Source organism: Ambystoma mexicanum, chromosome 10, assembly GCF_040938575.1.
Source record: "Ambystoma mexicanum isolate Mex_15411 chromosome 10, UKY_AmexF1_1, whole genome shotgun sequence".
In the NCBI taxonomy this organism is placed as follows: Eukaryota; Metazoa; Chordata; class Amphibia; order Caudata; family Ambystomatidae; genus Ambystoma; species Ambystoma mexicanum.
In genome coordinates this window covers 1639838184-1639982362 of record NC_090932.1, presented here as the reverse complement: position 1 = coordinate 1639982362, position 144179 = coordinate 1639838184, and positions in this window count along the sequence as shown.

Below are 144179 nucleotides of genomic sequence, written 5' to 3'. Positions count from 1 at the left end.
GCCATGGGCAGCTCGGTACCCTCTGAGACAACCATACCAGCAGCTGACACGAAATGAAGACTACTTACAGGCCGTCCCCGTAGAGACCCAGAGAGCCCTAATGGAGGGTAAATGGTGGCGACATAAGAGCCTGAACAATTGTACAGATGAACATAAACGAAGAGCAAAAGTTGACACACAAGGGCGAAATGCTAGGAATAATGTTGTAATGGACGTCTAAGAGAAAAGATGTTAATATAAAGAAACGTAACCAATAAGTGAGATGAACACACGTAACTGACTAAAATGCCTGTAAATAAGCTTGGAAGCTAAGAGAACAATACTGCTTGCAATGCTTACTAAAAGAATAGAGCGGCAAGCGCCAACTATATATCTACCTCAATAAAGCACAACTCCATTTTTGTTAAAGCAGAATTAAGCTCAGGCTGCAAAGGGCTAACAAGGCCAAGAATCATATTCCAGCCAAAGCCAAAGGAAAGAGCGGAATCGAAACATAAGGAGAAGTAGCTCATGCTTGGGAATTTGAGGTCAACTCCAAGAGGGGAGGAGAGCGGCAGTTCCAGAGAATTGAGACTTCAGATTAGCAGCCAGCCAGTGAAGGTCGAGATAAAGAGCCCCCAGGCAGGTGGCGAGGCTATGGAAGAATCAAATACACGAATAACAGGAAAATGAAGCAGATTCACGGTGAACAGACACGTGAACAGCCAAAGGCGAAGAGGTATCAATGTCTGATGTCGCCCAGAACCCGAAGATGCCATAACTTTCCCAGATAAGAAGCTACAGTTTCGAGACCATCCTCAGCCAACTAATTGACACATAGCCTTAACGTGCTGATTGATGGAAGGGAGGCAGGGTGAATCTTGGGGCACAAGGCACCTGGGTGTCTATTCTGCATGCTGCTAAATAAAGTGGAGATTTATGCCTAGGGGTGTAACCCACCCAATTACAATGGACCAAATAATCTAGGGTCCTATAGCTGTAGAACCAATTAGATGTCGTGTTTGTAGTGACTTCTATCTCAAGTGATGTAGAGGGATGGGCGTAGACGCCCACGCGATAAGAGTTATCCAATCCCTACGCTCTGTTACCATATACAGATATAGCACCTATACTTAAGTTACCTTTTCCAACCAATAGAATTGCATGTCAAACTTTGAGTTTTACACGTCAATGATGACAAATTTTGGGTATAACTATTGCTGTCTGAATGAAGAGTTTGGGAGTTGAACCGAGACAGGCGATCACAACACTGCTGATTTCCATTTGTTTCCCCGTGTTTTGTACTTGTCATTAAACAGACTTCCCATTGCCAAACCGTTGCCTTGTCCTTATTGATTGGTGTTGGAGTAAGTGAATCCCACACCCCATCCTCTTCAAGGTGCGGCTATCTTGTTTTAAGGTGCTGGAGGGCGAGCTCTGAATCTCAATGGGCCCGTTCAGCGATCGTTACGTCCTCCAGTACACTGCCATTTCACCTATCCTGTTTAAAATCTACATTCAACCTCTGGCCAAACTCATATCCTCCCCTGGCTTCCTGTGCTATTCCTACGCTGATGATACCCAACTCTTTACTTGTCTGGACCGCTCCTCACTGGAGACAGCGTCCAGATTTGGGGCGAGGGGGAATGGATGAGTACAACTCGATGCATGCTGAATGGTAACAAAAGTGAGGGGTTAGTGATGGGCCGTCATCTGTGGCTGCTCTTACAACCCCTATGTTCTGTCCTTCATCTCTTAGACCTTTCACCACCGCGGTTTCGGTCGCAAAGGATCTAAGAGCCAACATTTCTGCCACCCTGTCAGCTGAATAGCAAGGCAACGCTGTGTGCCAGAAAGGCCACTTCCATCTAAAAATTCTTCGTAAGGCCCTTCCTTTTATATCTATGCAATTCAGGGCCCCTGTAGTTGCCTCTCTTGTTTTACCCACTCTGGATTACTGCAACACACTGTTCCTTGTAACAGTTTGAGAGGCCACCATCAACACAGGTAGTCCCTTCCCTCCCCAAGGTAAGCACCACACAATAAACAGTTAATGTCAATTTTTTTATTCAGCCCTACATCCAATTCATGGAATACCCCTTGGATCCCTTCCCCTGAGCTACCAATGAGCCAAGAACCAGCCCGGTATACAGGAAATATATTTATATTTATTTGAATTAGATGTTAAGAAAATCAGCCAAAAATGTCAAACACCACTTTATCCGAGGCACACCACAATACACTTCTCTCAACATAAATAAATCACACAAATGAGTTGAAAAGATCATAAATCACAATTCCTTACTTTCTACAAATTTCACTTCAAGAAATAATTAAACTGACCAATAAACAAAAACAATTACGTATGCAATGCAGTGCAATTCTGATTTTCATGAGCCCTTGAAAGGCTAGCAGTTTAGTTTTACAAATTTGTGCAGATGCATATGGCAATTATTATTTCACCCACAATTTAGCTTTAAAATAAACACAAGGCGATTTTCCAGTTTGTTTTTCAGACCAAACCTACTTTGGTCTGTGTTGGGGAAGTTGGAGAGAAAAATTGGAATGATTTGGGAATTTTGGATTTCAGACCACCGCACCCTTAAAGGCATCTGTTGGGGAACCCATAGGATTACCCAATTAAATTACAGTCCATAGTTTTCAGTGCACACTGGGACTGAGCTTTGTTAATTTTGAATTTTATCAATATTCGCCCGTGGTGTTTTGTCAAGGGTAATTAATTACATTAGAATGTTTTAGTTAAATCGGCTAAGGATCTATACAGTTTTGCCCCCCCCTGACCCCGTCATCTACCTTTTATAAAGGAAAAGGATTTAAGGCCATCAGAACCCCCCACCTTTTGATTGCAAAGGGTTAAATTCTACTTACCTAGAAAACCTCTGTTTAAAGTTCAGGAAAGCCAGCTGAATGTCAGGATAGGGCAGTGGTCTGGTCACTCGACTCTCAAGGATGGTCCCCAGCTCTTCACCACAGAGTCCAGTCAGCTTTTCTAGCCCTCACTGGCAATAGACAGGTCTACCCAGATGCAATCTCCTTTGGTGATTTGTTGCAGCTGTCAGATGGTAAGTTACAGCACCTCTCCACTCCTCATAGTGTACCCACTTTATATAGCAGTGATGACTCCATCAAGTTTACAATCTTGGGTAGAACCCAGCAAGAGTTTTCGCAAATGGGATTGGACAGTTACCCTTCTCTGGCCTCACAAATCCATCCCCTTGATTGGTTTAGGAGTCTGAAGCAGACATATGGCAGCTTCCATTTGCAATCCGCATTTGTTCTCATGTCATATTTTTGGCAACAACTAGTAATGTGTCAAAAACTTGTGATTTACGAGTGACTGCCTTAATATATGTATTTTCTGATTCAACTAATCATGGAGAATTTAATAAAACAACAGCCGGGACCGCACCATGTTGCACGGCCATCTGGCAATTTTCCACCATTTTTACAAAAAGCATATTCGTTAGGAACATGCAATGTATTCCCCACATACCTAATTTTACCCCCCACCAGTTTTCCAACTCTTAAATACGGGAGATGTTCATAGCAGCGAGGAACACAATTTAGCTCGCGATTACAATTCCCTAACTTGCAGGTTGAGGAATTTTATATTACCAAAATTGCCTGGAAACTATCTAAAAAATGAAACATATATGTAATCAGTGCCAGTTGTGGTTTCTGGGAAAATGCAACTATTATAACAGTCTATTTAAACAAAGGCAGTCCATTTAAACAAAGGGAATCTTCATATGTGCAAATATGAGCTTCCCTTCCTCCAGGCCCTGTGCCATTTGCCACTCTGGGCCAGCCTGTGATTAGAGTTTTGTCTTAGTCTCTTTGAAGTTGGTTGTTTGAAGTTGGTTGCAACTCGTAAATACCTGGGATGCACCGGCTAGTGCCATTTGTCCTGCCCGTAGCTGGGCTTTCAGAGACAGCAAGTCTGGCGGACACTTGGTTTTCAACAACCTTAGCAGGACCCACTTTATTGCAGTTCCAAATAGCTGGGGGATGTGAAAGCCAGGGTTGCAGTGGGGGAGTTATTTTTGAAGTTTTCCCACCAACAAGCCAAAAGGGGCTGCCTTGTGCCTAAAGGAAATCTTCATGTGACCCCTAGAACATAGTTTTTCTTTTCCCTTGTTGCCGGTATTTTGCACATGAAGCATAATATACATTACATCTTGTTTGCACGCAACATGTCTTTTCCCTAACATTTTTTATGTTGGCTGGCAGGGGAACATTTTTCTCTTGTCTTGCTTTAAACTGCAGAGAGACATGCAACGCCGTTTTGGTGTTAGTGTTTAAAAATCCTGCTTTTCATGTGAAAGGGACATTTGAATTTTCTCTGCCTTTGTGAATTAAAATGCTGCTTCTCCTTTGGTGATGACAGGTAGGCCTTTTTCACATGGCCCTTCCTTATGTTACTTGCAAAAACGCCACAGTAACCCCATTTTCTGTGTGAAATTTTTGTTATAAATGCTGGCAGGCTATTTATTCAGTGGGCCCTCCAGGTCCATTGGTTTGGGGCCTTTGATTATACCCCACATGCCCCCCTGTTCTTCTATGACTCTTAAGTAGGGAAGAGCAGGGCAGAGTGGGGTTTCATCCGATGCCCTTTTTATTTTTTTCTTGTATTTTTATTTTTGTTGGAGTCAGTCCAGCTCAATTACTTTCATTAGAGAGTGGTCACTCCAGTCTCCCCTTCCGTCTCTGTGTTGGGGGTGTGGCATGGCACCCGATTTCTTCCTTCTTTAGGGAGTGGGCACTGCTGTCTCCCCTTCCATCTTTGGGTTCGGGGTGTTGCACAGCACCCACTTTCTTCCTTCTTTCTGGCGTCCAGAGGGTCCTCCCTGGACTCCCCTCTTGCCTCCAGGCTGGAAGTTAAGGAGGTTAGTTATCTAACAATTGAAAGAAAAAGAGGTTCATTACTTTTTACACACCACATTTCCCCGTAAGATGGATATCGCATTCGAGAGAAAATATTTACATAGACATACACATCAATTTCAAGACTTCCAATTGAAAGAGGACAACATTACATAAAACTAGTCACAATATTTGAGAACATCACTTCAACACGTTTTTTTTTTACATTTCCAAAGAATATTTATAAAAAATACTCACCTGTTATAATTCACCATTCGTGAATTTTGCCTCCTTTGATGTTTCCTCTGCTCGACTTTCATTTCCATGTCTGGGATGACAGATTTTCAACTGATTGATGTGGACCCATTTTTCTTCTGTCTGTTCTTCTTTACTAAAGAACTAAAAACTACCCTCTTCACCTAATCCCACTCCGTCACTTCTTTCGCTTCTCTCCTTCTCTGCTCTGTTAATCATAATATGCAAATGTCAACGCAACTGTAACTAAGAAAAAATGTCTGTAACCAGCGCCACCATGCCTCCGGGCTGCTGCACGCTCAACAAATTCCGAATAAATAAATAAATAGATACATTCTTTTGGGATGCAGATCTTGTAGGAAACAGGTGATATGTTATGTACAATTTCAAAGGCACCACACCAAGACGGAAGAAAATTCTGCTCCTTGCCCAGATTCCTTTGAAAATTGTACATGTAAACCTTGTCACCTACTCATATTTAAATCATAATAGGTGCTTCCTTAAATTTTCAATGTACTCATGAGTTGTGGACGCATTTATCAGTGTCTGCTCCGGAGCTCTATAGAGCAGATGCTTAGATAAAACCAATTTTTTGTCTGGTCATAAGCTCAAATGGAGACATCTTTATTGCAGAAGATGGTTTAGACCTAATAGCCATCAGGACAGTGGTAATCATATGTCCAAACTGGGTCCAAAGTCTGCCAAGAACTTCACAATTGTTTTGTTGCATCTCTCTACCCCCCCGCTTGAGGCCTGGTGGTAGACTATGTGGAGTATTCTTTTTACCCCAGGAAACTCCCACATCCTCGCCATTACCTCACTGGTAAAATGACTTCCTCGGTCCAACTCAATCCTTTGCGGAAGGCCGAAACAAGAGAAGATGTGGTTGATCATTAATGCAGCAGCTGTCTCCACCTTACAATTCGGAGCTAGACGATATTCTACCCACTTTGTGAAAAAGCATGTCCCAGTCAATGGCCCTCATTCTGAGGTTAGTGCTAGTCATGGCGCTGTTAGCACCATCACTAGCACCAATACAGGTACCGCCACTGACTTGGTGGCATGAGGACTTACTGGTCTATTCTGACCATTGCAGGACTGGTAAGTCCCCATTTGAAAAGCCATTCCCCATTCCCATTCGAGCCCCCATAGGGCTCAATGCGAAGGGGGAAGGCAGCAATAACGGTACCATAAATTACGGCACTGTTATTGACCCCGGTATCCCTTTGCGGGTCCCGTCCTTAACGCCTGCTAAAACCAGGCATTAAGGAAGGACCCGCAGAGGGACCTCGGAATAGGGCGCAAAGGGATTACCGGCACTGGTGTCATTACCGGTGCCCAGTATCTCTTTGCGCCCAGCTTCTAATGAGGGCCAATATGTACTTGTTTCCTCTAGAGGAGCAAATCACTGGCCCGATGAAATTGACTTGGAAATCTGATCAAGGCAGTGTCATTCCCCTTTTTTGTAAGGGAGATCTGTGTGTGAGTGAACTGGGTTGGAATTGAGCACACACAAGACACCCTTTTAGATAAGTTTCGAGGTCCTGGCCCATGTGCGGCCAGTAGGCAACGTTGCGCAAGATTTCTAATATTGTGTGAAACTCCCTGTGACCGGCAGTGACTGCATCATGGCTGTGGATCAACATCAGGCTTCGGAATGAGGTAGGTACCACCCACCGGTCATAGCCAGATAGGGCTTTCATTACCAACAAACCTTCTTGGATCCATAACATCTTGGAAAACGTCCTCAACACCTGCTTATGACCAGTTCCTTGAGTTGGTGGTGCACTGCAGTGAAGATGGCTTGATGAACGGCCATCAACTCTGCAACCTGACTACTTCGGGGGCCTATTTTATAACCAGCAGAGGGTTCTGGGGTATCATTCACCCAAGCATTCCAAATTGCCAGCCACCAGTTCTTTTTCCCCGTTGTTGTCAACATGGTAGGAACACACATCTACTTAAACTGTGGGCATCCCCTGACATGTGTCTTCTTCATAAATGTTGTGGGGATGTTAAGTACATCTCCATGTTGTTATTGCTCATTAGACTTTTGTCCTCAAGACAGTTTCTTTTAGCACAATCATGCAAGTCCGCCAACCCTTGCGCTAGAAGACTCTTCTTGTTTTGACCATATCTGATCTCCACAGAAAAGGCTTGCATAAACAGAATCCAGGAAGTAATCCTGAAATTAATAACATTCCCCGCCCGTATTTTGTCACTTTGGAGATATTGCAAGGGTTGGTGAGGAGCCTCAATAATGATGTGCTCCCTCTGGATGAATGGGTTGTAATTTTCAATGTCCACACTGTTGGCAGGACTGCCTTCTCACAGTCGTAGAATTTTTCCTCTACAGAGGACAAAGTCTTGCTCATGTACGAGATTACTTTTTTGACCTTGTCGTGCTTTTGATACAACTCCGCTGTTAGGCACGTATCTGAGAACCCCGTCTCCAAGAAGAACTCCTTGTTCTTTATGGGGTAAGCCAAACAAGGAGCCTGGTAAAGCTTCTTTTCAGTTGTTTAACTGCCTCTGCTTGTTCCAGACCCTACCGACATTTTACTCCGGCCTTTAAAAGATTTACCAAGGCTCGCGTGACCTCTGCATAGTCTTTAATGAAAATCCAACTATAATTAGTGAGTCCAAGAAGGCTTATTAATTCTTGCAAAGTAGTAGGGTCTTTTCATTTCAGCAAGGCTTCCACCTTCCTCTCCTGGGGATTAAGGCCCTCACGGATGATCTTGTGTACCTTCTGAAAGGACAGTTTTTCTTCCGCTTTCTGCAACTGTGTTAGAACATAGCAGATTTCTGTTATTTGCTCCTCCTCAGCTGTGCTCTTGATCAGTACATCATCTAACTAGGTAAGGTTTCCGCTTTTGCCCAAGTCGGGCATGGCCTTATGTAGAAAGATGCTGAACTAATTGCTGGAGTTTATGTATCTAAAGGGGGTTCGGATCCACGTGCACTGCGGCCCCCCGAAGGTAAAGGCAAGCTTGTACTGGTCTTCCCTACTCACGGGTACTGTCCAGTAATCGTTGGTCAGGTCAATGGCGGTGTACACCTTTGACCCTTGGATCTGGGCCAGTCCCTGATCAATATAGGGAAGGATCCATCTTGACATGTCGACCTGTTTGTTCAACTCCCTTATGTCTGCACATAGTCTCCATTGGCCGTTTGGTTTGCATATCCCCAGTACCGGGTTGTTAAAGGTACTGTGGATTGGGCAAATTATTCCACGGGATTCTAATTTCTTAATAATCCCTGTGAGTGACTCCATGGATACGAGAGGTAACAGTATTGTTTCACAAATACTGGAGCCATCTCTGGGTCTAATGGAATGGTGGTTGAATGAATGGATATGCGACTACAGTTGTATGAGTCCACTGAAAAGTTACCATGGATGACCTGCTTCAGCTTCTGTCTTTGCTCCGCAGTCTCACAGGCATCAGCAAGATTGATCCTTTTCTCAACCATCTGCTTGAAACCTTGAAAGACCTCGGGCTTGTCAATTTCAGCGGTATCTCCCAGTTGTGTGGAGAGATCTCTTTTGATGGTGTTGACCTGGCCAATAGGTTCCAGGGAGTTGAGGTAGAGGTCCTTGGCTTTGAACACTACCTCCTCCCTCCTGATGTCACAGGTCACCTCTTCCACCCCATAAGGTCAGGAAGAGTATACCAGGAAATTCCCCTCATGTTGGGTAAAGATCTTCTCTGGATGAGTAGCGTTTTAGCGGTCCACACAGTTGTTTGAAATTCACCCAATAATTTAATTACCTAAATTAATAGTATAATGTTGGGCATCAACTGCCATTCCAATAAAGGTGTCGGCTCCCAAGGTGATACTTTGAGGGTCGCTGTTTTCCACCAATGTTCAAATGATGTTGTGTTCTAGGTCGACTAGGTGTCGGATGTAAATACAAAACTTGTTGTTGGAGATGATAATTCAAATTTACATAGGTGTCCTGATGTTTGAGGTTCCGTCTTCTTAATTTTGATGGGAATTGTGAATTGTCGTACCTGTCCTGAGATGGTAACCTCATCTCACACTCAAACTTCAACCGCATAAAGCAGCAATTGAGGTGACCTTAATGCTTTCTCAGTGTTGTAAAAGCCAATGGGTGACCCCTCAGTCGTGATGAGGCTTTATTATTAATTAGTTCCAAATTGATCGTGAATCGGTTGTGAATGTCACTACCTAAAGAAAAGAAAGAAGGGACATCTCTCACAACCCAACAATTATGTTCTAAGCTTTTGTCACCAGTGAACATTTTTAGCATACACCTGCTAGGCAGGGGCTTTTTGGAGCTTGGGGATTCCAGACCTACTTCCCATTTATCAATTTAAATGTGGGAATAGTCTGATCTTTTGTGAGTTTCCTGAATAATTCTTCGCTGCCAAAGCTCCTTCGATTATTCAGGCATACTCTGGCAAGCAAACACCAGCTACTCCCCCTCATTTAACTGAATGGGGAAAAAAACTATTCACCCTTTTTCTGAATGTCCGTCAGACTTTGAGCAGGATCTTGCGTGTCTGGTTTCACAGGATGTTTCTTCTGATTTTGGACTGGTGTAAAATCTTAGGGTGTCCCCTTCCAGCGTGGATTGCCACTCAAAATTGGAAGGAAGGTTGATTTTCAAGAATGGAGAAGGGTTCCCCTCACCAGTTTGTTCTTCTTCAGAGATGAGAGCAATGTCTGAGACTTGGTTATTCTTGAAATGGAATTCTACATTCTCAGAATGTTGATCTATTAAATTACAAATACCATTCCTGTTTACATAATTGGAAATCATTTTTAATTTTATACGCCGTTTAGTCTGGTCCAGAGGACCTTGTTTGCACAGCCGATCAGAGGTGATAACCTCTTCAGGAGATCCTTCCTGAGTAAACAAGGTGTGCCCTCTGGAGTCACAACAATCACTGGTTTTTTCAGCTGATGCTATCCAATTTCTATTTCGAGATGTGCAGTCCCTACAACGGAAATATTCCCATCAACATTTTTTAGTTGTCCGGGAAGTGGTGTGAGGGGAATTTGGTGTCCCCTCTTCCTTAGTTTAGTTGGTCAAAGGCCTTTTTTGGAAAGGAGGGTGTCCTGGGATCCAATGTCCACCAGAGCTGATAATTCACACTAACCCTACACTCTGACCGATGCATAGAATCACTCTTCTTTCTCCTCCAGAGTGCATAGAAAGTGTGAGTTATTTGCCAGCCAGGAGGTCATTTTCTTAATATTAAACTCCGACACATTGTGATCTTTGGTGATTTTCTGTGTCGGAGATCGGGAATCTGTAAATAAAATTTTGCAGCCAACAATGGCCGGATTTTGGGAATCCACTTTTTCCTCCGATTCATTGCTGTCCCCCTTTTCCTGGGGGAAGTTCTCAAAACCTGTTTGGGGGAAGGACACCTTTGTTTCTATTCTGTCTAGCTCGCTGTTTTTGGTATTGAAGAGTTTCTTGTTCTTACCCTGTCCCACTCTCGGTCTTTTGGGACATACTTTTCTTTGGGAGAGGACCACCTGTTTTTGAAAGAGAAGGCCTGCTTACCTGAATCCTCCAGAGATTCTTCTCTTTCAAAGGGGATGATCTGGAGCTTCTCCACAAAGTGGGTTCTCTTTTGACTTCTTCTACTTACCCTCTGTTCTTTAGGTTGCAGCTTTTTGGGGCTAGAATATTCATATTCTGGCTCAGAGGTTGCAAGGGGTTTTCCCAGGGGGAAAAGAAGCTTCCTCTAGGGCTTGGCATCTCCCTTCCACCCGGGCCTCCCCCTCAGGAACCTGTTGGTTGTCGGAATTTTCCTTCGTCATTACCCCTCCCCCGGGGCATCAGACCTGGGTGTTTGGGTGTTTTGGGCAGCAGGTTCCAGTTGAGGGTTCGAGTGAGGCCCTCAGCATGCATCCCAGATCATTGGTCAGTTGCTGGACCTGTTTCTCCAGTTGGGAAATTGTTTCTGAGCTGTTAGGAGGTCTCTGCTCATGTCTCTGCTGCTTCCGAAAAGAGTAACTGTTCCTTCTCCTGGAGTAGCTCGGGTATTGGACGTTCCCCCATAATTTTCCATCCTGGGTCTCCCTTTGCCAGGGATCTATTGTCCGGGAAGTGGGGAGAGAGAAGAAGATTATTCTGGATGTTCTGGTTTTTGGGCAGAGGGGTAGACAGGGTAGCGCCTCAGCAGGCAAGGCCCACCGAATATCTGTAAATTCCCACTCAGCAGCACTATGTGGGCATTAACATATGTTAATGTCTCTGCGGTTGCCTGACTGCATTAGCTTCAGGCCCCACTTGTTAGACAATCCTGGGTAATACGTGTTCGTGGGGTACCTGGGAAAAAAGTTCTGATCGGGAAGTTTCCCAGGGCACTACTTACCTGGTTGCCCTCCACCTCTGTGCCTGCAGAGTATAAACATACCCCAGGATTGGCCTATTACTCTTGTATCTCAGGCTTACATAGGTGGCAAGGTCAGATGGGTCGAACCAAAAGGCTGGGTGTTCCCTTCATCATGAGCATCAGGGAAAAACTATTATAAAAACACAAAGAATGATGCCACACGGAACTGTAATTGCTTCCAGTTATCACATATTTAGGACTCAAGACAGTGAAGAAAAATGCAATGGGTCAGTGTGAACTATTAATTCATCATAAAATCTGTTTTTGTTTTAAGATATGCATTTTAAAGTACAAATCCTTCAAAATTCGTTATAAACAAATCATATTTCTAAAAACACTGTATGGGAGGATTGGTCCAAGAGACGCCCCTCCCCTACATCCTCTCCCCCCTGTGTAGTCCATGGCCCGCCAGGGGGTCCCCCTGCCACCAGGGCCCAGGTGGCAGGTGGACCACTGGCTGAGGACATTGACCAAACATGCTGTATTTAGCTAGGCCCTGGAAACCATTTTGTGAAATCAAAATGGTTTGAGCCCTGTGCACCACAGCGCGGCCCCCACCCCTGGAGAGTCTCACTTGTCCCCGCGGCCGCAGCTCCCTCGCAGATCCGCTGAGAGCCCGTTCCCACGAACAGACGGACATGAGCTAGTGCTAGATGCAAACACTGTAACATTTCACCTTCCGCAGTGTATCACGGTTCCCAGTATGACCCGGTCAGCAGGGCCGGGGTGGGAAAGAACTGTGAAATGGTCCCCTGACAAAAGCAGAGCCCCCAAATACTAATGAGCAAACTACCTGTGATGAAACTCTTCTCTCCTTGACCTTTCTGACTAAAAACATGTAACCTCCATGAAGATGGCAGAATGTGTGTTTATATGGCATTCGGGTTGAAGTACCCACATCCCTGTAGCTATGCGCGAATGGTAAAAATGTCCCGGGGTTTTCATGTTATATGTTTCGCCGAGAAGACTGCACCCCAAGGTCCCATGCCATAACTGAACTAATGCTGCTAGAGTGCAAAGGAAGACAAATACAACCCTATTGGGAGCTCATGTAAATGGTGCACGAAAATGCACAGTATGTATGTCCAAGCTCACCATGTGTCACTGTCATCAGTCTTATTAGCCGGTTGTTCCTGCGTGCTCCACCCACCATACTACTACCTCGCTTACCGCGCATGTATAGAAATGTAACAAAATGTTGTGGTCATTAAATACTTAACATATAGGTAACGCATTTGAAATGGCCATGTAAAAGGCACTAACAATGTTGAAAACATAAGCTTTGAAAAGACTCAATGAGTATTGTATGCTATATGAATGTTTATGCCTCTTCCACTTAAATCTGCAACACACGAGGAAAATACCTTTGTGGGCATATCCAAGGTCATTCCCCCTTCCTCCCCATTGAAGCCCGCCAGACGGAAAAGCAGAGGCCTGTGCTGCTCTGCTCCACCTCTCCCAATTCGGCTGGAGCCGCTTCAAACATTCACATTCCCCCGCAGCACCCAGGGCCGCGGCCTGCCACCTGAATTATTTACAACCCAGCAGTAAACCCCGGCCATAAACACAGGCCCGAAGGCGCCCTTTTTTAGGCTCCACGACCCACCGGCTCGCCCTAGGTTAATGGCCCCTGTAAAATTAGGACACCAATATTATAGCAACACTACAGGAACACATTCATAATGACTTCTAACGCGACATGATAACTCGGACAGCTCGTCCCTTGCCCTGAGACCCAACCTCGCGACCTATGATACCCGGTCAACAGGACGATGGTAACCATGTGTTGATGTATCACCAAAAGACCCTACTCTAGGTGCATTCCTCCTGTGTTGCATTAACCTGTAGCATAACCTATTGGAAGATTTACCGGGGAAGATAATATTGCAATGTTGAATGAATGCGGTGTGCGTGGCCTTAGGGCAGAAAGCCAGGAAAGACGTTCATCACTGACACTGGTCACGGCTGGCACAACAACACCGTACGGATGAACCCAGCTGACCTGCCCGGCCCGGCCCACGAGGGTAACCAGTGACGTCCACCAACCACGGCAAACCACATCACAGCGGCACCTATAGTTAGTCGTCGCCACCCAATCCCCACGAACTTGTGCCCCCTATAGTATGTAGGTTCTTATGACGTTTTTTGTAAATATATTCGCCTGTCTTTGCTTTTGTCGGACAGAGCGCTTTCAGTGTTTGCAGAGTCCTTTGCATGCCCTATTCTGATTGATAAACTCCCATTTAAGCTCACCCGCACTTTGTCTTAGCCTTATTCCCATCTTGGGAGAGTCCATTATTGTCTCTCATTGTGGGGAGGATTGTGCTATCTGGGGGACGCTCGCCTTCAACACCTATTTCATACATTTAAAAAAAGCATATTCAGAAAGCTTATTCATTGTGCATAATATGCAGAGCATATGAGGAGAACCATCTCCGGTTCCGGAAGCACCTCAAAACCTTCCTCTTTGCCTCCGCTTTCTCTCCCCCTCTCCCCTGCTAAAATCACTGAACCTGCACTAAATCTGAAACTAGTCCAGTCACTGATCTCGGTCCTTGGCCCAGCTCACTCTTCCCTGCACTGCCTCCCTGGCAACCCCTGCACTGCGGGACTGTCTCTGTATCCCTACAGCCCCTCCTCCCGGCACTTACCTTGCACTTGCCACTAGCTGGCCCTTATTATTTATCTTGTATTCTACTAACACTGTACTGCACTTTCCCATCTTCCTTTCCCCTTGTACTTTTCCTTTCCCTTCTACCCTTGCACTTGCGTGATCTGAATGACACTTGGCCTAGTAGGATCGTTGTCTGTCCCCCCTTGTTCCCCACCCCCCTCGCCTCGTCGCGCCTTGAAACACTTGTGTATAGGCGCGTCACAAATACCATATCATATCATATCATGTGAGTGCAAATACGTATGCAGAGAGACAATCGCTATTAACATCCTGTACCATCGTTACTATATATGTGTCAATCCAAGAAAGCTATAAACTGACAGTGGGCCTCATTATAAGTATGCCGGTCTGGAAACTACAGTGCTGGTAACCGGCATACTACGGGTCTGCCTGCAGGAGAAGCCGTGCCAGACAGGTCTGACCCTTAACAAAGGTGCCGGTGCTTCCGTGGTCCCCATTCCCATAGATTTTCAATGAGAATGGGGAAAATGTTACCGGCTCCTGACTTTCCAGGCTGTTGTAATCTCTCGGTAGCACTGAGAAAACATGTAAACATTTACAGGTCCGATGGCAACCCGCCAGTAGTACCAGCACGGTTACCGCAGGATGTCACGCCCTCTCACACACCCCATCTTCCACTTCCCCCTCACACCTGTCTCTCCCACCAGGCGCTTCTCGCCGTCGTGTTCTCCATTCACATCAGCGGGGGAAGCACGGCAGGCGGGATAGCATGTTGGGCGGACCCGCCTCTTTTCGCCCATTTCCGCGTTGGCGGTTGCCATGGCGCCTCCTGCACAGCCGGCGACGCCAGGATACCAGGAAGCACCGGCAGCCCCAATCGCTGGCCGCGTTGCGCTCCACGTAACGCGTGCGAGCGGTCACATGATGCGTCACGTGACACCGCTCGCCGCTTCAAAAGAAGCCGGCAAACAAGACACTTTGCTTCACAGCTACTTCTACGGAGGACTGCCAGGCGTTACCTTTTGCTTCTTGTTACTCTCCTTGCCTCGACCTTGGAACGCTTCATTTGGACCTGCTCTCGGATTACCCTTGGACTCTGGCGTGCTCTCTGATCTCCCGGACACCTGACACCTGTTTGTACTCTGGACTTGCTTTTGGATTACCCTTCTGTTTCTGCAAACCTCGGATTGCTTCAAGTTTTGCCACGGATCAAGTTCTTGCTCCACCAGGTGTTTTTCAGGAGTGCCAAGTACATCATCTCAGCCTGCTGTGGGTTCCCCTGATGTCTGCATAGGTTTCTTACCTACACTCCACCCCTTTTAGGTAAGCTGGTGTCACTGCCTCTTGTTTGCTCCCTCTGCCAATTGCCTTTTGGGTGTTTCCTTGATTATAACCCTTTGCCTTACAGCACTCAGGGGTCCTTCCGGCGTTCCCGGTACCAGGCTGACGACGACACTCCCACCTGTGGCCTCAAAGATTGCTAGGGCAGTATTTTACATTCTGCTCGAGCGGTACTTGGGGACGGAGGCATTACATAACTGCACAACCATCAAGTCGGACCCATCAAGTTAGAACAGACTGTGAAGCCTTATGGTCGTCCAGTTATGGATGTTTCAGCCGGGGACCCTGTGACTGCCTTAATGCAAGCAGTGACATCGCTTAGGACAGATATGGCGGCTGCTACCACTGCCCTCCGCACTGACCTGGCCACTGCCACCACTGCACTGAACCACCGTCTTGATGCCATGCAAAGCACACGACATCCCTTACCTGTTGACGCCGAGTTCGGCGATGCTGCCCCATCCCAAAACCCGATTCCCGTCACACCACCCACTCTGCCAGCCCTGTATGTGGTGGTTCAGACCCCATTTCCTCTAGCAGCCCCTGAGAGGTATCAGGGGGATCCTTTCAAATATCGCACCTTCATCAATCAGTGCAAACTGCATTTCTTGTGCCGACCCCAGGCTTTCTCTGATCCTGTCTCCAAGACGGCTTTTCTTCTGTCCCATTTGTCGGGTGTGGCAGCCACGTGGGCTAACCCATTGTTGGAGGGTAACCATCCTGCTCTGTACGATTTCGAGTTATTGACCCAAGAAATGGGCAAGGTTTTTGACACTAGATATAAAGCCCAATCCAGAGACATGGAACTCCTAGATCTTACTCAAGGCCGGTCCACCCTCATTGAGTATATCACCAAGTTCAACCAACTCGCTACTGAGACCTCCTGGCCAGAGAACAAAAAAGCAGTGATCTACTATGGGGGTTTGTGTGGTTCCATGAAGGATGCTTTATCTGTGGTGCCTTCTCTTCCCTCACTCTATATCGACCTAGTTGATTTGACCTTGCAAATCGACGCCAGGGGGGCAGAACGTAAGGGGGAAGCAGGGCTATCCCATACCTCACTTTCAACCACATCCGGCACCTCACCCGAACCCATGCAGATCGGCGGGGTACGCAGCCCCATTACTCATGCCGAGCGAGAGCGCAGAAGGGCAGATAACGCTTGCTTCTACTGCGGTCTCAACGGGCATTTTGTAAAGGAGTGTCCCCGTCGGACAAGGAACAAAATTCTGGGTTTTCCGAAGACTCGCCCTTGAGATCAGGGGTTGGGGCGAGTCCTATACAAAATTCCTCTGATCCGGCTTTTGGTCCCGTCCGACCTGTGGTGGTACAAGCTTCCTTAAACCCTGCTGCAGGTATCTCCCATGCAGTACGAATAGTGATCGACTCTGGAGCTACAGGCTGCTTTATGGATATAGCGCTAGCCAGTTCACTAAACTTACCTCTGATCAAAAAGAAACACCCGAACCGGTTCATGCAGTAGACGGGACGTCCCTAGCCTCTGGACCAATCTTGCAACAGACAGCCCCGTTGGAATTAGTCATACAGGAAGTCCATAGAGAGACCATGTCATTTGATCTCATAGCCACGCCTCAGTTTGGAGTTATCTTGGGCATTCCTTGGCTAAAGAGGCACAATCCTCTGATTAACTGGGGCACGGGTCAGGTCTCCTTTGAATCAGAAACGTGCCAATACTACTGCCTGCTCGAGGCACCTCAGGTTTCCAGCCCCGCAGACATCCTAGGGGTAGTCGCTTCTTTAGCCATAGAAGACAGACCCGACACCCAGGACAATCACATGGTAGGGGCGGTCACAAACTACATACCTCCTGAGTATTATAAATTTCGGGCTTTGTTTGACAAAGGCTCTGCGGAAGGTCTTCCTCCGCATCGATCCTACGACTGCCCCATTGATTTAGTCCCGGATGCCCCCATCCCAAAGGGCCGGGTGTACTCCCTAACCCAGACGGAAGAGCGAGCCCTGCAAGAATACATACAGCAGGCCCTGCGTCTGGGTCACATTCGCCCATCAACATCACCAGCTGCAAGTCCTATCTTCTTTGTGCCAAAGAAGGAAGGGGATCTCCGTTCTTGCATAGATTACAGGTGTTTGAACGCCATCACGGTAAAAAACCGCTATCCCATACCTCTCATTACCCCATTGTTAGCCAAACTCACTCATGCCACGATTTACACCAAACTGGATCTTCGGGGAGCGTATAATCTCGTACGCATGCGTGATGGAGATGAATGGAAGACGGCCTTCTGCTCACAACAAGGGTTGTTTGAGTATACAGTTATGCCGTTTGGCCTCTGTAATGCTCCTGCTATGTTTCAGCGCTTCATGGATGACATATTTGGTGATATCCTTAACGCATACGTGGTAGTGTACTTAGATGACATATTGGTTTTCTCTTCCTCCCTCGATGAACACATCACGCATGTCAAGGAAGTGTTGTTGCGTCTCCAAGCCAACGCACTATTTGCTAAACCCGAGAAGTGCATTTTTCACACCAGTCAGGTTGTGTTCTTGGGGTTCCATATCTCTCCCGGGGGTCTCTCTATGAATCAGTCCAAAGTCCGGGCAATCAACGAATGGCCAATTCTGACCACACTCAAGCAACTGCAGTCATTTTTGGGTTTCACTAACTTTTACCGACGATTCATTGCTGAGTTCTCCTCTATTGTAGCACCACTCACTGCGCTCACTAGCCCTTCCGTCCCCTATGTCTGGTCCGTGACACAACAAAACGCCTTTGACTCTCTGAAAACCATGTTCATCACTGCTCCGGTGTTACAACACCCTGACCCTGAACTCCCGTTTGTCCTCGAGGCAGACGCATCCTCCTATGCACTAGGCGCTGTATTGTCCCAACCATGTCCTGCCACTGGTTGTTTGCATCCGGTTGCATTTCACTCTCGTAAGTTCACGGCAAGCGAATTGCACTACACAGTTACAGAAAAAGAACTATTGGCCATTAAGGACGCTCTACAGACCTGGAGACACCACCTCCTGGGCGCAAAACACCAGACGGTGGTGTTCTCCGATCATAAGAATATCCAGGACCTTGCCTATCTGAAATGTACAAACAGCCGACAAGTACGTTGGCATCTCTTCTTTGCCGCGTTCGACTTTGTGGTCAAACATAGACCTGGTGTCGGGCATGGGAAAGCAGACACTCTGTCTCGTTCCCCTGGGGGGAGGTTCTCCCATCCTTCCCGGAAACCTTGTTGAGTGAGACTCATGTAGTTTGTGTCTGCACACCGTCACCTTCTTTACAGTCCACCATACGACAGTGGATCTCCCGCTATCCACAATCACTAACAGAATGGGATCCGGTTATGCAGGATGGGCTGCCCTTTGTACACGGGAAGCTCTTTATTCCCACAAGTGAAACCAGGAACCTGGCGTTAGAGTGGTCTCATGATGCTGCCATTAATGGTCACCCCGGGCAGCATCGTACTCTGGACCTACTCAAACGCTGATGTTGGTGGCCGACTATGAAATGCGATGTACAGAACTACGTCAATACCTGCTCAGTCTATGCCCAGGGCAGGTCACGCAGGGGCCGACCTTTGGGTCTTCTTCTTCCTCTCCCCGTTCCTCCACGACCCTGGCACACGGTCTCAATGGACCTGATTACTGACCTGCCACGTACACAGGGTTTCGATACTATTTGGGTCGTTGTCGACTCTTATACCAAACTGGCCCGTTTCATGCCATGCAAGTGGGTACCCTCAGCCCCGGTCTTGGCCAAGCATTTCTTTAGGTCTGTGTTCTGTCTCTTTGGCCTGCCCCATGTTTTGGTGTGCGATCGAGGCACACAGTTCACCTCCCGTTTCTGGCGGGCCCTCACCTCTCTGTTGGGTATTGATGCTCATTATTCTTCTGCTTACCATCCAGAGAGCGACGGGCAAACCGAGAGGGTCAATCAGACATTGGAGCAGTACCTACGCTGCCTAACGTTACAGTATCAAGACACTTGGCTTAACCTCTTGCATCTCGCCGAGTTCGCTTATAACAATACACTGCACTCTGCTACTGGGTTCTCACCTTTCTTCGCCCTCTATGGCCAACACCCCCGTACTCTCCCCATTCCGGACTTCTCCTCTTCTGATACCCCCGCCGCTTCGGCCTGCGCTCGGGATTTGGTCTCAGTCCATGCCCAAACATTGGTCCACCTGCGCGAGGCCCAAACCTCCATGAAAACCGCTTCTGACAGGAGGAGGGCGGATGTGCCTGCTTACAAAGTGGGGGACCGGGTTTGGCTCTCTACCCGCCATTTGCACATCCTTGGCTGTCGCAAACTTCTCCCTCGCTTTGTGGGTCCATATGAGGTGGTCAAGGTCCTGAACCCGGTGGCTATGCGCCTGGCGGTGCCTCCCGCCTGGCGGATCCACCCGGTGTTTCACGTCTCCCTGCTTAAACCATGCCCTGGCCCTACCCGGTTGGCTGCCCCTCCTGCCCCGGTCTCTGTCTCGTCCCCCGATGTGTTTGAGGTGCGGGCTATTCTGGGCTCCCGTATATTCAGGGGCGGGTTGCAATATCTAGTAGACTGGCTGGGTTACGGCCCTGAGGACCGCTCCTGGGTTGCTTACCGGGATGTTCACGCTCCTCTCCTGGTGGCCCGATTTCACCGGGAACATCCATCCAGCCCACGCGGTCGTGGGCCTTTGAGGGGGGGCTCTGTCACGCCCTCTCACACACCCCATCTCCCACTTCCCCCCTCACACCTGTCTCTCCCATCAGGTGCTTCTCGCCGTCGTGTTCTCCATTCACATCAGTGGGGGAAGCACGGCAGGCGGGATACCATGTTGGGCGGACCCGCCTCTTTTCGCCCATTTCCGCGTTGGCGTTTGCCATGGCGCCTCCTGCACAGCCGGCGATGCCAGGATACCAGGAAGCACCGGCAGCCCAATTCGCTGGCCGCGTTGCGCTCCACGTAACGCGTGCAAGCGGTCACGTGATGCGTCACGTGACACCGCTCGCCGCTTCAAAAGAAGCCGGCAAACAAGACACTTTGCTTCACAGCTACTTCTACGGAGGACTGCCAGGCGTTACCTTTTGCTTCTTGTTACTCTCCTTGCCTGGAACGCTTCATTTGGACCTGCTCTCGGATTACCCTTGGACTCTGGCGTGCTCTCTGATCTCCCGGACACCTGACACCTGTTTGTACTCTGGACTTGCTTTTGGATTACCCTTCTGTTTCTGCAAACCTCGGATTGCTTCAGGTTTTGCCACGGATCAAGTTCTTGCTCCACCAGGTGTTTTTCAGGAGTGCCAAGTACATCATCTCAGCCTGCTGTGGGTTCCCCTGCTGTCTGCATAGGTTTCTTACCTACACTCCACCCCTTTTAGGTAAGCTGGTGTCACTGCATCTTGTTTGCTCCCTCTGCCAATTGCCTTTTGGGTGTTTCCTTGATTATAACCCTTTGCCTTACAGCACTCAGGGGTCCTTCCGGCGTTCCCGGTACCAGGCTGACGACGACACTCTCACCTGTGGCCTCAAAGATTGCTAGGGCAGTATTTTACATTCTGCTCGAGCGGTACTTGGGGACGGAGGCATTACATAACTGCACGACCATCAAGTCGGACCCATCAAGTTAGAACACAGGACCCGTAATGAGGCCCAGTGTGTTACAATCCTTGTCACACCGGTGACTCATTTCAAATGTAATTCAACTAGAGGTATTCAAGAGAAGTATTTAGGTCACCAAACTTTTAATTCATGAATTTCCCTTTTCATTTAGTTTCGACAGAATTCTCATCTAGTTGCACCAGAACTGATGTCCGTCTTCTTCAGGACTTGAAAATGACAAATAACATATTTTTTTGATAAGAGTTATTGTATTTGTATATCTTCTTATTTTCTTTTTTCTTTTATTTTTTATACACCATCCTGAGATAAAATATGAATAGATTCTACAAAAAAGAAGAGGTAAAGAAACTATGTTTTTTAAAATAGAAAACACTGCCCATTCGCAACTCTTCATACAGTCTCATAGGTTTGCATGATTTGATTTAGGAGAACATTTATGTTTCTTCCTGGTAAAGTAACGGGAGGTTGTCTCCGTCCTAAACTTAATACACAGGATAAGCCTTCATTATCTGCAAAGACATAGCGCAGAATGGGGAATTAGCCTCCTATTCGGATCTGTGGAGCCATACCGGCACAATCACGGAAAAGGCCTGCAGCCCGAGTCACTGACCTCTGCTGTGTACATCGTTCTCTTTTTTTCTCTGTTTTGTATTCAGGACCCCTCTCTCGTGTTACAGGGTCGTTCATCGCCGTACTCAGATAGCAGAGTAATTCCTCCGCACGCCTCGGAGTAGACAGCAGCACTAGCCCGTAAGCACACATGCGCAACCCGCTGTTACCTTTAGACACCGTCGCTCTGGCCAAATGTTTGATAGGCGCGGCAGCAGCGCTGTCCCTCGGGTCAAGTCCTTACACTGCTTTTTTAAGCGCACATAAGCGCATTTAGACAGGCCCCAGGTGCTGATTCACATTTACCCGCATAGTGCAAGCATATCCCATGCGGAGTGTTTCGATTTTCAGGTATTGAGATCACTATTTTGTGTGTGCAGGTTAGACTTTGTATTCAGCATTCTCTTGGCAGCACTTTGAAGAACCTTTTCATAGCAACATTATTGTGATTTGTGTGTGTTAGAACTGTGTGTGCTTGCCTACTCGCATGATATGTATGTGCATAGTGTGAGCGGCAGAGCGAAAAGCACTCACCTTACTTAATGCATGCTTATTAAGAGATTGAACTACATTTCCCAGTTTCCCCTGGTCCGCATTTAGGGAAATGCCAGGCGCTTCAGTGCCGGTGCTTCTGCGGCAAGCCGGTCTTGCCGGTCCACACCAGGCCGGGGTGTGTCTCGGTTTCTGACCCTGTCCTGCAAACACGATTATAGGTAAGAACTGTTCCTTCGTAACTTCTTATATAAGCCCTTATCGAAATCCTTGCTATTCACTTTTTGTGATCCTTAGATTAATCCCTTAGGGTTCTCTTCACGGGCTGTGCGTCCTTGGGTGCCGTTTGGAGGTTTTTCTTTGCCGATACGTGACCTCCTATTGGCATTATGGGCTATTCCGACAACCTGAGGCTTTTACTGGCCGGCCAGAAAGCTAGGCAGCTGGCAATAGTTAATAAATACCGCATTTGAAATCTGACCCTCTAGCCGGCCCCTTACCAGTTCAGCCCCTATCTACATCGGCTGAGCACCTCATACTTTGCTCAACGCTTGAAACAGGCGCCACAGGCACTACGTTAGTCCACTATGTACGGATCTGGAACCTGAAAATACTTCTTTCTTAGTCCACCCAAGTTTGGATACAACACCACCTGTGACCCTAGGCCCACAAGACTTGTGGATAGGTGACAGGGTTATTCTCGATTCTAACCCCTCTTGCTCCACTTCTGTTCGGAGCCATCCCGTGGAACCTGCTATGCCCTCCCTCAGACCATGGGATCCAGATGAGAAACATTACTCAGAGATCCCTCAATTAATACCACACTAGTACCCAGGACATTGAGGTGTGCCTTGCTGAACACACGATCTCCTAATAAGCATGCATTCATCATTCATGATCATATCCTAGAATTAGACCTAGGACTAGACCTGGATCTGCTGCGCTTAACGGAAACGTGGATTACTGACGCCGGTGGGCCAATCATTTCATGGGCCACTCCAGAAGGATACTCCATTATCTGTCAAAGGGGCACCATCTAAAACTCTTTCAGGCAGCCTGCGAATGTCACAACTGCAAAATCCTGCATTTCAATATGGCCCCCACCGCTTATAGCTGTCTCAACGTTTAGTTTACCGCCCTCCCATTGACATGCCAAGCTTTAATGAACAATTTTTACAAATCCTTGGCGGTCAAAATGGCCCAAATTGCTCCTCCCTATTGGTTGGGGATTTCAGGACTGATAAAGAGGCCACTGCTTTAGAAATAGCCTTAAATAACATGGACTAGTTAGTTCTTAATAGTGACCCCACAAAGACAAAGGGAATACACCAGACTGGGTGGTTGCTAGAAACATAACTGTGCAGCTTAATAGCACTGTACTTTGCATCTGGTCAGACCACTATGCAATTGTTTTTCAAATCCATCTACAGAATCCAACTCCGAAAGTAAAAACACCCACCACAAAAAGTTATGAATAACAATTTTAACAAATGACCTGAAAGAACGTCTGAACCATGTTATGACCTTAAACGTTGACTCAGACTCTGCAACGACCCTTGTCAACCCCTTTAAATCCTCTGTAGGCGTTATGTTGGATAGAATGACTCCTCTTAGGGATAAAACGGTCAGGGACGACGCCTCTCACCAGAAATGGTACACTCAGGAACTTAGCCTTTTGAAAAAAAGAAAAAGGAATGCCGAGAGGAAGTGTCTTAAATGCCCCGAGATAAATAAAACGAACTGGAAATCTTTAGATAAGCCTACAAGTCTGCAATCTGTGCACATGAAAATAACTTTTTTAACAAATACATTGCGGAGGCTAACAATGACCCTAAAAAATGATTTGAGATCTTCAAATTGTTAGAAAAGCCGAAAGCTCAATCAATACCTTTGACTTCAACTAACCAGGACTGTGTCAAGGAACAACTGGCTTTAGAAGCAAAAGTGACAGAAACTTGGTCAAAGATTAAAAGTGACTTGGCCAAGAATAAGTCTAAAATGCCCTCTGTACCCAAAGCTCTGGCTAGCGAACGGCCACCTACATGTGACTTTTCACCCACTAGCATTCCTGATATGATTAAAACGCTGACCTCACTGCACCATTCATCGTGCCCAGAAAACACTGTTCCCACCTAAACTAATTCTTGATCACAAAGAAATATTTGCTGCTTTTCCTTTCAGGTTTGTAAATTCGTCTTTCCTCAACAACCAGGTTCCTGAATCCATCCATCCAGATGGTTACAATTACACCCTTGACCAAGAAATCAGGACTCGATCGCATGGTTACTAATAATCTAAGACCCATCACAAATTGTAGGTTTTTGCTGAAAATATTGAACAAAACTGCAACTGCCCAATTCCAATCAATTGTAGAAGCGTCCAATATTCTACACTCCAGACAATCCGGCTTCAGGCCGTCTTAGAGCACAGAGACAGCTCTCTTAGATCTACAGACCCATATGTTTGGCACCATTGACAAGGGTAATATAGGATTGCTTGTATTACTTGAATTGTCCACAGCGTTCGATCTTTTAGATCGCAAGTGCCTCCTTCTCGCACTGAGAGATGTAGGACTATGTAGCTCGGATACCATCAACTGGGTGCAGTCCTTTCTGTCACATCAGACGTCTAGAATTTGCTGGGGAGATGATACCACTCCACCAGCACCTATTATTTCTCGTGTTCCATAGTGGGCCTGCATGTCACCACTGCTTTTTAACCTTTATACCAGGCCCTTATGGGACCTTCTAGAGGAGACAAAGGCTTTTTTCAACAACTACGCTGATGACACTCTGCTAGTTTTTGAACTTCAGGAGACTACAAACTTGACACAGCTAAGTTGGCCCATATCTACAACCGGATGAAAGCCTCTATGAACCTCAGTTGGATGTGCCTGAATGGGAAAAGACAGAGCTGCTGACTTTTGGCTCCTCCAAGGCTAGGGCTAAACCTGAACCCAGATACCAGTCTTTTTCCATCCATGACTGTAGTATCTTTGTTTCAAAGAAGGTAAAACCATTAGGCTTTCATCTTGAGTCTTCACTCAGCTCCGAAGTCCATGTTACTAAGACCAGAAAAAACTGCTCATACTAACTCTGTTTGCTGAGGAACATCTGGCCTTTTCTCTCTAAGTCCAACTGTACATCCATAGCACAGGCAATAATACTATCTAGACTCGACTATGGCTAAGCACATTGATAGGTTCAAACAAGAAGAGTTTGCATGAACTGCAAGTGACAAAAAATGATGCTGTGTGTATCATTAAAAGAAAAACTAGGAGAGAGCATATTACCAGCAGTCGACAAGACCTGCACTGGCTCCCAGTGGTAACCTGTATATAATTCATGGCAGCTGTACTTGCCCACAGGTGCATTCATGGAAGGCTCCCAGTCTATATTAAAAATATGGTGTCACCTTACGAGCCCACAAGAAGGCTCCGATCATCAACATTAGCACTGGTCAAAATTTGAGCTTCAAGCTGTAGCAGCAACTCCCTTGTGTCCAGCTAAACAAGAATCATTTCCCCATGATGGAATCTGGAGATGGAGAGGACAGCTGGCAACCAACAGACATTCGTTCAGAAAAAACAATCACTCTGTGTTGACAGACCGGGTCTGATGATGAGAGGGAAGGGAATGGGTTATGTCAGACAAAGCCCCCTTGACCTCTTGTAAGAATGACCTGATGGTTAGGAGAAACTTTCTTCTGGGAAGGATGGGTTCTTGATGCAGGATGTTGTCTGGACATAATGCAGGATTCCGAGAACGATCATATGCAACCATGTTCTCACTACCTGGAATGCGAGTTATGTTAAAGTCGTATTGACTCTATTCTTTGAGTTAAGCCAAATCTTGAAAAAATATGATTTACAAGTTTGCACACTGCAATCTGGAACTGGAATGCACTCCACCCATTTGGACATTAGACAAGTGACTGTCAGCATGCACCTGTTTCCCCTTGCTGATCTCCTCACAGGCCTGACATAGTGGACTTGTAAATCAGACCATGGGAGTGTCAAGCCTCTGTTCATCTATTGTGCTTTGTGAGCCGGTGACGCAGGTTGAGACTGTGCACACACTAAATACCCTTAGTTGTAGAGATCAACATCTTTGGACATGTGTGGCCAATAGGCGTAATCTTTTAAAATGTCCAAAGTTTTCTGTGACCCTCTGTGTCCTGCAGTTATGGCATTGTGGGCATGATGTAACATCAATCCCCGAAAATATTTTCTAATCATCAGTCCATCCTGTAACCTAATTCTTTTTTTGTTCTTTAACAACACTCTTAATTGCTCTTTCCCTTTGCAGTCCTCTTTAGTCAGAGGATTCTGTTCCGCATCTAGCAAATGGTTGTAAAATGGACCTAGAATAAGATCTTGCTTTTGCGCTTTGATCAAATCCTGATCTAGAGTATCAAAACTCTGTTGCGCTACAGACTGTTCAACTGCTTTTGGAGTTTTGGAACATGTTATCGCGTCTACCTGCATTTCACCGAGCAGGTGTTCAAAAGGAAATAACTCCCATATAGAACAGGAAGTTAAAAGAACTTACTAGAACAGGGGAAAAACATAGGTTTATTAGAACTATCTGTTCTATTCTAGTACAGGTGATTGAAAGAACCTACTAGAACAGGAAACAAACATAGGTTTTTTTAGAACTATCTGCACCAGAACAGGAGATTGAAAGAACCTACTAGAACAGGAAGCAAACACAGGTTTAGAAAGTACCTACAAGAACAGAAAGCAAACACGGGTTTATTAGAACTATCTGTTTTATTCTAGAAAAGGAGATTGAAAGCAACTACTACTATAACACGAAGCAAACACAGGTTTATTAGAACTATCTGTTCTATTCTAGAACAGGAGATTGAAAGAACCTACTAGACTAGGAAACAAACACTGGTTTGTTAGAACTATCTGTATCAGAACAGGAGATTTAAACAAACAGGTTTGTTAGAATGATCTGTTCTATTCTAGAACAGGAGATTGAAAGAACCTACTAGAACAGAAAGCAAACACAGCCTTATTAGAAGTATCTGTTCTATTCTAGAACAGGAGATTGTAAGAACCTACTAAAACAGGAAGCAAACACAGGCTTAGTAGAACTATCTGCACTAGAACAGGAGATTGAAAGAACCTACTAGAACAGGAAGCAAACACAGGTTTATTAGAACTATCTGTTTCATTCTAGAACAGGAGATTGAGCGAACCTACTAGAACAGGAAGCAAACACAGGTTTGTTAGAACTATCTGTACCAGAACAGGAGATTGAAATAATTTACTAGAACATGAAGCAAACAAAGGTTTATTAGAACTATCTGCACCAGAGCAGGAGATTAAAAGAACCTTCTAAAAGAGGAAGCAAACACTGGTTTACTAGAACCAACTGTACTAGAGCAGTAGAGGAACAGAACCTACGAGACGAGAAAGCAAACACGCAGACCATTTTATAACTTTCAGAGGGGAAAAATTAGACACACCTCTTGGCAATGAGTACTTCTCTACTTTCCGGGATTCATAGTGCTTAGCTCACTGCTCGGTTGTTAGTGCTATATAAGTACAATACATCTTGTTCTAGCATAGGAAAGACGCCCATCTGTATGGGAAGGGAACACAGCCATACTAGAATGCGAAGCAAGCAGAGCTACTAGAATTAGGTATTAGTGGGGAACTGCTTGTGCCTTCCGGCTGACTTTATTACTTGCACATCACGTCCCGGTGCGCTGTGACGCGATGCATACACAACATCCCTCTTTTTCCATAACGACAAAGATGCATGAGCATTCTGCAGTCTTACAACTATGTACATATGTGATAAACTTCAAAGTTCAACTTAACATCCAAAGTTTCTCAGCTCACTGGGGGCCGCGGGTCACCCTCAGGTGGTATCCACTGTAGCGCTGGCGCAGCACTTCTTTCTGCCGCTTCCTCCTCATCATTCTTGCCCACCGGATCCCAATCAGCTAGGATCCATGGCAGTGCAGCTCTTTCTCATTTTGTTTGTGGTGAACTTAGACCCTTTGGGTTCCCTTATGGCACCCATGGGTGGGGGTACAACCCTGTACCCCTAGTGTATTTTTTTGGGCACCTGTGTGTTGACCACAAAGCAGGGTATGTGCTGGTGGCAGCTTGTTGCTGATATGACAAGAGCTCTGAGTATCCTACATTTTGGGATACCCAGGCCCTGCCATAGGAATCAGCGGATCCCTGATAGGAGGCAAGATGGCCCCTGAGGCCTCTTAGTTTCTATTGCCTGTTACCTTGTTTTCCCAAAGTCCGGGGAAGCCCTGACTCTGTCCTTTCCCTTGACTGGCTGTTGGGTGGAAGAACCATATATGGTATTGTGGGGAAGTCCAGGCCAGACTGACTGGAGCCTTCCCAGTGACTGTATGTTGGGGGAAATCCCTTGGGGTGGGACTTGTCTGAATGGAGTGTGTGACCAATATGCATTCCATGTTATGGGTGTCTAGTTTCGGTGTGTGTGACACAATGAATGAGACAGCCCTGTTTGAAACTGACATGAATGCAGTGTAGTGTGCTGAAAGGCTGGGTGCTTGCCCCAATCCACCTTCCTTGTTATGGGTGTCTGGGTGGAAGTGAATGGCCTGAATGCCTGTGAGCCTGATTGGCTGCCTGCATGAATGCCCTTCTGTTTGATTGGCTGACTGAGCCTGGGTCCGCCAGAGTTAACGAGGGACAGATGTGTATATCTGGCGACCTCATAATTCCCAATTTGTTCAGAAGCTGAAGTTGAAACTTGAAGCTCACCCTTGAAGCCGAGCTGGAGAAGATTGCTGCTGCATTCCTTCAACCTAATCCAAGAGCTGTCAAATCTGAGGACTGTTCCAAGAGAGGACCTGGCTAGGAGACCTCTCCCTGAGCTACGAGGGACCAACGTGCAAAACTGCTGTTCTTTATCGAGGCACCCTGGAAGGCAGTTCTGTGAGTCTGACATTCGGAGAAGGGGTCAGCCGAGAATCCTGACGAGAGCGCCCAGACATCTAGGTCCAATTACGTCAACCAGGGTTCAGAAGATTTCCAAACCGCTGGAAGCTAGTCGAATCATGTCAGCCAGAAGCGGGAACACCTTCACGTTGTGCTGCTCGATGCCGAGGGCTGAAACGCTCTGCATTGCCTAAGAACTGTGTCTTATTTGCTGCACCAAACACTTTGCTTCGAGGTCTACCGCACGCCTCACCTTCCCAGGACTTCCACCATCGAGGAAACGATCATCGAAGAGCACCGCGAAGGTCAAAGCTGCTGTGTCGACACCAGTGTTCCATTTCTCCTCAAGATTCTCCACGCGCAGGAACTCCTGCTTGAAAGGGAGCACGCCCTCAAAGGATCCGTCGATGAACCATCAAAGAAACTCTCCCACTTCAGGTACATTGGGGTGGTTGAACTTTCTAACCAAGAAGCAAGGCTTATTGAGCATGTATGGACTGGGTTTGTTAATTCTTTTATTACAGGTTGCCCAGGTGGTCGGATCCTCATTCAGAACTGGGCATCTATCTATATATTTCTTTCTTTTTTTAAATGTATTTGTTTATGGTTTGTTATAAACCTTTACAAACAGAGCAAGATAGACATTTTACAACAAATTACTATAAACATAACTCATAAAAACCATTTCCAATCACTAAAGTCACATCATAAACTACATTTATTTTTACAAATCTACCAGTCCTCGGCAAATTTACCAAGGCTTTAGTCATACCCATTTCACATCTGGAGACCTTTTCAAAGAGAAATTGCCCTTTTACCGTGTACACCATTAGCAGAATTCACACACGTTTTTCAGAAAAGTCACAACTCGTATGGTCAGAATAGAAGAATAGAAGTATAGCCGTGCATCACTTTGTACCAGATTGTATCAAGATCTACACAGGCAGTGATGGGGATGCATTCAGCAAAATAATCAGTTGTCTGCCTTATCAGGGTGGGACAAATTATCATAATATGGTGTAAAGACTCTGCAACACCCTCCAATTTACAGAATCTACACCATTTTGTATCAACAGGTTTGTTCCTAATGTTAAGGATTTGATTGGTGTACATAACATTCAGCCTGAATCGTATAAATGCATTTCTCACCACCCTAGATGAATACTTAGTCAAGTATTTTTCCATTTCGGGAAAGAATTTCCAGAATGAATAAGTCTGATTGTACAGTTTTGATTCGGCTACTTTAGTTACCGTCATTGACCAGTCGTTGCCTCGTATAATCTGTTTAAGCTTATTAGGTTTATTGAACAGCGTACACTTGGCAATACCCAACTCTTCCAGTGTTTTCACCACATCAGTGTTCAGTTTGTTCATAAAAAGGCAGGCTACATCTCTGCTTGCAAGGGCATACAGATTATTGTCCTCAGACAAAATACACTTCCTCCATAATAGGATCCGCTTTGTGGTTACCATAGAGCATAGAGACTGGAGACAAAACTCTTAAAGTATTATCTCAATCGGCACGCACTTGGGCAAAATAAACAGAATGCCCCTCCATAAAATGCCTTCCAGCACTTTTAAGTATTCCATGAAATCTGCTGCCAATAGTTCTAACCCATAGATTAATCTTGGCACTACTTTCATAATGTAAAATTCCCTAAGCAGTTTCAACGAAAATTTGCCAAATTTTCTTTCTATCAGTCTCATCTGTCTCAGTGCCACCTCTGTTTTTGTCTTCAATTGGTTTTTAATTAGTGGAGCTGAATTAGAACCAGAAAAACAGTATCCCAAATACTTGACAGCTTTTCGTGATTTAATAAATTTCCCTTTGCAAAACCAGGTATAGGAATCGTGCCGCTTATTACGGTTTCCCATATGAATGATTATTGTTTTAGAAACAATTATCTTGAGGTGAAGTTGTGTTATACATTTTTCAAACTTTTTAATGAGTTGTTGTAATCCCACTTTAGAGTTATCAAGCAAAAGAAAATCATCCACATACACAATCCATGGTATGGGTGCATTGCCCAATTTGGGGGTTATCAAACCCTTGTTATCGAATGCCGCTTCAGCTCCGCTCACGTACAAATTGAAGATTGTTGGTGCCAACATGCAACCTTGTCGTAGACCGTTCAAGGTTTCCATCTCAGATGACAACTTCCCCTCGGAATCTAATCTAATCACCAACCGGGTGTCAGTATGCAATGCAGTAATGATTTGGAGTAAATGATTAGGCATTCCCAACCCTTTAAGTTAGTCCACATAGTGGCTCTATCGACCAGGTTGAAGGCCATACTGAGGTCCATAGATGCCACAAAGGTCGAACTTGGTCCCTTTACCATAGCTTTTCTTTGTATGCATCTGAGAATGAGACCACCGCAATCAGTACCACACTTTTTTGTTTACCCAATTTGCTTATAGTTCAAGATTTGATTATTAAGAATCCAACTTTTAATGTCACCCAACACCAATGATGCAAATATCTTGGATTCAGAGTCCGCAATGGCTATTGGTCTGTAACTGGAAGGCGACAAGCGCAAACCTTTTTTGAAAATAGGTACGACAATTGAGACCCTCCAAGATTTTGGAATAGTTTTTGATAATAGCACATCATTGAACAGAATACATAGGATTCTTGCCCAATACAGAGGATCTGATTTCAAAACTATATTGGTAAGATTGTTTGGTCCTGGAGCTCCAGAATTCTTAGATTAAAATATTAGATCTTTGACCAAATCAACCGAACAATTAATAGACCGCTCTGTCTTAATCCCATCGGGGTAAAGATGGATCGGATCCCCTGCCCCGTAGATGCTCGCAAAATGCCCTAGCCAAACATCCTCCGAGATAGTGTTAGTAAGTATATCCTCCTGAGTATGTTCCAAACTAGTCATTTGTTGCCAAAAATTGGACGAGATTAAATCCCTCAGGGCCATTAGCATCTTTTTCCTGTCGAATTGGTTAATTATGCTACGATGATTAATCAGCCAATTCTTATAAGCTTGTTTAATTTTTTGATTTTTCCGATAGTGTTTGTGTCAAAGCAGCCCCGTTTGCGGATTCTCCGCAGCTCTTTGAGTAAGCACGCTTTTCGTTCGTGTACCTCATGATCCGAGCAGTATTTACATAATTTGGAAGAGCCTCTTCTACTAGGCAGCTGATGTTCCATAATTTGAATTTGCTTATAAATACACTGCTCAAATTTAGTCACCGAGTACATATTCATACGCTGGCTCAACGATGCCCCATCATACTCACGTATCATGGTTGCTGTGAACTTGTCTGTTTTCTTATAGGACCACTTAATTCTGTTCCCATTGGTATTGATCAAAATACCCTCATTGTACACATTACCTTTACATGTCTGAACCCTGATATCAATCTCACATATTATCATGCAGTGGTCACTCACTTAGACCTCTTTAACCTCAAACCTCATAAGGTGATTACCTAGTTTAGCGGAGAGAAAAATATAGTCAATTATAGACGAACAGCCCCTTGCCCTCCATGTGCACTGTTCATTATGTATTGGTTCCAGACCCTATATCTCGCCAAACTGCAGCCAAAAGGCACCCCTTAACTTTGCATTACCACCTGTTGCAGTAGAATTCCCCCCGTTAGCCAACAGATAATCCCGAATGGACCTATCCACTGTACAATCGGCATTTAAATCATCAGCGATTATTATTTGAACCCCCAAGTTGTCATTTAACCAGGAGTCAATTTTCGTTCCAAGACCAGTCAACTCCTTTTCAAGCTGCAGATCAGAGAGCATGTCAGCATTCCAGTAAACATTCACTGTCAACAAAGGATATACATTGGCACCCTCACACACAGAGAAGGAGGTTAATAAAAATGACTGCATATAGTTCCCACTCCCAGTTTTCTTGATAGACGGATTATCTTTAAAAGCTGTGATGAGACCACCCCTTGGGCGGCCCCTCAAACCCTTCTCAGCACATAGTTCCTCTGCAGCAAACCCCTCCCAACCCAGCTTAGTGGTCGACCAGGTTTCTTGAAGAAAAATCAAATCAAACTCTCTCAGTTCATCAACAAGCTTTACATTATTCAATGGTAACACGCTCTAGAGTTCCAGCTAAGCAGTTTCAGATTATGGGTATATGCTAGAGTGGTTTACCCAGTTGTTTCAAGGTGTTAATTGCATCTTGTAGTGATAGAGCCAACCATCTCCAGTCCTGCTTGTCCGACCCCTCATCTATTCTGGAGCTGCCCTACTCTTCCTTCTCCTCAAAAACGGGGCGATTAGCACCCAGGTGCCCCCCCTTTTAGCCTCCTGGGGTGTAGACTGTGGTTTAAATGGAAAGAGGTCAAAGCCCATTCGTTGTAGTGTTTCCGCCTCTTTCATGAGCAGAGATCTAACCAGCGGGGAAGATATCACTAACCTCACAAAATCCAGTCTACGCATATGGATGAAGTCGATCAATTGGATATCTGCCGAGGATATTAGGCTCAGCTCAGGAATTGAAGCAAAGAGCGAAATAATGTAAGTCCTATTCAATGGTTGATTCCCACATTCACTAAACAGGGAACACAAGATCAGCCCTGGCTGATCAGGATACACTGGATTTCTCAACTCGTGAGCCCAGTGTCCTGATCCTGTTTCCCTCAGATCACCTCCTGTCTCATTAACTACGGGATGGGAATCCAGCTTCAAATCAACCTGTTTCACATCCCTCTCACCCTCTCTATTTTATTTATTTGTATCTTTTTTTGTACTCTCTTATCTCTCTTTTTCCTTTAAAAATTGGTTTTCCAGCAGGATACCCTGCACCACCTTTAGCAGATCTTCAATTTTGTTATCATTCTCTATGAGAGAGGGTTTAGTATTTTCAGCAGAGGGATTAGTAATTCCCTCTGGAAGACCTTTTAAAACCGTACCCTTATTGGAGTCTGTAACAAAAGTTTTGTTAGAATAAGGAATGGTGTTATGCATATCTTTTGCCTTATAACCAAGGCCTGTATCAACTGTCTGATCTTTTCCATTTGTGTGCCAAGAAATAACCTCGGAGGGTAGGTTATTATGGTCCACCATCACACCCACTCCGTCTCCAATCCTCTTATCAATAGAATGGCTCACGCCTACATCCAATCTTTTATCTATTGTAATCCCTGGATTTTTGAATATTTCAAAAATGTCATTTAAGCCACATTCCAGGCTATTCAATTTTTTCAATAAGGGATCCTTTTTCTTTTTCATGGCCTCATACATCCCATCCTCCCCTTCATGATATTCACTCTGTGTAGGTTGTTCCACAGAGTGCTTATCCTGGGGGGTATTGATTAAGTCCACTATTTCCTTTACAGGTCTAGGGGCAGCCGTTCCATGCATTATCAAGTCCCTTTGTTCATTTTCTATCAGATTTCGAATGTCTACACCCCTCAAACATTTTCTAGATGTTTTATTTTTTAATTCATTTTTTTTAGTTTTGTTGTTGTTTTTTTGCCAGTTTTTTGGCTGCTCTGTTGTTTCATTTACCCGGGGGCTCCTCAGGAGCCAGGGACACCTCTCCATTAGACTTTGCGCTTGAGTTCAAATTGCCCACCTTAGCACCTGCCTCATCTGGGCAATTAGGGACCAGGATCAAGTCTTTAATTACAGGTTCAGTAAACTGACCTGGGCGCTGACCGATATCCTTACCACAGCCCCCTCAACCATCCGTGCACTCATCTAACCCACCCCACAGACCCTGAATGGTCTCCCATAATGCAGAGAGGACAATGTCGGCTAATCATTGGGTTAATCGTCTGTATTCTTAGCAATCCTAACAAGAACCTCTGTTTGTTTTCGCATCTCCGACAGCATTGCTCCGTTAAAGATGCCCACCATGGTAATTACATCGTTATTCTTCAGGAAATCGTCCCCCATCCCCAATTGAAGATCATAAACTGGTTCGTCAGATACATTGTCAGAGATAAAGATCGACGGTGTGTCAATGGATTGGTCATCCGACCGGCTTTCCTTATTCATATGACAATCATTTTTAGAATATTCATGACACAAATCTTCCCCAAAAAGGGGTTGAGATGAATCAATACTCTTATCTGAGTTTTTCAGTACCACCGAGCAGACCTGTGCGCATTGTAGCAGTTCCTCCTCCTCTGCACCTGGAAGAGGAAGAGCCGCCACTCGCGCCAGTCTAGCCCTATGGGTACTGACAGCATTAAAGAAATCTGCCCCCGGTTCCTTTCTGATTGCTGGCAACTTATTTCTCTTCATTGTCAACTGAGGCCGTCTAAGTATCCAAAGGTCAGGAGTATTTTGGTTGAACAACAATAGACCCCCCTTTTTATGTATGAATTATACCACAATACACATTAAGGACACAATGCCCCCAAATTCCAAAACCCACCGCCCCTCAGCCCCTACACACCAGAACAGCCTAACAGCCATCTCACTTGATGTCCTCACTTCAGGTGCGTGCAGGACCCAGTTAAAAGGCTGAATGTGCGTCAGGGGGGCGGGGTTACAACTGGCGCTGCAGCGCAACACGTACAGTCTCCTTACAGCGCTTCCTCTTGCACATACAGCTTTCTCATGTGCCGAAGATACAGAAGTCCAAGAGTCCAAGAAACGAAGTGCACAAAGAACATGTGCTCCTTATTGCAGCAGCATCCACAGACCAACAGCCGTCTCACTTGGTGTCCTCACTTCGGGTGCGCAGCTATATCCAAATAAAGCATTCTGCCATTGTTTAACCTTAACCTGCCTTCCTTCCTTATTGTCTATGCTGATACACCTTACTGACTGAATTGTATGCTCTATTATAATTGCCAGCGGTTGATGCATTTGAAAGGAATCTAAAGTCTAAGTGTGGTACCACATAGAGTTGTATAGATTTGCCATAATAGAAATACCAGAGTACAAAGTGTGTTATTGCATTGTGTATATATCTCTGAACCTTATTTCTATATAAGGAACTGTGTTAGCACATAACATTGTGTGTGGACATTCCTTTGCGGGGGCTTGAGGACTCACTGTTCGTAAGAACCAGCCTGCATCACCTACTGAGAGCTTAAGCCTTGGTTGTTCGTCCTTAGCTATCATATAGAGAACCTTGGCTGGGGTGCTATGTGTCTATACCCTACCATATAGGGGGCAGGAATACAGAAATCCTCCTCCAGTGTTTACACATGTCCATACAGATCCTCACTTTCCCTGGTTGTTTTGGTTTCTTCGTATCCACCATAGGCAACACCCACAGCGTTGGGCCTGATACGGTTTCTATGATGTAGGTCTCTTCGAGTTCTCGTAACTCCTTGGCAACCGTGGGGTCAATGTGTAGTTTGAATAGCTTTCCTTTCAGGCACCCAATGCTCTGCATGAGACCTCGGCGTTTTGTCAGCAGTTCACTGATCTCGTTGGAGTCTGTGATGTCGCAGATGAACGTTATCAGTCCTAGATCTTCTGCAGACTCCCAACTGATTAGGCATTCTATGCTTGCATTCACAATGTATGTTTTGGACTTGATCTCCTTGTCTCCCCTGCTGCGTGTTGTTTTGAAGCGCCTGACAACCGGCAGTGGCGTTTTGCAACCTTACGCGAACAGTAGGGTGTCTGTGTGTTTCAGTGCTGGCTGCGGTTGCATCTGCTTGAACATGTTTGCAGGCATCACGTTTACGGGCGCTCCTTTGTAAACCGTCATGACAGTCTCTTGCCCCTGTATGTGTATGTGACACCTCAGTTTCCTCTTCTTTCTTGGTGTGCCATCGTCTTGTTCTAGGGCCGAGATGAGGTGGCTCTTGCCATTTTGTCTTGTCCGCCAGGATTCAACCACATCTCCTGATTCGTCTGTGGAGGAGTTATCCCCTGTTACAACAAGGCGGGTGTCTGCCTGTTTCTTCTTCCTGGTATACACTTTTGGCGGTTGGGTTTGGTTTTGGCATTGGGGCGGGTCTGACGATCGGCATACGCCTGCGTAGTGATCTTTTCAGCCGCATGCTCCGAGGTAGTCCTTTGGGCTGGGCAGTTTCTTCTCCCATGGCATGTACCTCCACACCATCTGCATTAGTTCGGCCACAGGGTTCAGGTTGCCACCTCTTGACTGTGTGAGGTTTGCTGTTTTCTTCCCTGGCCCCAGGATGTTTTGAAATTTGTGCGACTGTGGCTGATGAGGCGAGTTGCAGTCTTTGTAGAGTGGTGGCGATTTGTGCTGCTCTGACGTGTGACAGCTCCCTTTGGCAATCATATTTCAGTAATCTTGCGAGGGAGATGCCCTTCGCGCTCAGTAATATGCATCACAGAGTTCATGCCATTGATAATCTGGTGCCTGATTTCTTTTTCCATGTCATCAAACTCGCAGGATAAAGCCAATCGCTGGAGTCTGGTGTAGAATTTGAATCTTTCATAGTCAGGGTTTAGCTGTGTCATGAAATCTGCTGACAGTGCCTCCTTTGCTGACTGGTATGCGTTTGCGCCAATTCGTACTGCGTGGGACTTCAAAATGTGTAGCACTAATCACCCACATTGAGTAAGAGGTGCGATTTCTTTTTCCTTGATGTAGTTATATTTTTACAATCCATTGCCATCTTGAATTTTTGTATCCAGATCATCCATCTATGTCCACCCGATGAGGGGTTTGTGTAGGGGGTTCAACGGGCCCAGTGCTGCTGTAGTGCCACCTTGGTCATGTGCAGGTTGCTATTCTCATAGGTGTGCTTGTTCTGAGCGTGGATGTGCCTTCTGCCAGGTTTTCCCACGTGACCCCCTGTTGCAGCCCTCTCACCTTCTGAGTCGATGGTTTGGAGAAAACAGCCTTTGGCTGCCTCAAATCACTGGTGTTGTGTGGCTGGGTCCATATGAATCCTTCCTGGGACTGGATGGGTCTGCATGGCATGTCTGAGTAGGTTGCCACTGCTTCCTGTGGCGTGGTTCCAAATATTCACCTTTGTTTTCTTGTAAAGACAAAGACTTTTTTTGTACGTGTGTAACCCGCATCGCACCCTCGTCATCAGTGTTAGATCTTAGTTGGAGCTCCCTGCTGGGAGGGGGGTGCCAGGGCATGCTGTGTAGGCCTGCGGGCCATGGCGCGCATTCAAAAAGGCATCCACACAGTTAGGGGATTAGTGGGGTACTGCTTGTGCCTTCCGACTCACTTTATTACTTGCACGCCACGTCCCGCGTACGCGGTGGTGTGACGCATACATAACAAACACTCTCTCACAAGCTGTCAGTGTAGGACTAACCTTTTTAAGAACTTCAGTTATGACCAACTCAAGAATGCAGAACTCGAGGGACAAGAAAAAGGAGCCCCTACTGATGATTCATCGGATCCTTAAAAATGCCAAAATAATGGCGAAAGCATAACAGACTCAGTTCCAGCCCCTCCAAGTCTTAACTGGAGCCAGAAACAGAAGCTGAAGTACTGAATTCACCTCAGACGCACAGTAGAAAGAGCTACTGGCAGCAGGCAGACAGGCGGAAGTCAGGCACTGTAGTGAAATCCAAGATGGCCACTTTATTTCTTATAGCCGCTGTCTCATTGAGTCCCAAGCAGATACAGGAAAGAAGCGCCTTGTACCAATCACAATGGAGCCCTCCACTGCAGACCACAGGGAGAGGTAAGACCATATAAAAGAAGCTCATAGACCTGTCAGAGAGGGAGTTGTTAAAGTAGTGAAAGGACAGCACTCAGAGAGCAGCGGGAGGAAGTGGTACAGAGGCTAGGAGGAGCAGAGTGCGGTGGAGAAGGAAGCATGAGGGGCCAAAGGAGGAGAAGCCATTGGTGAAAGGAGTTATAGCTAGGAGGAAGGTGGGAGAGTTTTGGAGGAGGTTGGAAGAAATGATAGGAAGGTTGTTCGGGGCTCTTTGGAGTTAGAATTGAAAGGTGAAGGGGATGCAGTGCAGGGAAGGGGATCACTGCCATATGTCCTGACAGGGAGGCCCACTTGGACTTCAAAAAGAAAATAGTTTCTTTTTGAAGTAACACAAGACAGAGTTGGGGGATGCCAGGCAATAGAGCGCTTGGGTTAAAGAAGTCGACTGAAAAGCAAAGGATTTCTGAAAAAACACTAGATGCTGCTGAAGTAACTCTGACTTCAGAAATACATTATTTTTGATACGGTCCTGTAACAGAAATACTTTCTTCATGAAGATAGAAGGACTTCAAAAAGAAACTATTTCTTTTTGAAGTTATAGTCCCACCTCCCCACCCGATGACACGGTGGCTTCCAGGTTGGGTCATTGCTCAAGAGGGTGGCTCCCTTCCCCTGAATTGTTCTATCAACAAAAACATTCTTCAAGGATCAGATCCTTGCTCCTGGATTCTTCTTTGCTTTATTTTCACAAGTAACAGTTCTTTGTGCCTTTCTTGACCAGTAACAACACTGACACAAAACGGTTTGGTTTTGTAGTTTTGTCTGTTTCAGGATACTTGGTATGCTCTCCTGCCAGGGTTTTGCTCCTTCTCTCCTGGTTCAGTCCTTTTTCTAAACCTGATATTCTTTCTCAGGCCCCTTAAACTTAAGTATATTTCTTGTACCTGCCTGGGATAATTCTTACATTCACACAATTCTAATTGCCTGGTATACTCTCGCGGCAGGGCTTCTTGTATTCCCACACTTGTAATTGCCTGGTATACTCTCATGCCTGGGATTCTTGTAATCACACACTTGTAATTGCCTGCTATACTCTTGCGCCAGAGCTTCTTGATTTCACACTATTATAATTGCCTGGTATACTCTCCTGTTAGGGCTTCTTGTATTCACACATTTGTAATTGCCTGGTATACTCTCCTGTCAGGGCTTCTTTTATTCACACACTTGTAATTGTCTGGTATACTCTCTGGCCAGGCCTTCTTGTATTCACACAAGCTCTCTGCCCTCTACCAGACTTGCATATCTACTTTGTTTGATAATGTATCTTCTTGATTGATATATTATCCTGTTCGGGTTTCCCATAAACCTGCACTGAATACATTCACACACTTCTACTTTCACTCGCAGTTCATTTCCCCTTTTTATCAATACGCTCTCTCACTCCCGCTGTCTCTGGGTAGACTCACCAGTTCTTGTTGGCGTTCCTGGTTTCTCCTGTGGTCGGTCTTTCGGTTGCTTCCTTCTCGCGACCACTTCCACTTGGCTTTTTCCATCCCTCGCGGCTTCCGCTGGGCTCCTCTGCTTCGTTCCAGGCGCCGGTAATTAGACGCTGCTTTATGACACCTGCCAACACCCAGGAATCTATCACCGGCTCCTGATGTACCTGCAGAATGCCCACTTTGCGTGGTAGCTTCTTTCTTCTTGGCTCTCGAGCTGCCTGGCTCCCCCACACTGGCCTCAGCCTTAGTCTCTCGATCCGCTCTGCAAGTTGCAGCTCTCTCCCACCAGCAGCAGACATTGATTGGTTTCTGTTCTTTAAATTTCCCGGTCACAGTTGTGTATGTGTAATAACTATACTGCTCCTTGGGCTTGTGGGATTCTCCACTCTGCATAGCTCGGTTCCTCTTCCTCGTCCGAGTATTTTGATAATTCTGGGAAAGGAAGTCCATTCTTGACAATGTGTACGATGAACTTGGATAAACATTCTTAATGGTTTTGAAGGGCAATCCAATCCTAGATGATTGGTAGGTGGAACTAGAGAAGGTATTTTCATAAGTTTCACAAGCAGATCAGAGATGTACGGTTGGCCTATGCATGTTAGGAAAGGGTTTTTACTACATTTCATAGGAGGATGAGGAGGCATATGACAATAGGCTTTTAGGGTATTAGGCATGGGGGGGGTTATCCTCAAGGGAACATGGGGTATACCATGTCTCATCCAATGAAACCATGACATCTCCCCGGAGGGTGTCTCCACCCATGTGATCCTCCCTCATGTAGCTGCTACCTGGGTCAGGATCAGGTAGCAGCTGCTGTCCCCTGGCCTAATGGGAGGAGGTCACCGCTGGGAAAACAGTGATGACTCCATCAGATTCATCACAAGAGGCAGAGGTGAAACACCATGAGGAGAAATAAGGAGAAATTAAGGAAGGTGGTGGGGTTAAAGAGCAGGAGAATATATATCAGGAGGTGGAGGTGAAACGGCAGGAGATTGAAGGAGGGGAGATTAAGAGATGACAAATAGTTCCAGATCACAGGAGGGGGGAAAAGGTAAAACCTCAGAATGTGGAAGAAGTAGAGGGCAATGAAGGAGGGGAGATTAAGGAAGGAGGGTGAGTTACAAAGCAGGGGAATGTACATCAGGGGGGTGGAGGGAGGGATTAAGGAAGGAGGTGGAGTTACAGAGCAGGGGAATGTACACCAGGAGGTAGAAGGAGGAGGGATTAAGGAAGGATGTGGAGTTACAGAGCAGGGCAATGTACATCAGGAGGTGGAAGGAGGAGGGATTAAGGAAGGATGTGGAGTTACAGAGCAGGGGAATGTACATCAGGAGGTGGAAGGAGGAGGGATTAAGGAAGGAGGTGGAGTTACAGAGCAGGGGAATGTACATCAGGAGGTGGAAGGAGGAGGGATTAAGGAAGGATGTGGAGTTACAGAGCAGGGACTGTACATCAGGAGGTGGAAGGAGGAGGGATTAAGGAAGGATGTGGAGTTACAGAGCAGGGGAATGTACATCAGGAGGTGGAAGGAGGAGGGATTAAGGAAGGATGTGGAGTTACAGAGCAGGGGAATGTACATCAGGAGGTGGAAGGAGGCGGGATTAAGGAAGGATGTGGAGTTACAGAGCAGGGGAATATACATCAGGAGGTGGAAGGAGGAGGGATTAAGGAAGGATGTGGAGTTACAGAGCAGGGGAATGTACATCAGGAGGTGGAAGGAGGAGGGATTAAGGAAGGAGGTGGAGTTACAGAGCAGGGGAATGTACACCAGGAGGTAGAAGGAGGAGGGATTAAGGAAGGATGTGGAGTTACAGAGCAGGGGAATGTACATCAGGAGGTGGAAGGAGGAGGGATTAAGGAAGGATGTGGAGTTACAGAGCAGGGGAATGTACATCAGGAGGTGGAAGGAGGAGGGATTAAGGAAGGAGGTGGAGTTACAGAGCAGGGGAATGTACACCAGGAGGTAGAAGGAGGAGGGATTAAGGAAGGATGTGGAGTTACAGAGCAGGGGAATGTACATCAGGAGGTGGAAGGAGGAGGGATTAAGGAAGGATGTGGAGTTACAGAGCAAGGGAATGTACATCAGGAGGTGGAAGGAGGCGGGATTAAGGAAGGAGGTGATGATAAAGAGCAAAAGGTGGGACATCAGGAGGTGTAAAGTGGAGATGTTCGGGAAGGAGGTAGAGTCAACAAAAAAGGTGGTTATCCAAGAGGAGGAGAAAGCTGAGCCTGGGGGGGTGGAGGTGGATATAAGGAGAAGGCCAGAGGTGGCACAGCTTGAGAGAAGTGAGGGAACAGTGATGGAGACCTCAGATTAGGCAGAAAACAGCAATTCGAAGATTAGGAACCTACTGTGGGAAGATGAACAAACTTGTGGCGTTGTGACAGGCTGGGCTCAGAGAAATGACAAGACAGGTGGAAAGGCACAGAGGCTAAAGAATGGTACCCACCAACCTTGTTGCAGCCGTTTCACCAAATTTTGTGCAACTGCAGTCTTGCTCTATTTTTTAAAAAAATTTTAGGGGTTAAGGTAAGGGAATATATATCATTGATTTTTAGAGTAGCGGGGGGTGAGCCAGGGGTGTGGGGCATGGGAGGAGATGTGTTGGGTGCTTGCCCACCATAAAAAATTTCCCAAAATATTTGGTGAAACGTCCATTGCAGAAAAGTGTCCCAAATCCTAAAGAACTCCAAACTTGAAGACTACTGATCCCTCCAATTGCCAGATTAGAACTTTCTCAAACTTGGGTCTTTTCTTTGGTGGGAGAAGTGACAAACGAATCAGAGACTGGTCAATCAATGCACTGCCTACTGTGAGAAATCAAAGGGTGTCTCGCCCGCTAGTCCTATGGGACCTGTCATCCAGGTGGCCAGGTTGCAGAAGATCTCTGGTGTACATTCCTTCTCCTGAAACTGAGGACAACAATGATCACTTGGAGCATCACCCCTGCTAAGGACAGTTGAAAGTGTGAATGAATGCGCTCTGTGGTATTGGTTATGAGGGAGAATGATCCCTTCCATTGCAGACCCCAGAACATTGAGCCTGAATGTCTCCCGAGGCTCAGGACTCCTTGGGAGAATTAATGTTCCCGCCTCGTGCAATGCAGAGCCAATCAGAACAATGTGCAACACCAGAGGGCATGTGGGGGAGGTGGAAGCCGCTATTCTCCGTGCTACAAGGATAGAGCCCCAGCCATTACAATGGAACTGGGTTGGGGAGTTGTGCTGGATTATTCTAGCACTGAGCAGTGAGCAGAACTCCTCCAATCACCTTCTGCCTTTCAGTCTTCTCCCCTCTCTCATCACCACTTCCTACATACATGTCTGCCCGGCATGTCTGTCAACAATGTTTGCTTATTCTGCAACTTCAATGCACTGCCTATTGTGAGAAACCAAAGGGTGTGTCACCCACTAGTCGTAGGGGACTTGTCATCCAGGTGGCCAGGAAGTAACCCACTTGACAGTCTCTGTGAAAGGTACGTTGTTTAGAGCGATAAAGCGATTGAGCAGCAAAAGTGAAGTAATCAAGATTAACTCCTAGAGAAGGGGAGCGGGAAAGCTAAATCGTGAACTTTGAGTCAAAGTGGTCCTGCATGGTCTGTAAAGGAAGCCACGCACATTCGAAAGTCTTCGACATCCGAAAGTGGTCTGAGCCCGACAGAGGGAGACCCGAAGTGTAATAAGCTTGGGGATTGGAGCCCCCTTGCAAGTTTTTGTTGAACTATGTTGTGAAAGGGCTGAGCCCAACATAGGGGGACCTACTTGATCCTTGTTATGAGTGGTCTGAGCCCGGCTGAGGGGGACCTATGTGAACCTTTTATTGAAACATTATTTGGAAGTCAGGAAAATAGACTTTTATGTAGAAGGTCAGGCGGGCCTCAATCCACATTTTGGAACTGTGTATTGTGTTCAAAACCGAGCCAGAGTGTGTCATCCTGCCAACAGGTACAGCTTAACTCTGCGAGGTCCAACATGAGTAGGAGAGCTGGTTCAACCACATTTATTCTTTTGAACACTGATTTTTCCTTTGCATACATTTCTCCTTTACACACTTTTTTGTACAAGAGATTGGGCAGGCATTAGGTTTTGTTAGCATAGGTCATTTTGATTTGACAGACTCCACTAGGACTGTTTTGTTTATCGTTTGATGGTGAAGACTACTCCCATCTTAGTTATAGGGCAAAGTAAGAGTTTCTCCACCCCTAGCAACTTCAATAAAGGTTTTACAAATTGTGCCCATTGTGTCAGTGTCATACTTGTGATACCATGCCTTCCCTACACTACAACCAGGCTCACCACTGCAGTACTACACTCTCAATCACTGAGTTTTACTTCAATTAAGGGAAAAAGTAATTTCTTGTCTCTGACCCCAATCCTGCGTTCTGTGAAGCACTAACATTTGGTAACCGTGCCCAAGATTTGCAGTCATTTGGAGTCCTCATCTGTTGCATGGTTGTAAAGAAACATTTTTCAATACTGAATTGCCCTGAACTTAAAAATGTGCAGGTACCTCCCTTACTTGTTTTAAACTTTGCTGTGTATTTGTCACGCCGCAGGGAAACTGGCGGCTTTGGAAGAAGTGGAAGCTGCGCCCGCCCTAGCGGGTTCCGTCACGTTAATTTTGAGCGTGTAGTGCAGGTCTAGTTGTCGTTGCGGCGTACCTGTACTCGGTATTTAAACCTTTTCACTTCCGGGTTCAGGTGCGTTGCAACGTACAGTGTTTTCGTCCTGTTCCTGCGCTGCTGTCTTTTTCCTGAGTAGCAACAGTTTTCCCTTCCGTATTCTTTGTTTCACTTCTTCTTCGCTGTCTTTCGCTCCGAACATTCATCTAGGTTTTTCTTCCCCTTCTTCTTGCCCTCTCCTCCTTGTCGGTTCCGTTCCCATCAAATCACCCTTCCTCCCTTCCGTCTTGAGTTTTTCCTTCTATTCTTTTTCCGCCTTTTCTAGTCTATTCCCCACTCTTGTTCCTCCTCTTATCCTCCTTCTATTAGTGATAACCCGGAGTCGACCTCAGCCTGTCTTGTGGATTGCCTCGCCCAGCCCTTGTCTGCTAATCTGTTCCAGAGTTTCCCTCCTGCTGATTCCCGTGTACCGACTTCTGCCTGCCATTTGGATTGCTTCGCCTAGCCCTCTTCAGTTTTATTGTTCTGGAACTTCCTTTGATCTGGATCTACCCGATTCTTCCTGGAATTTCTTCGATAACTGGACCGTGTTCATCCGATTCCTCTCCTTCTACTGCAGCCTCTTCCGGGGTTTTTTGTGCCTTTGGCTTTTTCCCCGTATAACTGCGCCCGAGGAGGGTTGCCACAGATCACCCAAAAGGGTGTCACTGTGGCGTCCTACCTTGGCCGTCCCTATCTTCAAAAAAAAGGGGTGAAGACTCGAACTAAGGACAATCCAACGCTAATTCAACGCCGGAGACTTCAAGGTGAGGAGGAAGGGGAGGAAGGGGAGTCTGGGGTATCACAGGAAGAAGAGGAGTCTACTGACCTTCCTGACAGTTTGCAACGCCCCGAACGCGACATGGCCACTCCGCAGCAGGTTCAGGAACTTGTAGCAGCCGTCCAAAACTTGGGCCTGGAGGTCCAGAATCTAAAGGGCTCAAACGCTGTGCTACAACAGAGGATGGCAGAGCGAGACCTACCGACTACTGATCTGCCTCCCTTACCGTTAGTCTCTGGGAAGTTTGATGGGACGCCCAAGAGGCTAAAGGAGTTCTTGGATGCGTGTCACTTACATTTCTCATTTCGTCCACATGCCTTTACTTCTGGACATACCAGGGTTGGTTTTATGATAACCCGCATGTCTGGCAATGCCTTGACGTGGGCCACCCCTTTAGTCAATAGAACTGATCCTGTGCTCCAGGATTATGAGGCTTTCAAAACCTTGATGAAGCAAACCTTCCTTCGAACAGAGAGCACCTTTCTGGCTTCCGAGGATCTGTTGGACATCCGTCAAGGAAACTCAGATTTGATGTCCTATATCACCTCATTTAAGCAGATCGCTGCGGAAGCTGGATGGCAAGAACAAGCCCAGTATGTCATCTTTAGGAGGGGTCTGCGAGAAGAGTTAAAAGATGAACTTGCGCGTATCGAACGCCCCTCAACTTTCGCCGATCTAATCACTGCAACACTTCGGATCGATTTCAGGCTGTCTGAACGGCGAGCTGAGCGACGAAGGATTAAGAGTGGTCTTCCTGTGCCCCCCGCGGCTTCTCCTTCTGCACCATCTCCCTCTACTCGTCTCTCTCGTGAAGAGCCTATGCAGATCGGCATCACCCGTTCTCCTCTCTCGGCAGAAGAACGTAGGAGGAGGCGAGAAGGGAATTTATGCATGTACTGTGGATCTTCAACTCACCTACTTCGAGAATGTCCTGATGTACCTCCTAGGCGCTCGGGAAACGAGCACCCTCGGTAAATTTGGGGACATATTACCGAGGGAAGGAATCCAGTCCCTTTGTTACCCTCTCAGTCACCACTTTGGAGTGTTCTGACGATGATCGTCTTATGGTGATGACAGTCACTCTTTTGAACGGCCAGACCTCAATTCAGACTCGGGCCCTTCTGGATTGTGGGGCTGCAGGTAATTTTATAGATACCCACTGGGCAGAGAGTCAAGGACTGACTCGGATAGCCAAGACCGAGGATCAATCGGTGGAGGGAGTTGATGGCGAACCTTTGAGCTCAGGCCTTATTACCCATTCTACCGAAGTCCTCACCATGCGTATCATGCAACATACTGAACGCCTTTCCTTTGACATTATCAGAGCTGCTCACTTCCCTTTGATTCTAGGCATTGGATGGTTGCGTCGGCATAACCCTACCATTGACTGGTCTAGAAACCTGTTAAGTTTTCATTCAATCTTCTGCAAGGCAAGCTGTTTGCCGAAGCCTACCTTTTCTATGATGCAGACTTCCTGTGGAACAGAATCCAAATCCATACATTGCTTACCATCCTATTTAAATAGTTACGCTGCAGTTGTGACAGAGAAGATACCGTTAGAACTTCCTCCTCACAGACCCGAGGATTGCTGCATAGAACTGCACCCTGATGCCTTAGTCCCATTTGGTCGTATGTACCCCTTGACTATGCAAGAAAAACAGTATCTGAGAGACTATCTCGACAAGAACTTAGCTAATAAGTTGATCAGACCTTCAAAATCTCCTGCTGGTGCCTCCTTATTCTTCATTCCCAAGAAAGACACGCACGAGCTACGCCCCTGTATTGATTACAGAGGATTGAATAAGGTAACCGTCAAGGACAGATACCCTATGCCTCTCATCTCTGAAATCATACATGCCGTACTGTCAGCTACAGTACTTACCAAACTAGACTTACGCAACGCTTACCATTTGCTTAGGATTCAAACCGGAGATGAGTGGAAGACTGCCTTTAGGACCCCTTATGGTCTGTATGAGTATCAAGTGATGCCCTTTGGCCTTGTAAATGCTCCATCGATATTCCAGCGTTTCATGGATAGACTTTTTTCGGATCTTTTAGGACATTCAGTCATCGTTTATCTTGACGACATATTGGTCTTTTCCCACTCACAAGTTGAGCATAACACTCATGTCAAGGAAGTATTTCATAGACTCAAAGACAATCAACTCTCTGTCAAATTGGAAAAGTGTGTATTTTCGGCCACGTCCATATCATATCTGGGGTACATTCTCTCTTCTGAGGGAATTGCCATGGACCCTCAGAAGGTCAATGCTATTCTAGACTGGCCGTCGCCCAAGTCAGTTAAGGACATCCAAAGGTTCCTTGGGTTATCGAATTTCTACCGGAAGTTCATACCCAGCTTCTCTCGACAGGTACTCCCGATGACCTCACTCCTTAAGAAATCTTCCTCTCCTTTCCAATGGTCTTCTCTAGCCGAAGTGAGTTTTCAACAACTCAAGCAAGCCTTCTGTTCAGCTCCCATATTAAAACAACCTGACCAGCTCCGTCCTTTTATAGTGGAAACTGATGCATCTTCTGCTGCTATCGGAGCAGTGTTACTGCAAGAGTATGAAGGGAAGGAACATCCAGTGTCCTATTATTCCAAGACACTTAACCCCAGTCAACGTAACTACTCTGTGATAGAGAGAGAATTGCTGGCTATGAAATTAGCTTGCACAGAGTGGCGACACCTTCTCCAAGGTGGAGAACACCCTTTTACCCTCCGAACAGATCATAAGAATCTACAGGTATTACGTCAATTTGAATGCTACAACACAAGACAGGCAAGGTGGGCACATTTTTTCGCCCAATTTGATTTTAACATCACTTACATTCCGGGTGAACATAACTTAGTGGCAGATGCCCTGTCTCGACGTAGTGATTACCTGTCTGAACAAGAAACAATTACAGAATTGATGTTTGCAAAAACTCAGAGGATAGGAGCGGTGTCCACATTCCTGCAACAGGTCAAGGACAATTCTGGAGGGAGATTTGAAACAGAAAAGGTTAACAACAAGAGCGATTATGTAATCAAGGAAGGTTTATATCTGGTTAAGGACAAGTTGTATCTGCCGACTCCGTCATTAAGGAGAACAGCATTATCCTGGTGCCATGATACCAAAATTGCAGGCCATCGTGGAATTCGGAACACACAAGAACTCTTATCAAGATATTTTTTTTGGCCTAGGATGAAGGAAGAGACCCGACAATACGTCCAGTCTTGTGTCACCTGTCTTCGTAACAAGTCGTCCACACAAAAGCCTCTGGGATTGTTGGAATCCGGTACCATACCCACAGGCCCATGGACTACTATCTCGACTGACTTCATTGTAGAGTTGCCAGTATCTCAGGGTTGTCATCGATTCGTTCACTAAAATGGCACATTTCTCACCCCTACCTGGTGTACCTTCTGCATCTCGCATGGCTGAAGTCTTCTTGAGGGACATATTTAAACTACATGGTATGCCTACTAAGATCATCTCAGACCGTGGCAGCCAGTACACTTCTCATTTCTGGTCTGCCTTATGCAAACGTTTAGGCATTGAAAGGGCCTTGACCTCGGGATTCCATCTGCAATCGAATGGACAAACTGAACGTCTTAATTGTACATTGGAGCAGTATCTCCGGTGTTTTGTCAACCAACAACAGGATGATTGGGTCCAGTTACTCCCTACGGCCGAATTTTCATATAACAACACCTGCCACTCTGCCTTAGGTTCCAGCCCTTTTTTTTGCTTGTACGGGTATCATCCCCGTACCTTTCTTCCCTTGGCAAACATCGAGTCCTCGGTGCCCTCCGTGGAAGCTTCTTTAACAACTATCCGAGAAGCCCAAGACAAAGCTAGACTAGGACTCTTAGAGGCACAAGAAAGAAATCGAACCCAAGCTAATAAACACAGGAGACCAGTGCCCAATTGGGGAGTCGGATCCAAGGTACTTCTATCCACTAAATTCCTACCACGTTGGGTTCACCCGTCTAAACTGTCCCCCAGATACATAGGACCATACAAAATAACACATGTGATCAACCCAGTAGCCTTTCGCTTACAGCTACCAGCTCGATTAAGTCGAGTACATCCGGTGTTTCACACCTCTCAATTGAAGACCTTTATGGAAGATAGGTGGTTCCGGAAAAGGAAGAACACCCCAGTCCCTCCAGATCCCACTGAAGACATCTATGAGGTATCCCAAATTTGTGACTCACGATATCATAAGGGACGTCTAGAATACTTAGTCCACTGGAAAGGATACCCGAGGTCTGAAGACACGTGGGAACCTAGAACACATTTAAATACACCTCTTCTATTGCGTAGGTTCCATTTCAGACATCCCAATAAACCCGGTGGGGTGGACCTTAGGAGGGGGCATACTGTCACGCCGCAGGGAAACTGGCGGCTTTGGAAGAAGTGGAAGCTGCGCCCGCCCTAGCGGGTTCCGTCACGTTAATTTTGAGCGTGTAGTGCAGGTCTAGTTGTCGTTGCGGCGTACCTGAACTCGGTATTTAAACCTTTTCACTTCCGGGTTCAGGTGCGTTGCAACGTACAGTGTTTTCGTCCTGTTCCTGCGCCGCTGTCTTTTTCCTGAGTAGCAACAGTTTTCCCTTCCGTATTCTTTGTTTCACTTCTTCTTCCCTGTCTTTCGCTCCGAACATTCATCTAGGTTTTTCTTCCCCTTCTTCTTGCCCTCTCCTCCTTGTCGGTTCCGTTCCCATCAAATCACCCTTCCTCCCTTCCGTCTTGAGTTTTTCCTTCTATTCTTTTTCCGCCTTTTCTAGTCTATTCCCCACTCTTGTTCCTCCTCTTATCCTCCTTCTATTAGTGATATCCCGGAGTCGACCTCAGCCTGTCTTGTGGATTGCCTCGCCCAGCCCTTGTCTGCTAATCTGTTCCAGAGTTTCCCTCCTGTTGATTCCCGTGTACCGACTTCTGCCTGCCATTTGGATTGCTTCAGTTTTATTGTTCTGGAACTTCCTTTGATCTGGATCTACCCGATTCTTCCTGGAATTTCTTCGATAACTGGACCGTGTTCATCCGATTCCTCTCCTTCTACTGCAGCCTCTTCCGGGGTTTTTTGTGCCTTTGGCTTTTTCCCCGTATAACTGCGCCCGAGGAGGGTTGCCACAGATCACCCAAAAGGGTGTCACTGCGGCGTCCTACCTTGGCCGTCCCTATCTTCAAAAAAAAGGGGTGAAGACTCGAACTAAGGACAATCCAACGCTAATTCAACGCCGGAGACTTCAAGGTGAGGAGGAAGGGGAGGAAGGGGAGTCTGGGGTATAACAGGAAGAAGAGGAGTCTACTGACCTTCCTGACAGTATTTGTCTGATCCTTAGTGTCAAGCATGGACTTCACACAGGTGTATAGGAACCTGAGAAGGTTCAGTACTAACTGAAAGAGACTTCCACGTGTTCCACAAGAGCCTTGGAAAGTACAGGGTCAAAATGGACTTGGGCCACCAGACAAGGCACAGGTTGGGTGCGAGGTCTAGCCAATGATGGGAGATCAGGAATGAGGACCCTTCGGAGTGGACATTGGGACCCCCGTGCTGCTTTAGACACCTGAATATGGGGATTTCTAGAGCTTCAAATAATGGTCTTCCCTTCTGCTCCCTTCCCGTCCCCCAGGATCACATTGTTTCTCCCACGAGACACGCTTCCCTGATTAATGGCGGTCCAACATGAGAACCAGAAGGTGATATCACTGGATATTCGGGTCTCTTCTGCTCCCTTCCCGCCCGTTTCTCCCAGGAGACACGCTTCTCTGGTGGTCCTCTGCTTGCCCGGCATGGGAACCTCAAGGTGCTGGTTCTGGAGACTCCCGTCTCTTCTGCTCCATTGCTGTCCCCCAGGACCCAATTGTTTCTCCCAGGAGACACGCTTCCCTGGTGGTTCCTCAGCACGGGAACTAAAAGGTGATATCTCTGGAGACTCAGGTCTCTTCTGCTCCCTTGCAGCCACCCCAGAATCTCATTGTTTCTCCCAGGAGACACGCTTCCCTGGTTAATATCGGACCAGCATGGGAACCACAAGGTGATCTCTGGAGACACCGGTCTCTTCTGCTCCCTTCCCACCCCCAAGGATCTCATTGTTTCTTCCAGGAGACACACTTCCCTGGTTAATGGCGGCATGGCATAGGAACCACAAGGTGATATCTCTGGAGACACCAGTCTCTTCTGCTTCCTTCCCACCCCTAACAATCTCATAGTTTCTCCCAAGAGACACGCTTCCCTGGTTAATGGTGGTGTGGCATGGGAACCACTAGGTGATATCTCTGGGGACTCAGGTCTCTTCTGCTTCCTTCCCGTCCCCCAGGATCTCCTCATTTCTCCCAGAAGACAAGCTTCCCTGCTGGTTTCCAGCATGAGAACCACAAGGTGATATCTCTGGAGGCTCCAGTCTCTTCTGCTCCCTTCCTTTTCCCCAGGATCTCATTTTTTCTCCCAGGCAACACGCTTCCCTGGTTAATGGCGTCCTGGCATGGGAACCACAAGGTGACATCACTGGAGACTCCGGTCTCCTCTGCTCCCTTCCAGCCCCCCAGAATCTCATTGTTTCATCCAGGAGACACACTTTCCTGGTGTTTCCCTGTCGGACCGTCATGGGAACCAGAAGGTGATATCTGTGGATACTCAGGTCTCTTCTGATCCCTTCCCGTCCTCCAGGATCTCATTGTTTCAGCCAGGAGATAGGCCTCCCTTGTTAAGGTTGGCCTGGCATGAGAACCGCAAGGTCATAGTCACGGGAGGATAGCTCAGCGGCAACATCCTCGCCTTGGAAGCAAGACGATGCGGATCAACACCGGGTCGATCCCTGGGTACGCGCTCAGAATCCTCTGGGTATTAAGCGCGTTAGGTTTATAAATAACCTGTCATTCATATCATATCATATCATACCATATCTCTTGAGACTCAGGTCTCTTCTGCTCTCTTCCCGTCCCCCAAGATCTCATTGTTTCTCCCAGGAGACAAGATTACCTGGTGGTTCCCTGCCAGCCCGGCATGAGAACCGCAAGGTGATATCTCTTGAGACTCGGGTCTCTTCTGCTACCTTCCTGCCCGTTTCTCCCAGGAGACAAGCTTCTCTGGTGGTTCCCTGCTGGCCCGGCATGAGAACCGCAAGGTGATATCTCTGGAGACTCAGGCCTCTTCTGCTCCCTTCCCATCCACCAGGATCTCATTGTTTCTCCCGGGAGACAAGATTCCCTTGTGGTTCCCTGCCGGCTGGGATGGGAACCACAAGGTGATATCTCTAGAGACTAAGTGGAAGTACCACCAGGAACATCTGGAGGGCTGATGACACTGAGGAGAACCCTGGTGGAGAGAAATGCAGCAGTTTGGGGAGGACATCCTAGGCCACAAATTAGTGGGAGGCCGTCAAAAGGAATCTGTGTTGTTCTGCAAAGGCAGGATTTACAAGCTGGATCAAACCTGGAGACACGCCATCGGTGAGAGCCTTGGAGACAGCAATCCAATGCGGAATAGGCCTCCCACTAGGAGTGCCAAAATGGGGTTCATTCATGGTGGCGGAGCGAGCAGCTCTCTGAGCCAGTGGGAAGGAGGGAGGAAGAGCATTGAGGCCCATAGAACATGGGGCATACAGGTTGCTGCACTGTCAAGGTGCTATGCACCTGAACCCGTGCCATCATAGAGGCACGTGGACCGCACACACCATCTACTGCTTAGATTCAAACCATAGGAGCCTCAGGGGCCAACCTTCTGGGGGGGGCGCCTGAGAACCCTCAGACTTGGCATAAACATTGTAAACACCACTCCATTGGACTCCTAATGCTTCCTTTTTTAAATATTGTTTTGATGCAGGTTTGGATACAACATCAGCTTCCCCATTCGAGGACAGCTAAATATGGAATAAAAAAATAAATATACAATTCTAATGCTTTAGGGTTTTGATGTGCCTGTGTGTTAGCCTGTGTGCCTGCAGAGGGCCACTGTTTGCTTCTATATCATATCAGGAATCATAAGTTGGAGGAAAAGCCTCCAGCCAAAAGCTGGAGGTAATTGTGCCACCTTACCACCCAAAATCGGCCAATTTGGCGTTATTATCGCCGGCGGAAAGACCACTGACGATAATACTGCTGAAATCCTCCGACTGGCCTACCACCCCTTGCAATCCAGAGGTAATACCGCTGGACCAAGTGGCGGTAACAGTAATAGAGTCGGGTGGTATCTCGGCGGATTTACCACTGATACACCACAAAGGCCGAATGTCTGTGCCATCTCTCAACTAAAATGGCTGCCGAGGTAGCGAGAGTTACAATGTTTCTCTCCCACGGTCCCAGTACGCAGATCACTCGAATGCCACTACTGCAGTACTGGTGGGAGGAACGATCTAAAAATAATGTAACCATGGCAACAACGCTTGGCTCGCTTTCGGAGCAGTTGAATGCAACAGCTGTTTAATTTGGAAACCCACCATACTCTGTGGACTGTTTTTCCTCTCCTTTGTGTTTGGCAATGGGCGGGGAGGGGCTGCTTCCTTGCAAAGGCCACAGCCCCTAAAAGGGACACGATCTCTATTGGACTTGTGGATTTTAGGTATCCTCCCAAGGTCTCATTTATAAAGCGAAAGGTGTGACTGGACAGGGGTTCCCCAAAAGCACCAGGGACCACCTTCAGGACTCAGAGTCCACCCTCTTTCTTTTTTTAATAATAATAATAATAATAATAATACAAATATCAGGTTTTTATGTAGTGGTTCGTGTATGTTGCCTTCTGCTTCTAAGTGCTATAATAGGTATTTGTATCATTCAATTGAATGGTACTCATTCCATTGCCCTTCGAAGGGATGGGCCAGCCCTGCCGTGAAGTCCAGCCCTGCTGTGAAGTCCAGCCCAGCCCTACATTGGAGGCGAGCACTCAGCCCCTTAGTTACTCGCCCAGACATCTGCCCAAGATAAGGAACCCGATGTTGTATGTCTGACTTGCCATATTGGGGCTTGCTTTTGACTGATGCCCACCTTGGCAGTCTTTAGAGCCGCTCTTCTCTGGGTGGGCCACACACAGAGCACTCCAAGTTGGGAGTGTGCAGGGAGTGTGCCTTTTTGTTTTTGGTTGTGTGAGTACCCTTTACCCAGTTAGCTCTATAGACTCGCCTGGTTAGAGAAGACCAGTACGATTTGGTTTTGGCTGCTAAACTCAGTTCGCCAGAGCTATATGCCTGGCCCACCAAAGAGGTCCTCTCGCGAAAACTCTTCTCCTGCTTTTCATGCCACAACCGGGGTCTTTGTGAAGACCTTATCAGCTGGTGACCTGGCCTGGTTCTGTGAAAGAGATTTGCTCAGGTGTCTGGGGACCAGGAGCCCCCCTTGACCACCGCTTCAGAGCTTCAAAGAAGTTGAAGCACCCTTGCGACTTGGTGATGGCAACGTGTTCCATCCTGAGGGACATTGGGGTTTCTATCAGGGGTGCCATCTCCGTGCCTCGTGCGGAGAAGAACCTGTGCTGCTGGCAGTATTGCTCACTGATGCCAACGTCTGACTCGTGGCCCCTATCCACCTGGACTAATCCACGGTGGAGTTCCATCGGGTGTGGGTGAAATCCCAGCACTTAAGTGATTGTGACTTGTGACCCTCTGAAGGTCAGAGAAAAACCGTCTGTTGACCCCCGTAGTGAGAAGGTCCAGATCCCAACCTGTATTTCCATCAGCCTAAAGGAGCCTGTTGTGACCGAGACTGTTTTACGCAGTCACCAATATCCGGCTCCCAACACCCAGACTCTGACCTCAACAGATTCCCCTGACCTCACCAGATTCCCCTGACCTCAACAGATTCCCCTGACCTCAACAGATTCCTCTGACCTCAACAGATTCCCTTGACCTCAACAGATTCCCCTGACCTCCACAGATTCCTGCGGATACAAAGGTGCCTGAAGGCCTTCAGAGTCCTTGGGGACAACCAGCCTCCTGTAATTATATTCAGCTGTGGCAATATTCCTGAGAGAAATAACCTATCTACATTTGTTGGAAAACTCTTCTCACATGGTGTTGATTTTCATCTGGATTGTTTGATAATCCAACTAAATCACCATTGTTCTTACTTGTGCTGCCTGGTTATATGGTCAGTCGCTGACTGTGGCTCGCGGTAGTCCTCTTCCATCTCTGTGCTTGCTAACAGAAATTCTTCAGCCATATCTACGATACACCAGAAATGAGGCCACTGGGGGTGCCAGAGTGCTGCACACAGGCATGGGCAGTGTTTAAGAGTAAACGCCACCGGTTCGATGCATTGTTGTTTGTGAAGTTACAGCTGAGTATTTGGAAACTCAGTCTTCTGCTATAACTGTCCCTCGGTCCTTACGTCCTTAAGTGTCTCAGCCAATGGGCGCACACATGCCGGCCTGGAAATGAGCCGGAACTCGTCAGGGGTAGCGCAGCGAAGCACTGAGGATAGCATTTGCTCTCCTTAACAAGTAAGACTTCATATGAACACTGCTTATTGGAAAACGCGTATTAGAAGAGGAACATGGATAGCCAGGTTAAGTGCTTTCTTCTGCAGCTAGACAGGGCAACTAAATAACACTGGAGAAACGGGGTGCACGTGAGAGCATGCAGGGCGACGTCAGAGAGCATGAGTGCAGCTGTGCTGCAGGATTTCCTCACTGGAATGTGGAACTACAACAGACCAACCGAGCCGTTGCCCCATCACTCACCTGCCTTATATCTGCAAAATCGCCATTCACCTACAGCACAGAATGGCTTGACTCAACCAACCTACGTGGCTAGAAGTCAGGTTTCTGGTCAAGGTGCCTGACAGTAACAAACATCCAAGTCAACAACAGGAAACTCTGCATCATGCATAAAGGAACCCCTGCCTACTGGTGGTCCTTGATAACTCAACTGGAGTTCACAGAGTCAAACACCAAACCCTTCTCAAATGCATTCCCTCACACAAGGGCTTTGATGACTCAGTGGTAGATTTGTGCCCCTCCTTCCTCTCCTACAGATGCCCTGTCAGCTGTGGCACACCCCAGGGCTCCATACTGTCACCCATCATCCTGAATCCATACACAGAACCTTTAGGGAAACATAAGGACCTCTGTCAAGCATTTACCTCAAACTCAACCCAACTCCAACTGAACTCATCCTCCTAGGAAACCTTGCTAGGCAAACCCAATGCTAGACATGGCTACGAAAAATAGGGTTGGATGGTCTCTCGTGCATCCTCTCGCCTCATACAAAGTCTGAGCGCCTCATTATTGACAGCAGCCTCACTCTCAAAGGCCACAATACGGAGAAAGCTCAAACCGCCCGGTACCAGCTGTCACTGCTTCGCAGAAGGAAGCCTTTCCTACGCTGACACCTTAAGAACTGGAGTCCAAGTCTTAGTTCCCTATCTCATTGATGGTGGCAACACAAAAGTAAAAGGCGATCTCGGGCACCAAGCTACGCGCCTCTGAAAGCCATCGACCTAACTATTGCACGGCTCATAAGTGGCCATGAAGACATGTGACTGCATCAACCAGATTTTAAGTACCCTACAGTGCTTCCCACTTGAGACTGTATCACCATCAGAGCAGTCATTCTCACCTTCAAAGTCTTACATCCAACTGCCCATCCTACAAGGCTGACAAACGCGAGATCTCTGGGGACCTACCCTGCACATCACCCAAAGTAAAGACACCTCCAAGATTGAAACCAAGAACTAAAGGAAGGAAAATACCTTGATACTTCTCCTGCTCCTCAACCATGATCCACACCAGCCTGCCAATCGGTGCTAGGCAAGCGCCTTCCATCCTACTCTTTTGAACAGAATCCTTTTCACTTCATCCACCCTTCAGCAACTTGACACTCACTCCAACATAATCTATGATGAGCAGTTCTACCCGTGCTTCACACAGTAATTCCCACAAATTTAGACAGAGGTATATTTATATATTTTATACTTTTTCCTGCATCGGCCTCCCATTGCGAGCTAAACACACTGCATAGCACTAACCTCTCAATCACATCGTTGACTCCAACATTGTACATTGTTTTCTCTGTGGTTGCATTGTTTCTCGTTTGTGTTCATCCTTAGTTTTCACACGGTGCATAACTAATGGATCGATTAGAATAGAATTAAGAACGACTACAGAGACACATTTCTGTTATGTTTTCTACACAGCCACATGCTGCCCTATTGCGAATGTCATAATTGCCAGATATTAATTGATGGCTTGTTCAGTCGGCAGTTGATGATACACCTCAATTGTTGGATGACCATCTCGCTGTTTAGGGATGATCGCCCCGGGCCCATATGCCCTTTCGCCGTACCAGCAATAAGGAGTACCGTGACATTGTTTACGGTGGTGTCCCAACAAGCTGATGCGGAAGCCTTGCAAATCACAGTGCCTCCATCCAATGAGCTTATACCTAAAGGAACACTGTGTAACTCACGATAAACATTTGTGTATCGAGAACAAAGAAAGAAACATAAATGTGGTTGAATATGGAAATCGGCAGATGTTCTCGGAGCGTTTATTGTGAAATAAAAGCACATTCTAAATTGCAGAGTATTGCGGTTTCATTTAAAGATAGTGTTTTGTATTCAGAATTGGGATGCGCTGTGCAGTGAAAGGATGTGTGTTGATATTCCGGGTTCTGCATCAACTGACGTCTGGACGTAGGTGATGATTGGCTGTGTTTGGCTATGCTGCACAGTAGCGTCATGGATATAGGCGGAGAATATCTCTAGGAATGCTGATGTCAGCCTTTAGGGGCGGGGACTATGATTTAGTGCCAAAAGGCCACTTGACCTTAGGGCGATGTGGCAACGGATAAGATTAGCACAAAATGGCCACGCCCTGCTGCCTGATTTCGCATATGTAAAAGTGAGGAAAACCACAGTAAGGTGCATAGGAAAAGTTTTTACGATCAATCAACTTATGCTTAAATACACATGTCCGAACGCTTGGGACAATAATATTTTTGAGCGCACTACTCCTTTAATGAAACTGCATGAAATTTTGCAATTGTATTCCCGACCTACTTCCGAATGAGTTTGCAAAGTTTGGTGGGATTCTGTCAAGAGGGGGCAAAATTAGAGGAGGGGGTCACAAAATAATGTAAAGGCTCATAAATGAAGTGCCATTTGACGAATCTACAATTAATTTGGCAAACTGATAACAGATCTATATATAAATGTTTTTGCAAAGTTTGGTGGGATTTTGTCAAGAGGGGGCAAAATTAGAGGGGGGTCCCAAAATATTGTAAAAGGGTTATAAATGTGGTGCCATTTGACAAATCTACACAAAGGTTTGCAAAAAGATTATAGATCTAGATATAAGTGTTTTCGTAAAGTCATAATGGATTTTGTCAATTGGGGGCTAGGTTATATGACTATTGTATGTGCATACATTTGACACTTTAAAAAAAAATAAACGTGGGTGGATTTCCAGCAAACCTGTGTAAGGAACATTGGCAAGGACCTGAAAGCATGGTTTTGCAAATGTGCCTGTGTTTTATTTTTTGACAAGTGTCAAAATGTAGGTACAAAACATAGTGACACACCTTTGGTGAATGAGGTGTAGCCTATGACCATGGGCAGTGGCCAGATTGTCTGGGTCATGTAATAAGGTCATGATCCGGACAATCAGGCTACTGGCCATGACCACGAGGGGCAACACATGGGGTTAAAGTGGCCATGTGCACCTGCGACTGGCTTTGTGGTAAAGTTATTCGAAATTGGGATAGGTTTGAAAGGGAAGAAAAATGTGCTTGTGGTAATATGGTCATAGGGTTCTCTTTTCGCCTTCTGCAGGCTGCCATGGAAAGCGAAGAGGAGCCCTGTACGGAACCCTGCCTTCCCTTTCCATGATGGCCATCTTGGAAAAGGATTTTCCTTCCTACACCAGGGCGCCGTTTGTGATGTCATCCTTGAGGTCCTGGGTGTTAGTCTTAGCAGTGCACGGCAGTGGCACGAGTTATGGTTGCTTAGCTTACCATAACTGGCGAATTTCAGGGGTTTTCGGTTTTACTTGTAACCATAACGTCCCTTTAACAAAATGTTTTCATTGAATTTCATAGGTATTTATTAGTGTAACTTAACCATAACGTCCCCTTAACAAAGTTATTTCATTGAATATAGATATAGGTAGATAGATATAGATAGAGATATAGACATAGTGATATAGATAGATATAGAGATAGGTAGATAGAGATATAGAGATAGAGATACATAGATAGATAGATAGATAGATAGATAGATAGATAGATAGATAGATAGAGATATAAAGATAGATATAGAGATATAGATATAGAGATAGATATAGAGATAGAGATATAGATAGATAGTGATAGATAGAGATATAAAGATAGATAGAGATATAGAGATAGAGATAGATATAGAGATAGAGATAGATATAGAGATAGATAGATAGAGGTAGATATAGAGATAGATAAATAGATATCCTGCTCTGGCGCTAGGTTCATGCAATGTAAACCCCCATACATACAAACCTCTATTGACTAGATGCTAATCAATTTACAAATTGGGAGAGAGATAAAGAGTGATTGAGTATGAAGGTGCGCGAGTGTGTGTGTCTACACCTTCATGGAGAGTCGCAGATACAGCACAGGGTACATTCAGATGAGATGCCCACACTTGCATGGCTGTACACAGCGAAAGCGGAGGGTAAGGGCACAAAGGTCTGAGCAGGTCCTTCAACGACTAGGATAAATAGGACAAAGTGCTCTGCTTGCAGCATTACTCCTACTAACTGCAGAACACTAGCTGCAGGTTTTGGGATAGAAAGAGGGGAGTGAGGATAAAAGGTTCTGGTCTAAGCGACCACCACTAACCTGTGAGCTCTGCCGTACACTTGAGGCATGACCAGGAATTGCTGAATGGGAGTAGGGAGACTGTGTCTAAAGACAGAGTCCTTTACAGCAGAGTACAGGGACAGGCAGTGGAAGGAGGCAGGGAACTATGAACGATCTGGAAGGCCTGTCTATAAACAGATGCAATAGGAGGGATTCAGGTGACCAGAAAAGAGGGGTTACAGAAGAACCCCAACAGGATACTGGTAGTAGGAGCTACATGATTATGCCTGAATATGAGGATATAGTAGAGGATGCCTGAGAAGGGCCTAGGTGGGGATGGATGGGTAAGAGGGCCTTTGTGATGATGCCTGGGTGGGCGGGGCTATGTGATGATGCCTGGCTGGGAGGGCCTTTGTGATGATGCCTGGGTGGGACGGCCTATGTGATGATGCCTGGGTGGGAGGGCCTATGGTGGGGGGGATGGGTAGGAGGGCCTATGTGATGATGCCTGGGTGGGCGGGGCTATGTGATGATGCCTGGCCGGGAGGGCCTTTGTGATGATGCCTGGGTGGGACGGCCTATGTGATGATGCCTGGGTGGGAGGGCCTATGTGATGATGCCTGGGTGGGAGGGTACTATGTGATGATGCCTGGGCGGGAGGGCCTATGTGATGATGCCTGGGTGGGAGGGTCCTATGTGATGATGCCTGGGTGGGAGGGCCTATGGTGGGGGGGATGGGTAGGAGGGCCTATGTGATGATGCCTGGGTGGGCGGGGCTATGTGATGATGCCTGGCTGGGAGGGCCTATGTGATGATGCCTGGGTCGGATGGCCTATGTGATGATGCCTGGGCGGGAGGGCCTATGTGATGATGCCTGGCTGGGAGGGCCTTTGTGATGATGCCTGGGTGGGACGGCCTATGTGATGATGCCTGGGTGGGAGGGCCTATGTGATGATGCCTGGGTGGGAGGGCCTATGTGATGATGCCTGGGCAGGAGGGCCTATGTGATGATGCCTGGCTGGGAGGGCCTTTGTGATGATGCCTGGGTGGGAGGGCCTATGTGATGATGCCTGGGCGGGAGGGCCTATGTGATGATGCCTGGCTGGGAGGGCCTATGTGATGATGCCTGGCTGGGAGGGCCTATGTGATGATGCCTGGGCGGGAGGGCCTATGTGATGATGCCTGGGTGGGAGGCCTATGTGATGATGCCTGGGTGGGAGGGCCTATGGTGGGGGGGATGGGTAGGTGTAGTATCCTCACATGTGAAATAGCGTGCATCTGCACGAGAGTATGCTCGTGCAGAAGAATGGAAGTGACGAGATGGAACGCAGGGAAACTACAGTTGGAGGAGAAGCGAAGCTGTGAAGACGCACACGTCGTGTCCCTTGTTTATTTATAATATTAGCATAAAAAGTATCTTTATAAAACGTAGATAATAAAATACTTAAACCACATTAATTTGCCCCTCCTTACTTCAATGGCGACGAGGATAAAAAAAGAAGAAACAATAGTGGCCGTTGAGAAGGATCTCCGGCCGCACTGCAGGTAGGAACGCGGTTCGCGTCTCAGCCGCGATCGCCTGCAGCGCACATCTCCAGACTGACGGTCGAGATCATTTATTCACTGCTTTTGGCCGCGTCCTACGCACACCGCGTTACGTGCTCTCAGAGGGGGCGGGCCCAGCTGTTTGACTTTTGGTCTCATTCACCGCCGCGTCCTACGCACAATAAACATTACGTGCTCTCAGAGGAGGCGGGCCCAACTGTTGACCCAGTTAATTTTTTCACCGCTCACTGCCGTGTGCCCACCCTTTGCCTGCCTAAATCTACGCACACTACGTCGTAGTTTCCGGGAAACCATCCCGGACTCCATCGTCATTACGCATTACTCCACGTCGAGTATTCAGTAATCCTCATCACTCATCATGATCTTCCTCTTCACAGTGGAAATTTAAAATGAAGCTAAAATAAACTCACGAAGTTACCTACGTTACATTCTTCATTACATTCTTCAGCAATCCTCATTACTCCTCACACTCTTCCTCTTTACAGTAAAAAAATAAAAAAATAAAATAATAAAGGGTTCGAGATCGTACAAAATACAGACTTTAGACTGAATCCTTGAACCAATTAAATACAATCAAAAATGGCCATGCAAGGAGTGCAGCCACCACACATGTTTTTACCGGAAATTGGTGAACCTATACTTCCCTGGAAACGATGGCTTAAAGCTTTTGAACATTACGCACATGTAGTTTGTGGAGTGAACTACAGTATAGAAAGAAAGAAGTCTTTACTATTGCATTGTTTAGGACCAGCGGGCCAAGAGAAATTTGAGGATTTGCCTGATCTCACAGAAGATGAAACAGGGGACATGAACATGTATGAAACTGCCATTGCCAAACTCAATAAACATTACGACAAGAAAATGAGCACCATTCTAGAAAGATACAAATTCGGAAAGCGAGTTCAAGAGAAAGAAGAATCTGTTGAACAATATGTCACTGCTCTGAGGAAAATGGCCCGGAATTGCAACTTCAACCAACAACTCGATGAAAGGATCAGAGACCAATTTATGCTTGAGTGCAGGAGCAGCAAGGTCAGGGAGAGACTTTGGTCTGAAGATGATCCCACACTCGATGTTGTACTTAGATTAGCCAAGGAAGTGGAGCATACAGAAACGTGTGTTTCTACCTTAGAAAATAGAATGAAGGCCATATCAATCAAATCATTGATCAGTCTTGTACAATCAGACCAAGATGAAGAAATTGGAATAATTAGAGGCAACAAGAAAAAGAAAGTGAGATCACAAAGAGACGGAACAATACCCAACACCAGCAATTTACGGCGAAGATCCTTTGAGAGTAGAGATACGTACAGCAACCAAGCCAATACAAGAAGACCTGGCAGAGTCGAATCTAGGAGAGGGAATAGACCCGACATGATGAGGAAGTCTACGTCAGGAGGTGAACGTCAAAACAGGAGCATGTTTCCCCAGGATGGTAGAGGAAGGACCAGACAAAGAGGATGTTACCGATGTGGTAGCCCAAGTCACTGGGCTGACAATAAGGAATGCCCTGCTCTTAAGATGATTTGCAGAAGGTGTGGGGGAAAAGGTCACATAGCAAAGTGCTGTAGGACCAACCCAAATGGCGAACAAGAACAATCCTCTAACTGGATTGGAGATGATGACGATGAAGAAGAATGTGTTTTCATGGTTACTGATGAAGACACACACATAGAGAGCCCCAGAACTGAAATTGTTGTGAATGGATTTCCAGTCAATATGATGGTTGACTCTGGAGCGAAGTATACGCTGATACCAGAAGAGATGTGGAGGAAATGTGGCCCAGAGTATTTACATGAAGTTGATGTAAAACCCAAAGCATACGGTGGAGTCAGGATAGAATTGCTTGGGTGGTTCGTTGCAAATTTAGACTTCAAAGGGAGGAAAGCAAGTGGTCGCATTTATGTATCTAAAAGCGGGGAGTCTGCACTACTCAGTTGGACACACCAGAAATTACTCAAGGTCCGTTTAGACCCTAATGCTGATGAAATGGTTTACCAAATCGATGGATCATACATCGGTGACATTCAGAAGATAAAGAAGGAAATATTTAGAGATGATGTAATAGGATGTTTAAAAGGATTCTCACATCGCATACTGCTAAAGAAGGATTCAAGACCTGTGGCCCAGAAGCTCAGAAATGTTCCGTTGGCTCTCAAGAAGGAAGTCAAAGAGGAACTAACCAAATTGGAAATGCAAGGAGTTATTGAGAAAATTGATGCAGCGGAATGGGTTTCACCATTGGTCATTGTTAGGAAAACCACAGGAAAAATAAGAATATGTGTCGACATGAGAGAGTTGAATAAATGTGTGATTCCCGACAGACATCCATTACCCAATATACAAGAACTTATATCCACCTTGGGCCCTGCAAGGGTTTTTTCCACACTAGATCTCACAGCGGCATACCACCAAATTAAACTACATGAAGACTCTAAATCTTTGACGGCTTTTATCACGCCAGAGGGGCTCTATCAATTTCGCAGGATGCCATTTGGGTTAATATCAGCAGCTTCCGTTTTTCAAAGAATAATGCAGAATATACTTGGTGATATGGAAGGTGTAGTTTTTTTTCAAGACGATGTATTGGTTTTTGCAGATGATCAAGACAAACATGATATGAGGTTGAACAGAGTTTTGAACAAACTACACCAGGCTGGAATGGTCTTGAGTGAAGCCAAATCGAAAATCAATAGAAAAGAGATTGAATATTTAGGACATGTAATATCTGGTGATGGTATTAGACCCAAGAAAGACTTGGCAGAATCTATCAGATCCATGAATACTCCAGACAACAAAGATCAACTAAGAACTTTTCCCGGAATGGCAGAATATTACGCCAAGTTTATAGAGAATTTCTCAGACCACACTGTTGAAATGAGGAGTCTAATGAAAATGAATAAGAAATTCATCTGGAATAAGAAGAGTGAGAAAGAATTCCAATTCATAAAAAAGGCTTTAGCCCAAGCCCCGGCACTGCAAAGTTATGTTAGAGGCAGGAAGACTGTAATAACCACTGATGCAAGCGACGTGGGTTTGGGCGCATCCTTATCGCAATATTATAATGGACAAGAATTAGTAATTGCTTTTGCATCAAGGTTACTTAAAGGACCATAAAAGAATTACGCCACAATTGAGAAAGAGGCTTTGGCAATCAAGTGGGCCATTGAGAAATTCCGATCTTTTGTTTGGGGGGTACAATTCACCATACACACAGATCATAAACCTTTAGTGGAAATATTCAGTACCAAATGCCTGGACAGAGTATCCAGCAAGATTAGGAGATGGGTTACAAGACTTCAGGAGTTCAATTTCAAAGTTATATACATTCCAGGTTCAAAGAACATTACAGCGGATTGTTTGTCTCGTTTGACCAATCTTAATGATGTTGAAGAAGATTTTGGAGATCAAGAAGCTGTGTGTGAAATATCGAGCCAAGCTGTATCCAAGGAAGATTGGAGCGATGGCATGGTGAAGGATGATACTCTATTAGAAGTTGTGAAGATGGTCAAAGAAGGGAGATGGAAGAAGAATGAAGTACTTTCTCCAGAAGTAAAGGCGTTTTGGGACGTACGAGAAGAATTATACCTTCAAAGTGATTATCTTATGAAAGGAGACAAAATAATACCCCCTACCAACCTAAGAGAAAAGATTATAACAATGGCTCATGAAGGACATCAGGGCATTGTAAAGACTAAAAGAAGAATCAGAAGCACATATTGGTGGCCCGGTTGTGATAGACTGATCGAAGACCAAGTTAGAAAATGTATCCTTTGCTCTAAGAGCGATAAAGTGTGCAAGGGTGCAGAATATCCAATGGTTTTGAGAGAGGTCCCTGAGAGTCCGTGGAGTGAATTAGCTATGGATGTGATTGGTCCCGTTTGGAGTGATGGGTGTGCTACGTATTGTTTAGTAATAATTGACATGTTAACCAGGTGGGTTGAAATTAAATACTTACCTCAAGTTACCACACGTGATGTTATAAGGTTCATGGAAGAAGTGTGTGAAAGAGAAGGTTATCCCAAAATAGTTCTCACAGATAATGGCTCACAATTTAAATCTGAGGAAATGGAAACATATTTGAAAAGTAAAGCCATCTACCATAAATTGTGCGCCATTTACCATCCACAAACCAATGGTATTGTGGAGAGGTTCAACAGAGTGATAAAAGATGCTATAAAACTGACATGGGCCAATGGAAAGGAATGGAAGGTAGCAGTCAAAGAGACTCTGTTAGCCCACAGATTCACTCCTCACAGTTCCACTGGAGTCACGCCATTTGAACTCAATAGAGGCAGGAAAGCCAATACAAACATGTCTCCAGGGTGGATGAATGACCTTGTGAGAAGTGAGAATAAAATAGAGATAGCAAAGGAGAATATTAGACATAGGCAAATTGACAACAAAAAAATGCATGATAAAAAACGCTTTAGGAAATTACCGGAATTTCAAGTGGGTGGTTGGGTGAGGATAAAACTACCTGTGAATTTGAGAAGAGATGGTTGCAAATGGTCCAAGCCCGTGAGAATGGTAGAGATATATTCCCATGCCATTAGGACCCAGGATGGCAGAGTATGGAACAATGAAAGGGTAATGGATATAAATGATCAATGTTGGGGAAGTAAGTCTGATGACTTGGGTGAAATGGATAGTGAGAGAAGTAGAGTTGGTACAACTGTTGACATTGATGATAGGAATGTGCGAGGTGAGAGTGAAGTGTTGAGCAGAATCTCTAAGAGAGTTCCTTCCTTGGCAACAGATTCAGATGAGTATCAAGAAAGAAGTAACAGGATAAGATCCAGGTCGGGAAGAGAATGCAGACCACCAAGATATCTTTGTGACTATGTAGGAGAATGAGAACTATGCCAAAGAAGTCTTCTATATAAAGAAGGGAGATGTGTAGTATCCTCACATGTGAAATAGCGTGCATCTGCACGAGAGTATGCTCGTGCAGAAGAATGGAAGTGACGAGATGGAACGCAGGGTAACTACAGTTGGAGGAGAAGCGAAGCTGTGAAGACGCACACGTCGTGTCCCTTGTTTATTTATAATATTAGCATAAAAAGTATCTTTATAAAACGTAGATAATAAAATACTTAAACCACATTAGTTTGCCCCTCCTTACTTCAGTAGGAGGGCCTATGTGATGATGCCTGGGTGGGCGGGGCTATGTGATGATGCCTGGCTGGGAGGGCCTATGTGATGATGCCTGGGTCGGATGGCCTATGTGATGATGCCTGGGCGGGAGGGCCTATGTGATGATGCCTGGCTGGGAGGGCCTTTGTGATGATGCCTGGGTGGGACGGCCTATGTGATGATGCCTGGGAAGGAGGGCCTATGTGATGATGCCTGGGTGGGAGGGCCTATGTGATGATGCCTGGGCAGGAGGGCCTATGTGATGATGCCTGGCTGGGAGGGCCTTTGTGATGATGCCTGGCTGGGAGGGACTATGTGATGATGCCTGGGCGGGAGGGCCTATGTGATGATGCCTGGCTGGGAGGGCCTATGTGATGATGCCTGGCTGGGAGGGCCTATGTGATGATGCCTGGGCGGGAGGGCCTATGTGATGATGCCTGGGTGGGAGGCCTATGTGATGATGCCTGGGCGGGAGGGCCTATGTGATGATGCCTGGGTGGGAGGGCCTATGTGATGATGCCTGGGCGGGAGGGCCTATGTGATGATGCCTGGCTGGGAGGGCCTATGTGATGATGCCTGGGCGGGAGGGCCTATGTGATGATGCCTGGCTGGGAGGGCCTATGTGATGATGCCTGGGTGGGAGGGCCTATGTGATGATGCCTGGGTGCGAGGGCCTATTGATGCCTGGGTGGGAGGGTACTATGTGATGATGCCTGGCTGGGAGGGACTATGTGATGATGCCTGGGTGGGAGGGCCTATGTGATGATGCCTGGCTGGGAGGGCCTTTGTGATGATGCCTGGCTGGGAGGGCCTATGTGATGATTCCATGAGTGGGAGGGCCCATGTGATGATGCCTGGCTGGGAGGGCCTATGTGATGATGCCTGGGCGGGAGGGCCTAGGTGGGGATTGATGGGTAAGAGGGCCTACGTGATGATGCCTTGCTAGGAGGGCCTAGGTGGGGATGGATGGGTAATAGGACCTATCCGATGATGCCTGAGTAGGGCCTAGGTGGGGATGAATTGGGTGGGAGGGCCTATGTGATGATGCCTGGCTGGGAGGGCCTATGTGATGATGCCTGGGTGGGAGGGCCTATGTGATGATGCCTGGGTGGGAGGGCCTGTGTGATGATGCCTGTGTGGGAGGGCCTATGTGATGATGCCTGGGTGGGAGGGCCTATGTGATGATGCCTGGGTGGGAGGGCCTATGTGATGTGCCTGAGTGGGAGGGCCTGTTTGATGGTGCCTGGGGGGGAGGGCCTATGTGATGATGTCTGGGCGGGAGGGCCTATGTGATGTGCCTGAGTGGGAGGGCCTATGTGATGATGCCTGGGCGGGAGGGCCTATGTGATGATGTCTGGGGGGGAGGGCCTATGTGATGTGCCTGAGTGGGAGGGCCTATGTGATGATGTCTGGGTGGGCGGGCCTATGTGATGATGCCTGGGTGGGAGGGCCTATGTGATGTGCCTGAGTGGGAGGGCCTATGTGATGATGCCTGGGTGGGAGGGCCTGTGTGATGGTGCCTGGGTAGGAGGACCTAGGTGGGGGGTGGGGTGGGTGGGAGGGCCTATGTGATGATGTCTGGGTGGGAGGGCCTAAGTGGGGATGGATGGGTAATAGGACCTATCCGATGATGCCTGAGTCGGGCCTAGGTGGGGGGTGGGGTGGGTGGGAGGGCCTATGTGATGATGTCTGGTTGGGAGGGCCTAGGTGGGGATTGATGGGTAAGAGGGCCTACGTGATGATGCCTGGGTAGGAGGGCCTAGGTGGGGATGGATGGGTAATAGGACCTATCCGATGATGCCTGAGTAGGGCCTAGGTGGGGATGAATGGGTAGAAGGGCCTTTTTGATGATGCCTGGGTGGGCGGGGCTATGTGATGATGCCTGTGTGCGAGGTCCTATGTGATGATGCCTGGGTGGGAGGGTACTATGTGATGATGCCTGGGTGGGAGGGCCTATGGGATGATGCCTGGGTGGGATGGCCTATGGGATGATGCCTGGGTGGGAGGGCCTATGTGATGATGCCTGGGTGGGAGGGCCTATGTGATGATGCCTGGGTGGGAGGGCCTATGGGATGATGCCCGGGTGGGAGGGCCTATGTGATGATGCCTGGGTGGGAGGGCCTATGTGAGGGCCTATGGGATGATGCCTGGGTGGGAGGGCCTATGTGATGATGCCTGGGTGGGAGGGCCTATGTGATGATGCCTGGGTGGGAGGGCCTATGTGATGATGCCTGGGTGGGATGGCCTATGTGATGATGCCTGGGTAGGAGGGCCTATGTGATGATGCCTGGATGGGAGGGCCTATGGGATGATGCTTGGGTGGGAGGGTACTATGTGATGATGCCTGGGCGGGCGGGCCTATGGGATGATGCCTGGGTGGGAGGGCCTATGTGATGATGCCTGGGCGGGCGGGCCTATGTGATGATGCCTGGGTGGGAGGGTACTATGTGATGATGCCTGGGTGGGAGGGCCTATGGTGGGGAGGATGGGTAGGAGGGCCTATGTGATGATGCCTGGGTTGGCGGGCTATGTGATGATGCCTGGGTGGGAGGGCCTATGTGATGAAGCCTGGGTAGGAGGGCCTATGTGATGATGCCTGGGTGGGCGGGCCTATGTGATGATGCCTGGGCGGGAGGACCTAGGTGGGGGAGATGGGTAGGAGGGCCTATGTGATGATACCTGGGTGGGAGGGCCTCTGTGACGATGTCTGGGTGGGAGGGCCTATGTGATGACCTTGGTGGGAGGACCTAGGTGGGGGGGTGGGTAGGAGGGCCTATGTGATGATGTCTAAGGGCCTCATTACACGGATGGCGGTGGACCAAGGTGCTATTAGCACCTTGGTCCATGCCGGTAAAATACCGGCACCACCTTGGTGGAAAGGAGGAATTGCTGCCCTATTCCAAGGTTGGCGGGGCAGTAATTCCCCTTTCCCCCATTGCCCTTCCCCATTCCCATTTTTGCCCCATAGGGCTCTATGGGAATGGGGAAGGCGCTAATTACGGTGCTGCAAATTGCGGTACCGTAATTAGCTCCCTGGTCCCATTGCGGGTTGGTTTTTAACGCCTGCAAAAAGCTTCCAGCACTGGACGATTCCCTAAAGGTCATTTCTGCAAGGAATGAAGATTTGGTGGGGGGGTACGGCAGATCAGGATAAGAGAAGCACAAATGACAGAGCAAATGGAAGAGTTTGTCAAAAAGCTTTGTAAAACCGTATTTGACCCACAAGAGCTCTCTCCTATGTCAGTGGTGGAACGTGTTCATAGGATTCCTGCAACCCGAGACATTCCAGAGGCTACTCAATGACCCACTATTGCACGTCTCCTTAACTATCGAGACAGAGACACAATCTTGAGAATGCCAAGGCTAAAAGGAGACTTGATTTATGATGGGGACCATCTCCAGATCTTTCTGAACTTCTCAGTGGTTCAAGCGTATAGGAGGACATTTGCTGTTCCCTGCTATGTTCTGGATTCAATATGAAGGAAAGGTCAATTTTTTGTTAGTTCCCCTTGGGGTGGTAAAAAGCTGCAGTGCCTCATAGGGAGAGACTCCCATATTGGGGATGAGGACTCTGGTCCAGTGAAAGACCTCCCTAAATCCTTGTGCTCAGAAGCCATGGCCCCATTGGCTTCTTCTACCTCCCAACCTGAAACTACTGCTGTGTGCTATTGTGAAGTCTCTACTATCTCACATGTGAGACCATATAAGACTGAGACGAGGAAGAACCAAAGAAACATACAGAAAAACAGTACAAAAGATTACCAAAGTACTGTGATGAGGTGGCTACCAGGAGGCATGAAGATAAACTGTGATGCTACGCTGGGGCAATCCCAGCACTATAAATTAAAGACCGACTAGAGGTGTTCAGGAGCAGAAAGAGCAGCGAGGGAAGCTGGCATCCATCCTGCAGGGCCTAGGAAATTCAAGCCTGTGCTGCCCGAAGCGTTGAGAGACACTTGGTTTCAGAAGAAGAAGCCAAAAAGAATCGTGTGATCATGAGTAAACCCGACTCGCTACAGAAGAAGGAAGACTCCAATGGTGGCGTGCAGCAACGGTTCCATGGAGCCACACAGACCGAAAAGGAGGAAAACAGAAATAAGTGTGGAGTGCATGCAGAACCAATAGCAATCTGAGCCCACAGGAAGAAACAGTAGCGCTCCCCAGAGAAGATACATGTAACGGGAGTTGTGGGAAAGCCGGGTGGGGTTCAGGGAGCCCATAGAGTCAAGTATTCCTCAAGAGGGATCTCCCTCATCACAGTAGTGATACCCAGAGAACCAAGAACCAAGTATTCTTTGGGAGTGATCTCCCTCGCATCACAGTAGTGATAGCCAGAGAACCAAGAGTCAAGTATTCCTCGGAAGTGATCTCCCTCCTCCTAGTGGTGATATTTAAGGAAACGAGAGTTGTAAAATTCAAAGGTGTAGTCTCTCGAATTACAAGAGTAGTCTACAAAGTAAACAGTGTATCAGGAGTGAACTCCCTCGTCACGGTGCTGATACGAGAAAACATAAATCTCAAGAGTGCCTCGGGAGTGAACTCCCTTGCCACAGTGGGAAACCCAACATATGTGAAAGATACCAAAAGGACCAAGAACTGTCAGCGAGCAATCTCCCGAAAAGTCAAGATATAAAAAATCAACATAAAGTGCTAGCAATAAGAAGAAGAGCTGACAAAACCTTAATTCTTCTATTCGCAAATCCTTGGGAGATAGCAAAGAGACTTCTAAAGAATTGTACAAAGCACTATCCAGGAACCGTCTTCAAAAATCTTCCAAATAGACCAGGAGAAGGGAGCCGTTCTCCTGGTCTACAAGCATTGTGTAAATCAGACCCTATTGCGAGAGACTGCTGTTGAGTCAGGCTAAGGCTGGATTATTTCCCCAGGAGATGGAAGCCATTCTCCTGGTGGCTTGTATAAGAAGTTCATTGAACCCTTTTCAGTTTATTTCTTAGTGGTAGGGATAGAGTAGTCGGTTTGGACAGAGAACAGTATATTGGTTTTTGACTTAAATCTTGACGAGCACCCGAGTTATTCTGTGTTGAGGTAGGAAAGACCTCTCTGGAAATAGGGAAAAGGCAGGTTCTTTTCTTTATATCAGTAGACGTCCATGGCTGAAATGATGGCGCCTTGTCAGCCTCCTTACTCCATCTCGCCACCATACCCACCCTGGAATTATGTGGTTCATGGGCACGGGCGATATGCGCAAGATAATGGCCCCTGGGGAGGGTGAGACCCCAGAATGTTTCCGATGGTAATCAGGGGGAGCAATCATCAAAACTAAGATAATACTTTTGTGTTTCTGAAAGGCATAATTTAAACGTCACATTCCTGCAAGAAGTGCACCTTAAGCACCTTTCTGAGGGACGTTAGGCTTGGCAATGGGGGTGCCACAGATACTACTCATCCTACTCCAGGTATGCCTAGGGAGTTGCAATTCTGATTCACAACACTCTCCGATTTCACCTGCATGAAGTTCTGAGGGACCTGGATTGTTAAGGGTTTTAAAGATGCAGTTCATGTTCCATTGGTTAATACCTATGCCCCAAACTCAGATGACCCAGAGTTTCTTGATTGGCCTAGCACTGGTGGGGGATTCTATCATACTGTGGGGCGGTGATTTTAATGCTGTTTCAGATACTGGGGTGGATAGGCCCAAAATAGAACTGTCAAGGTGTTCTAGAGTGAGCCAAAAGGGGGTGGCTATCTGCTCTGTCTATAATTTAGTTGATATATGGAGGCTGAGACATGCTGGCCAGGGGGAATACACTTTTCTTCACTCCGGGGCCCACGACTCGTATGGATTTTCTTCTAGTGTCCAGCACGATAGCATTATAATTTCAGGACTGTGAGATTCTCCTGCATACCCTGTCAGATCATTCTGCGGTCACTCTGATATATCTGATGCCAGAACTATATAGATGATGAATTGGCACTTCAATAGAGAGGCGCTTAAAGATGCTGTGTTTTCCCAAGAGCTAAAAGGCGAGATAATCTCCTTTTCCCAAATGAATCAGGGTCCAGTGGACTCCTTTGGGGTTTATGGGAGTCCTTTAAATGTTACATTAGGGGTGTGTGCATTGCCAAAGAGGCTGCAATACTTAGATTGATTAGGAGGGAGCTAGAAGCCAATGAGGGTAAGCTTATGACGTTGCTGATCCAGTAAAGAAGTGCCGGTATTTACATATACCGGCACTTTACTGGACCGACAGAGTATGCCGGTGCTAATAGCTGGAGGTAACTCAGGCCCCCACGGCATAAAACACAGTGTTTTTGGCACAGGTATTGCCGGTGCTGAAACTAACGGAAAATCCCCCCGCGGAGTCTTATGTGACTCCATGGAATGTGGATTTACCAGTAGTTAAGCAGCCTGTAATATCCCAATATTACTGCGATATCAGGCGGCAGAAATAGTGGATGCGTTTACCGTTATCCCGGAGGATTTTCTGCCAGGATACTGGAAAACCTGGAATGAGGCCCAAAGTCCTGGAATCCGAGTTTCCTTTGACTGGTGAAGGCAAGTCCCTTTTTACGCACACTCCAGAATTAATACACCCCTCTAGGGAAATAGGCCAGGTGATAGCGTTGCAAGGATTACAAACGTTTAATTGTACAGAATACAAAAATCAGCAAAAGACTCTGCTGCTCGAGAATGTTCTGTTTAAGAAAAAGCAGAAGCTTAAAAAGCCAAGTAGTGTCATCACGTACAGTACAAACCAGTGCCACTGATTGGCACTGCCATATAGATGGGCCTGCTCCATAGGGGATGCCAGGCAACAATTGGTTAGTTCTTTCGCTGTCGATCAGCCTCCACGTGGATCAGCTGGGCTCGGCTTGGTCTCGGGTAAAGGTCAGGTTGCTTGTATAATGTATACTTACATCTAAACTAACACACTAAGCTTCCTACTCCATCATTGTGGCATGCACCTGTGCAGTTTGGAAAATGGAGCCAGGGGGAAGGGAGGATAAAATACAGCCATACTAACCCACACATTCTGGGCTTCGTTGATACTGCTCCTCCCGCACACAAGGTCTCCACCCTGGGTTTTGATCTATAATTTATCCCTCCCTGTTCCTCCTGTTACAAAGCATGGGTTTTATGCTGGGGGGTGAAACAGTCACGTATGCTTAGATCTTTTATGGACACTTGATTTGTGCTAGGACGGGGGGTCACTTGCTTATCATAGAATGAAGGGGTGTGGGGGTCGGGTCAGTGGTGTGGTGCTGGCTTTGGGCTGGTCGGGTGGGGATTACAGGCCTACTGGCAGTTTGGTGGAGATGAAGGGCACAGTGCGGAGCCTGGTGCTGTCTAATGGTCTTGCAGGTGCATTCCTATGAAAGATACTAAATGTTTGCAACAGTGAAGGGACACAGGGGAACTGAACTTCCATGAGAACTGGCTGTGCGGATTCATTCTGCCTTAATGATGTTGGGCCTAGTAAAATGGGTCCATGGAGGTAGGCGGGTGCAATGCGATTATACAAGCCTGTGCTTTTTTGGCCTGCTACAAAATGGCGTTTCTCTTTATGTGTCTTCTAGTGCTGCACACCTGCTGTGGGAGCTACCTTACGTCTACATTGTGTTTAGTGGTGCAGTGTTCTCCTCCCTTATAAACTATATCACTTCATATGGGTTTCCCCTCACCTGAAAGCACATGGGGGTGGGTGGGTTGAACTCATATCTATCCCAACATTCCCCCCTTTCATTATTTCTATAGTAACAAATCCCCCCCATATATTTACACTCATTTGCGTGCCGCACTGCTTCGTCCCATGCAGGTGTTCCCTTTATCGGCATCCAGGCCCTACATGCATGTCTTAAACTTTCTCCTGCTTGTGCATATTGTTCAGATGTACATGTCCCGTAGGTGCACCCTCCACCGCCCGCCAGATCCACCCATACTTCTTTATAATTTTCAGGGTCAGGAGGAAGAACAATGGTTGTGTGGTATAAATTATCAACTAAATCTCCAATGGATATTGGGACCATGTGGTGAATGGGGTGGTCAGTTTGGCCAATCTGTATCTCTACTTCCTTTGTATCATGAGGTTCTTTAGTATTACCAATAGCAACCATCATCATTGCGCTATTAGGTACTGCTTTGGCACTACACCGGAGATCCATTTGGCATGTGCAGAAAATCACCAAGATGAACACGATGATGGGCACCAATATTTTTACCAATGTTCCTAGCCATGATGGGACCCAGCTGAAGGCCATGGTGAACCAGTCTTCTTCTTGAATTCTAGCTTCTTTTTTCATCTTCACCCTTAGTTCATGCACTGCTGCAATGACATGTGACAATGTCCCGTTCTCAGCGTCTTTGGAAGGTACGAACATGCAACATGAACTCCCGATCTTTTTGCAAACACCTCCTTCCATGGCCGTCAGGAGATCCAGGACATATCAGTTTTGCATGGTGATCAGTCTAAGGGCACTCAGCTCCACTCTTATGACGTTGAACCCCTGTTCAGTATCGGTAGCCAACTGGATCAGCTCCCACCTGATGAAATGGAGCCATTTCGTATTGGCTCGCATCTGGATGCTGGGTATTAGGGATGCAAAAAATGGCTATGCTGAATTAAAGAGCTTGAATTCATTGGGTATGTGTGCGAGCAGATCGGCAAGTCTTGAGATAGATAATTTGAGGATCTGCTTTTTCTTTGCAGCTAGTTATAAGGCTCTTTCCCGGGGAGGATGCGAATGTCTGAGTGTGGCATTGTGTGCTGCACTTCGATTGTCAGGGGCACTGTGGGCTCTCCATCAAGCAGGGGCTCCCCTTTCAGGTGTTCTTCCGGTACTACCAACAGGGCCGAGTGCAGCGTGGCTAGCGAACAATAGCCCCTCCAAGAAGGTGGGAGGTGCAAGTATGCTTGCTTGCCGGTGACCCAGTAATAATCCATCAATGCTGCAGTGCCTTTTCGGAGGTCTGGGATCAAGATAGTTCTGTTACACTTGTTTGATCCGATCGAGATAGTTCCTTCACTATAAGGACATAGTTCATAGCTTTCTTCTTGGTGAACTTTTACTGGTTTCTCAATGGCTGCAATCCAGGTTAACTTGGTGACTTGTTCAGTCCATATTTGTGTGCATGCTTGTTCTACGAGAGCTATTGTTTATTCTGGATACCCTACAAGTCCTTTGGCTTTGCAAGTGAGAGCTGTGTCTTCCCATTTATTGTTAGTGTACTTCGCTCCTTCAATCACTAGATAAGCTTCTTTCAAACAGTTGGGGTTGGTGGAACTCGTTTTGCAATTTCGGGTATCTGGGTCGACGAGTTCTAGGTGAACATTGGGTGCCTGGAAGGTGCCTTTGATCCTACATAGCGCAAGATGAGTTAGGCATTGGGTCTCTATTATCAGTACTTCCTGTGGTACTAAAACCTTGGATGCCCCAGATGCATGCGGTATTAAGTAACAGATGTAGCAACTCCCATTTGCGGTTCGTCTCCCCATTGCACTCACACAGAGTACCAACTGTTTGAAAATTCAGGTGAGGAATATCTTCTACTGCGATTAGGCCCAGACTGTGATATGCATCATATTTATGCTGGCTCGCTTGTCTTTTCACTCTGTTATTGCGTAACACACATCTTTTTATTACTTTACTTTTACTGCTGGTAGCATTCATATCACTGCTTTCATTACACAGACAGTTTTCCACATTGGGAATTAGGATTTGGAAAATGTTGCTGCTGTTTGCATCGATCACATGTTGTACTGGTCCTGCTCTTGTTATATTTTTTGGTTCTGAGAAATTGAGTGACACGCTTTCATTCGGCCCATGGCTCAGGCTGGATCTCAGTGTTATTACAATGGGCGATACAGGGCTCAGGGTAAATTCAATTATATCAGAGGTATATTCAGTGACAATGCAGGGTAAATGATATGATGATATCATAGGTTATTTATAATGCGCCTAATACCCAGAGGTTTCTAAGCACGGACCCGGGGATCGAACCTGTACTGCTCTGTGTCGTCTTGCTTCCAAGACGAGCACGTTGCCGCTGAGCTTTCCTCCCGAGACAAGTAAATCAGTGGCATTTGGAGGTATACTCTTGTTCCAGGTCCCTCTGGACGCCCCCCTTCTTTTAGATGGCCAGCCCAGATAAATGACAATCCCCAATAAACCCCCAATAAAAACATCATTACTGTAAACAAAATAACTACAAATGGAAGCCCACAGTCATAACTATACATCCTAATACTACTAATACTATTTCTCTCTACATTTGATGAATATTGCAGTGGTGTCAGCTTCATCTTTGTTGCACCTGTTGTTATGCTTGAGCTAAAACATGGCGCTGATGCGCAGTGCATTCTGGGAGCACTCGTAGCCATGATGGATATTTACTTCATGCCGCAGTGAAAAGCTGCACTCATTGTGCTGAGAGCTAGATTCACGATGCTGAAGAAAACATGCTTTTGAAACCTGGTATGCAGTCAAGGACATTTCTGCTGGGAAAGCTAACTTTGTTATGTCTTGTTATGAGCTATGGGACAGTTTTCCGTGGTGCTTGTTTTTAGAGGAGGGAGGCACTTTGCTCCTTGAGGGTATTGTCGGTTGACCCAGCTGGCAACCAACGGCTGCTCATCAATGCGCAAGTGCGTTGCCAGAAGGTTCGAGAAATCGTCACCCCTTTTTGAAGGGTGCATATATGCAGAACCCCTGAGCGGTCAGGTGAGACTTCAGCCGGAGGGGGGACGCTTCTGACCAGCATACCTGTGGGTTGTTGTGCTCTCGGCCTGGCTGTTATCAGGGTCTTCCAGCCGCTTCTGGGGAGATGAGGAATCCAGTTACGTTCATGGTGATGTATTTTCTTTTGAATTCTGTGTTTCTTCTGTGATTTATTTCTATGTTATCACTGGTTGCTTCTAAGCTTTGAATAAATAGCCGTATAAGTGCTCATTATTTTCTAAGAGTGTGTGGTTGCAAGTTATTGAGTCTTCCTGCGTTCAAAGTATTGGCTCCGTAATTGTACTGGTGATTTATGACTGTCCGTGCACTTTGGGAGAGCAATACATTTTTGGCGTCACGAACAGGATATTTGTGATGCATTGTTTCAAATATTCAAGAATCTGTTTGAACGTAGATAGGCTTCGGTTACCTTGCAAGCGAAAGTAATTTGGCAGTGAGTGTTGAACTGTGTTAAGCTGTTTTTTTTTTTGCCAGTGTGTGCGTGCTTGTGGGAGTGATTGCCGTGTGGAAAGAAAAAAAAAATAGATATAAAGAGGTTTTGTTTTGTTTGCAGTAATGAGTAGTTTGTTCTGGAAAAAGAGCGTTACCGCTGGCGGTGAATGTTCTGATGTTATCATTCCAGGCTGGACTAAGAGTCCATATGATAAATTGGCCCAGGCGTGGGCATGCGGCGCAGGGCTAAGTGAAACATGGGATCAGGGATTGGGAGATGCTGATACATCTGATATAATGGTGTGTTTGCAACAAGTTCCAGTGGAACGTGGCAGAGAATGCGCTGCATTAGGTAGGCGAGGTTGGGTTCTTTTGCATGCTTATAGGAAAATACATCAAAAGAATTGAAAAATGAGGTTTTGCGATTAGAAAGAGAGCTGGCTGCAGAAAGGCAGACTGCGTTAATGCAGCAGATTCAAATGAAACTTTTTAAAGATAAGGCTGACACATATCAGGCTGTGGCCGAGAGGGCAGCAGTCAGAGTAGCCCGGTATAAGTATAGGAAAAGACAGGGAGGGGTCAACAAAAGAAAGGTGGCAGCTGTAATCGCTACCGCCGGTGTGGACTGGGACCCGGATAAGTGGAATGGTGACATTTTTGACTCCACCAGTCCAGAGAGTAGTTCCGCAAATGAGTCCGACCCCACGATGGAAATTAAGCAGAAAACAGTGGCGGCTAAGCCCGTTAGAAGATGGCGAGCTGGACCCCACCCGCATAATCCGGTAGGCGTAGTGGTGGATTTAACCCCGCTGGAGGATTACACCCAGCAGGAGGTTGGGGAAATTATTACCCGTTTGAGGCAAAAAACAGGGGAACCTTTATTGACATGGATGGTGAGATTGCTAGATGGGGGTGCTGCAGGGTTGTTGGTAGATTCCACGGACTCACCGCGTTTTCTACCCTTGTCAACGGACACCAATGTACAGGAGGTCTTAAGGGCAGGGCCGCCCCCTGATGACAATGGTCAAGATGCACAGGTGTCTTTGTTGCACCTAGCAGCCCAAGCATGTAACCGTAAATACCCCATTACCACAGATTGGCCTAGTGAGGAAACAAAGTGGTATACTTTGAGAGAGGCAATTCAAAAAGTCAGAGAGCATGCTATGAAAGAGACAATTCACGTAGATGCTCCAGGACACATGGGGGCCGTACCGCTCTCAGTTTCAACTCGAAACATGGTGATTAGAACTGCGCCACCTGCATACAAAAGTGTCATTATGACTTTGCTCGTAGGTATGACGGGCAAACCCACTGATGAGGTAGTGGATGCCATTCGGCAACTGGCAGATTTAGGGGAGTGGGACAAAAGTGATGACAAGGCACAGGAGAGAGAGGGGCATAGTGATAGAAGAATCAAAGGCAGGAGGCAAGATAGTAGAGACTCCCGAGTGTCCCGAAAGGACATGTTTCTGGATTTGTTAAAAGATGGTGTGCCACGTGAAGAAATTGATGGCATTGAAACCAGAGTAATGTATGACTTATATAAAAAAAGAGGACTTGCAGCCAAAGAGCGCTATAAACAGGTTAAGAAACAGGTAGTAACCAAGCCACTGGGGGACACCTCACCTTCCGCTCCTCCTGGGGAAGAACAAGAAGAAGGGCCTATGGGGACACCTTCCCCGTACCAGCCAACATACGCTGATTTGAGGAAGTTGGTGAGTGCAATGTTAGCGGCGGAGTCAAGTCACACTCATTCGAAATTTGACTAGGGCTACGGCCAAGCTCCGGCAGCGTCTGCTCGCATAAAAGTTGATAGGCGGCCCCATGTTGATGTTAAGATTTTTTGGGGGCCAGGAAATACGCAAGGGGTGCGAGCATTGATAGACACCGGGGCGGAGGCCTCTCTGATTCATGGCAATCCAGCACAATTTAAAGGTAAACAATTTACTATTACAGGTCTCGGGGGAAAGGAGACCCCCGCAGTACAAACGAAAGTGGAGATGAAAATAGGCAATTTGAATAGGCAGAAATACCAAGTGTTGATTGTCCCGATACCTGAATATATAATTGGCTTTGACATTCTGAAAGAGTTGACTTTGGGACTTGAAGGTAAAACGTACCAGTTTGGGGTGAGTGCATTGACCTGTACACCCATTACCGTAGGCAAATTGAATATGCCCCCAGTACAAGTGCATGTGGCAACCAAGCGGGTAGCAATGAAGCAATACCGCATTCCTGGGGGGCACAAGGAAATTTCAGACACCATCAAAGAGTATGTGGAAGCGGGTGTGTTACGCCCTATCACCACCGCATGGAACAATCCTCTCTGGCCTATTAAAAAGGGGGATGTGTCGTGGAGGATGACGGTGGATTACCGTGAGTTGAATAAACACACTCCTCCCTTAATGCCCACGGTCCCAGATGCCATTACCTTGATTGAGAATGTCCAAAAGTCTGAAGGGACTTGGTATGCAGTGATCGATTTAGCCAATGCATTTTTCTCTGTGCCAATTGCTGAAGAGTGTCAAGAACAGTTTGCATTTTCTTGGAGCGGGCGTCAGTACACCTTTACAAGGTTACCTATGGGGTACATACATAGCCCGACTATCTGTCACCGGCTGGTGGCAGAGCACTTAGACAAGATACCGTGTAAACCTGACATACGAATCTCTCACTACATTGATGATATTTTGATTCAGGGCAAGGATGAGCACAGTGTGCAAAGTCAGTTAAATGTCATAATGGAAGGATTGAAGAAGGAAGGGTGGGAGATTAACCCGAATAAAATTCAAGGCCCAGCTGAAACAGTGATATTCCTAGGGATTCAGTGGCATCATGGGCATTGAGAAATGGTGCCAAAAGCACGACAGAAAATACTTGAATTCACCACTCCAATGAACAAAAAGCAAGCTCAGTAGTTTATAGGGCTGTTTGGGTTTTGGAGACAGCACATTCCCCATTTAGGGCAGATATTGGCCCCCCTCTACAAAGTGACATGCAAAAAATATGAGTTTCAGTGGGGGGAAGAGCAGCAGAAAGCATTTGAGTTGGCGAAAGACACCGTGCAGCAGGTGCTTGATTTATGGCCATTGATGGAAGGCAAAGTGGAATTGAATGTGTCTGTACAAGACAATTATGCTAACTGGAGCGTGTGGCAGAAACTGGACAGGAAACGTGTGCCATTGGGGTTTTGGAGTCGTAAATTGCCCGATGCTGGTAACTCATACACTCTGTTTGAGAAGCAGTTGCTGGCATGTTATTGGGCTCTTGTTGATACCGAGCAAATGACGGTGGGCCATGATGTATTGATGAGGCCAGAAATACCAATCATGCAATGGGTACTGAGCTCTCCTAAAACGCATAGAATAGGACATGCTCAAGAAGCCAGCATAATTAAATGGAAATGTACATTCACGACAGAGCCAAATCAGGGAAGGGTGGAGTTGCGAAATTACATGAGCAAGTAGCCAACATACCGCCCTCAGATTACATACCACCGGAAGTGCCTGAAAAACGTGAGTCTCCCGTGAAATGGGGAGTACCTTACAGCGGTTTGACCGTGGAGCAAACAGAGCATGCCTGGTTCACGGATGGCTCAGCCCGATATGTGGGAACTGAGCGATACTGGAAAGCAGTGTTGTACAATATCAAAACAAAAAAGATATTGACAACGTCAGGGAAAGGGAAGAGCAGTCAGTTTGCAGAGCTTTACGCAGTTTACCAAGCATTGAAACAAGAGACCCCTGGTCGATGTCATGTGTACACGGATTCATGGTCAGTGGCGAATGGATTGGCGGTGTGGTTGCCAACCTGGCAAAAGAATGGGTGGAAGATTCATTCAAAAGAGTTGTGGCGAAAAGAACTGTGGCAAGATATTGCAGAAATGTTATCACAAAGTGAAGTCACTGTGTATCATGTGGACGCGCATTGTGCCACAGACTCATTAGAACGTTGGTTTAATTCTGTTGCAGACGAACATACCAAGATTTCATCTGTGGATGCGGAGGCTCAGGAAGACGATTTGGAGGGTTTGGCCAAGTGGGCTCACCAGAAATGTGGGCACCTTGGAGAAAAAGCTACTATCAGGTGGGCACAAGCTCGAGGAATCAGTGTTCCTTTAGAGGTAGTGAAAACGATCATTTTGCAATGTCCAGTGTGCCAACACCAACAGCATAGACCTATCCCTCAGAAGATTGTTCAGGGTGCATTGCGAAGAGGAAAACTACCAGGTCAAATTTGGCAGATTGATTATATCGGTCCCCTGCCAATCAGTAAAGTTTGCCAGTATACATGCACTATTGTGGATACATATTCAGGATACATGATGGATTTGCCGTGCAAGTGTGCAACACAACTGAATACCATCAGGTTGTTAGATCAGATCATATTACCTTACGGAGTGCCTTTGCAGATTCAAAGTGACAATGGGTCACATTTCAAAGGCAAACTAATACAGGAGTATTGTCAGAAAAAGAGCATTGAGTGGCTTTACCATGGGACTTATTGCCCTGCCGCTTCAGGGCTGATTGAACAAATGAATGGGTTGTTGAAAGAACAGCTGCGCAAATCTGGAGATTTGGCAGGCTGGCGTGATCGTGTGTTTGATGCGGTGCAAGTATTAAACAATAGGCCTGTGAATGAGCATGAAACTCTTTTGATGAGGCTAATGACTCCTACTTTACATATTCAACCCAATTCAGTCAGAGAAACCCTATTGTACTGGGAAATTACCCCGGGTTCTTCAGCTCCCTATCGGGCGACTCCAGAGGCAGCAGGGGTAGACTTGCATTCCCATGAAGAAATCAGATTAGACCCAAGTGGGATTGTTGTAATTGAAACAGGGATTGGAGTACAAATTCCCCCAGAGCATATGGGATGGATTGCCCCTAGATCTGGCCTAGCATTGAAGGGAGCTCAAGTGTTGGGAGGGGTAATTGATGCTGACTACCAAGGCGAGATCAAAGTCATCCTGATGAATAGTGGAGACCAATTTTTACCGATCCACAAGGGTGATCGGGTGGCCCAATTGATTATCATTCCCGTTAAATTGTCCATGATTAAGAAGGGGGAGCCTCCTACAGTGTTAACTACCCGTGGGGATCGTGGTTTTGGCTCTTCAGACAGTATGGTACCGGGTGCGAAGGTGTGGGTGGAAAGGCCAAGTGGCCCACCAGTGCCCGCAGATGTCATTGCATCAGGCAAAGACCAAGTAGTTTTAGTAATGGAGCTCGGTAGAAAGACATGGCAATATGTGCCCGCAGACAAATGTTACCTGAGAGAGTGATGTACAACACTGATATCTCTTTTCTGGGTTTGCCTTGTAGATCCTGTGTCTGGCTGGTGTAATTGTGGTACTAAATGGACTCCATTTGGGAGAGTTAAACGGCATGCTGCTACCAATGAAAAATGTCACATCTGTGCCAGTGATCAAGGGGATACTGATAATGATGAGTAATGCTGTCCAAAAGCAGCCTTATGTCGATGCCGATAAGCCAGCCAGACCGAAGACATAGATTCGTGAAATGCGGCAAACACGTCAGGAGCAAGTGAAAACAACCTTGATGCCAGTCATGCGAGAGGCATCTTCAGGACGGCGAAAACATTCTCCCATGATTACACAAACGGAGAATATGTGGATATACCTGGCACAACAGGTGCTCAACATTATGCACTTTTGCCTTACTGATGTGCCCAATGCTGAAGCCTTTTTGATTACGTGCTTAGTAGCAGTGCCGACGCCAGTTCCGGTTTTAAAGCATATTTTCGGCGTCACACACAATGATTCTTTGATTCAAGATTTCGATATTAGGCAATCTTTTTCCATCTATGAGTACTGCAGATTTTGCCAGGAGACAGATCGCAAATGGAGAAATTTGACACGTGTTATAACCTATAATATAACCCAGGGCAATGTGTGCTACCTTATGACATGCAATGCAAAAGAAATTGGCAAATGCCAACAGCTCGATTTAAACAAACAGCAAAATCATACGGTGTTTGAGCAACGATTATGTTCGCGAGTGCCACGCACATGTACCAGCATGAATAACACTATGTCTTGTAATCATACAGTGATAGCTGCCAGTCATCTGAATCATGTGAAACTTCCAACAGGATGGCTCTTTTCATGTGGCAACATCACATACACTTATATTCCAGCTAACATTTCCGGAGGTCCATGTGCCTTAACTCGATTAGGACTAATGATGTTTCCTTTACACCCAGCGATAACTCGAGGCAAAAGGTCAACTTTCGAGTCTGTGGGTCTATCCCCCGTTTGTGAGTCACATGTGCATTTGATATCAGAAGCTGAGAGTCTAGCATTAACCCTTTCATTAGTAGGAGTTTGGGGTTTAGCTGCTGGGGGTTACAAATCTTTGATTAAATTAGCAAGTTTACTAGTCAAGGGACTTAATCATACTTCTCAGGCATTAGAAGAATTACTCCTTGATAGTCAAGTTATTAGAAAAGCAACTTTGCAAAACAGAGCTGCTGTTGATTATCTATTGCTAAAGCATAATTTAGGTTGTAACGCAGTTGAAGGTATGTGTTGTTTCAATTTAAGTGACCATTCACGATCCATTGAAAGTCATATTCGAGGTTTGAGGGATCTCTTTTCTCAAGTGTCCCAAGATCATACTGGGAATTGGTGGGATTGGTTATTTTCATGGATTCCTGATGTTGGGGGTACACTATGTCACGCTTTTGCTTGCATTTGCATTATATTAGCAAACATAATAGCTTGTTGTTGTTGTATTCAATGCATTCCTAATTTAGTTTTAATATTTCGTCGGTTTCAGAGACCAGCTCCTCTGCCACTGGGCTATGAAAGATAAATATCCAAGGGTGGAATTGTTATGCTTGAGCTAAAACATGGCGCTTATGCGCAGTGCATTCTGGGAGCGCTCAGAGCCATGATGGATATTTACTTCATGCTGCAGTGAAAAGCTGCACTCATTTTGGTGAGAGCTAGATTCACGATGCTGAAGAAAACATGCTTTCCAAACCTGGTATGCAGTCAAGGACATTTCTGCTGGGAAAGCTAACTTTGTTATGTCTTGTTATGAGCTATGGGACTGTTTTCTGTGGTGCTTATTTTTAGTGGAGGGAGGCACTTTGCTCCTTCGAGGGTACTGTCGGTTGACCCAGCTGGCAACCAACGGCTGCTCATCAATGCGCAAGTGCGTTGCCAGAACGTTCGAGAAATCGCCACCCCTTTTGAAGGGTGCATATATGCGGAACCCCTGAGCGGTCAGGTGAGACTTCAGCCGGAGGGGGAACGCTTCTGTCTGGCATATCTGTGGGCTGTTGTGCTCTCGGCCTGGCTGTTATCGAGGTCTTCCAGCCGCTTCTAGCGAGATGAGGAATCCAGTTACGCTCACGGTGATGTATTTCCTTTTGAATTCTCTGTTTCTTCTGTGATTTATTTCTATGTTATCACTGGTTGCTTCTAAGCTTTGAATAAATAGCCACATAAGTGCTCATTATTTTCTAAGAGTGTGTGGTTGCAAGTTATTGCGTCTTCCTGCATTCAAAGTATTGGCTCCGTAATTGTACTGGTGATTTATGATTGTCCATGCACTTTGGGAGGGAAATACACCTGTGCACTTGGAGAAAACAGGAAAGGAAGGGAAACATGCAAGGGGTGGGTAAGAGAGAGAGAGAGAGTTTTAATTTACATAGCTTGTGCTCTAGCAGCAATGCATGGACTGTAATTCTTTTAACATGCACTCATATGGACAGCATTGAGCTACGCAACAGAGGTAGTAATGTTTTGGTCATTTTGGAAACTTGGTGTCGCATCAGGTGGAGCCCTATGGATGTCTGAGAGGTGTATCCAGTATCTTAGCCCCTTCGCCTTTACTGCAAGTGGGGTGGAAACACAACCTCGTATGGCCCATGGAACCTGGGGTTTTTCAATTTTTGCACAAAGATTCTGACATAGACGAGTTCACCTGGTAACAATGGTTGCATGGGTGCCGTGTCAGTTTGTGGTGCAGTTGATGCTTGTGCGTTTTCTGTGTTTGGCTGAGCTATTTGTTTTGCGATAACATCTTATTGCACATGTTAGTTGGACAGATGTTGTTTAAATTCTTCCCCCATAATTGCTTCTGTTCTGTGAGCATCTGATGCTCTCCTCACAGGTGTTAGGGGAGTCAGAATTCAAGGTACTCTCCCGATCCCTCGCCTCATCTGATTCTTCTGATGCACACTTAGCTTCCTCGGATACCTTCTTCTTGCGATCCTTCCTGGTCTCCCTTGGTTTCCTCTCCTTTTCTGTGTGTAAGTAAGGGCAAGATCCCTTGGAGGCCACCTTGACCTGTTAGGGTCAGGACCAAGATGAACCCAAGGCTCAAACTCCCATAAACTTCCAGGGAAAAAGCCTAACACGGCTTAAAAAACCCTGATCAAGATGGAGATCAGGTGTTTGTTTGATGCAAAATGCTTCTTCAGGCAATTTCCTTCTCCTTAGATGAGGAGTAGTAGGAGGCCACAAATGGATCTCGGAGCTACAGTTCAAAAGTCTTTGCCAAAGCAAAAAGTGTTTGTAAATGTCTTCTCCTTGGAGTTTTGAACTGACCGCAAGTATACAGCCAATGGAGTGAGTACTTGGAGGAAATACTGTACGAATAGAGGCCGTACAGTTAACAAAAGGGAAAAAATATTAAACTCTGGAAAATAAGGAAGAAAGACAGCTAAAGTCTTACACAGGTAATAAGGAAGGGTAGTTAGCAAGAAATACATGGGGAAGAAATTAAGGAACCGAGAGGATAAACAATACAGAAGAAAAGGAATAGTTAAGCACATGAACATAAAAGGTAGACTAGAAAGTATAGAAAAGATGCAGTAAAAATAGAAGGAAGAGTCAGAGAGAGGAACTAGAACGGAACATACCGAGGTAAAAACCGATAGCAATGAAACAGAAGCAGGAGTCAGAGAGAGAGAGACTAGAATGGAGCATACTAAGGTACGGACCGGTAGTAGTAAAATAGAAGGAGGAGTCAGAGAGAGAGAGAGAGACTAGGACAGAGCGTACTGAAGTACGGACTGGTAGCAGTTAAATGGAATGAAGAGTCACAGAGAGCGAGACTAGGACGGAGCATACCGAAGTACAGTCCGGAAAGAGTAATAGAAATAGAAGTAACAGGGAAGCAGATGACAGAGAAAACACCCGAAAAATGAAACAGAAACAAAACCCCGGAAGTAACAATAAGCTGCCCGAGGAAAGGCAATGGTCGGTAGAATGACAAAAGAGACACAAGCGTAAAAATGAAAGGAGTAGAGATAAGAAGTCTCAAAGTTCGTGGAACAAATACAGGAACAGCGCAATGGAGAAACGCAGTCGTAAGGAGCGAGGTCCAGACGGATACAACACAAAGTCATATCCAGAAGTGTCCTCCTATAAACATTCGACGGCCATCTTGGGGGAAAACTAGACGGCTACATGCGGTTCGAGTGCATAAGACAGCCCAGTCTCCATCTGTGCCAGCACGTCCATGAACGGAACATGACACGGGGTGTCTGCATGCGTATTCCAGTCTCTATTTCAAGGGAGGACAGGTGGTGGTCCTTACTAGGCTGTGTGCGCAGATGGAACAGGGCTATGGGTAGGAAATACACCCAATTCTTTTCAAAGGTGTTGCATAATTTCGAGAGTCTGCTCTTGAGGAGGCCGTTGATTCTTTCTACCACCTCATTTGCTAGTAGGTGGTAAATGGAACACATGCAATGTTTGATCCCTAAAAGGGGTAGTATCTGTTTGAAAAGCTCATAAAAAAATGGGTGCCATTATCTGACCTTAATACATCACACATTCCCCAGTGGGGAAAGACCTCCCTAACGAGGAATTTTGCAGTGCACTTAGCATCTGGGTGGGCACATGGACCAGCCTCAACCAATCTCGAGAATGGACATACCACCACAATCAGATATCGTGCCCCGTTGCATCGCTCTCCCATATCTGAATAATCAATGTGCTGCTCACGGAAGGGACCGATGGGGCGGGGCAAAGTCCCTCTTAGTTTTCTTAGTGTCATGCCTGTGCTAATCACTTGACAGGTTGAACATTGGACCACCATCATAGCTAGGTGTTCCTGTAGATTCGGGATAAACCAATCTTCTTGGAGGTCTGCTGCAATATGGTGTTTTGAGCTATGCGATGGGTAACGCAAGGGCTCAAATTCTGTGCGCAATAATTCTATGGGCATTACTACCTTCCCTGTGCTTTGTTGTCTCCATAAAATATCAGTGGGTGTTTGCACACAGCCACTTTTGAACCATATTTCCTGTTCTTCTTGGGGTGCTTTGCTCTGTAGTTCAATTATTTGTGTGATCGGGAGAGCGGTGTATGCATCTGTGTCTGGCCTAGCGTTTGCTGTGGTCACAACATATTCGGCAGACGTTGGCATCGAGAGATATGCTGTAGATTTTGCTGCTGCATCAGCGGCTGCGTTTCCTAGTGATATTTTGTCTGTGTTGTGGGTTTGTGCTGTACTTTTGACAACCACCACTACAGAAGGTTCTGCAAGGGCAGACATGAGTGCGTTGAGAAGGGTGGCATTTTGCACAGATGAGCCATCTGTTCGACTGAAATCCCCCCCAAATCAATCGTGATAGACCTGCATGCACTGTCCTGGTGATATAGGCAGAGTCCGGGTAAATGGTTACATAACATCCAACTCAGCTGCTTGTGCTGAGTAATGTGTGGGCAATCTTTTCAGGACTGGTGTCTCATGTTCCCCTTTCACCGCATACCACGGTGGCCCCATAATGTCTTTCCCGTGTTTCTTAATCAATTGATGTTGATCTGCCGATGAAGAGGACTTCTCCTTCTTCTAGGGGGCTGTCTTTTGACTTGGGGATATCATCATCTTCTCCTTCATAAGATGCACAGTTGTGCTGTTGCAAATCTTGTGTGAGGAATGTGGCTAGGTGTGCTGTCTTGCATCTTACAACATGGATGTGGGGCCTAGCCAATATGATTTCATAAGCTGATGCTCTCTGCGTGGAGAGTGTGGACTTGGAGTGGTCTAATATTGTAAACAGTGAGTGCTCCATGTACAACGTTACTGAGCACCCCATGACAATTGTGGAAGCTGTTTTCAATTGCAAAGGATGCTGCTGCAAGGGCTTGTTCAAAGGTGAATTGTCCCTGCATGGCGGAATTGAGTGTGCCACTGTAAAAGACTAGTGGTTTATGAACCATTGTGCTCTTCTGCCTGAGTACTGCGGTCAAGAGAGTGCCATTGGAGTGGGAAAAAATTGAAAATTCTTGAATGTAGTCTGGGGTGGCCAGGACAGGTGCGGTTGAGATCACTTCCTTTAAGTCATTGAAACTTGTTACCATCTCTGGTGTCCATTCTATTCTGTTGCCCCGTTTTTGTGATTCCTTGAGGCCCTGTAGGAGTGGCCTCGTGTATGCTGCATAATCTAGAATCCATGCCCTGCAAAAATTGCACAATCCTAGGAATTTTTGCATGTCTTTTACTGTGAGCGGTTTGGGGCTGGCACCCACTGTTGCGACTCTGTCAGGGATTATTCTTTTTCTGTCCTTAGATATGAGTTGCCCTAGGTAGAGCACCTCCAGTTGGAAGTATTGGAGTTTCACCTTGTCCACTGTATATGGCTAGCAACTGCAGTAATGCAATGGAATCCCTTCAACATCTTTGCTCGCTGTCGGTGCAGATGAGTAGGTCATCTACATATTGAATTATTGTGCTGGGTACTTGGATGTTCCCTAAGTCTTCATGTAATATCTTGTTAAAAATGATTGTGCTCTCACAGGTCCCCTGCGGCAAACAACAGTGTTCATAGCACTTCCCGCCCAGGGTAAAGGCTGTAAGGTATTGTGACTCTGGGTGGAGAGGTACTGGGAAGAATGCATTCTTCAAGTCTACCACAGTGAAATGTGTAGCTTCCTTGGGGATGCTGCACAAAACAGATGCCGGGTTGGGGACAAGTGGAAACACTTTCTGTACAATGTCATTAAGGGTGCGTAAATCCTGGAACATCCTCCAACTGCCCCTGTTGCCTTTTCAATGGGGTATATGGCCGTATTGCATGGTGAGGCGGAGGGTACTTTGATCCCTTGGTGCAACAGAGCCTGCAGCGTTTCTTGAATCCCTTCCTCTGTTTCCCTGGACAGCATGTATTGTTTCACCTGTGGAAACACTGCTCCTGGTTTAAGTGTGATTTTCACAGCAGTCACCTCTTTTAGCATCCCTACATCGTGTGGGTTTGTTGTCCATAAATGTGTGGGAACGTGTCGCAAATTGGCCTGGCTAAATGGGGGTGGTCCACTAACAACAGCCATTAGGGGACTCTGCACTTTCCTATATTGCACCATTATTTCACAGGGTATACAAATCTGCCATCCTCAAAAAGTTCCTTGTCAGACAATTCTCTTAGGGGCACACTGGGGTTGATGCATAACACAGTGCGCCATTGGCACCCATGGCAGCCAGTACCCAGCACTACAATGCTATTTGCAGACACTAGCAACCCTTCCAAATCTAATGACAGGATTGTGCCAGCCACCAGCTCGAGGAGTGCTACAGGTCAGAAAATGAAATCAGTGGGTACTCTCCATTCCTTTCTGGTAATCTGGGGGACAGCACGTGTGAGTACCTTGATACCGTAAACAAACACGTCAGGGGTGACACGGATACCTCTCACTGCCACATCACTCACCACAGCATGTATGACTAGCATTGCTCTTATCGGAACACATGCCAGGTGTGGCGCAGGCGATGCCTCTGTCTGTAAATGAAATCGTCATGTTCAATTTGCTAAGCAGGTCCACCCCAAGCAAGTTGACAGGAGAACTCTCAGAGTAGAGGAGGGGCGCTCGTACAACCTTCCCTCCCACCTTGATGTCTAGATCTTTTGTGTAAGGAACTGTTAAAACAGTCCCAGAGAATCCCTGCGTATCGAGAGTCTTTCCTGATAGCGGGAAGTCACTTTCGCTGATGCACGACTTCTCCGTTGCCAAGTGCACCATAAAGATGAATTGTTTGTTTCCTATCTCTGGCCCCACCAACAGTTCCTCTTCTGTATTTAGGGTCATTGACAGGACTGGACACACAGTAGTTTCCCCCTACTAGTGTAGCCCCTTGATATGGTGCTGCGGTGCCATTAGGAGTGTTGCCAAAAGTGTGTCTGTTCTCTGCTGGCAGTTGGTTATGGCAGGGCTAGTATAGCTGAACTGCTTGTTACTGGTGCGGTGGGCGGTAGGGGCCGGGGATTTTGGGGGGTAGCTGTGTGTAGGCCTGATAAATCTCTTATGGTATCGAAGACATTTGGGGAGTGGCACTTGGGGGCTACCTGGATGTGGATACTCATATTGTTGCTGGTTCTAGGTGTAGTTCCCTCCCTGTGGCAACACACTTTTGAAAAATGGCCCCACCTCCTGCATGTCCAGCACTTCCCAGGCCCCCACTTCTTGGTTCTGGACCTCTAAATCCCCCTCCTATGGACCCTCGGAACCCACCTCGTCCTCGTTGCTCTCCGCCTTGCCACTGGGGTCTGAAAATGTCTGGTTTCCTGTACACTGCCCTTGTCCTCCTTCAGCCCAAACTGCCGCCATTCTTGCCTAGGTAGCGTTAGAGGTGCACCCTTCCTCCTCTACGTGCTCTGAGGGTGGCCCTGTCGATACTACGGCCACCCTCACCAGTTTATTTTGAACTAGTTTTGCTTCCTCTGCCTGTCGTCTTTGAATAGTTTTGTTCTCTCGTTCTTTGATCCTCCTGCAGAGGTGCACTATAATGCTTTGAATCTCGGGCCACCCCTTTGCTTCTAACCCTGTTATTTTATCTAGTACTTTCTGCACTTATTTGGGGAGTCCTCTATTTACTATGACATAAAACATTGATGTTGATTGATTTGATCCCAGGTGCTGCCCGTTTCTGCTCTCCACATCTCTGGGACCCGAAGAATATACTGTGTAGTGTCTTCCTCATCCCCTATTGTGCACTGGGAATGTGCTTCACAGCGCTACCCATACTCGTGCTCTAATCTTGTTGAACAATGCCCCATCGTGGGCATCATTACTCAATGTTACTCCCGGGTACCCAGCTTTAATCCACACCATCTCCGCCTGATCCCCAACTGCGGCTACCAACAGACTCTTGAGGTCCCCTATTGCTAAGGGTACCTCTGATGTTTTTTTTTATATGCATAGATCAATTTCCCAACCCCCGCCGTGACTCGGGGGAGCACCTTAAGGGGGTTATTTTTGTCCACCTGTGCCTAGAGTACATAGTGCGGTCACCCTGCACCCTTGTGTATCAGTGGCATTTGCATTTTCAGTTTACCTTTCCCGCCCTTAGTCGCACTACACTTTTTCCATGCTAACGCTATTCTGCCAAACATCTCCCTTAATCTCCTGTCCCACAAACTCTCTAGCCTCGATGTGTCTTGAGATGCTTGTATGGCCCCTCTCTCCTTCTCTTCTTCCATGTCATCAAAATTGTTCCAATACTCCTCGTCCCCTCTACGGGACCCCACATTCTCGTAACCCAGGCTATCTGTTTCGCCGCCCCATTCTACGTGGACGGTTTTTATGGGTGCACCCTATCCTAACAAGAAATCACCTGACTTCCACTCATCCCTGAGTGGCTGAGGGGGTGCCCCTGTGGGCAACACTGGTGTCTCCCCCATCCTAGTCATTGCACATGCTGCCTGCATCCTTTCTAATTCAGTATGTGGTGATGCCAGTGCTACTTCCATATCTCTTACGCTCACCCCGGTGTGGGCAGTAACCTCAGGTGGTGAGACATATGGTGGGGGTGGGGCCATGCTTGGCGTGGCCACCATCGTGCCCGCTGACACATATGTTGGGTTTGTGTATCCTTCGGTGGAGCGTGTTGCTAGCGGATATATCCCCTTTTTAGCTTCCACCTCTTTGTCACTCTCCCCTGCACCTGTCTCCTTGTTACTGTCCGGTGTCGCCCCTTCTCCCTTTTTCTCCTCTGTTTCCCTGAACATTTTCCAGAGGTTCAAGACTTCCCTTCTTTTCTGTAACGGTCTTCTTTATACTTGGTCGCCAGGAAGGTGACATGTGTTCCAGAGCACATCTGTCAAAAGACCCTGTATCTGGCCAGGAGTGGCGCATTCCCTCTTCTTTGGTCTCTATTACCCATTGGTTGTGATATTTTTTAATCTTCTCACAATACAAGGGCAAAGCCTTACATATATGATATAAGGGTGTATCTGGGCCCATTGTCGTATCTGGTGTGTGTGTCCCACGTTGAGACTATGCCTAATCTATTGCGCCACAGTCAAAACAGAAAATCGTTCAGCACGTCTAAGAAAAAAACTATTCTGTCTTGTCTTTAGTACATCTCATTACTGTCAATGAACTCACAAAAGAAAAATATTCAATTTACATTTCCCCCACCCACTTTTGCCCAATAGAGCTTTTTCACAAACTCCCTCCACACTCTCCTGATGCACTTGCACACGTTACACCCGCCCCTCCTGGGCCTCCTCCTTACATGTTAAAATACACCAATAAAACAAACAAAAATAACAAGCTAAAACAACAACCTCTACTTTTCCCGAGCTCTCCAATTATACAGAGCTGCTATATTTCTCCTTATTTTTCTCCTGCACTGGTCGAGACAGTAAATGTGGCGCCTCCCTCCCCCCGTACTCAGTGGGGTTGGGGGGCTCCTGTATTCCTTTTTCCTTTTCCTTAATATTCCTTTTTAAAAAACTGCCCTGAAAAAATCAACACACCCCTCAAACCAAGCACACTCCAAATTACACTCAGTGCGTGTACACTCTATTCACACTGCTCCATATACCCAACCCTTACTTTGTTATTCCTTGCAGGCTATACTCATGTGTTCACCTTCTCCCGAAAGCCTCCGTTCATGGGGATCCAAGACAGGCCTGCACCTCTACTTGTGGCCGCACCATGCTCCAACGAGCAGGCGGGAGCTCTGCAAAGATGGCACCCACAAGGCCACTCAGCGTACGCGTTTTGGGACTGTTCACTGTAGGTGGGCACGGCCCTTCCAGAGAGGCTCCTGGATACCTCTGCAGGTACGAGGGTGATGGAATCATGTCACAAGGGTCACCAAATGAAGGCAGGTCCCTTTTTACGATGTTCAAAGACCTTGGCCGTGAGGCCAGCGGTGTGGGTTGCACTCCTATATCCACTTAAAAGTGGCTTATTTCAAGTGAGTCAAAAAATCAATCTCACCGGTACACACAATCTGATGCAAGATGCTTGTATTATATATATATATATTATTTATTCAAACCAAACAGGAAATGTTGCGAATTGCTATTTCCTCTTAATGCAAATGCTTTCTGGGATAGGCCAATGCATTTCGGACTAAATCCTTCATCAGGGCCTGTATATATTCATAAGTAACATAAATTGAAGTCACAAAAATACCAAAAAATAATAAAACAAGCAATATCAAGTCCATGGTCAAAGTTGTCAAGTATGCACAAAAGTGCAAAACATAGCAGTCAATGAATACCACATTACCAGAGCATTAATCCCACATATAAATAAGTAAATACGTATCACCAATAACATGAAGCAAACGTGCCACCATTTCATACCCATCAGTGCACAAACCAGTAAAAAATATTAAATATACGTACATACAAGAGGAGAAAAGACAGAAATGTCATTTAGTCATTACCCAGGGTCACATTACTTAGGCATAATGCTAGGGAACCTATATTTACACTGACCTGGTCTCCCTGTCAACAAACCAAACCTTCAAAAATGGCTGCGCGTTCACTAGCAGAGATCGTAGTATTTCCTCTGGCACGAACAATTTTCAAAACAACAATCTGTAAATATACGTATACATTAGGTAGTACTCTAGGTCTACTCTGCTTATCATCCATACTGCTGGAGGCACAAGCTTACCTAATGTTGTGTAGAGACTTGTCTCAATACACGGTGTAACCGCAGAAACGCGCGTTTCACTGAATGTCTGCTATTGTTTAAAGGTTGTCATGGAAACCCCATGGTGCTAATACCTTTGCTAGGCCAACCAAAATTGGCGGCCATATTGGAGTGGTGTATTCGCTACTTATCTCGAATGAATCATAAAGGAAATTCAAGTGTACATCTCAACAGTACATAAATCCTCTAATTTAGGATTGACACATAAGCCTGTGCGTTCTAATTATGAAATATAGCTGAAAAAATAATAAAAATTATGAAACATCCCATTACATAAAAGAGAACTCTACTTGACCAGACTGATATAATAAAGAATCTTCAATATACAAAACCTAATGTTTATGTTATGTCTATCTATCGTGGACACGGGAAAGAGCAGAGGTAAAACTAGATAAGGAAAAAAGGAAACTGATGTATCAACGAATCACGTCCGTGCGATATCTGGGATCGCTGCTGTCTAAAATCCTTAAGTGTGGTTAGTGCCTCATTATCAAGGAATGTATCAGAAAAAGTATGCTATAATCGAAAGCAAATAATGAAGACACATATGCTTATTGGGAACTAATATACTTCGAAAGTAGACACGTGTACGAGCGGAAAAAAGGGAAAAAAAGGAAACGAAAAGAAAAGGAAGAATGACTATTCACTTGTCACGTGCATATGGTACGATGGAAAAAAAGGGTGGTAAAGTAACGAATGAGAATTAAAGAGTAAAGTATAACAAACTGCTGTCTAGGATCCTCATGAGCGGCGGCGAGTGCACCTCTCTACTCAAAGAAAGTGGGTAGGATAACTGTAAAAGCTACTAGCAGCTAGAACTCTAAAAGAAACTCCCTTCTTGTTAACTGCAGTTATTATTATTATGTTACCAAGTGCCAAATTTCACCCCACAGCACAACCCTTTCCTTAATGTGAAGGATAATACATCTGGATCGCATGTTCAAGAAAACACTGGAATCATCCGGAATGATAGAATGTTAATAATTAAAATCACATACATCCAGATCGTATGTTTAGAAAAACATTGGAGTCATCCAGAATGATAGAATGTCAATAAATAAAAAACATAGTAGACCCCTGTGAATGCAGACAAAAGTAACAGTGATAACTCAAGATCAGCTTTAGAGGCCAAATCAATTCATACTACAAAATTGAGTCTTAACTCTCAAAAACTCTGATCCTAGTTGGATAATTCATTGATGTGGGAAGTCTGTCTTTCTGTATGCTAGCATGGACCTTCAATAAATTCTAACACATAGTTATAACATCTCAAAAAGAAAACATTCTCATAGAAAGCAACTCAAATCCAACTCCTCGTTAATTCCATCAGGAGCAAGAGCATCCAATTTGTCTATCCAAAAAGCTTCTTGTTGTGCCCTCCATTTCTTCATATCTTTGTTATGTATTTTCGTGGATAACACCTCCAGTACCGCATATCTCAATTGTGTAAGAGAATGTCCATTTGCTTTAAAATGTCTTGCCACAGCCGAAGTCATGTTATTATTGCGGATACATGATTTATGTTCATTTATTCTTATCCTTATTTTACGTGCTGTTTCTCCTACATAATAGATGCCACAGGGGCATCTAATGGCATAGACAACATTTTCTGACAAACAAGTTGCATGGTACCTCAACTTAATCTTTGCGCCAGTTTTAGGATGCATTATTGTATTCCCCTTCATCACATTGTTACAATTGCTGCAACTCATACAAGGATAAGTACTGGGGTGTTTATCTGGTTTTCTGTTCGAGTCTTTGCCTCTTGTATTCACCAACATATTCCGTAAATTATTGCTTCTTTTATAGGCAATAATGGGTGGTTGCGGGAACAGATCCTTAGTTCTGGAATCACTCGTCAAAACATTCCACCTGTTCCGAATTATGTCCTTTATTTTGTTACTTTGTATAGCATATGTCGTAACAAAGACGAGTTCAGGTTTAGTCTTTTCTTTTCTTTTTGTGAGCAATTCTTCTCTAGTCATTGTTCCTGTCTTAGCAGTTGCTGCTCGAAGATCAGCTTCAGGGTAACCTCTTTCTTTTAATCTTTCTTTAAGATGTTCCAATTGTCTCTCGCAATCTTCTGGATTGCTAACTATCCTTTTTATTCTTAGCATTTGGCCAAAAGGTAAGCTGCGTAACATGTTCGGAGGGTGGAAACTCATACGGTGAAGGAGATTGTTGCGATCAGTCTTTTTTGTGTAAAGTGTGGTATCGATCCTGTTCCCGTTGATCACTGTTTGTACGTCTAGATAGTGTACATTAGGATCACCAATTTCAAGTGTGAATTGTAAACGTGTATCTATCCTGTTAAGGTATCCTAAGAAACTATCCAAATCTTCTCTTTTGCCTGACCATATTCCAAAAATGTCGTCAATATACCGAATCCAAGTTTTCAAATACGGTTTCCATCTTTCGTTTTCAAGAATATTCTGGCTTTCAAAAGCATACATGAAGCTGTTGGCATAAACTGGCGCCATGGTTGCCCCCATAGCTGTTCCGGATATCTGTCTATAGTATTTGTGATCATACTGAAAACAAGAGTGTGTGGCAATGAACTGTAGTAAGATCATCAGGAACTCCTTGTTTGCTCCGATATCTCCTGTTTGAAGTAGAAGATCCTGGACTGCTTCTTGGCCTTGATCATGAGGTATACTGGTATATAAACTGACCACATCGATTGTAAAAAGGATATCCTTTTCTTCCAATTGTATCTGGTTAAGTATCTGTAAGAAATGAGTGGTATCTTTAACATAAGTAGGAGTATTTTGTATGATGGGTTGCAAGAAAAAGTCTATATATGTGCCAAGGGGCTGTAAGATACTCCCTGTCGCTGCCACAATTGGTCTTCCCGGAGGTTTTTCCATCCCTTTATGTATCTTTGGCAAGGTGTATAGATGCGGCATTTTGGGGTGAGCTGTGAATAAGTATGATTTAGTTTTTTCTGTGATCCATTGATTCTCCAAAGCCTCATCAAAGAGTAATTTGAGTTCATTTCTCATTTCCAAAGTAGGATCGTGTGACAATACTTCATATGTATTTACATCCGCTAATTGTCTGAGGCATTCATTGTGGTAGTCTCCGGTATTCTGTATTACTATGGCGCCACCCTTGTCCGCTGGCCTGATTGTGATGGAGTCGTCGGTAAACAAACTTTTAATTTGGGATAACTCTCCTCGACTCAAGTTATATCTGTTGGGATTTTTGAATTGGATCTGGGATAAGTCTTTCAACACCATTTTTTCAAAAATATCTATGGCCGGTATCTGGACCGGCGCACAAAATGTACTCTTTGATTTGAACTCTAAGTACTCACTTTCTGGTTCAGGAATCGGTGCATTAGCCGTTTCGGAAAAAAAAGTTTTTAATTTTAATTTACGTATAAGTTTATACAATTCCACTTTTGTCTGAAATTTTGTGGTGCTATGTGTAGGTACAAATTTCAAACCTTTCTCTAATGTTCGAATTTCTTGATTGGATAAAATCCGTCCAGACAGATTGACCACTAGTTTCGACTCATTTGTTGCCTGGTCTGCACTCCTTGGTATCTTTTTCCTCTTCCCCCGCCTTGTCCTCTTCCTCTTTGGTCTAAAAAACTTTCCCCAGGGGTTTGATTTATAGGTTGTGATGGTCTTCTATCTCTTCCTGACCCACTTGCTGTCTCGTTTTCAGTGCTTTGTTGTGGTCTCTGTTCAATGGTGTCCGATTCTGAGCTACTATTGTCACTGGTTGGTCTCTGTGGTCTTATATTTTGCTGCGTGTATTTATCTGCCCAAGTATACACTTCATTATTCAAATAATCGTACGTGTCTCTTCGGAATTTCCTCACTTTCCTAGCTTCTAAATCTTGCTCATAAGTTTTCAATTTGGTGTTAATATCCGCCAGAATTTCTGCGAAAGATTCACTATTAGTTACTTCGGTGATCTCCTGTGACAATTTCTCAATCTCACTTTCAAGTAGTTCAATATTACCTGATAATTCTTTAATGGTAAGCAGAATTAAGTCGAGGGAACACTTATTGAGTATCTGTTCCCATTTATCCACAAGTTCCTTGCTCTCTTTACATAACGTAGGGCGTAAAGGAATTCTTAGTCCTCTCGGGATTCGTTGTACTTTGTAGTATCTGCCCAATGTAATCGCATGTAGCTTTCTATTGATTAGTTTTCGTATTGAGTATTCAAGTTGTTTTATTTTGCCTGTTGGGTCGTTAGTTGTCTTGGTACGTGTGGTGTCCTTGATTAGTCCCAGAATCGCATCTGCTTCATCGGCTGTGAAGCCTAATGTTTTCGCTCTTTTATCTGTTAGATGTTCAATGTCTTCATATGACATGTTCACTGTGGTGTGCTGTAACTCAAAAGGATTCCACGGATGAGGAATGCTATATTGGGTGATTGAAGTGAGTACGCACACTCCAGAATGAATACACCCCTCTAGGGAAATAGGCCAGGAGATAGCATTGCAAGGATAACAAAGGTTTAATTGTACAGAATACAAAACTCAGCAAAGGACTCTGCTGCTCGAAAACGTTCCGGTTAATCTAAGAACAAGCAGAAGCTTAAAAAGCCAAGTAGCATCATCATATACAGTACAAAGTGGTGCCACTGATTGGCACTGCCTTATAGATGGGCCTGCTCCATAGGGGATGCCAAGCAACAATTGGCGAGTTATTTCGCTGTAGATCAGCCTCTACGTGTATCAGCTGGGCTCAGCTTGGTCTTGGGTAAAGGTCAGGTTGCTCGTGCAATACAATGTTACATCTAAACTAACACGCCAAGCTTCCTACTCCATCATTGTGGCATGCACCTGGATGGCTCGGAAGAGGGAGCCAGGGGGAAGGGAGGATATAATACAGCCATACTTACCCACACATTCTGGGCATTGTTGATACCGTTGCTCTTGCACCCAAGGTCTCCACCCTGGGTTTTGATCTATAATTTATCCCTCCCTGTTCCTCCTGTAACAAAGGATGTATTTTATGCTGGGGGTGAAACAGTCACGTATACTTAGATCTTTTATGGACACTTGATTTGTGCTAGGACGGGGGGGTCGCTTGCTTTTCATAGATTGAAGGGGTGTGGGGATCGGGTCAGTGGTGTGGTGCTGGCTTTGGGCTGGTCGGGTGGGGGTTAGAGGCCTACTGGCAGCTTAGTGGTGATGAATGAGCTCAGTGCAGAGCCTGGTGTTGTCTCACGCTCGCTCTTGCAGGCGCATTCCTCTGAAAGATACTAAATGTTTGCAACAGTGAAGGGACACAGGGGAAGTGAACTTCCATGAGAACTGGCTGCGCGGATTAATTCTGCCTTAATGATGTTGGGCCTAGTGAAATGGGTCCATGGAGGTAAGCGGGTGCAATGCGATTATACAAGCCTGTGCTTTTCTGGCCTGCTACAAAATGGAGTTTCTCTCTATGTGTCTTCCAGTGCTGCACACCTGAGGGGGGGGGGTTACCTTACTTCTACATTGTGTTTAGTGGCAGTTTTCTCCCCCCTTATACACTATATCAATTCATATGGGGTTCACCTCACCTGAAAGCACATGTGGGTGGGATAAACTCATTTCTATCCCAACATTTCCCCCTTTATTATATCTATAGTAACCCCCCCTGCCATATTTACGCTCATTTGCACACCTTAGTGCTTCGTCCCATGCGGCTGTTCCCTTTATCGGCATTCAGGCCCTACATACATGTCTTAAACTTTATCCTGCTTGTGCATATTGTTCAGGTCTATGGGTCATGTAGGTGCACCCGCCACCGGCTGCCAGATCCGCCCATGCTTCTTTATAATTTTCAGGGTCAGGGGGACGGACAATGGTTGTGTGGTATAAATTATCAGCTATATCTCCAATGGGTATTTGTACCATGTGGTGAATGGGGAGCTCAGTTTGCTCAGTCTGTATCTCTACTTCCTTTTTATCATGAGGTTCTTTAGTATTGCCAATGGTATTACCAATAGCAACCATCGTCATTGCGCAATAGGTACTGCTTTGGCACAACATTGGAGACCCATTTGGCACATGCAGAAAATCACCAAGATGAACACGATGATGGGCACCAATATTTTCATCAATGTTCTAAGCCATGATGGGACCCAGCTGAAGGCCATGGTGAACCAGTCTTCTTGTGTTCCAGCTTCTTTTTTCATATTCACCCCTAGTTCATGCACTGCTGCAATGACGTGTGACAATGTTCCGTTCTCAGCGTCTCCGGAAGGAACTTCTGCGCAACATGAACTCCCAATCTTTTTGCAAACACCTCCTTCCATGGGCATCAGGAGATCAAGGACATATTGGTTTTGCATGGTCATCAGCCTAAGGGCCCTCAGTTCCACTCTTATGACGTTGAACCCCTGTGCAGTATCGCTAGCCAACTGGATCAGCTCCCACCTGACGAATTGGAGCCATTTTACATTGGCTCGCATCTGGATGCTGGGTATTAGGGATGCAAAAAATGTCCCTGTTGAATTAAAGAGCTTGGATTCATTGGGTATCTATGCGAGTCGATCGGACGAGTCTTGGGATAGATAATTTGAGGATCTTCTTTTTCTTTGCAGCTGGTTATAAGGCTCTTTCCCAGGGAGGATGCGAATGTCTGAGTGTGGCATTGTGTGCTGCACTTTGATTGTCAGGGGCACTGTGGGCTCTCCATCAAGCAGGGATCCCCCCTTTCAGGTCTTCTTCCGGTACTACCAACAGGGCCGAGTGCAGCGTGGCATAGCGAACAATGGCCCCTCCAAAAAGGCACAAGGTGCAAGTACGCATGCTGGCCGCAGACCCAGTAATAATCCATCAGTGCTGCAGTGCCTTTCTGGAGATCTGGGATCAAGATAGTTCTGTTACACAGCTTGTTTGATCCGATCGAGACAGTTCCTTCAGTATAAGGACATAGTTCATAGCTTTCTTCTTGGCGCACGTTTACTGGTTTCTTAATGGCTGCAATCCAGGTTAACTTGGTGGCTTGTTCTGTCCTTATTTGTGCGCATGCCTGTTCTACGAGAGCTATTGTTTTTTCTGGATACACTATAAGTCCTTTGGCTTTGCAAGTGAGAGCTGTTTCTTCCCATTTATTGTTAGTGTAATTCGCCCCTTCAATCACTAGATACGTTTCTTTCAAACAGTTGGGGTTGATGGAACTCGTTTTGCTTTTTCGGGTATCTGGGTCGACGAGTTCTAGTTGAACGTTGTGTGTCTGGAAGGTGCCTTTGATCCTACATAGCGCAAGATGAATTAGGCATTGGGTCTCTATTATCGGTACTTCCTGTGGTACTAAAACTTTGGGTGCCCCAGATGCAGGCGGTATTAATGGAGAGATGTAGCAGCTCCCATTTGAGGTTTGTCTCCGCATTGCACTCACACGGAGTACCAACTGTTCGAGTACTTCGGGTGATGAATATCTTCTACTGCGTCTAGGCCTAAACTATGATATGCATCATATTTATGCCGGCCTGCTTGTCTTTACACTCTATTATTACATAACACGTGTCGTTTTACTACTTTACTTTTACTGCTGGTACCCTTCATATCACTGCTTTCATTGCACAGATAGCTTTTCACATTGGGCACTAGGATTTGGAACATTTTTCTTGTACATGAAGTCATATGGGAGCTGCTACTGTTTGCAGGGATCACATGTTGTACTGGTCCTGCTCTTTTTATATTGTTTGGTTTTGAGAAATTGAGTGACACACTTTCATTCGGCCCATGGCTCAGGCTGGATCTCAGTGTTATTACAATTGGCAATATAGGGGTCAGGGTGAATTCAATTATATTAGAGGTCTATTCAGTGACAGTGGAGGGTAAATCGGGTAAATCAGTGGCATTTGGAGATATATTCGTGTTCCAGGTCCCTCTGGACCCTCTCAACCCCTTCTTTTAGATGGCCAGCACAGATAAAAGACGTTCCCCAATAAAAACATCATTACTGTAAACAAAATAAATACAAAGTGAAGCCCACAGTCATAACTAAACATCCTAGTACTACTAATACTGCTAATACTATTTCTCTCTACATTTGACGATTATCTAAGTGGTGCCATCTTCATATTTGTTGCACCTGTGCACTTGGAAAAAATGGGAAAGGAAGGGGAAAAAGGCGAGGGGTGAGTGAGAGAGAGAAAGTTTTAATTTATGAATTTACGTAGCTTGTGCTCTAGCAGCAATGCCTGTACTATAATTATTTTAACATGCACTCATATGGACATCATTGAGCTACGCAACAGAGGTAGTAATGTTTTGTTCATTTTGGAAACTTGGTGTCGCATCAGGTGGAGCCCCATGGATGTCTGAGAGGAGTATCCAGTATCTTAGCCCCTTCACCTTTACTGCAAGTGGGGTGTAAAACACGACCTCGTGGGTCCCGTGGAACCTGGGGTTGTTCCATTTTTGCACAAAGCTTCTGACATAGACAGGTTCACCCGGTAACAATGGTCGTATGGGTGCAGTGTCAGTTTGTGGTGCAGTTGATGCTTGTGCATTTTCGGTGTTTGGCAGAGCTATTTGTTTTGCGATAACATCTTATTGCACATGTTAGTTGAACAGATATTGTTTACTTTCTTCCCCCAGAATTGCTGCTGTTCTGTGAGCGTCTCCTCACAGGTGATAGGGGTGTCTGCATGTGTCTTCCATTCACTATTTCATGGGGGTCAGGTGGTGGTCCTTACTAGGCTGTGTGCACAGATGGAAGAGGGCTAGGGGTAGGCAATTGTCACGATGCCCGCTCCCGGGGAGCCGGCTCAGGCCCTGCGTCCCCGAAAGCAGACATCAAGTCCCCGGGGAAGGTCCCAGCAACCCCTTATAGGGGCCCTTTGGACGGCGTCCTGGCGCCTATGGCGCCAGGCTCATAGAAAACGTCAGTCCTGGCGCCATAGGCGCCAGTCTCATTATGAAAGTGTTTGGGTGCACTTACCTGATGCAGACCATGCTGCAGAACCCCGGCCTCCTTGAGGCCTGAAAGGAACTACTTTACCTGTGGGACTCATTTACCACCCGGGCGTGGTCGGGGAAGGATACATACCTGATTGGAGGAAGGACACATTCTAGGAACTTCTTCCAAGGCTATTTAAACCACACCCGATCAGCCACACGTGCTTCGCGTTGTTCTGCATCTAGCAGCTGGACGCTCACTGTGTCTTCTCCTGCATCTTGACTTCTGCCACACCTGCCAGCATCCTGAATCACCTGCAAAGGAAGGGAACAAGAGAACAGAAGAAGGAAAAGGCCTCACCTGCTAAATCTGCATCCCAGAGACATTTCGCCGACAATCCTGAAAAGGAAGAGATTTATTTTTAAAAGCACATCGCATCGATCGCTGCAGCGCGGCATTCTACTCACCTTTAAAGGGCGCCTCCATGTTCAGCAGCGACCATCCGGATTCGCAGTCGCGCCCCCGCGCCTAGGGAGCAAAAGACAAGAACAAAGGTGAGAGAAAGAAGGGAAAAGGGAAGCTAAAACTCCATGTCAAGACTTACCTGTTGGGTCATTCCCTTTTCATTTCGGGTCCGCGCTGCATCCAGGCATTTTCGGACCCCGGCCCCTAAGGGGAAAAAGACATCAGCGTTAATGAGTGAATGAAAAGACATTACCAAAACACTCATTAAAGACTTACCTGATTTCCACAAGGATTTTGCCGCTCACCTCAGGTCGGTGCCTGTTCCCCGGCATTCCGTACCCCGGCCCCTATGGGGAAAAAGACACTAGCATTAGAACATTAATGCATGGACACAAGGGGAACCACTTATAGAAAATTCCCACCCAGGCGCTATGGAAACTTCTGAGACTGATCAGTTGGCCCAATTACTGGGGGCATTACGGGCCGAAGTACATGCCGCTCGTCAAGAGACTAATGCCCCCAAGAGGGAATTAATAATATCAAAGGAAAGAACTGATGACCTGGCCAGACAGATTTTGCATGGTCAAGCTGGACAAACTCCTCTACCCTGTTCCGGAGGGAACCCCGCTCCTGTGGTTCCCAGTAACCCTGTGCAGATTAATCTACCTGTAAACATGCCACTGGCCCCACCTGAACGCTTTGCTGGGGACCCCAAACGATTCGCCGTATTCATGAATCAGTGTCGTTTGCACTTCCTATGCAGACCTGGGGCCTTCCCTAATGATCAGACCAAAGTAGCCTTTGTATTGTCATATCTCAGCGGCTGCGCTGCCGATTGGTCAGTTCCACTGGTTACTCAAGATGACCCGATTCTCCGTGATTTTCAAGGATTTCAAGCAAGCATGGAAAGGTTATTTGCTCGACACTCTCAGGGGCAGGCTCTGGATGACAAACTTCTATCCCTGCGAAAGGGCAATCAGGACCTCCTATCCTATATTGCAACCTTTAATAGACTAATTGTGGAAACGGGATGGCCAGAGGATAAAAGAGTCATGTTATTTTATCGAGGTCTACGCAGAGAACTTAAAGATGTCTTGGCCCAAGTTGTAAATCCGCCCCAAGAATGCACAGAATATATAGACTTAGTGGTCCAATTGGATCACAGACTTCAAAACAGAAAAACAGATCGGTCCAGGTTTGAGACCCGGGTGTTGGTCAAGACCCACGCTAACCCCAAGGGAGTTGATGTCTGAGCCTATGCAAATTGGAGGGGTTAAAGAACCCTTAACTCAAAAGGAACGTGAAAGGAGGCGGCAGTTAAAATTATGTCTTTATTGTGGGAACTCTGGACACTTTCTACGAGATTGCCCGGCAAAACCGCCCCGAAAAGCGGTATGAGCCGCTGATAAAAACCATGAAGACTCTGTTTCGGGAAACGACTCAGCCCGACAAGCGTAGGGGTCTGCTTGCCGAGCTTGAAAACTAACTCTCAGACCTCGCATTTCATTGTGCCAATGGTTCTCGTAGATCCAGAAAAGCCAAAGCGGTTGCATACAATAAAGGCATACATCGATAACAGGGCTATTGGAAACTATGTGGATCGTGAATTGGCCTCTAGGATTAACCTCCCTCTCGTCCTAAAACCAGCAAAGATGTCATCACCACAGTCGATGGAACTGAAATTGCCTCTGGACCGGTAACACATTCCACTACTGGGGTGACTCTTATTGGTCCTGACGGCCATCGGGAGGCAGTTGTGTTTGATGTAATCAAGGCTCCACAGTTTCAGGTTATTCTTGGAATTCCTTGGTTAGAGACACATAATCCTCGAATTGATTGGCGAGCTAAGAGAATAACCTTCCCGGATTGTGCACAAACATGCTACCCAGAAAACCTGAAGATTAATCTAGCATCTGTAACCTCTGCCTCCATGCAAATGCCTCCGGAATACCAGGACTTTCAGGACGTCTTCCAAAAGGAACAGGCCAACACGTTACCTCCTCACCGATCGTACGATTGCCAAATCGATCTGGTGCCCGGTGCACAACCCCCTTGTAGGAGGATTTATGCCCTTACCGAACCTGAGAACCTGCATTTGAGACAATATTTGGATCAATACCTCGCCAATGGTTGTATTCGCCCGTCAAAGTCCCCGGCATCCTCGGCTTTGTTCTTCGCGCCTAAAAAAGAAGGCGACCTTAGAACTTTTATCGATTACCACGCATTGAACCAGATAACGGTTAAAAACCGTTATCCTCTGCCTCTGATTCCTGAACTCCTTGACCAGGTGAAGGACGCTTGCATATACACCAAGTTAGATCTCCGGGGCGCATATCATCTGGTGCGAGTAAAAGAAGGCGACAAATGGAAAACTGCCTTCCGTACAAAATATGGATTATTCGAATACCAGGTAATGCCTTTCAGGTTGTGCAATGCGCCTGCTGCCTTCCAATTCTTCATGAATGATGTCCTTCGGGAACTCATCGATGTTTGTGTTGTCGTCTATATCGATGACATTCTAGTGTACTCCTCTTCGGAATCTGATCACAGAAAACACGTTAGGGCAGCTCTGGAAAAACTGCGCCATCACAAACTATTTGCTAAACTGGAGAAATGTGTTTTCCATACCACAGAAGTTGAGTTTCTCGGTTTCATCCTGACACCCAAAGGAGTCCGAATGGACTCAAGAAAAGTGGATGCCATCCTCAAATGGCCATCACCTAGCTCTGTAAAAGGGGTTCAAAGCATGCTCGTCTTTGCCAATTTCTATCGCAGGTTTATCCCGGAATTTTCACGCATAGTACAACCCATTACTGCACTCTTGAGGAAAAATAAACGTTTTGAATGGTCTGAAGAAGCCGAGCTGGCCTTCCAGGATTTAAAAGCTAAGTTTACCTCCGCACCTATATTGAAACACCCACGTCCAGATCTCCCATATGTCGTCGAAACTGACGCATCTAGCCTAGCCATGGGAGCAGTTCTGTCTCAAAGAGATCCTGAAACCAACCAACTGCATCCCGTAGCATTTTGGTCCTGAAAACTCTCGGCACCAGAGATTAATTACGCAATCACTGACAAAGAACTGTTAGCCATAAAGTCCGCTTTTAAAGCCTGGCGGCATTACCTGCTTGGCGCTCAACATACCATCACGGTGATCACTGATCACCGGAATTTACAGTATTTGAAAACCGCCAAGGCTCAGTCATCACGGCAGCTCCGATGGGCTTTGTTTTTCGCTGAATTTGATTTGGTGATTACCTATCGACCTGGCTGCAAGAACGGCAAAGCAGACGCCTTATCCCGAATTGGAATGGGAGAATCTGACACAAACTCAGAACCAGTACCAATAATTCCCGAACAGAGAATTCTAGGCATGACTTCGTTACAGATGCTTGAAGACATTCAAGTCAGAGTGAAACAACTCCTGGACCCTACAGTCCTACAGGATTGGATACAAAAGGGATCAGACTTTACCATAAATAAAGGTTTACCTTATTACCAAGGACGCTTATTCCTGCCGCACAAGGATTTACACAAACTAGTTATTTCAGGTTATCATGATACATTAATAGAGGGACACCCCGGTATTGCCAAGACAATGGAAAAGGTGAAACGACAATTCTGGTGGCCCTCTTGGCGAAAAGATGTTAAATCTTTTGTGATGTCCTGTGGTGTTTACGCCCAAAATAAAGGTCAAAAGAAAAAACCAGCCGGTCTCCTTCAACCTCTAGACATACCGCCAGCACCCTGGCACACCCTATCAATGGATTTTATTACGGACTTGCCTCCTTGTTCGGGATACAATACCATTCTGGTAATTGTGGATTTGTTTTCCAAAATGGCCCACTTCATTCCTTTGAAAGGTTTACCTTCAGCTTCTGTCCTAGCCAAAGAATTCCTCGAAAATATTGTTCGGCTACATTGATTCCCATCTATACTAATCTCTGACCGGGGAAGCCAATTCATATGCCACTTCTGGCGCAAATGTTGTCAAATGGCACAAATCGACGTAAGATTATCGACCAGTCACCACCCTCAGACCGATGGTCAGACCGAGAGGACAAATCAGACCCTTGAGCAGTACTTACGGTGTATGTTACAGCAATCTGAAAGCAACTGGAAAGACATTCTTTGGATAGCCGAATACGCATATAATAATTCGGTACAGTCTGGAACTGGCCATAGTCCTTTTTATACCTTGTTTGGACATCACCCTCGAACCTCAAACCTCGACTCACCTCAGAACCTGGGGTGCCCACAGTAGAACATTTGCATTCTACCATTACCCGAGCCTTCAAAGAGGCAACCACGCATTTACAACAAGCCAAGAGAAAATACAAGGAGAATGCTGACCTACATCGGAGTGAAGCACCTCCGTATCAGATTGGGGATCAAGTGTGGTTAGCTACCAGACATTTAACCCAAAATATCTGGGACCTTATTCTATTACGGCAATAATGAACCCAGTAGCGGTTAAACTTGATTTACCAGCTAATATGCGAATTCACCCTGTTTTTCATGTGTCACTTCTGAAACCAGTGGTCCCCGGAACCCGACTACTCAAACCTCCAGAACCTATTCAAATAGATGGGGAACCCGAATTCGAAGTGAAGAACATTTTAGATTAAAAAATGTTTAGGTCAAAGCTTTTCTACCTAATTGATTGGAAGGGGTACGGACCTCAGGAGAGGTCGTGGGAACCCAGTGACCATGTGCATGCACCTCGATTAGTCAGGAAATTCCACCGACTCTTCCCAAACAAACCAAAACCCCCAGAGGGAACAACCTTGGGAGGGGCCTTGGGGGGGGAGTGCTGTCACGATGCCCGCTCCCGGGGAGCCGGATCAGGCCCTGCGTCCCCGAAAGCGGACATCAAGTCCCCGGGGAAGGTCCCAGCAACCCCTTATAGGGGCCCTTTGGACGGCGTCCTGGCGCCTATGGCGCCAGGCTCATAGAAAACGTCAGTCCTGGCGCCATAGGCGCCAGTCTCATTATGAAAGTGTTTGGGTGCACTTACCTGATGCAGACCATGCTGCAGAACCCCGGCCTCCTTGAGGCCTGAAAGGAACTACTTTACCTGTGGGACTCATTTACCACCCGGCCGTGGTCGGGGAAGGATACATACCTGATTGGAGGAAGGACACATTCTAGGAACTTCTTCCAAGGCTATTTAAACCACACCCGATCAGCCACACGTGCTTCGCGTTGTTCTGCATCTAGCAGCTGGATGCTCACCGTGTCTGCTCCTGCATCTTGACTTCTGCCACACCTGCCAGCATCCTGAATCACCTGCAAAGGAAGGGAACAAGAGAACAGAAGAAGGAAAAGGCCTCACCTGCTAAATCTGCATCCCAGAGACATTTCGCCGACAATCCTGAAAAGGAAGACATTTATTTTTAAAAGCACATCGCATCGATCGCTGCAGCGCCGCATTCTACTCACCTTTACAGGGCGCCTCCATGTTCTGCAGCGACCATCCGGATTCGCAGTCGCGCCCCCGCGCCTAGGGAGCAAAAGACAAGAACAAAGGTGAGAGAAAGAAGGGAAAAGGGAAGCTAAAACTCCATGTCAAGACTTACCTGTTGGGTCATTCCCTTTTCATTTCGGGTCCGCGCCGCATCCAGGCATTTTCGGACCCCGGCCCCTAAGGGGAAAAAGACATCAGCGTTAATGAGTGAATGAAAAGACATTACCAAAACAATCATTAAAGACTTACCTGATTCCACAAGGATTTCACCGCTCACCTCGGGTCGGTGCCTGTTCCCCGGCATTCCGTACCCCGGCCCCTATGGGGAAAAAGACACTAGCATTAGAACATTAATGCATGGACACAAGGGGAACCACTTATAGAAAAACTTACCTGGAAGCCAAGCAAGTTTGGTTCTCACCCATCTGAAAATCCAGTGACGTAACTGGATACCAACGCGCCCCTGCATCAGAAGCAGGATGGAGAGCTCGTCCTTCCAGACCCTAAGGTGAGACGCTACGGGGAAGCACAGAAGGGTTTTGAGGAGGGTGAGAGGGGTAAGTGGGAGGCCGATTGCATTACCCCGCAGACAGTTAACCCCCTATTCTCACCTACAGAAGGATACTTCTGCGAGTCAGACAAGCCAGATCTGGGGCCCGGTCCAGTCCGTCTTCCGAACCCTGCGCATCACCTTAGACGAGGTCACAGCAGCGTGAACCAGGCCCGCGCCCCCGTGGGAGTCAGGTGAGCGTTACAGCAATGCACCAATTTCTTTTTACGGTGCTGCATAATTTCCGTGGCTGCTCTTGAGGAGGCCTTTCATTCTTTCTACCATACCATTTGTTTGTAGCTGGTAAATGGAACACATGCGATGTTTGATATATAAAAGGGCTGTTATCTCTTTGAAAAGCATTATCTGATCTTTATACGTCACACACTCCCCAGTGGAGGGAAGACCTCCCTAACAAGGAATTTTGCAGTGCACTTAGCAACTGGGTGGGCACATGGACCAGCCTCAACCAATCTCAAGAATGGACACACCACCACAATCAGATATCGTACCCCGTTGCATCGCTCTCCCATGTCTGCATACTCAATGTGCAGCTCACGGAAGGGACCAATGGGGCGGGGAAAAGTCCCTCTTAGTTTTCGCAGTGTCATGCCTGTGCTATACACTTGACAGGTTGTACATTGGACCACCATTGTTGCTGGGTGTTCCTGTAGATTTGGGATAAACCAATCTTCTTGGAGGTCTGCTGCAATATGGTGTTTCAAGCTATGCAATGGGTAATGCAATGACTCAAATGTTGTATGCAATAATTCCATGGGCATTACTACCTTCCCTGTGCTTTGTTGTCTCCATAAATGATCAGTGGGTGTTTGCACGCAGCCACGTTTGAGCCATATTTGCTGTTCTTCTGGGGGTACCCGGCTCTGTAGTTCAATTATTTGTGAGATCGGGAGAGCGGTGTATGCATCTGTGTCTGGCCTAGCGTTTGCTGTGGTCACAACATATTCGGCAGACGTTGGTACCGAGAGTTATGCTGCAGCTTTTGCTGCTGCATCAGCGGCTGCATTTCCTAATGATATTTTGTCTGTGTTGTGGGTTTGTGCTGTGCATTTGACGACCACCACTACAGAAGGTCCTTTAAGGGCGGAAATGAGTGCGTTGAGAAGGGTGGCATGTTGCACTGGTGAGCCATCTGCTCGCCTGAACCCCCTCCTTCTCCATCAGGCCAGGCTGTATGCACCGTCCTGGTGACATAGGCAGAGTCCGGATAAATGATTACATAACATCCCTTCGATACCCGTAGGGCCTCAATGAGTGCTACCAACTCAGCTGCTTGGACGAGTGTCTCATGTTCCCCTTCCTCTAGGCATACCACTGCTGCCCCAACATATATTTTCCCTGTTTCTTAATCAATTCATGCTGATCCATCAACAAAGAGGACTTATCCTTCTTCTAGGGGGCTGTCTTTCTCCTTGGGGATATCATCATCTTCGCCTTCATAAGATGCACAGTTGTACTGTTGAAAATCTTGTGTGAGGAACGTGGCTGGGTTTACTGTCATCATGGATGTGGGGGCTAGACAATATGATTCCATAAGCCGATGCTCTCTGTGTGGAGAGTGTGGACTTGAAGCGGTCTAATATTGCAAAGAGTGAGTGCTCCACGTACAACGTTACTGGGCACCCCAGGACAATTGTGGAAGCTCTTTTCAATTGCAAAGGATGCTGCTGCAAAAGCTTGTTCACAGGAGAACTGTCCCTGCATTACGGAATTGAGTGTGCCACTGTAATAGGCTAGTAGGCTTATGACCCATTGTGCTCTTCTGTGTGAGTACTGCTGTCATGAGTGTGCCATTGGAGTGGGAAAACATTGAAAATTCTTGAATGTAGTCTGGGGTGGCCAGGACAGGTGTGGTTGAGATCCCTTCCTTTAGGTCATTGAAACTTGTTACCATTTCTGTTGTCCATTCTATTCTGTTGCCCCCTTTTTTTGATTTCTTGATGCCCTGTAGGAGTGGCCTCATGTATGCTGCATAATCTAGAATCCATGCCTTACAATAATTGCACAATCCTAGGAATGTTTGCATGTCTTTTACTGTGTGCAGTTTGGCGGTGGCACTCGCTGTTGCGGCTCTGTCAGGGATTATTCTTTTTCTATCCTTACATATGATTTGTTCTACGTAGAACACCTCCAGTTGGCAGTATTGGAGTTTCACCTTGTCCACTGTATATGGCTAGCAACTGCAGTAATGAAATAGAGTCCCTTCGACTGCTTTGTTCACAGTCGCTGCAGACGAGTAGGTCATCTACATATTGAATTATCATGCTGGCTACTTGGATGTTCCCTAAGTCTTCATGTAATATCTTGTTAAAAATGCTTGTGCTCTCACAGTACCCCTGCGGAAAACAATGGTGTTCATAGCACTTCCCGCCCAGGGTAAAGGCTGTAAGGTATTGTGACTCTGGGTGGAGAGGTACTGAGAAGAATGCATTCTTAAAGTGTGCCACAGTGAAATGTGTAGCTTCCTTGGGGATGCTGCACAAAACGGATGCCGGGTTGGGGACAAGTGGAAACACTTTCTGTACAATGTCATTAAGGGTGGCATACATCCAAGAGTATCATCCAACTGCCCCTGTTGCCTTTTTAATGGGGTATATGGCTGTATTGCATGGTGAGGCGAAGAGTACTATGATCCCTTGGGGCAACAGACCCTGCAATCTTTCTTGAATCCCCTCCTCCACTTCCCTGGGCACTGGGTATTGTTTCACCTGTGGAAGCACTGCTCCTGGTTTAAGTGTGATTTGTACATCAGTCACCTCTTTTAGAATCCCTACATCATGTGGGTTTGTTGTCCATACATGTGTGGGAACGTATTGCAAATTGGCCTGGCTAAATGTGGGTGGTCCACTAACAACAGCCATTAGGGTACTCTGCACTTTCCTATATTACACCATTATTTCACATGGTATACAAATCTCGAGAATAATTTCTCCATCACTATTGCCATCCTCAAAAACTTCCTCGTCAGACAATTCACTTAGGTGAACACTGGGATTAATACATAACACAGTGCGCCATTGGCACCCATGGGAGGCAGTACCCAGCACTACAATTCTCTTTGCAGACACTAGCAACCCTTCCAAATCTAATGACAGGATTGTGCCAGCCACCAGCTCGGGGAGTGCTACAGGTCAGAAAATGAAATCAGTGGGTACTCTCCATTCCTTTCTGGTAATCTGGGGGACAGCACTTGCGAGTACCTTGATACTGTAAACAAACACGTCAGGGGTGACACGGATACCTCTCACTGCCACATCACTCACCACGGCATGTTTCACTAGCATTGCTCTTAGGGAACACATGTCAGGTGTGGCACAGACGATACTTCTGTCTGTAAATGAAATTGTCATGTTCAATTTTCTAAGCAGATACCTACCGAGCAAGTTAACAGGAGAGCTCTCAGAGTAGAGGAGGGGCGCTCGTACAACCTTCTCTCCCACCTTGACGTCTAGATCTTTTGTGTAAGGACCTGTTAAAACAACCCCAGAGAATCCCTGCATGTCGAGAGTCTTTGCTGACAGCGAGAAGTCACCTTCGCTGATGCACGACTTCACGGCTGGCACATTCACCACAAAGATGAATTGTTTGCTTCCTATCTCTGCCCCCACCAACAGTTCCTCTTCTGGATTTAAGGTCATTTGCAGGACTGGACACACAAGCGCTCTCTGTGGGCTGTCCTAGTCTGGGTAGGTGTCCGTCCCAGGGAACAAAAAAGGGTTTGCTACTACTGTAGCCCCTTGATATGGTGCTGCGGCACCATTAGGAGTGGTGCCGAAAGTGTGTCTGTTCTCTGCTGGCTGTTGGTTATGGCCGGGCTAGTATGGCTGCACTGCTTCTTACTGGTGCAGTGGCCGGTAGGGGCCAGGGATTTTTGGGGGTAGCTGTGTGTAGGCCAGATGAATCTCATATGGTATCAAAGACATTCGGGGGTGGCACTTGGGGGCTACCTGGATGTGGACACTCATTAAGTTGCTGGTTCTAGGTGTAGTTCCTCCCTTTCTGCTGCAACACTCTCTTGAAAAATGGCCCCACCTCCCGCATATCCAGCACTGCCTAGGCCCCCCACCTCTTGGTCCTGGACCTCCAAATTCCCCTCCTCTGGACCCTCAGCACCCACCTCGTCCTGTCGGGGTGATTTCCCAGGGGCCGGCAGACCCGCATCCCAAAAGGAGTATGAGAAACACACAAGAGCAAAGTAATTACTGCTGTTTATTATAGTAACGGCAGGGATAGTTCTCAGCTCGTATGCATCCAGTGAGACTTTCAGTGTTAGTGGAGCTCGCAGGCTCTTTTTACCGTAGTATGATGCGCTACCTGCGTCACCTGGGAAAATTGTCACAAAACCTAACGCCACTTTGGGTTGGCTCCCCGAGTGGTAGGATTAGTATGGTTACCTATAGGGGAAAGGATCATTGGATAAGGACAGGTCAGGTGGTACACTGGGGTTGTCCCTAAAGGTTGCTACACAGAAATTGTTTCAAGGGGACACTTGGTGATTGGCTAACTAAAATGGCGTCAGTGATGAGCCCCTCGTATTCTGATTGGTTCCCTCACGAGCCCCCAAGCGCCTGGGACCATCACCATTCCCAGCTCGCAATGTACCTGGTGCTGGCAACAATGTGCAACTATGTGTTATAGGTGACAATGGACAAGTCTGGCTAGTGGCTAATGTGCATGTTTTTCCCATCACTGTAGATGTCCAACTTGTCGCTTCGTTGTTGCAGCCTGTGTCCCAGACGTGAGACTCTGGCGACTTTCTGTCTCGTAAGCTTGGCATCTTGTCAGCTCTGCTTGGTCACGTGTGGAGAGACCGTGGCTGGAGCAGAATTATGAGCATTTGATTTGTATTTCGGCTCTGAGGAGCGCTTGGTGGTGGCAGGTGTAACCTTTATGCTGGGAGCTCGGCATGTGGGTTGCAACATCGCGGCTTTGGCTGTGGGCTCTCATGGGGGTTCGTTCTGCGTGGTCAGCGCTTTGCTTTTTCATTCTGGGAGGATTTTCGTCTGAGAGGCTCCTGCCTGGGGACTCTTGCATCGCGGCCTACTTTGGGCCTAGCTTCTGGGTGGCGGTCCACAATCCATAATATGTGGTCGTGAGGGCGACAGAGTGTCACAAGCATCAGTAAATACATAGGGTGGTGTCTTCATAGGGATAGGTAGCGAGAAAGCATCTACAAGCATGTATACACACGCTCTTCAGGCGTCTTGCGTTTCTGCGGTGCTGTAGGCGGCCTATGTGAAAAATAACAACGATGCGTGTCTGTGGATTTGTCAGTCCGCTGTGTCAGAGCACTGAGTATGTTCTTCGTGTGGGTTGGTGTGTGAGTGACCAGTGTGCATGGTGGCACTTGTGTTCTTGTCTTTTGGCTATGCCATCATGGCATCTCTAACAATGATGGTGTTTGTGGCTGTTGTCTAATCGAGTTGATCCATGAGGATGACGTCGGCCTGACCAGGACATGGTAGGGGGCAGGCTCCCTGGGTTTGTGGGCCATGGACGCAGGGAATCTGGCCATCTGGTGAGGAGGTGAATTGGACGAACTCCTCTCGCGGGGGGTGCTTGGGTCTTGATGTCCTGGGCCATGGTCTGGATGAGACTGGGGGAGGGTATTTTCCCATTTTCCCACTTCAGTCCCCCCTATGGTCGAATTGTCGACCACAAAATTATCTGCTCTCTTGTCTCCTCGCACTCTCCATACTTTCATTATTTCAGCCAGGTGTCCATACTGGTTCACGTGGTCTTCAAATGACCAGTACATGTATACGCATCCACCACCAGGCTTGCAATAAACCCATTTTCCAACGTTACTCTTCGGGTTCCTTGGGTTTTCTACCTTCACTGATGGTGGATATAAGTCTGTTTCCATTATCTGCTGGCATAACCTTTCTTGTTACTTCATGATGATGTCTGTGTGTTTGTCGTCTTCAGCTGGCATCAGGGCGTGCATGCCTATAATTTCTATCATTTCATCAGTAGTGCGTGCTGTCCTTGCTTTCCACAATCTCATTCCTAACAAGGCGGCCATTCCCAATATTATGCATCCAGCTATGATTTTAAGTTCATCTGACAGCCATGATGGCATCCATGACCATAAGTAGGAAAACCAGCTACCATCTCTCTTCACTCCTTTTGCTTTTTCTTCCATCTTGGCATTCATCTTGGCAAGTTGTGTTACTCCCTCAGAAAGCGTGCCATTGTCTGCGTCATTGGCAGGAATGTCTAAACCTTCCAGCCATCACCTCTTTGTTTTTGCTTTGTCAGCCCGAGTGGGACGGGTATGCCCAGACGTGGGTCCCGTGCCTGCTGGGCCTAGAGACCCAAGCTACTCCTCACTGATGAGCCCCAACAAGGGCGAAACATGTTTGGGGATGCTTGTGGTCTCGTGCAGAAGGGATGTGACTTAGCAGTTCGGGCTGGACTGCCCCTTTTGGGGTGGGGCCAAGCCTGATTTGCATATGGTCTTTCCCCTTCTGTAATGGCTTGGCAGGCGAAGAACGATGGTCTGGAGGGTTGCCCCGAGCAATGCCAGTGGGTAAGATTCAGTCTAAACCTTCCAGCCATCACCTCTTTGTTTTTGCTTAGGAATGAATGTGCAACATGAGCTTCCAATTTTTGCATAAACTTGCCGTTAGGAGATCCGACACATATCTGTTCTGGAGTGCCACCATTCGTACTGCCCTCAGTTCTTCCTTTATTACATTGAATCCATTGACAGTGGGGTTAATTATCATCATCAGTTCCCATCTGGTGATCTGGAGCCACTTCGCATTTGCGTATGCCTGCATCCCTGCATGTATCACGGAGGAGAAAAACATTGCCGCTCTGCTGAACAGTCTGTGTTCTGGTGGATTGTCACTAAGAGCTGTTTCGGATCTTCCCCACAGGCAGTTCCCCGTCAGTGGTTCTCCTTGTCGTTTTACTCTTGACAATATTGTCGTGCCATTCTTTTCCTGTCCTCCTCCTATCTTCACTCATCTTTTCTTCCTTCTGTTCCCTTTGCCCATCTTAGGGAAGTTCCCCAGGTTGACATGTTTCTGCGGTACAACCAGGGATGGTACGTTGATGTGTACCATAGTGCATATTCCATTCTATGATGGTGGCAAGCTGTGGTATGCTCTTGCTCCGCAGGCCCAATAGTGGTCCGTTAGAACTGCTTTACCGGCACCCCGTCAGCTATCATTACGGTTCTTTTGCAGTTGCTGTTTCTTCCAACATCAACATCCCCATCGTGTTGATAACATAGTGTAGGTGCAGTTAGTGGAAGTATTGTTATTGGATCCTTGTCCTTCTCTAGCCATGTTACAAGTGCTGCGCTCCTTGTCCATCTGTTGTAACATTTATTGTTCTCTTCAGTTACTGTTACTACTGTTGCCTTTGTCAATGTTACCATATTGCTTCCCACAACTCCTTCCACCCATCCTTCTTTCGTGTATACTTTTCCATATATTAATATCAGTGGTTTTTCCCAGCACCCTGGTATCCTAGGAACCTCTCTTGCACGCCATTCACATGCTAAGCAGTTCAATATTACTTCCTTCGTTTATCCTTTATCAGGTTCATCTGTCACATATCGGAGCCCTTGTGTATGCTGCCAGTAGTTGTCATACATGGGTAGTGTTTTGATGAAGTTATTTTCATACGGGTATGTGTCCCTCGTTTTCCATTTCAGCGTTGCTAGTCTCCCTTGGAATCGTCCTTTTGTTTGGAACAGGGCCAGGTATAGCAGGCACTCCACTGATGTTGCTGGTACCTCAGTCGCCACAAATGTTCTGGATGTGCTCATGGCGTATGGGATCAATGAGCACACATAGCAGTTGTCCTTAGTTGTCCTCTTACCAATTTTGGACATGTGCTGGTACCACATGTTGTTTGAGACGTGTGCGGACTCTGTAAGATATGTGTCTACACCGTGGTTATCAATAGATATACTACGTTTAACCCTCTTCCTGTTTTCTTTTGGTTTACTTGTACCACCTGACACCGTACCTGTTGCAGCCGTGGTGGGGGGTTGATTAGTAGGAGGTACAGCCATGACATAGGAAGCATAGTGTGCCTGCCATACAGTGGCAGCAAGTAGAAAAGTGATAAATAATAGGCCTATAATCTTTATAACAATTGCTAATATCACTGGCATGGCTCTCTTACCTTTTCTGCGGTCTTGCAGCTTGTTATTTTTGATGATATAGATGCCCGCCCCAAGATTTCTAAAAATAAGCATTCATTTTGTTAGTTTGTTTATTCAAGCTCTCCCTATCATGTAGTCGTTCAATGCCCAGGCGAAAAGCTGTTCCCACGCTTTCCTTAGCGTCCTGTCTCTTAGGGCTGGTAAGTGCTCGTGGAGATGTGGGAAGGATTGCTCTATGATCAAAATGAACGTGTTGTAATACACACGTATTCTTCTTTTCTTTAGGTATTTAGGCCTTTTTATAACATAAACAAATTGGTGTGACAATGCTTCTGGGGTATTCTCATCCGCGGGCAGCATTTACCTCTGGGCAAAGACGCATGCGTTAGTACCTTTATTCAACTCCTCCTATATAAAACAGTACTGCGCGGTACCTGCATGTGCGAGACAAAAAGAGAAGAGAACATGCATGTGTCTACACAGTGTGCTGTAAAATTGCAGAACTTTTGGCAATGTTCTTTATTTAGGTAGTGGCTGGGGCGGCGCTTGTTGGGTCGGGCTTGTTGGGGCAGTGTTTCTTTTAATCTGGGATCTCGTGACCATGGGGTGGTCTATGGGCAATTGTTTACTTGTGACCTTAGGTGGCTTTGGGGTTTGGGCTGTGTAGCCGTTGTCGTTGGTTGCTGTTGCTGCTGCATTGGCCCTGTCGTCGACGCAAGGGCAGGTCTGATCTTTGTAGGGCTTGATATCATGCAGGTGGGTACAGACGTTTTTATCTCGGAGTTTCACTGCTCTAGGAGCTGTTTTCTCCACCTGGTGGGGCCCAGTAAACCGGGGGCTGTTCCACCGGCGGTTGAAATTGCGCAAGAGGACATTGTCCCCCTCTTTTACTGTCCGCTGGGCTGTTTGTTCCTGTTCTTCCTTTGTTTCTCCTTCTTGGAGGGTGTTCTTCGACCCGTCCCGCGTCCGTTCGATCTGTTGAGAGATAAAGGCGACACTAGTAACCAAAGAAGAGACGTATTCGTACATTTCTTCACCAAATATATTCTGCGATGCATGACAATCTGTTATAGCTCTTGATGGTGGTGTGAGTGGAAGGTGCATTTGACATCCGGTCACCACCTCGTGGGGTGTGAGGTGGTGGTCCGACCCTGGCCTGTTTCTTAACTCGAATAGGGCTAAGGGGAGGCAGTAGAGCCAACTTTTCTTGTTTGCTTGCTGAATTTTTGCTATCTCTTCTTTTAGGAGGCCATTGAGGCGTTCACAGACGCCATTCGCCTGTGGGTGGTACGCACATGCAAACTTGTGCTTTATACCAAGGAGAGCAGTGATGTGTTGGAACATTTCATTGGCAAAGTGTGGGCCATTGTCAGACCGCAACACTTCGCATACCCCCCACCTCGGGAACACCTCGGGAATACCACCCTCACCAGGAACCTCACTGCTCTGAAGGCATCTGCATGGGAGCATGGACCGGCTTCGATCCACCTTGAGAATGGGCACACTACCACAATCATGTATCTGTATCCTTGACATACATTGATCATGTCAACGCAATCAAAATGTAGGTGCAGGAAGGGTCCTTCCGGCTGGGGTATAATACCTTTGATCACTTGCAGCGTGTAACCGGCCGTAAATTGTTGACAAGTGAGGCAATTGCTATTGAAGTTTGGAACATGTGAATTTAGCTCGGGGCAGAACCACGCCTCTTTTATTCGTGCTGCAATCACCTCTTTTACTGTGTTTGTGGGATGATGTAGTTGGGCCAAGGCTGTTTTCAATAGGGCCAGGGGCATCACTATTTTGCCTGTATTGTTCTGTCACCATAATGCGTCTGTGGGGGACATTGTGCATCCTCTTTTAACCCATAGCTCCTTCTCCGCCATGGGTGCTGCTGCCTATAATTCCATTATTTGATTTTCAGGGATGTGTGTGTACCCATCCTTCATCAACATCTGTCTTGCCCCCGCCCTCCCCTTATCTTTTTCTTTTTCTGGGGGGGTTCAGATCTCGCTGAAATATGCAGCTTGTTTAGCATGTGCGTCTGCTGTTTCGTTACCTTTGGAAATGGGATCATCCACGTTTGTATGGGCCTGACACTTCACCAAGGCTATTTCTTTGGGGTGTTCAATTACTTCAATTAGTTCAGCCAGTAGTAAAGCATGTTGCACTGGGGTGCCGTCAGCTCTTCTGAACCCTCTTCGCTGCCAGTTAATTAATCCAGAGTGTACAGTTGATGTGACGTATGCGCTGTGAGAATATATTGTAACTCTTTTGTCATTGCTTTCCTTCAGCGCTAAAATTAGGGCCACCAATTCTGCTGCTTGGGCCGAAAAATGTGGTAACTGAACGCATTTAACTGGGACATAGGTCCAATCCTCTCTCAGTCTCACCACTGCTGCTCCTGTTCTGCGTACCCCATCACTCTGGTCAATTGCTGAGGACCCATCAATGTACATTTTATCTCCCCCCTCTAGGGCGTTTTCCTCAACTTTTCTTGTGCTGGAGTAAATTTCAATGGCCTGTGTGCAGTCATGAGTGTAGTTGCCATCTTCTACTACCTCTGCTATAAACCTCGCTGGGTTCAACTTGCTGCAACACACAATTGTTAACTCTGGTGTGGATAAGATTACTTCGTATCCTGATGCCCTTTGGGTGGTCAAGGTTGATTTTGGTTTGTTCAGTATTGCAAAAAGGGCATGCTCCACGAACAGTGTTGTTGGGCAGCCCATTGTTATTGAGGATGATTTTTCTACCGCAAAAGCTGCGGCGGGCAGACTATGTTCGCACGGGAAGTGACCTAACATTACAGGGTCCAGGTGTCCACTGTAGAATGCTACTGCTTTGTGTCCTATGCTAGTTTTTGTTTCAGTACTGCCCTCATTACTGCTGAGATACAATGTGAAAAGATGAAAAATTGCTCCTCATAATGTGGGATGGCCAGTACTGGTGCTGTGGATATGGCATGTTTTAGTTCCTCAAATGCCTCTGTCATTTCCCTGGTCTATCCCAACTTCTTCTCCCCCCTCTGTGCTTCTGTGAGGGCTTCAAGCAGTGGCCCTATGTATGAGCTGTAGTCAAAAACCCATGCCCTGCAGTAGTTGCATAGGCCCAAAAACTGCTGCAGTTCTCTCACCGTCTGTGGCTGTGGTGTGTTTGTTATGGCCTGTGCCCTTTGTAGTGCAATGTTCCTTCCATGTTGTGAAATGAGCTGGCCTATTTAGAGCACTTGTTCTTGGCAGTACTTGTTATGCTCACCTGGTTCCCACGGGGGCGTCGACCGGAACTGGGCCGCTGTTATTTCCACCAGCGTGACGTGTAGCGCCGAGATGACTGACTGGACTGGCCCGCTCAGCCTAGTTTGTCTGGCTTGCAAGAATATTCTTCTGCAAAGGAGAAGAGGAATTAACCACCCGTGGAATTGAGTGTCAACCCACCTTCCCCACGCCCGTTGTCTTCCCACTGATCACTCTTGATGTCCCCTCCTTAGTCTCACCTGATGGTTTGGAAGGATGAGCTCTCCATCCTGCATCGACCGCAGGGTCGCGTTGATGACCAGTTACTTCACTGGCGTAAAGGAATTGGTGAGTTCCAGTATTGACTCTAAAGTCCAATTGTTCATAAGAGTTCAAATGTCTGCTCTTCACTCTGTCCGATTCCTTGCAGGTTGCCGATTAATCCACTCGAAGATTTCCAAATGGCACTCGGTAAGATTCAGGTAAGTCTATTGTGTTTTTCCCCTTAGGGGCCGGGGTACGGCGATGAAGCAGAGTTGACTGTGCCAACCCGAGATGAGGTGAGACCCCCGTGGTAAATCAGGTAAGTTTTGTGGGGGGTAACTGGTATTGTCCTTGCTTTCTCCCCTTAGGGGCCGGGGTACGGCGATGAAGCAGAGTTGACTGCGCTGACCCGAAATAAGGTGAGTACCTCCCGTGGTAAATCAGGTAAGTCCTTGGAGGTAGCTTGTATGGCCTTAGAGAGTCTCCTTGCTCACCTTGCTGTCTTTGTCTCCTTAGGTGTCGGAGGGTGGCCGCGAGATGGAGAGAGCGTGATGGAATGCTGAAGTACCGCCAAGCAGGTGAGTTCAGCGCGGCGCCGTAGGAATGCGAAGCGATGCTTCAAAGACTTCTGTCTTTCAGTTCCGTGGCGAATTGGATCAGGATTCAGGTAAGGATTAAAGTTAAAACTCCTGTTCTAACCTTTATCCTTTTTGTCTTCTTGTTTCAGGAGTCCCAGGACTGAAGCAGGCGTGGCTGAAGACTGGAGCTGCTGAAAACACGGTGAGCATTACGCTGCAGCAAGCAGAATAACGCGAAGCACGTGTGGCTGTCCGGGCGTGGTTCAAATAGCCTTGGAAGAAGATCCAGGTAAGTATTCTTCCACAGCCCCACCCAAGTAACAAAATAGTCCCTTCAGTAAAATAGTCCCTCCTAAGCCCCATTTGGCTTGAGTCTTCATGCAGCATGGTCTGCCTCAGGTGAGTATGCAGCATGGTCTGCTTCAGGTAAGTTATCAATAATGAGCCTGGCGCCCATGGCGCCAGGACTGACTTTATCTTTATGAGCCTGGCGCCATAGGCGCCAGGACTGTACCCAAACAGCCCCTAACTGGGGCTTTTGGGCATGCTCCAAGTGGCATGATGCCTGCTTCTGGGGCTGCTGGGCCTGGTCTGGTCTTCCGGGGGCAGGCATCATGACAGCACTGCAGCTTTTCCTTATCTATCTTGTACCCTTTTTCTGCTAACACCGTGAGCATTTTGACAGAGTCTTTCCTGCACTTCCTTTCTGTGGTGCTGAAGATGATGATGTCATCTACATATTGCAGCACTGTGCTTTCAATGTCAATGTTACCCAAATCCATTTGTATCACCTTGTTAAAGATGGATGGTGACTCACAGTACCCTTGGGGCAGTCTTGAGTGTTTCCATTTTGTGTTGCGGTATGTGAAACTTGTCAAATCCTGTGAGTCAGGGTGCAGAGGTATTGAGAAAAATGCATTTTTGAGGTCAATCACAGTAAATCGTGACGCCTCCGCTGGTATTCCACATAGTATAGTGGCTGGGTTAGCTGCTATAGGGTATTCTGCTTCTACAATGTGGTTGAGGGGTCTTAAATCCTGGATGAAATGCCAAGACCCTCCCTTAGCCTTGCGCACTGGGTACACAACAGTGATGCATGGAGACTCTGATGGTACTAGTATACCTCTGTTTATTAGTGCTGTTATTATTTCATATATCACCTCATCTGCCTCTTTTGATAGTGGGTATTGCTTTACTCTTGGCAGCATTGCTCCTTTTTTCAATTTTATTTTCACCCCTCCAATGCTTTTGATGCAGCCCACGTCATATGGACTGGTGGTCCATAGAGATGCTGGTACTGCTGCCAGATTCTCCTCATAAAATGGCACACCTGTAGTGGCTGGTGCCTCTAGCACCAGTGCCATCTTTTGTGCTACTTCTTTGTATGTCACTGTCACCCAGATGTGAACGCTCTTTTCAAACACCATCTCCCCCTCACCATTATCGTCCGAGAAGAGCTCCTCATCGGATACCTGGGTTAGTCGGCACCCCTCTGCTAGTGCTATTACTGCTCTCCATGCTCTCCCTTCCCTGTCCTGGGCATGTACTGCAATGTAGTCTGGTATTGCTACAATGCTCTCAATGCTCAGTGATAGTGTTGCCCCTTCCTCCTCGCTGGTTGGTGTTTTGGGTCTAAAAAGGTAAGCTGCTGGTCTCCTCCAAATTTTTCCTTCAATTCATGGTAGCCATGCTATTGCCATGTCTGTCCCATATTGGAAGATGTCTCCATCTACTGGTTCTGCCCTGGCTACTGTTTTGCCGCAATAGGCCTGCAGTATTTGTCATGCTGTGAGCATGTTGATGCCTGGTGTGGAGCATATTATTCCTTTTTCAGTAAAGGAGATGGTCATGTTCAATCTGCTCACAATGTCTCTACCTAGTATGTTTACTGGTGATTGTTTTGAGTATAGCAGTGGCAGAGACATGTCGTGATCTCCTACAGATAAGGAGATGTTATCAGTGAAGGGAACCAACCCTCGAGCTCCAGAGAATCCTTGAGTGTTCATAGTTTCGCCTGACAGTTTAACCTTTCCCTCCCTTATGCATGACCTAGTGGCCCCTGTGTCAACTAGGAAGGAACATTTTTTATCACCTATCGCCACCTGTATGCGTGGTTCCTCCGCAGGATTAGGTGTTACTGATAGGATGGGACACATCAAAGACATCTGTGGGCTGTCCTATTGTGGGTATAGTGACTGTCCATTCCCTGTGTAAGCGTTGTGACCCAATATTGTCACCTTCCCCAGCTAGGTCTGTGTTACAGGTGTGTCAGTCAGTGTTATTGCATTGTCCTGTATTTGTGTGAGCTGCTGTACTGTTTGGACCTGTTGTTGTTGTTTTGCAATTGTCTGCTGCTATGGTTGCATATAAGTTTGCATGTGTAGCTGTGGTTGCTGTTGTGTTTGCAGTGGTTGTTGTGTGTACGCTTATAATTGTAGCTGGGGCTGTGGCATCTGTGCTTGTTGTGGTGGTAGTGGTTGTGGCATCTCTTGCTGTTGTTGGTAGGCTTGCTGTCCCCCCATAGGCCCTTGCTGTCCTTGCTCTCCCCAAGCTGCCTGTGCTGGCCTCATTCTGCATGTGCGTGACATGTGTCCCACCATCCCACATATCCAGTATGTCAGGGGTTCCCGTGCAAGCCCCCCCCCCATGCTATCTTGGTACCCCTGCTGTTCTTGTTGAGTGTAACCCTGGAACCCTCCCCCTTGTTGTTGTTGTGTTGGTGGGCCATAGCCCCTCCCTCTCATTTGTCCGCCCCTCCCTCTGTAGTTATTTGAGTACCCGTTTCCCATTTGCATATAACCTCCCCCCGCGTGCGCTGTGTATGGTGGGGGTGGAGGCATCTGTTGTGTCATTATCTGTGCTTTTTGCATTGGTAATACCGGTTGTTGTGTTGTGTCTTGTGTCACTCTGGCCTGCGTGGGTGTGGGCGCTGTTATCAGTGCTCCTTCCATGGCATATTTAGATAACTTCTTTTGGATCAATTTCGCTTCCTCTGTCTTTCTATCTTCCTCTTTATGTTTCATTTTTCCTGCCACATCCTGCAGTGGTGCACTATTTTCAGGTGTATTTCTGGCCATGCTTTTGCTTCCATCCCCACTAGCTTCTTCAACTGCCTTTGTACTTGCTCCGGGAGCCCTTGTATTAGTATGTGGTAGAAAATTGCTAGTGTTTTGTCCCACGATTCCCGCGTTTCCAAGCGCCACTTCTCCTGAATCTCCTGGATGTAATCAACAGGATCTTCATTCTCACGCATCTTGCGTGAGGCTATGGCTCCTATGTCTGATGTGTCTGGGTATTGAACCCTCAATGCCTGCCATAGCGCATGTGTACAGTTGGCGAATGGTGCTCCATCATGTGACGTGTCGTTTATTGTTAGCCCTGGGAATTGTGTCGGGTGATTTCCCGGGGGCCGGCAGAGCCGTCCCTGGGCCTCTGGGGGGAGGGGCCCTAACTCCTCCCGCGTCTCAATAGGAGTATGAGACACACACAAGAGCAAAGTAATTACTGCTGTTTATTATAGTAACGGCAGGGATAGTTCTCAGCTCGTATGCATCCGGTGAGACTCTCAGTGTTAGTGGGGCTCGAAGGCCATTTTTACCGTAGTATGACGCTCTACCTGTGTCACCTGGGGAAATTGTCACAAAACCTAACGCCACTTCGGGTTGGCTCCCCGAGTGGTAGGGTTAGTATGGTTACCTATAGGGGAAAGGATCATTGGATAAGGACAGGTCAGGTGATACACTTGGGTTGTCCCTAAAGGTCTGGCTAGGGGCTAATGTGCATGTCTTTCCCATCGCTGTAGATGTCCAACTTGTCACTTCGTTGTTGCAGCCTGTGTCCCAGACGTGGGACTCCGGCGACTTTCTGTCTCGTAAGCTTGGCATCTTGTCAGCTCGGCTTGGTCACGTGTGGAGAGACCGTGGCTGGAGCAGAATTATGAGCATTTGATTTGTATTTTGACTCTGAGGAGCGCTTGGCCGTGGCAGGTGTAACCTTAGCACTGGGAGCTCGGCATGTGGGTTGCAACATCGCGGCCTTGGCTGTGTGCTCTCATGGGGGTTCGTTCTGCGTGGTCAGCGCTTTGCTTTTTCGTTCTGGCAGGATTTTCGTCTGAGAGGCCCCTGCCTGGGGACTCTTGCATCGCAGCCTACTTTGGGCCTAGCTTCTGGGTGGCGGTACACACTCCATAATATGGGGTCTTGAGGGCGACAGAGTGCTACAAGCATCAGTAAATACATAGGGTGGCTTCTTCATAGGGATAGGTAGCGGGAAAGCATCTGCAAGCATGTATACACGCGCTCTTCAGGCATCTTGCGTTTCTGCGGTGCTGTAGGAGGCCTATGTGAAAAATAACAACGATGCATGTCTGTGGGTGTGTCAGTCCGCTGTGTCAGAGCACTGAGTATGTTCTTCGTGTGGGTTGGTGTGTGAGTGACCAGTGTGTATGGTGGCACATGTGTTCTTGTCTGTTGGCTATGTCGTCATGGCATCTCTAACGATGATGGTGTTTGTGGCTGTTGTCTAATCGAGTTGATCCATGAGGCTGACATCGGCCTGACCAGGACATGTAGGGGGCAGCCTCCCCGGGTGTGTGGGCCATGGACGCAGGGAATCTGGCCATCTGGTGAGGAGGTGAATTGGAGGAACGCCTCTCGCGGGGCGTGATTGGGTCTTGATGTCCTGGGCCATGGTCTGGATGAGACTGGGGGGAGGGTATTTTCCCATTTTCCCACTTCAGTCCTCGTTTCAGTGCCCCTTGCCAATGGGTTCCTTAAAATGTCTGGTTTCCTCCCCACTGCCCTTGTCCTCCTCCAGCCCAAACTGCTGCTATTCTTGCATGGGTCGTGTTAGAGGTGCACCCTTCCTCCTCTATGTGCTCTAAGGGTGGGCCCTGTTGATACTACGTTTACCTTCACCAGTTTATTTTGAACTAGTTTTGCTTCCTCTGCCTGTCATCTTTGAATAGTTTCTTTCTCTCGCTCTTTGATCCTCCTACAGTGGTGGACTATAATGCTTTGAATCTTGGGCCACCCCTTTGCTTTTACCCCCACTAATTTTTCTAGCGCTTTCTGCACTTATTTGGGGAGCCCTCTTTTTACTATGACATAAAACATTGATTTTGATTGATCCGAGGTGCTGCCCATTTCTGCTCTCCACACCTCTTGGACCTGAAGAATGTACTGCGCAGCGTCTTCCTCATCCCCCATTGTGAGGTGCATTATTGATTGTAAATCTGGGGTGTCTGAGGACGTGCGTCGCAGCGCCTCCCATACTCATGTTCTAATCTTGTTGAACAATGCCCCATCGTGGGCATCATTACTCACTGTTACTCCTGGGTACCCAGCTTTAGTTCACACCATCTCTGCCTGATCCCCAACTGCGGCTACCAACAGACTCTTGAGGTCCCCTATTGCTAAGGGTACCCCTGACTTTTTTTTTAATGCATAGATCAATTTCCCAACCTGTGCTGTGAGTTGGGGGAGCACCTTAGGGGGGTTATTTTTGCCCACCTGTGCATAGAGTACATAGTGCGGTCGCCTGGAGCCTTGTGTATCAGTGGCATTTGCATTTTCAGTTTTCCTTTCCCGCCCTTAGTCGCACTACACTTTTTCCATGCTAACGCTATTCTGTCAAACCTCTCCCTTGATCTTCCGTCACACAAACTCTCTAGCCTTGATGTGGCTTGGGGTGTTTGTTCGGCCCCTCCCTCTTCCTCTTCTTCTGTGTCATCAAAATCGCTCCAATACCCCTCGTCCCCTCTTTGGGACCCCACATTCTCGCATCCCGGGCTATCTGTTTCGCCGCCCCATTCTAGATGGACGGTTTTTATGGGTGCACTGTCTATCCTAAACAGGAAATCACCTTACTTCCACTCATCCCCGAGTGGCTGAGGGGGTGCCCCTGTGGGCAACATTGGTGTCTCTCCCACCCTAGTCACTGCACATGATGCCCGCAACCTTTGTAATTCAGTATGTGTTGATGCCAGTGCTACTTCCATATCTCTTGTGCTCACACCGGTGTGGGCAGTAACCTCAGGTGGTGAGACGTATGGCGGGGGTGGGGCTGTGCTTGGCGTGGCCACCATCGTGCCCGCTGACACATATGTTGGGTTTGTGTACCCTTCGGTGGGGCGTGTTGCTAGCGGATATATCCCCTCTTTAGCTTCCACCTTCTTGTCACCCTCCCCTGCACCTGTCTCTTTTTTACTGTCCGGTGTTGCCCCCTCTCCCTTTGGCTCCTCTGTTTCCTCGAACATTTTCCACGGGTTCAAGACTTCCCTTATATTCTGTAACGGTCTCCCTTATACTTGGCCATCAGGAAGGTGGACATGTGTTCCAGAGCACATCTGTCAAAAGAACCTGTATCTGGCCAGGAGTGGGGCATTCCCTCTCCTTTGGTCTCTATTACCCATTGGTTGTGATATTTTATAATCTTCTCACAATACAAGGGCATAGCCCTACATATATGGTTTTAGGGCATATCTGTCCCCATGGTCATGTCTGGTGTATGTGTCCCACGTTGAGACTTTGCCTGATCTATTGCGCCACAGTCAAAACAGAAAATCATTCAGCACATCTAAGACAAATACAATTCAGTCTTGTCTTTAGTACATCTCATTACTGTCAATGAACTCACAAAAGAAAAATATTCAATTTACATTTCCCCCACCCACTATTGCCCAATAGAGCTTTTTCGCACACTCTCTCCACACTCTCCTGATGCACTCACACACGTTACACCCGCCCCTCCTGGACCTCCTCCTTAAATGTTAAAATACACCAATAAAACAAGCTAAAACAACAACCACTACTTTTCCCAAGCTCTCTAATTAAACAGAGCTCCTATATTTCTCCTTATTTTTCTCCCACACCGGTCGAGACAGCACATATGGCGCCACCCTCCTCCCTTACTCAGGAGGGGGGCTCCTATATTCCTTTTTCATTTTCCTTAATATTCTTTAAAAAAAAACTGCTGTGTAAAAATCAACACACCCCTCAACCCAAACGCACTCCAAATTTCACTCCCTGCGTGCACACTCTATTCACACTGCTCCATATACCCAAGCATTACTTTGTTATTCCTTGCAGGCTATACTCGTGTGTTCACGTTCTCCCGAAAGCCTCCATTCACGGGGATCCACAACAGGTCTGCAAATCTCCTTGTGGTTGCACCACGCTCCAACGAGCAGGTGGGAGTTCTGCAAAGACGGCACCCACAAGACCACTCAGCGTACGCGTTTTGGGACTGGTCACTGTAGGTGGGCACGGCCCTTCAGGAGAGGCTCCTGGATACCTCTGCAGGTACGAGGGTGTTGGAATCGTAGGCAAATATTCTGGTGCCACACCTACTCCGAATGCATTTGGAATCTATAGGCCGTGGCATCTTTCCCTGAACGCTTAGAGAGGCGATAATAACGCTACTGCACAAGTAGGGAAAACCACCAGATGACGGTGCATATTATAAGCTGATTTCCCTCATTAACTGTATGCAAGGCTTCTGGTGAGCGGGCTCTCTCCTCTTATGTAGGGTTTAGTTCTCGAGGACCAATCTGGATTTATTCCAAGACAGAACCCAACGTATTACCGGATGCTGAAAAATCTTTTGATTCTGTGGAATGGCCGCAACTGTTTAGGGTTCTCAGGAAGGTTGAATTGGGCACCAGGTTTGTCTAACAGGTTGCCCTCTTGGATAGATTCCCCTCCTCTCAGATCGCAAATAAATGGGACACTAGCAGACCCTTTGGTAATGAGAAGGAGGACGAGATAGGGGTGCCCTCTCTCTCTCTCCATAATTGTTTGCCTTGGATAAGGAGTTTTTGACGGCCTTGTTGCGGAAATGGCACCTGACAAGATGGATTCAACTGTACTCACATGAGCTGATCATCTCGCTGTGTGCTGATGATATGGTGTTGTTCATTAAGGAGCCGAATGAGAACTTAGGCCCAGTAATGAGACAGGTAACCAGATTCTGTGAAATCTCTGGTTTGAAGATCAACCAATTGTAAATCTGTTGTTTCCCCACTGACTGAAGGTTTTTGCTGATGAGTTTGGGGTGAAGTGGGAGAGGGACAGTGACAAATATCTGGGGATAGAGGTTTCATGTGACTCAGCAGTTCTCCTTAGGGAAAATAATGGCTGTGCGATTGATAACCTAAGGGATCAGGTGTGGAGATGGTGCGGTCTGCCCCTTTCACTGCTGGAACGTACTGCAGTGACCAAGATGGTGGTGCTGCCGAGATTCCAGTATCTATTTTTGAACATTACGCTCTACTTCCCGGTTGATTTTTTTACCCGACATCGAGGGATCCGTATGGAATTTCTCTGGGCTGGAAAGCAGTCCAGGGTTAAATGAGAAAGGCTAGCACAGCCTCTTGCCAAAGGAGGGTTGGTGCTCCCAGACTTGAGGACGTATTACCTGGCGGCGAAGCCACACTTTTGATCCTTTTGGTATACTGTCCAATCAATCAGACCACACGTTCAGATAGAGAGGGCGGAGGCCGCGGCAGCTCTGCTGCGGACAGTGATTCTGGCTGGAATCAAACATTAGCCTGGCATGGTGAATGTGATATCATGTGTTTGCGTGGCCTGGCACAGGATAGCAGCTAAATTAGGAGTGTGCGTTCTTTACCCCCCCTCCCGGTGCAAGGGATGGGGATCACGCATGAGAAGGTCTACATAAATCTTGTAAATAAGCTTGGTATAGCTACATTTGTGGATTTCTTTATGGATAGCCTTTTTTGGACCTGGAAGCTTTTAGGGAGAGGGGAGGGGTTACCCCCCTGGACATTTTCATGTACTTTCGTATTAGGGACGAATTTTACGGTAAGATTTCCTTCCGTTCCTGCCCAACCGAAGACGTTTACGCTTTCCCATGATGTGATTAATGTTCAAGGACCAGGGCGGTTGGTATCACAGATATACGATAGACATATGTCTGAGGTGCCATATGGGGCGGACGCCCCAAAGAGAAGGTGGGAGAACCAGCTGGGCGAGCAGATTTCAGAGGATGATTTGATGTATATAATGGGTCAAAGAAAACACGTGTCACTCAATGCTAGATACACATTGGTTAATTTCAATTGTTTACATCAGTCATTACAAACTCCATAAACATTCCCCGAGACAACACTTGAGTATTTGCGATGGAAAGCCGAAGGCCCAGACTTTGTCCATTTGGACTGGATTGTCCCCAAATAGCAGAGTTTTTGAGAAGGTGTCCCTTATCGTGAAGGAGCGGATTCGAATGGACCCAAAATTGTCACTATTGGGGTTGACCAGGGGTCTCCCGAGAAACATGTTCAACTCGGTGGTACTTCTTTTGGTACTGGCTAGTAGAGACTGCGTTAAATATATATAATTGGCTGGAAAAAAAATAAAATAAAATCATTAAAGTTTAAAAATAAAACTTTCCTTTAAAATAGGTCAGGGCATTTTCCTGTAAGATAGCTCAGGGTATTAAAGTGCCTGCTGCAGAAATGCGCCTGTACCTCAGAGGTCAGAATTTGCCATCACGGTAATATAGCTAAATGGGTTACTGTGCCTGCACCGGAGACCTGTGTGTAAGACCCAGGCACAGATCCTGCCTCCAAAGCAGAATAACTGTGGTCTCATTTGCACCATACAAGCCCACCCCCTCCCTTAGTTTTTGACAAACTTTAGAGTCTTTCATTGACGACAAAGGTTCTTCCCAAGTAAGACTGGGTCTGACAGAGGATATGTTGATACGTATTCGTACCCTCTTATCGGCGAACCCCAAACGGGGGAATGATTACCCATGGACACTGTCAAGATTTCAATGGTTCCATACGGATTCTATACAGGGGGCGAAATGCCTCAATCAGACGATCGGGACGATTAGAGCTGTAGGGGAGGGGTGCAAATGGCCTTGGCAAACTCAAGGAGATGAGCAAATAACACTCTGCTTTGGTCCTTCCTGGACACCCGGTAATTACTGCATGTGGTAATGGTAGATGAGTTAGGCTCTACTAGGTAATACCGCCAAACTGAATCAGGCAGTAGGTGCCTCATTACGTATTTGGTGGTCAGTTGGTGGTAAATCCACTGACTTACCGCCATACTCGCTTGCTGTTACCGCTAATTGTTTCCATGGGTTTACCAGGGGATCACAAGCGGTGGTAGGGAAGTGGTCATCCCCATTTTCAAAGTCCATGGGATTCCATGGGGATTTTGGCAGAATTACCACAAGCTGTGATTCTGCTTTGGTTATTCCACCGAAATGTGTCTTTCAAGTGATGAATTTACCCCCATCATGATGCTGGTCAAAGGTCAAAGTCGTAGTTCAGGGGTGCAGTAAAAACGGTGCCAAAATGTCAAAAAAAGTGGATGGATGGGCGAGGGACAAGAGCTGGATGAACAAGGGTCTATAGCTGGATGGACGAGGGTCCAGAGCTCAACAAACGAGGGCCCAGAGCTTACCTGGGAACTATCAGACCATCTCCCTTCTGGACTCCATGTCCAAGATCTCTGGGAAAGTGGTACTTGCGAGGGGCCATAGCTGGATGGACGACGGTCAGAGCTGGATGGACGAGGGTCGAGAGCGCAATGAACGAGGGTTTATAGCTGGATGGACGAGGATCCAGAGCTCATCAAACGAGGGACCAGAGTTTACCTGGGAACTATCAGACCATCTTGCTTCTGGACTCCATGTGCAAGATCTCTGGGAAAGTGGTACTTGCAAGTGGCCATAGCTGGATGGACGAGGGTCCAACGCTCAATGAATGAGGGTCCAAAGCTCAATGAATGAGGGTCCAAAGCTCAATGAACGAGGGCCCAGAGCTGGATGAACGAGAGCTGGATGAATGAAGATCCAGAGCGGGATGAACGAGGGTTTATAGTTGGATGGACTAGGATCCAGAGCTCATCAAACGAGGGACCTGAGCTTACCTGGGAACTATCAGACCATCTCGCTTCTGGACTCCATGTCCAAGATCTCTGGGAAAGTGGTACTTGCGAGGGGCCATAGCTGGATGGACGAGGGTCCAGAGCTGGATGGATGAGGGTCCAGAGCGCAATGGACAAGGGTTTATAGCTGGATGGACGAGGATCCAGAGCTCATCAAACGAGGAACCAGAGCTTACCTGGGAACTATTAAACTATCTTGCTTCTGGACCCCATGTGCAAGATCTCTGGGAAAGTGGTACTTGCGAGTGCCCATAGCTGGATGGACGAGGGTCCAAAGCTCAATGAACGAGGGTCCAAAGCTCAATGAACGAGGGCACAGAGCTGGATGAACGAGAGCTGGATGAATGAAGGTCCAGAGCGGGAAGAACAAGGGTTTATAGCTGGATGGGCGAGGATCCAGAGCTCATCAAATGAGGGACCTGAGCTTACCTGGGAACTATCAGACCATCTCACTTCTGGACTCCATGTGCAAGATCTCTGGGAAAGTGGTACTTGTGAGGGGCCATAGCTGGATGGACGAGGGTCCAGAGCTGGATGGACGGGGGTCCAAAGCTCAATGAACGAGCGCCCACAGCTCAATGAACGAGGGCCCAGAGCTGAATGAATGAGGATTCAGAGCTGGATGGACGAGGGCCCAGAGCTCAATGAAGGAGGGTCCAGACCTTACCTGGGAATTATTAGACCACCTCGCTTCTGTACTCCATGTGCAAGATCTCTGGGAAAGTGGTACTTGCGAGGGGACATAGCTGGATGAACGAGGGTCCAGAGCTGATGGACGAGGGTCCAGATCACAATGAACGAAGGTCCAGAGCTGTATGAACCAGGGCTCAAAGCTAGATGGACATGGGTCCAGCGCTGGATGGACGAGGGTCCAGAGCTCAATGAACGAAGGTCCAGATCTGGATGTATGAGGATCTAAAGCTCAATGAACAAGGGTCCAGAGCTGAATGAATGAGGGCCCAGAGCACAATGAATGAGGGTCCAGTGTGGATGAACAAGGGTCCAGAGCTGGATGAATGAGGGTCCAGAGCTGGATCGACAAGGGTCCAGATCTCAATGAACAAGGGTCTTTAGCTGGATGGATGAGGGTCCAGAGCTCATCAAACGAGGGACCAAAGCTTACCTGGGAATTATCAGACCATCTCGCTTCTGAACTCCATGTGAAAGTTCTCTGGGAAAGTGGTAATTGCGAGGGGCCACAGCTGGATGAACAAGGGTCCAGAGCGCAATGAACAAGGATCTAGAGCTGGATGGATGAGGGTCCAGAGCTGGATGGACGAGGGTCCAGAGCTGGATGGATGAGGATCCAGAACTCAAAGAACGAGGGTCCAGAGCTAGATGAACGAGGGTCCAGAGCTCAATGAACAACGTCCATAGCCGGATGGACGAGGGTCCAGAGCTCAATGAACGAGGGTCCAGAGCTGTATGAACCAGGGCCCAAAGCTGGATGGATATGGGTCCAGAGCTGGCTGGACGAGGTCCAGAGCCGGATGTACGAGGGTCCAGAGCTCAATGAACGAAGGTCCAGAGCTGTATGAACGAGGGCCCAAAGCTGGATGGATATGGGTCCAGAGCTGGACGGATGAGGGTCCAGAGCTCCATGAACGAGGTTCCAGAGCTGGATGGACGAGGTTCTAGAGCTCAATGAATGAGGGTCCAGATCTGGATGGATGAGGATTCATAGCTCAATGAACGAGGTTCCAGAGCTGGATGGACGAGGGTCAAGAGCTGGCTGGACGAGGGTCCAGAGCTGTATGAACGAGGGTCCAGAGCTGTATGAACGAGGGTCCAGAGCTGGATTAACAAGGGTCCAGAGCTGGATGAACAAGTGTCCAGTGCTCAATGAACGAGGGTAAATAGCTGGATGGACGACGGTCCAGAGCTAGATGAACAAGGGTCCAGAGCTCAATGAACGAGGGTCAAGATCTGGATGTATGAGGATGCAAAGCTCAATGAACAAGGTTACAGAGCTGGATGAATGAGGTTCCACAGCTGGATGGATGAGGGTCCAGAACTCAATGAACGAGGGTAGACAAGGCTCCTGATCATTCTCCTGTAGGTTTTATGAAAAGAGGGGCGAAAAGTGGAACAGTGGCTTAGATTATTGTTGTCTAGGGACATATGTAGACTTGTTCAAGGGTACACTGTATTTGGGTTTCGTGGATCTCAGGGCTGCCTTTGACCCGGTTATTAGAAAGTTCCTACGGTAGGCGTTGGTGGATGAGGGTGTGAACCCCAAGCTCATTGCAGTACCCTGGGCCCTTCATGTTCACACTAGGGAACGAGTTAAGTTTGTCTATCAGGGTGAGGTTTCAGGGGACTTTCCCATTGAAAAGGTGGCAAGATAGGGGTGTGTGTTGTCCCATGCCCTCTTTAACCTTTTTATTAAGAACCTGGATTCATGGCTCCAAAGAGTTGGAGCTGATGCAGACCCCCACCCCCCAGCCCCCCAAATGCGCGCAGTGAAGGTCCCTGTTCTACTATTTGTGGATGAGGCAGTTAGCCATCCCAGGCCGAGATGGGGGTGATCAAGCTAAGAAGAAGTTTCCAGGCATAAGCATTCAAAATCATGGTTTGGGTACCCAGGGCTGGGAGGACAGCTCAGGGGCAACACGTTCTTCTTGGAAGCAAAACAACACAGGTTTGAATCCCCGTTCCCGGTATTAAGCGCGTTACAAAAGATGAATTAATGAATTACCAACCCCCTCGTCCGCTGAGGCACAGGTTACTGTTGGGTGGCAGCAGAATGGATGTTGTCCATGAGTTTGACTATCTTCGGATCCATCTCACGGCTCCAGGTAGTGGGAAGCCACGGCCTGAAAAGACTGAATTGTACCTTAAGTCTACAGGGGGTGTATTAAGGTTTAACCAACACTTTGGGGGCCACTGAGTGGCTCCTACAATACATGCGTACATGTCCATGCTGTTCCCATTGGCCTCTATGTGAGTGAGCTCTGGAGTACTTTCTGTATGACCCCATTAGGCCACGATAATTCAGCGTCTGATATCCTGGTGGAGGGACTGGGTCTTAGGCAAGTTATTTTGGAGGCAGCATTAAAACCATCTCTTTTATGGGTTAGGTGTGGGCAGCAATGGGTGCTACAGTGTTTAATTTTTATTTGCAGGAAACGATGTCCCCTGGGTGGGCACCCTCTGCTTTGGTTTGTTGTTATCAAGTACCACTTGTCCCCTATTTCTCCTACTAAAGTATGGGATTCGCCCGATTCTCTTCAGCCCTTGGATCTACCCCTTAAATGCCAAGGACGAGTGTGCTCGTCCTTTTTGCATAGAATTGCAGAATAGCCGGGCAGTTAAGACTATTGGGACAGAGAAACTTTGTTCAGTCTAGTGCTAGGTTTGATTGGTGTTTTGAAATAAAATTTTATAAGGGTCAAGAACGTTATCTGAACTAAACGAGGTCTTCTGACATGAATGGTGCCGGTTATGGGTTCTGCCCCAAAATGTATTACAGGGTAGTTGGGCCAGACAGGAAGACCTGAGCTGCTTTTGCTCATGGGGAACCGGATTAAAAACAGATGCCCATTTTTTGTTTTTGTTTATAAAATGATATGAAGCCAGCATAGTCGAGAGTGAAGGGTCATGGGAATTGTAGTCCAAATGATCTGGAGAGCCACAGGTTGCAGTCTGCTCCAGCTGCATCTATTTGGAAAGCCTGCAAGAAGCGGGGGCACCTCTTGAGGTGAGTGGGGGATGAGAGCTATCCCCCCTTCTCCTAAATAGTGTTCCACGACCTGCATGCAGTACCGCTGTCGGCTTTTAAAATGCTTGTGTATTGCGTGAAAAGGTTCTTTTAATCTGATTGTATATGTTTTGAGGAAGTGGTATGTATGTATATTTGTGTTATGTATTGCAATAGCATGGAATCCTGCTGATGAAATAAAGGGAAATGAAGTATAATTGATCATCGGCCAAAAAATCTAAAAGAAAAACATTCAAATATTTTTAAAAATAACATTAAAATAGGTCAGGGATAAGCCCTGCTGCAGCCGAGGGCAGAGACAGCAGTGTCTCTGGAGAGGAAGACTGAATCCGTCCATGGACTGGAGAGGACTGGGATATCATCCGCTCTGTGGCCATAAGAACTGAAAACCCTGCCCGGGCCCAGCCCTGATAGGCCCTGGCCCACTTAAATCCCTTGATGACATTTCTAGTGTAGGCTGCACTTTATAAATAACGAATTGAATTAAGCTAGATACTTCCATTAAAAACAAAAAAATAGCGTCTGGGTGCACGTGACACAGGCCAGCTCACGCTTTGCATGTTTGGATAATGCGCCAGGGCTGACTCAGCCTTTCATCTTTCTGAGGTCAACAAATAAAGTAACATTGAAAGTGGTTTACTAATATCACCTGTTATTACAGTGCTTAGAACCCGGAGAAATCTGGCATGAAACACTCTGCAAGTACAATTATTATCTTTTATCTTTAGTCGCAGTCTTAGGTCAACACAATGAATGGCGGCCTCCACTCAGCGGGGGGTGGAGGGTGTACATGTAAAATCTCATTAAACCTACCGCTCATCTGCCCGTTAGCTAACATTTTTCCCTCGCCTCTACTCTGCCTCTGCCCCTCACTTCCTCTACTCTAGCCATCATGGTCACATCCCGAGCACAGCTGGCTGTACCGCCTACCCGAACTTAAACATGTCCAATGTTGGTTGTCTTTAATCTATGTAAATCCACTTATGTATTGTCCCCAGTGACTGTTCCATTTACTCCCCTCCACAACCTGGTCTGAATGTCCCTCAAACACACCCCATTGCAAGAAGCTGCTCCCTGTCAAGTCTGACATCTTATCTATTGTATGTTCTTTTGCGATCAAAAGAGCATTGTTACTCCCTGTTGTAAGGGTGTCAAAGAAGAATGCTGACACAAGGATGGCATTTTGGTTGGTAAAAACTTGTATTTATCAAAAAGAAGAAACTCTCACCATCCCTATCTTCGTAGAGGGGTTTCCCTTCCTCAAACTAATACCAAAGGATCTGTCAGAATGCCCCTCAAAATCATAGTCTACCCTCCAGTGTCACAATCTAATTCTATCCCTTACACTACAACCAAAGGATGACTCAACAGAAAGTTACTTCTCCAGGAGAATGACTCCCTTCTCCAGGTACTTGGCTGCTATTCCTAGAAATGTTCTTTGGAAAAAGGATGCCAAGGGGAATGACTCCAGTCCCTTGGCGTGTGGTTCCAACAAAACTTTGCACCAGTCAATTTTCAGTACTAGGAGAATGACTCCCTTCTCCTGGTGTTTGGGTGGTAGTCCCAGAAATGTTATTTGGCAAAAGGATGCCAGGGGGAATGACTCCCATATCCTGGCTTGTGATTCCAACAAACCTTTGCACCAGTCAATTTTCAGTACTAGGAGAATGACTATCTTTGCCTGGTATTGGTTGTCACTCTCCAATATAGTTCACACCAAAGCCAGGGGGGATGACTCCATTCACCTGGCGTCTCTTGATCAAAAGGGCTTTCAGTTTCTTCAACTTTCAGAACCAGGAGAATAACTCACTTCTCCTGGTATTGGTTCACACACTCCAATATATTACACAAGAAAACCAGGTGGAATGACTCCCTTCCCCTGGCGTCTCTTGAGTGTATCAAAAAGGCTTACAGTCTCTTCACCAGGAGAATGTCTCTGCTCTCCTGGTGTTTGAGAGTTCTTTTCCATATCTCTCAATGTGATATTTCTTTCGCCCCATTTTGTGGAATTGGTAAAGTCCCAAATTCTTCTCGTGGCCTCAGTGGACCTTTCCCTGCCACTGCGACAAGGATGCTTTCCTCAGATACTTAGTATACTTATGTCGGGGTTCCAGACCCTTCTCTGGTAGTCTGTGGGCTTACTGTTACCACTGCGATGAGGAAGATCTCCTCTGATGCTTAGTTCACTTGTGTTAGGGTCCCAGAGCCTTCTCTGGTGCTCAGTGGGTTTACTGCTACCACTGTCACGAGGAAGTTCTCCTATGATGCTTAGTTCACTGTTACCGGCACTGAAATTAGGACGTTCTCCTCCGATGGTCGATTCACTTAAGTTAGGTTCCCAGGCCATTCTCTGGTGGTCAGTGGGATTTTTGCCACCACTGCAATGAGGAAGTTCTCCTTGGATGCTCGATTCACTGTTGCCGCCACTGACGGGGAAATACACCATGGATGCTCGATTCACTTGCGTTAGGGTCCCAGTCCCTTCTCTGGTGGTCAGTTGGCTTGTTGCCGCCACTGCAACAAGGAAGTTCTGTTTGGATGCTTGATTCACTGTTGCCGCCACTATGATGAGGACGTTCTCCTTGGATGCTCAATTCACTTGCGTTAGGGTCCCAGTCCCTTCTCTGGTGGTCAGTGGGCTTGTTGCCACCACTGCGACGATGAAGTTCTTCTCGGATGCTCAGTCACCCTTCCCAATGGATTGATTGTTACTACTTGACAGGGAGAAAGCCGCTCAATCCTCTTTCTCTTCCTCCCCTATATCCCCCCCCGGGTCTCTCATACTCCTGTTACCTTTTTTGGGACTTTGTTATGCCACCGGGGCTTCCTGGGACTGGTGTGCGTATCTCCGTCCATTCGGGCTTCTCTCTTCTGCCTTTGTAGCACTGCGGCTGCTCTGCACTCTACTGGACTGCTTGGCTCACCTCCTGCTTCTTGTTCGGGCCCGCTCCATCTGGACCCAAGGAGAACTCCCTCAGCAATTCGCCGGCGTCCTCCGCTCTTCGGCACCCACGGTCAGTCGACAGCATTTGAAACTCCCACTCTGGATGGTTTCCACACCCGCTGCCTCTCCCGGCTGGGCTTGACCAAATCTTCATTCCTTCTCTTCTTATACATTAATGCTAGCCCTGCCCTGGCGGATTGTCAAAGTGCTTTGTTGTTCTTGGTAGGTTGATCTTCATGCATCCTCGGGCACACCTTTTACCAGTACTAGCACAGTCGGTCATCTTCATGTCTTCTGTCCTCTTCCTCGTCCTGGTACTTTCGGTTTTGGCTGTTTCTCCTACAGTACAGAAACACTCTTAAGGAAGTGGTTTGGAATGGCGGGGTGGGGGTTAGGGAATGATGGGGTGTGATGTTGGCCAACGGACTGTACCCTAGGTGATTAGCCTTATCCCCAGAGAGGCAGTCCCTCCCCAGGAGGTCCTCCTGCATTAAACCACCCCTAGGCGGACTAATGGGTTAGCGGCCGCACCTCCCTAGCCTCATGAGAAAGGGCCCACCCCGGGACAAGTGACGATAACTAGTGAATAGTTACACCGTGTAAATGAATAAATAAATCATGTGTAGGGAAAAGGATCATTCCAGAGGGAAAGAACGGTGGAGTTTGCCAAGTGACTAGTCGAATCGAGGGACTTTACAGAAGCGCAATAGTCATCTAAGTAATGTTACCCCAAGCGGGAACCTTATATCAAAACACTGGAGGGCTGGTTAGATGATCAGGTGTGTAGATAGGCTGTGGCGTGAAGGTCAAGGCCCACCGTTGCTTCCCCGATGGCCCCACTGCCTTTTCCTGTTTGCATGTCATAGCAACAGGTGGTACAGGGACTCATCTCCACCCTGTTGCAATGCCCTTGAGTTCTCAAGGGACTTGAGTCCAATATATCTCGCCTCGCCTCTTCTTTCTGTCCCCCTCTTACACTTTAGCTTCTCAACGCTTCTCCTTCTCTACCTCTACCTTCTCTACCTCTGAGACTCACTCTTTCTTTCCTCAGCCTCTCACTCCCCCTTTCCTGTCATGTGCCGTCATTGCACTTGTTTTGTTTGCCCTCTATTTTCCACTCTCCTTCTTTGTCTCTTTTTTCGCTCTCTCTGTTTTGGTGTCTCTGTTTCCGCCGTTCTAACCCTTTTCTTCATTATCTCATTTCTGTCCCACTATACTCTGTCAATCCCCCAGCATGCCCCACTTTGAGTGTGTGTGCTCTGCAGGTCTTCCTGTCTCACAGTGATCAAAGGGTCAACAGTCCACTATACCACCCTCCAATCACACATGGTCTTCGGAGTTGTTTATGAGTCTTGAACGTAGTACAACCTATAGTACAGGATGTCAAATTGTCCCATTTCAGCTGTGGTATAAACAGTTGTGTCATTTAGGCTCACACAAGGGTGCATTCTGGTACTTATAGTTTTGCATTCATGATCTGCACTTGAATGCACTTTTCGCGCTTTGAAACACTTGTGTATGGGCGCGCTATAAATAAAATATCATATCATAATGACAAGCACTGAAATCATCACAACCTACAGGACATGAGTAGAGAGCACTGCTTCAGCATATTTTTAAGCAAGAGTGTGAATGAAGGAGTTGGGTGAGCAGAGGAGGCATTGTTTTGTCTGCATTACTTGCTTTAAAACATTCATACTTGTATGTATTTTGACCCGCAGATTACGGCTGTGTAGCAGAGGAGAAAACATTTACTTCTGCCCGTTACGCAGGATCATGCCAAGAAACCCGGCAGAGGTACATGGAGATCTCCAAAGATCTTTCACAACCTGCTTGAGCATATTCAAATTTTGGCCGGGCCCTTTCTGCCTATCATTCTTAAGCTTAATCGAGTAAAGGAGAACCATTTCGCTGGGCTATTATATCAACTTAACAATATAGTGAAGATATATTGGTAATCAGTGCTCGCTTTTTCTTGCAGCTTTTTGGAGCAACCCAGCTGTATCTGGAAACCCTCTTTTTGGGGTCCTTAGAGGGGCCATTATTGCTGTCGAATTAGATTATTCCAATGGCGCTGTAGAAATAATTAAATAAATAAATAAATACTAGTGCTCCGCGATAACTAATACACAGGTTGCAAACTATTGAAAACTCTACGCACTCTCCCTCGCTCAGAATTGACACGTCAGTCTTGTAAATGTTGGCGTAATCTTGCGCCAAAGTATTGGAGCTCCAGAATTCTTTTCTATAAACCAACAGGTAAACTGCGCCCGGCACAGCTTAATGTGGCTTCCGTTCTCAGATTCAGGCATTATTTGGCTCATGGCAAGAGTGGCTTAGTCCAGGGTGGTGTGACGAATCTGGGAAATTTGTCCCTTCTTCCCAGGGGGAGCCACCCCCTTTGAGGCTAGGGAGGTGAGCTCGCTCAGCAAAACCCTCCCTAGGGGGTTGAGAAAGTGGAACCTCACTGGGAGTGGCTCCCATCTAGGGGACAAGGACTCCCATTCACATAAGGAACTCCCTGTAAAGAACCCTGTCTGCATATATAGGAGTAGAGGAGACGGATGTTATATCCGTTGATTGTAATCCAAAACACACTGGCATTGCTTCCATATCTTTAGCTCAAGGTATTTCTGGAATCCCCATGAACTCAGCAGCCGATGCAGAACAACACACACCTTTGAAGTATGGTGGCGAGAATAAAGAGACTAGAAACCTTGAATGGAGAGAGAGAAATCCTATTTAGAGGCAAGCCTCTGGCGTGCTAACATCCTGGAGGGACACAGCAGAGCTGCATTGCAAAGCTAGCAGTGTCATGGAGAGACCAAGGGGTGGAAGATAGACGCAGGGAGGTCGGCATTGATATATGTGATATTGCTGAGACAGAGACAGAAGAAAGACCGTCCTACCTGGTGGCATGACCATGCTGCAGCCGTGGTGGGCATGCAGTCCACGAAAAGACGCTGAGACCAGAGAGCAACAGAGGAACAAATCCGAGGACCGCAGAGAGTGCTGAGACAGGTAGGATGAGGAAAGCGAATGCTTACGAGAGGGAGATGCCGATGAGCGGGACGAACAGCAACATCTCTGCTGAGACGCCACTCCGCTGGAGCACACTGGAAGGCAGTGCAGGTGGAGTGAGGTGAGCTGACAGAACCAAAAGCAAGAAAGAAGAGGAAGTAGAGTAACACCACATACGGGTCAGTCAGAACCCCAGGGTTACGGGAGCCCTAGAAACCCGAGTGTTTTACATTGGCAGAGGCCTAAGATACAACCACAAGAGTTAAGCAAGCAAGATGGCCAAAGGGATCTGGAAAGCCCTAGAGAGACAAGTGGCACTTTGCAACATGTAAAAAGAGGGAAACCTGGAGGGTTCAATCAGTCTATCGAAGAACAGGAACAAGGGGACCTTGGAGGCATCCTTGATATAGAACCTGAAGAAAGAAAATGACCAAATTTGTGGAGACGGCCTTAGGGAATCATCCCTTCAATGTAAGAACATGAGACATTTGAATTGTGTGAAGACTTGCATTTTTTCATGAGGATCCTAATGAGAGACATGATAACTTTTCTTTGGTGAACTGTCAAGAACAAACATTTGACCTGTGTCCAGTACTTTGGACCAATGGCCAGATGAAGCCTGAGTCTGGAGGCTACTAATCTGCCATATTTGTATGATTTTTTTTCCTAAAGTGGTAGCGCCAGATAGTGAATAGGTTTTTGGACTGAGGACTATATTTTGTTATTTTGATAATAGACAAGCAACTTTATTTTAGTTGATAGGCAGGGAAATCTCTCTTACCATAGGAGCAGAAAGGCCTTTTTCTTTTAAGTTAAATAAACACCCTTAAAATTATGTCCTCGAGTCTGACTTCTTTTTCTGGTTCTCCACATA